General features: G+C 35.4%; 2 protein-coding genes across 3 annotated transcripts in view; both read left to right on the plus strand.

The window, feature by feature from the left end:
* The first annotated feature begins 7,734 nt into the window (after positions 1-7,734).
* LOC128985740 (homeobox protein MSX-1-like) lies at positions 7,735-102,471 on the plus strand. The gene is made up of 3 exons (XM_054405570.1): positions 7,735-8,198; positions 41,862-42,145; positions 100,974-102,471. Exons 1-3 carry the CDS (start codon positions 7,868-7,870, stop codon positions 101,361-101,363), a joined length of 1,005 nt encoding a protein of 334 aa, XP_054261545.1. The 5' UTR covers positions 7,735-7,867; the 3' UTR covers positions 101,364-102,471.
* A 36,830-nt stretch (positions 102,472-139,301) lies between these two features.
* LOC128998058 (adipokinetic hormone/corazonin-related peptide-like) overlaps positions 139,302-144,179 on the plus strand; it is a 5,655-nt gene continuing 777 nt past the window's right edge. The window contains exons 1-3 of one of the 2 annotated variants that reach the window (XM_054424068.1): positions 139,302-139,334; positions 141,149-141,218; positions 143,654-143,758. In XM_054424068.1, coding sequence (XP_054280043.1) covers positions 139,321-139,334; positions 141,149-141,218; positions 143,654-143,758 — 189 coding nt within the window. In that variant the 5' untranslated portion in view covers positions 139,302-139,320. Of the gene's footprint in view, positions 139,335-141,148; positions 141,219-141,456; positions 141,486-143,653; positions 143,759-144,179 lie in introns of those variants that run through there. The other variant, XM_054424132.1, reaches the window with a different exon arrangement.

The following is a 144,179-nucleotide window of genomic DNA, read 5'->3' on the forward strand; positions in this document are numbered from 1 at the left end:
ACCTGGGACCCAACATCACTCTGTGGTACTAGTGTGTGAGTGTGTATGTGTAGGTATATGTATGCAAGTGTGTGTTAGGGGACGACCCCAACAATCACGTCCCGCCACTAATTAATGCGGCCAGATTATTGCCCTACAATCCTGATGGGATTTAATATTTCAAATCATCTGTTCAACTCGATTGTCAAGTGTTTAGTTTAATTCACACAATAGGTTTGCACGAAAAATCGTTGTTATAATGATGCTTTCGATGCTTGGTGTTTGTGTAATATGAGAATGTTGGTTTACTGTCTCAATGATTATAGTTAATTTAGGTAATTAATTTCAAAATGAAATATACCAGGATGAAATGTGTTTTCATATGGGGCGGTTAGTTACATCTGTTTATAATTGACATTTTCGTCGTACTGCAGCAAAAATATCCGTTCTTAAAATGCATGCGTTGCGGGTCTAAAATAGTATTTTTATTCTTCAGAGAGTAAAAAGTGTTTTTAGCCCCTAAGCGAACTCTGAGCTCATAAGTGAGGTATAGTTTCTTAAAGATGTATTTAGGAGTCTATAAAAACCATGAGTATCTTAATTGTTCTGAAAGAGATGTAAACATTACTACAAGTTCGTACAATTAATTTGAGTGGAGATATTTCAACAAAATTAAAAAAAGTAGTCAGCAGTCGAAAAAGGTGGTTTTGGTTTAATTCATCCGCATAATAATTCACTGAAAGTCTAATGATGAGCGAAAGTCAAATAATAAAATAGTTTAGAGTACCGTGCTCATACAATTTACTATTGATACAGAAGCACTGGTGGTAGGATCCAACAATTCAATAATTCAGGAATACTGAAAAAATGTGTAATGTTTCAGTCATTTTGTGTAATGTTTCATCATCAAACTCGTCCTATTACAATGTCTAGAAATGAAATTTGGTCGATAAAACGCTAAATAAATAGTCATAAAAATCTAATGAAACTCCTCTACCTGATCAAGTATTCACATTCGTGGAATAAAATGTGGAATAGTGTAGGTGGGCCAACCTGAGGCGTCCACCACGTCCGACACCTCTAATGGTATAATAACAGATCACACTACATACCATTACTGCTAAGCGGCGAGTTAAAAACTCATCACAGCCAACATAACGAGCGGTGTAATGAGGACGATATATCGCCGCTGATCGCTCACTCTCAGCTAGATACTGCAACGTCGGTGTGTCACTGTGTATCAGGATATCGTATACGTCCAACACATATACACTGGGAGATATGACGAGCGGTGTAATGAGGACGATATATCGCCGCTGATCGCTCACTCTCAGCTAGATACTGCAACGTCGGTGTGTCACTGTGTATCAGGATATCGTATACGTCCAACACATATACACTGGGAGATATGACGAGCGGTGTAATGAGGACGATATATCGCCGCTGATCGCTCACTCTCAGCTAGATACTGCAACGGTGGTGTGTCACTGTGTATCAGGATATTGTATACGTCCAACACATATACACTGGGAGATATGACGAGCGGTGTAATGAGGACGATATATCGCCGCTGATCGCTCACTCTCAGCTAGATACTGCAACGTCGGTGTGTCACTGTGTATCAGGATATCGTATACGTCCAACACATATACACTGGGAGATATGACGAGCGGTGTAATGAGGACGATATATCGCCGCTGATCGCTCACTCTCAGCTAGATACTGCAACGTCGGTGTGTCACTGTGTATCAGGATATCGTATACGTCCAACACATATACACTGGGAGATATGACGAGCGGTGTAATGAGGACGATATATCGCCGCTGATCGCTCACTCTCGGCTAGATACTGCAACGTCGGTGTGTCACAGAGTATCAGGATATTGTATACGTCCAACACATATTCACTGGGAGATATGACGAGCGGTGTAATGAGGACGATATATCGCCGCTGATCGCTCACTCTCGGCTAGATACTGCAACGTCGGTGTGTCACAGAGTATCAGGATATTGTATACGTCCAACACATATTCACTGGGAGATATGACGAGCGGTGTAATGAGGACGATATATCGCCGCTGATCGCTCACTCTCGGCTAGATACTGCAACGTCGGTGTGTCACAGAGTATCAGGATATTGTATACGTCCAACACATATTCACTGGGAGATATGACGAGCGGTGTAATGAGGACGATATATCGCCGCTGATCGCTCACTCTCGGCTAGATACTGCAACGTCGGTGTGTCACAGAGTATCAGGATATTGTATACGTCCAACACATATTCACTGGGAGATATGACGAGCGGTGTAATGAGGACGATATATCGCCGCTGATCGCTCACTCTCGGCTAGATACTGCAACGTCGGTGTGTCACAGAGTATCAGGATATTGTATACGTCCAACACATATTCACTGGGAGATATGACGAGCGGTGTAATGAGGACGATATATCGCCGCTGATCGCTCACTCTCGGCTAGATACTACAACGTCGGTGTGTCACTGTGTATCAGGATATCGTATACGTTCAACTCATATACATTGGGAGATATGACGAGCGGTGTAATGAGGACGATATATCGCCACTGATCGCTCACTCTCGGCTAGATACTACAACGTCGGTGTGTCACTGTGTATCAGGATATCGTATACGTTCAACTCATATACATTGGGAGATATGACGAGCGGTGTAATGAGGACGATATATCGCCGCTGATCGCTCACTGTCGGTTAGATCCTGCAACGTCAGTGTGTTACTGTGTTTCAGGATATCGTATACGTTCAACTCATATACATTGGGAGATATGACGAGCGGTGTAATGAGGACGATATATCGCCGCTGATCGCTCACTGTCGGTTAGATCCTGCAACGTCAGTGTGTTACTGTGTTTCAGGATATCGTATACGTCCAACAAATATACACTGAGAGATATGACGAGTGGTGTAATGAGGACGATATATCGCCGCTGATCGCTCACTGTCGGTTAGATCCTGCAACGTCAGTGTGTCACTGTGTATCAGGATATTGTATACTTCCAACACATATACACTGGGAGATATGACGAGCGGTGTAATGAGGACGATATATCGCCGCTGATCGCTCACTGTCGGCTAGATACTGCAACGTCAGTGTGTCACTGTGTATCAGGATATTGTATACGTCCAACACATATACACTGGGAGATATGACGAGCGGTGTAATGAGGACGATATATCGCCGCTGATCGCTCACTGTCGGCTAGATACTGCAACGTCAGTGTGTCACTGTGTATCAGGATATTGTATAGGTCCAACACATATACACTGGGAGATATGACGAGCGGTGTAATGAGGACGATATATCGCCGCTGATCGCTCACTCTCGGCTAGATACTGCAACGGTGGTGTGTCACTGTGTATCAGGATGTCGTATAGTCCAACACATATACACTGGTAGATATGACGAGCGGTGTAATGAGGACGATATATCGCCGCTGATCGCTCACTCTCGGCTAGATACTGCAACGTCGGTGTGTCACTGTGTATCAGGATATCGTATATGTCCAACACATATACACTGGTAGATATGACGAGCGGTGTAATGAGGACGATATATCGCCGCTGATCGCTCACTCTCGGCTAGATACTGCAACGTCGGTGTGTCACTGTGTATCAGGATATCGTATTCGTCCAACACATATACACTGGGAGATATGACGAGCGGTGTAATGAGGACGATATATCGCCGCTGATCGCTCACTCTCGGCTAGATACTGCAACGTCGGTGTGTCACTGTGTATCAGGATATCGTATACGTCCAACACATATACACTGGGAGATATTACGAGCGGTGTAATGAGGACGATATATCGCCGCTGATCGCTCACCCTCGGCTAGATACTACAACGTGTGTATGTCACTGTGTATCAGGATATCGTATACGTCCAACACATATACACGGGGAGATATGACGAGCGGTGTAATGAGGACGATATATCGCCGCTGATCGCTCACTCTCGGCTAGATACTGCAACGTCGGTGTGTCACTGTGTATCAGGATATCGTATACGTCCAACACATATACCCTGGGAGATATGACGAGCGGTGCAATGAGGACGATATATCGCCGCTGATCGCTCATGCTCACTCTGAATGGATCTAACATAAGCTGATGCATACAGTAGTTAAGCATGATTTAAACAGAAGTATGCAAGTTAGGTTTGATAAATCCAATAAGGGTATTTATTTAGTTTGCAAAATCCTGTTCTTTATGATCATGAATGAAAAGTGTTGCATCAAAACCAAAACCAAGTTATGGTAATAAAGTCTGAATCAACATCTAGGTTAGATAGTCATCTTAATGAACTATTCCCTAATTTCATATATTTTAGATTCATACTAGTGGTAAAAACATGTTAATTTTTTTATGAAAACGCGTGGTTATAGACAAATACCCCCGCCGCAGCAAACCTGCCGTCTAAGCGAATTTCCATTTGGCCGAATTGATTTTCAATTTATCTATTTAAATAACATTAGGTTTAACGAGTACCTAGGTTTGCTGCTACAAGGAAACTAATAATAAAGTAGTGTGTTTTTAGTAAAATATTGATAGCTTACTATAAAATAAATAAATTTGCCAAGTTTGATCAAAATATATCCATAAACAAGCAAACTACAACATTTTACAATATTCTCCATAAGAATAACATGGGAATTTTATATTTACCATTTTTTTAGTTTTCTCCGTAACCAATAACCGTACAAAAACACTTTGATATACTGAATTGTTTGTTTTTTTAAGCTCTTTAAGAAGGTTTAGAGAAAAATTGGGAAATTTTGTGTTTTGAGGGTAAGAAGTGAGAAAAACCAATTTTTACCCCATAAAAGCCCCCATAAAACCCTGTTCCCATGGTCCGATCATGCTGGATCGCGAACTCATTCAAGTTTATCCCGCCTTACACCTTCAAACCAAATTTCATCAAAATCGGATAAAAATTACTCAAGTTATCGTGTTCACGGACACATATATATATATATAAATCTATATATATATATAGATTATATAGATATTATATAGATTATATATATATATACATATATAAAAATTTGAACGAATGGTGTTTTTGGCCTCTGGGGACATTAAAATGAAAAAGTAAATCGGTCCCGGGCCTAAGTCTTACCATGAGACCTACGGTAATAGCTACTTCCCTATAGGGAAATTCGCTAAAACATAATGGTCTTTATTCGATCTTGTCAATTAGTTTTACTGCGACTTTTACATACATAATACTGTACCATATATGTATTAGGCTGATAGTTAACTAACCAATTAAACTTCTTTACAAAAAAGTGAAACAGTTTGATGAGATAAACGATGCATATTTAGTGAGGTAAATGGCGATGAGCGCGTGTACGGGACAAAGCTCTTTACTCAGACAATCACACCAACAATGGGGTGGCGGGGGATGTTTAATACACAGACACAGGTCATCCAGTAATTGATTTATTGTATTGTAGGTAGGCGAGGGGTGGGGGGTTGGCGGGGGGAAGGCATTATCCACGCTATCAAACGTTACAATTCGACAGAGCTGCACTCCCCGCCCTATTGCAGGGTGGAATCATCAATCAGTACTCGTAACTGCGTCAAGTTATCTCGGTCATTCCAACAACCTTGGTGATAAACCAATTAATAAATCTTTCATAGTTTATTATTGCTTTTTATAAACATGTACACTCTCATTTTGATTGATAATCCTGGATCAGGTCCCTAACGGTGGTAATAATTCTAAGTTAGACATGCACAGGAGTAATGTAATTGTTTAGTGACCGATTTAATCCCCGGAATTAACTTTGATGTATTAAAATGATTAAGCAAGAGTCAGTATGCATTACATATTAACCAAAATAATCGTATCAAAATACTCTGATTTTCCTGTTAATTGGTCTGATGGGATTGGAATAAATTGCTTGGATTCCCAGTTCATTTATAAACTATAGTCGCTACTTAAATACTGTATATCTAAAACAATCCAATAACAGGTTTTATTTTGTAGGCTGTATTAGCCTACGGTGAATAAAATTTATTTTAAATAATTTCTTTGAAATTAATGATTAAACTTTGGAATGGTTACTAACTTACTGTTTATTGGACAATGTTCAGAAAACTAATAAAAAGGTCGTGTAAGTTCTGCAAGCAGTTCTATGTAGATAGGTTCAAAGCACTTACTTCAAACAAATAATAGCCGGCGAATAAAATCACTAATTTATACACCTGACGAAACTTAGGGAAGGAAAAAAGATCATCGTGAATAAATTAGCTTTTGCAAATGGCGGCAAATTATTAAAGAGGGGAAGTTTTAAAGAGCAGAATTAATCACGGCAAACAAAGGAGCGTTTCCATCGTGTTTTGAGCGATTAAATGGGAGATGTTGATGTTTCAGTTGTGAATGATATTTAAATATTTAGCGCAAGAAAGAAATAATTTCCGCACGCAGCGATGCGATGGAGGGGTGGTGAGTAATTGACTAAGGGGATCATCCCTCCAACATCCAACATCCAACAATCAACAATCCAGCAACTACGGTCACATCAATGATGATTCTGCTTCCTTCAGTGTATAAACACACGTGAATATTAATTCCACAATGCTTTCAGTTTAGCGAAGCTTATACATTACGCTGAGAGTAATATAGTATTTAATATAATATACTGTAGTATTCAAATATTTATATAAATATTAGATTAATTTTAATGTATCTATCTACAATAGGCAAGCATGTTTATCAGCTCGTGTGCATCGCAGAGAAAATCTACGCATACTGTTAGACATTTGCTTGTTGATGTGCAGAATACCTTTTTAAATTAAAATTGGCTAAAAAATAAACACAAACATGAATTTAAAATTTAAAAAAATTAACATGGGCCTTATGGGTTGCCATGCTTGTGACGAAATATTTAACAAAACATAAACAGAAATCAAAACAAATTAAAGAAATTTCAATCACGTGTTTTATTTACAGCGTAGGGGGGAAATAGAAAAGTATGTACATCACATATCTTTTGTCGATTTTTTCGACCACTGGATGACCTTATGTACTACATAAATAAGAAACATCTTTAAACATTACCATATTTCAGTACATGTAGTAAAATTTGTTATTCAGTTATAACTTTGTTTGTCACAAATAACAATACTGTACGTTAAATTTAGAGCATTGGCTTGTTAAATAATCTGTTACTAGCTATTTTACATAATTATAAAGTAGCGCGCTACAATTTAACCTATGTTATCAGATTACGTATTAATTGATAGAGTGCACACCAATAAGCAAAACGTTATTTGTAAAGTTTAATGTAAAACAATGACAGTAATGGAACAAATTAATAGAGTAAACCCGTAATTAAATTGCGTTTATTAGAGCAACTAATATTTTCAGTCGGATAGCAAACAATTATTTAATACGAGACGCGGATTAAGCGCGTAATGACTATGTAAAATAATGTATAAAGAGGTAAACACAAATAAACGATTTGTCGAACAAACGTATTAATAATCGAACGCATAATTTGTTTAGAAGCGCGGCGGGCGGTTGAAAGGTAGGGGGGGGGAAGGGTGGAAGCAATGTTTTCAGCTCGCGTAGTAGGAGTCGTAATTTAGCCCGAGCCATTATAGCCTATCAACAAGCATAGCATAGGATGATGATGTGTTACAGTGCTTCCTAGCGGCCATTTAGTGAAACACTGCGGGGAGTAATCACTTCTGTTCAGTGCCCGTCTGTCTACCGCGGCGCTCGGCTCGGCTCGCTCTCCCGCCACTTTGTCATAGTGTTGCGCGCGCAACTTAACACTCTCACCTAACCTCAATCTCGTCATGTGCATGTGTTTACCGCGAGTGACGTGAAGTGTCCGATGTTGGTGATGGACTCCCCGGTCCCGGTCCAGGAGGATGGTACCATGAACAACAACAACCACCCTCACAAAGTCAGGTACCTGTCGTGGCATCCTCACGTATATGCCAACCCTCCCAAGCAGCCTACTCCTCACATGATCACCGACATCCTAGGCTGGACCCGGGGCGACGCCCCCGTGGTGCAGGGTGACGAGCCTCTCAACCTGACAGTCCGCAGTCGCTCTCCCCAGAGGCCCTTCCGAGAGCCGTCTTCCAACGGCGTCGACAAGCCCGTCAATGGGAGGGTGGACAAGCCGGTGATCCGACGGTCTACTCCTGGAGTCAACAAAGGTCAGTGGCGATGTCTTGTTGTTGTCTGCTAATGTAAACAAAAGAATCTAGTGTTCTTAGCGGCGGCTTGGCTAAAGAATTTAGGCTACGTTTAAACTCTAAATCAGATTTAAATAATTTAGTCTACATTGATTTCAATATTACAGTAAATGCTAAAGAATCATTAACGTAAAAAAAACATTCCCTTCTTCTCACATTCGAAAGATTCCCAAGAATCTGCATTTTTAGGACAAAAAAGAAACGATTAAACTCAGGTGTACCGCGAACGTCATAGAGGGGTGATCAGTTTCCTGGAACACACTTTTATCTTGTGCAACTCGATTACAGGACTCTCAATAATAGACACATTAACGGTCGCCATTAACGGATGATTTAGCGGGTTTCTCTTTATTGAGCAATATAATAATGAGTGGCGGCTATAAGCGGAGCCGAGCCGTGCTTGTTTGTACCGTAATTGTTAATGTTTCCGCTTTATACTTTCGTTAATGTTGATGTTAATACTTGACTTGCGTTTGTGTCGGCGCCGTTCTGTAGACCGTCGAACGCTTAACAACATACAGTAGTAATCTTTGATTATTGTTAGTTAAACATAAAATAAATATGACTTCCATTCTGGAGTTAAATATTAACGCATACGTGGGTATTATATTATTTTTAACATACTAATTCGGGTTTAGAACTTTGTCACAATCTAACTTTTTAAACAATATATATTTTACGACGGGTTACACTGTCGGTAATTTGTAACTTATAAGCCATGATTCGAAAGAAACATTTAATGGTTACGATTCATTTTAAAATCAAATTAATTTAATACAAGTATATCCAATAGGTTAACATTAATTATTAAACTGTCAAAAAATGTTTTTTTATAATTTAAAATAGAAAAATTATGGTACATGTATTTATGTGGTGATAGTAGTGTTAATACAATTAATACCTACTACTTTACCTTAGCCTATAATTTAACATTTGAAAAGACGAGTGGGGTGGGCCTACACTTTTTATACTAATTTCACTTGATATTGATACGTAAATAATGAATTTATTGATTATTTTGATTTATTTAATTAACAAATTATAATTTGGGACCTCTTTACTGTTTCTGTACGAACATTCTATCAACATTTGGGTGTATGTATAGTATTAAGGAAAGAACACCTTATACATGTTTTTCGTGTATTTCTTGCTCCATTTCGTTTAGCAACACAATACTGTAATTACTTTTGATCGGCTTAACTTTTTAATCACTCAAATCGGTGGTATTATACGTAATGGTAACGGACATACTTAAGGCCTAAATTAAACAAAGAAAATATTAATTTCGTATTCTACTTGACGTGTTACTTATAACTTCCATAACGAAAATTTCATTAATTGAGAACAATTTTCTTCTTAAAGAATTAAGTTATTAAATAATATATAATCATAAAACACCAAAAAATAAAAATAAACACCAGGGAAGGTCAATATATCTTCGGGGACATGTGACGTCCATTTGGCAGTAAGTGCACCGGAAAGTGCATCGGCTGTGGGTTGCACTTGCAGAAGATGCTGTCTTGTTAAGCAACGCCGCCGGAAGACGGTGGTTTGCTTCCGGTGCTACACTCCAAGGAGTAATGACATTTTAATGGTGTTCATTTCTCCCCAACACCTCCTGCATTTCCCCGCGCTAATCAAGGAGGCGCGAACTGAAGGAGAACGACTTTGGCAAACACGCCAAATCTAATTTCAAAGCCCTCGTTATCTTTTGCATGGATTCTTGGTCAATTGAAGAAAACATTTTCATATAACATATAAGTAGGCCTAATTCTGATAAAAAGGTGGTACCGTGTATATCGATCCGTACTTGACGTATTGTTTAGCCTATATTAATCGCCAAGCACACACACATTGTAATTTGATTGATTTAAAACAACTAGTTTAGAAACAATTTACAACTTCCAAAACCCAATGTACTAAAATTTGTTTAATTAAAGTGTATTTAATATTAAAAACTAGTAAAGAATATAGCAAGTACCTACAAATAGTTATGCTAGTAGGTCCTTACAATTATGACGTACTCCTTAGTCCATAACATAATGATGTGAAAACAAACCTATATAAAGTTTGCCTATAAAATAAGCCTAATCCTTAAAAGATACTTTTTCTTTGTAACAGTTCTTTGTATTTTGCATGTTATTTGTTATACAGTGTTATAACACGTAATTGTTATTTCTAGCAACGGCCTGTAACAAAAAAAAAACTTTCTCAATTAGTCCTATAAGCGTATATTTTTAGGTTTTAGATCGATTTATTTCTTCGCGCGTATGGTGTTATTGAGTGACAAAATGAAAATTTTCGGTTGGAACAGTTTGTCCGATAATATTGTATCCTATAAAGCAATCCACGTTCATTCTTCTAATCAAAACTCAAATTTATCGTAACGGGTCAATTAGTGAAACAATAAACATAATATTAGCATAGAATGAAGGCAATGCGATGATTGGATTAAATAATTGTTTATAATTGCTTATAAATAGCAACATTTTTATGTGTTCCATTGCCCATTATCTTGGTGAACACTCTACCCTCTGATAACTAGAAAGTCTGTATGTTCACCCTTTGTGCTTACATTGATTGACACTGTTGTGAAACGCAGCCAATCCAGATTTTATTGTTTAATAGTCGTAAGTAGTGATGAAAAATACCTGGGTGTTTAAAACTCCAAAATCCATAAATACCTGGGTATTTTGGGTATTTATGAAATCAATTGAAATTAATGTATATTTACCCATAAATATGTTATTGTTATTACATGATAAATTAGGATAGTCTATAAACACCTTTTACAGTAACTTGAAGCTTTGCTTGCTTAATGATTTAGCACTTTTTTTTAATAATACATAAAGTTTCTAAATAAGCATGGGGTTTCGTGTCTTAAATCGAGTAACATCAGTTAAATTTAACTCACTAAAAATAGTATATATTAAAAAAGGCTGTGGCTATTTCAATTTTTATAATTTCATAAATTTATAACCAATTAAATAACATAAACAAAATTATTTTAATTTATAAATATCCAGAAATTGTTGGGTACTTATGATGCAAAATTTTTATTGTGTAAATGGTTTGGAAGGCTAGACAGACATAAGGCCTGATTGACATAGGCAGAATGATAGAATATTTTTAAGTAGGCCTAATTAAACTTTTCTGTGTTACCGCTTAGTTGGAAACAATAATATATTTGGATAAACCTACTAAAAAAACGTATCTCATGTTTTTTTTGGTCTAACTTAATATAATTTTGAAAGATTTATTGTGTTATAGATTCAAATGTTTTGTATCACAAGTTTATGAAATTAGTTTTTGTTTTATTTTGATACCATTGATACCAACAAAAGATCTAGAACAAAAATATTATTAAACCCTGCCATCCTAAAGATTTAATTTTAAAATTATTTTCTTAAGTTGTTTACACATAGGCCACTACTAGGTTAAATTTTCCTGTCTTTCTAAATAATAATTATTACTTTGCAAAATTTTTTTCACTTTCAATAAAATAAATTCATCTAGCCTATCTATCATAAAAAATCACAAGTAGTCAGGACCAGTGCAACCATGCGACCAGGGTATTTATGCCGATTATACCCAGAAGTAAAATGCCAGTATAGAGACCATAATTTTGTTTAACACATTAAATCATCATTTTACTATCCTTACAAGGTAATAATTGCAAAAAAAACATCTAAATCTCCTCTAACTTTAATAAAAATTATAAATACCCAGTTTTTGGATATTTACCCGGGCCTGGGGTAAATACCCGGGTAAAAACACAATTTATATTTACCTACCCACTGGGTATTTACCCGGCCCACATCACTAGTCGTAAGTGTCTGTAATATCCTAATCATTTTCTCAGGATACAAGCATTGCTAAGATTAGTTTGTTTGCCATTTGGGCGTGATAATAATAATCCCTAACGTAAAAATACATTGAGGTGGTTTGAAACAAACACTTAATTTGAAGGTAGAGGTCGAGGTTGTCAGGCCTCCCCGGGTTGTAACGTAGTACTGTATGTTAAACCTTAAAAAAAACTATAATAATGATATTGCAAATACAGTTTTAGCTACAAAACATTGGGTGTGTGTGTGGGTGTGTGCGTGTAGGGTGGCTCGGGGGAGGAGGGTAATGTTTGTGATGCCGAATAGTAATTAGGATTAGCAACATTGTTGAATTAATTTGGCTGTCTCTGTGCTCTGGGGGCTGCCTCGGTGAGATTACCAAACACACACACACACATGCACACGCACACACAGACACGTATGTCGCCTATATGCATGCAACACGACGTGTTTACTTTATTGTTTATTGTTTTGGAAAATTGTAACCCTTTTATACACGTACCTTTTAGAATTAATGACAATTTATCATACTTTCACGTATTTAACTTTTCAAACACATTGAACGAAGGCCAATTCGAAACGGTTTAGTGTTCTATGTGTGAATTATTTTCATTCTCAAATGTCAATGCTCAATAACATTTACATACGCATTCGCATTGGAAAGGTATTGACTTATGGTAAGTGTAAGCTTTTCGCACAATACGGTTATTAAAATAGTATTTTAACGCATCATCATGCAGGCCGCTCTGTAAAGATAGATATAGATAGTTAGTTGCTATTATATTTTCTAATCGTGTATATTTTCTAGCTCAATGAATCTTAGAAATCATTTGATAATATACTATATCTGCAAACCTAATATAACTTTATTGTAAACAACAATAACTTTATTCTGATATTGTACCAGAAATCATTTATGCAATAAAAATATCTCCCTTATTATTCCTCGTAAATGGATTAGCCCACTGTAATGACTTGTAATATAATGGGAGGGATTTGCAAGTACATAAAATTTTTTTAATCACCCATTCAAGTACAAGCCGTTTTATTAGGCCTAGATATAGTGCAAACTAAAATACAAAAAATATATTTACAGTAGTTTTTTTGCAATTTTTGACCGTCGCACAATTAATAGGCTATTTTCGTATTTTGAGGTAATTATTATTAGAGTTGTGAAGTTCGTGTACTTTCTATAGGTTAAATACCGTCCTTTCTAGTACTGAACCTGATTGAATTAAAATAATAACTCCACGTCGATGATATGTTTAATGTTTTCTGAGACTTCAAATTCAATCAATTTTGATGCACTATTCATATAGGATATAGCGTTCTTTACTCAGTACAGTACCAATATTGTACGGTATATATTGGTGATTGAGGCACCCAAGTTAATAATACTCACCCACAATCAAATTAAGTGTTGCGGCCGCTCAAATATTTATCCGACATTGTTACTGTTTATCACAGCTGAAACCACGGCGGGATTTACAATAAAAAATCGTCAGTTATTTTGTTTGTTATGTCCTATTGAATTCGAATACTGTTTATTAACACGAATTTTCAAACCTTCGGTTCTAATCACAAACAATAGCCTATTTTAAAATGTAATACTGACGTTTAAACATTGAGTACGTTTACATGTTTACATAAGTTCAAGTTACATTGAGATCTACTAGTGTTTAGTATTGCATATATTATTGTGTCATAATAAAAAAAAAATAGTTATATTAACCAGATATTCCAAGTTCATATAATAGAATACATTTAGTTAATTGTTTCGTATATAAAGCGTATGAAGAATGAACTGATTAGGCCTGATGTAATGCTTTCTTTGTAACCTCAAAACTTTGGAAAAATATTTATTTCGTTGTAGACTCTTAATACTTAGTAAAATATATATTAAAAACCCAAACGCGCATTTGGTATGTGAGTTTTTAATTAAAACTGGATATTTAATAAACGTACCGCAATGCATACTATATATAGATGTAAGTGCGGAACTATTTTGTTTTACAGAGTCTAATGAAAAAAACATACCGTGCAAAATTGCAGCAATTTTCTTCGAATTCTTTGGTCGTCATTAGTTAAAACGATACTTGGCACATGCACTACCTAAGTATCCATTGCAAATAATTTTTATATTAGACGATTAAAATTTATGAGTCTATTTTCAAACAAATTACAGTCACTTGTAATCAATGCCTCAGAAAGTGGAACGGATATTAGGATAAGTGACAAGACAAATGTGCGAAGTGAAGAATATTTGTTGATGGTTGCAACGGTCAATTGGAGGGCCACCGCTGATGTCATGGCGTCTCCAGTCAATTGGTCCACAGACGCTGGCAGATTGTCTGTGACTGCCTCAACATCAGACAATCAAACTCAACAGCTGCTGGTTACAACTGTTGTTGTGGTACAATAGTCCTACATCAAGTCCACAGACACTATTAATTTATTTAGATATAGATTATCTCTAGGGATGCCACAACAATAAAAATACCATCCAACTGCAGCTGGTTGTAAATGTTCTCATATCGCAAGCGTTTGTAAAACTGAAATAAATCTCGCTAAATTTAAATAGAGCGTTACAAGTTGAAACTGTCCACGTCAGATCTATGATGAGTGCTATAAATGTTTTAATCTTTCACAAAGAGGAAGAACTGACACAAAGTAACTGAGGCGGACGCTTCTGATGAGAGGGCGTTTTACAGAAATAAATCCTGCAGGGGGTTGCAACCTATTAATCAGCCTGTTAGCTGTGAGGGGAGCCCCTCAGCTCTCCACTCGCCGACCTTAACTTGATTTCAAACAGACGAGAAATCTTTCTACTACTATCTTGTGGAGTCGTTCTCATTTAATGTTGCAATTTATTAAAAACATTAAGTAGGCTTATATTTAGGTATATCTTGACATGTACAACATTCACAATTCTCTTGTTGGACACTTTTGAATTATTTCTTAAGGCATGATTTAATATTTCATTTTATCAATTAAAACCCCAAAACATGTTTGAAACTAAAAGAGGGATCGAGTTACTGTATACAACAAAGTAAAATAAACAACACTTAGTAAAGCTTAAAATTTTAATTTTATTTCGATTAATTAACGAATAATACAACAGCTGTGTAGTGTTGAGCAAACAATTAAATCAAAGATCAACATCATGAAGTGGTGGATAAGAAATTGTTACTCACTCTTTCATTTAAAGAATTAAAACACGTTTTATCTTAAAATTTTTGTTTTATATGGATGATCTTGACAACCTAAGTATAATCATAGACAAAACATGCTCTCTTAGTAGTATAGTGTCACCGGACATAACCGAGACGTAAAAACCCAGGTTTGAAGTTTTCAATGAAATGAGAAGTCTACTCGTGATGATTATACGATGGTAGAATTTATCATAAGGATTCAATAATTGCATTTAGAATTGTATTCAGTAAGACATTTTTTATTCACAGCTTTACTTTCTTGACGTTCTGAAATGACCAAGGAGTCGGGCGAAGAAATATGAGAGGCAATATTTATTTGTTTACAATAATGTCTGTGTTCGGATGCGAGAGAGGAGAGACGGAAGGTTTTATTCAGAGGATAACGAGAGACAAAGCTCTTGACGATATTGTGCCTTTTGTCTCACCAAAGATGGCGCTTACCTTCCTGTCTGACTACATTTATTGTAAAGTGTATTTATACAACGTTTGTTTTAATATTTTCATTGTTTGTTATACTCTGGTTAACATTTTAAACGATAACATGCCTATGTATCCAATGAGTATTTTCTTGTGTAACGAACAAGTACAAAATTACACTGTCTGTCCAATTACTATATGCCATAAGCACGAACAGCTTAATGGTAAACTAAGTTTTACAACTTGTGTTAACAAATATCTAAGTCATATGTCTAAATCAAATGTTAAAATTACAATAAGAGCGTCAAATATCGAAGTAGAACGTAGGCTATGTTGCTGTTCCTGGAGATCTGCACTAAAGCACCGTGTACATGATAATCAGGCGAAGTTCCGCCCCACCGCACCCCAGACCCGCTCCGTGATGTTGAGATGAAAGTGATTGTCGGATCTACCATCTCTGCACTCCAAACTGAACACTGTACACTGTACAGCAATCCTGCACTAGTGATTGTCGGATACGGGATCTCCTCTACACTGTACAGGTATCCAACACTAGTGATTGTCGGATACTAGATCTCCTCTACACTGTACAAGCATATTAAACCAGTGATCGTTGTATTTTGGATTACTTAAAAGATTGGACTCTAGTCTCCGGGAGAATGTGGATCCATTTTGCTCATGACTGAGCGAGAAAGCTTGGAAATCGGATGTCTATGTTTACCAACTGCACTTCGCTTAAAACGGGACATTTTACGTTTCTTTAAATGAGGTGAAGCAATTTGAGAGGGCTCATTTAATAATCCAAAAAGTTGTTCCTGATGTTTTTTTGTGTGCATGCGAAAGTGTATTCTTGCTAAGCAAGGAAAATTATTTACGATAGAAAACAGATTAATTGATTGTGTTGGTGGTATCGTGTCATTATCTGTATTTTTATCGTTCCGTAAATAACACGTTCGTTCAATGCGACGTTAATTGAGCCCTGCGAACGTGATTCTTATTAATGGAGTGCACAGATAACATCGGCAATCCATCGCTCGATCGAATACTCAAGTACTCGATAGTCGATGATAAGCACAATTCATCGCATCGATCGATAGATTCTTCGGTCCTAACTATCCCTCGGCTGTTTATTGACTCTGTCGTATTTATTTCTTATCGCCTTAATTGTCTCAAAGAGCCGCCATAAAGCACAAAGTCATTAAGATCAAATAAGAACTGAGAGAATTTAATTGGTACTTATTGAGGCGAGCGCAGTAATCCTTGCGTTGTAAACCTCTCCGAGTTATAGTTGGATCAAAGCGGCGAGCTCTCTTTTATTGTTTGGTAGGGATTAGCGGTTCCTCTTTGTTTTGGCGACTCGTGTGCTTTAGTCTCCAATTGGTATTAAATACTCTTTAAATACATTGGCACGGATTTATATTCTTGTAAATATAGTATAGTATTATGCTCCACACTCCAATTAATACAACATTGTTCTAAAACTTGAACATTGTAATACAATTTACAATTGCGATATTTCAATTATTATCTAACATGATCATCCCGGTTAATTTATTTACAGTTACAAAATAATCATACAACCTAAACAATAAATGCATTTTTTTAAGCTTGGCATATGCAAAGTACAAACAGTTTTAAGTCCTCAAACAAGATTTCTATGCATTTGCATGAAGAGGGATATGAAATGACGTTGAGTAAATGATGATAGATTTTTTTTTATGAAATGAAAACTTTCAAAAATGTCGACATAAAAAATTGAAGAAGGATCTGTGTTGCATTTAAAAACTTAATTATTATGAACTAATGAAGATTTCAAGTACTAGACTGTAATTGTATGTTATGTCACGCTGAAAAAAAATTTGTAAATAACATCTGTGATTAAAGATTTGCATCTAAAAAAAAAGAAAATACCCCGCCGCAGCAAACCTGCAGACTTAGCGAATTTCCATTTGCCTGATTGGATTTAAACTAAAATGTCTCCTTAAAAATATCACACTTATTCCCTATTTAAACAGAATTAGTTTAGTGAGTACTTAGGTTTGCTGCAACAGGGAGGGTAAACATTTTTTTTAATGCAAAATGTTAAAAAGTACTGTGGTTTAGTACAAAATGTACTTTCCAAATTTGATCAAAATATGTTCATAAACAAGCAAACTACAACAGTTGACTTATTCTCCATAAGAATAACATGGGAATTTAAAATTACAATTTTTTTGAATTTTCTCCGTAACAGTTAGGCGCATTATAACGCTTCAATATACTAAATTATTTGTTTTTTTAAGCTCTACAAAATGGTTTAAAAAGAAATTGTGAAATTTTGTGTTTTTATGGTCAAAAATGGGAAAAACCTATTTTTACCCCATAAAACCCCCCATAAACACCCGTCCCCATAGTCCGATCATGCTGGTTCGCGAACTCATTCAAGTTTATCCCGCCTTACACCTTTAAACAAAATTTTATGAAAATCGGACAAAAATTACTCAAGTTATCGTGCGGATGGACATATATATATATATAAATTTGAACGAATGGTGTTTTTGGCCTCTGGGGACATCAAAATGAAAAAGTAAATCGGTCCCGGGCTTAGGTCTTACCATGAGACCTACGGTAATAGCTACTTCCCTATAGGGAAATTCGCTAAAACAGTTTTAACTTGTATGTAGAATGTATATTTCATGTAATTTTGTACAATGATGTGCCTCAACAAATTTTACTTTTTTAGTATTATTTTACTTATTTTCTATCATACTTCATTTTTGAATGTCTACCTATGGATATTATCAATCCTTTTAATAGCCTTAAAATCTAGTAGAGTTGTTTAAAAAACGTACCCTCCTCTCCGGACAGTATACTGTATATTTGACAGCTACGTAGGGTACACTGATTGGCGACAACCGGTGTCCGAGTATCCACAGTTACATGTACAGTATTACTGTGGTACTGTGTTGTGTCCGATGTGCTGGGTCGCATATTTGACAGCTACGGCGGGGACTGATTGGCGACAACAGATGTCCGAGTAAGCACAGTTGCATGTATAGTATATACTCTGATACTGTGTTACATGTACAGTATGTACTATTGTACTGTGGTACTGTACTGTGTTGCGTCCGATGTACTGGGTCGCATATTTGACAGCTACGTAGGGTACTGATTGGCGACAACAGGTGTCCGAGTATCCACATTTACATGTACAGTATTACTGTGGTACTGTGTTGTGTCCGATGTGCTGGGTCGCATATTTGACAGCTACGGCGGGGACTGATTGGCGACAACAGATGTCCGAGTAAGCACAGTTGCATGTATAGTATATACTCTGATACTGTGTTGTGCCCGATGTGCTGGGTCGCATATTTGACAGCTACGGCGGGGACTGATTGGCGACAACAGATGTCCGAGTAAGCACAGTTGCATGTATAGTATATACTCTGATACTGTGTTGTGCCCGATGTGCTGGGTCGCATATTTGACAGCTACGGCGGGGACTGATTGGCGACAACAGATGTCCGAGTAAGCACAGTTGCATGTATAGTATATACTCTGATACTGTGTTGTGCCCGATGTGCTGGGTCGCATATTTGACAGCTACGGCGGAGACTGATTGGCGACAACAGATGTCCGAGTATGCACAGTTACATGTACAGTATATACTCTGATACTGTGTTGTGCCCGATGTGCTGGGTCGCATATTTGACAGCTTCGGCGGGGACTGATTGGCGACAACAGATGTCCGAGTATGCACAGTATATACTGTGGTACTGTGTTGTGCCCGATGTGCTGGGTCGCATATTTGACAGCTACGGAGGAGACTGATTGGCGACAACAGATGTCCGAGTAAGCACAGTTGCATGTAAAGTATATACTGTGGTACTGTGTGGTGCCCGATGTGCTGGGTCGCATATTTGACAGCTACGGCGGGGACTGATTGTCGACAACAGATGTCCGAGTATGCACAGTTACATGTACAGTATATACTCTGATACTGTGTTGTGCCCGATGTGCTGGGTCGCATATTTAACAGCTTTGGCGGGGACTGATTGGCGACAACAGATGTCCGAGTATGCACAGTATATACTGTGGTACTGTGTTGTGCCCGATGTGCTGGGTCGCATATTTGACAGCTTCGGCGGGGACTGATTGGCGACAACAGATGTCCGAGTATGCACAGTATATACTGTGGTACTGTGTTGTGCCCGATGTGCTGGGTCGCATATTTGACAGCTTCGGCGGGGACTGATTGGCGACAACAGATGTCCGAGTATGCACAGTATATACTGTGGTACTGTGTTGTGTTCGATGTGCTGGGTCGCATATTTGACAGCTTCGGCGGGGACTAATTGGCGACAACAATTGTCCGAGTATGCACAGTTACATGTACAGTATATACTGTGGTACTGTGTTGTGTTCAATGTGCTGGGTCGCATATTTGACAGCTTCGGCGGGGACTGATTGGCGACAACAGATGTCCCTCGTTCCGTGGTCAAATAACTGGCATTCCAGCACAAAATCGCCACCCACACGTTGCCAAATATTTCATTACGTCTGTCCGCTCAGTTTGAGTCTATTACGCGGTTTCATATTATTTCAGATGAATTGTTTTAAAAGTGTATTGACTATGATGAACTCGTTCATTGTGTCTACTCCTTTAATCTATGGTTGTACTAAAGGTTGTGACTACATATTTTGTTATGGGTGGTATTTCATCGTGGCATTTTTTAGTTTATGGTATCATCTGAAATTAACGCTCGTTAGGCATCGTTTTTATTTATTTATTTAAGTAAATCAAATATGAACAATTTTGTAATTTTTAGGCCTACTAATTGAAGTTGAAGTGAGTAAGGCTATATTACTGTATGACTCTTCGCAACGTATTACGACCCGCTAAAATCCTAAGGTAACGGAATAAAATGTCAACTTAGATACAAAAAATAGTTTTTGAAGCGGTCTTAGTTACAGTTACAAAATATTTTATGATACCATTCGATGATGATACTAACATTCTTGGACTTTAGATGCTCCAGGTAAACAAAGACTATTTTTCACTTTTCGTTCCCTGTATGTAAAGTATTCTCGATTCATTAGGAAAGAACATTTACCACCCATAATCGACGCTTTCTATTGTTATAAGACTAGCTTCAACTAAATATTCATTTAAATTAATTGCTGAAATTCTAGCAGTATTTCGGGCAAAACAGATAAGCATCACACAGAAACTAAACAATTGTAATTGCAATTGATTATTTGATGTATTTGTGATACCATCAGCTTTGTAAAACTCGAAACTAATCGCTTTCAAGTACAATCAAGTTTAGTCTACCCAAACGATAGAATTCATTAGCCGGTTTTGTTAACATAATCAAATAATTAATAGATTAAATGGATAAAACACGTCATCCCTAAAGTAATAATTAGAGATAATTTCATTAACGATTGTAACAGCTTATCGATGCGGACAGAGAGCGCCGAGTGCCGTTTGTCTGACATTGATCGTTTGCGTCGCCAATAGTCTGTCAAAGCCTCATTATTTCATATCAAAATATTTCTACACTCAATATTAAGATAATTATATTGATCTTGTACTCGTTCAGTCAATACACCAATCCACTTATTGGAAAATCATGGTGGTTAAATTTGCGATGCGTTTAGATGAGTGACTTATTTTACCCTGAACTAGTTCGGTGATTTAGGCAATAAAATCGTTAAAATTTTACACCAACACTTAAATATGTAACAATGTCCTGCTAATTCTCTATACGAAACTCGTTGTCAGGTGCAGGTTAAAGAACTTATTTACTGTATATGGGTAACAATTGCAAGGTATTTACGCTATGTAAGTAAGTTAGTTTGAAGAATTGTACATTATGACAAAAAATATAGTTCATCACACGAGCTAAACTATCTTTTGCATCCATTAATTTTTTTAAATCATAAAAATACAACGACATTCTTCCACAGACAGAAGGATTTCTATTTGTGAAAGATATTTCGCTAAGACTAATTAAAAAAAAGAAGCTTTTTCAGAAAATCTTTATATTATTTAAAAAATTCAACAATATTATAAACATTTTCGTACATAGTCAAAATTATGTAATTTGTAAATATTTTTGAGGAAATCTATATATATAAAATCCAATGCATGTTTGTTTGTTTGTTTGTCCTTTATGGACTCCGAAACCGCTAGACAGATTGTAATGAAACTTTCAGGCATTATTAAGCATTATTCAAGGATGGTTTGTGTGAAGTCTGGTGCAGATCCGTCAAAAGGGCTCCGCCCCAGTGGCTCTGGAGTTTCCCATCTTAACCTTATGAGTACCCATATTTAAATGGAATTAAAGAATCTTAACAGTTGGTTCAACTAAACAATTTGATTCTGTGACGTTCAATAGCATTAAAAAGTTAATAGGTTTACCAACAGGGTGCAGCACTATTATTTTTTTAAATTTATGACAACAGCTAATTTGCAACCAAAAGGTGAGTGAGCGTAGCGAACGAACTTCAACCTGGAGGCGAGTTAGCGTAGTGAATGAACTTCAACCAGGACGTGACTGAGCCATGCGAACGAGCTCATCTTGAAAATGAACGAGCATTTGACATAAAACCACATTAGGACAGGACGACGTCTGTCGGGCCAGCTAGTTCATTTGATATGATATGAAAATTTGATCGCACAATTTGAATTAACCATTAAAATATGTTAGTTTGTTCAAATTCAATCATGGTCTTATTGATACTGATGTTTCGTATAAGAGTATGATTTAATGTCCTCAACTAACTGAGTATGATATTTTTCGTCGATTTGGTAAGGAATTACCTTATATTTGAGACTTGTAAATAAGTTAAGACTCTGACTGTAAATTTTACTAACACAATCTCTCATATTTGACTGTAAATATAAAATGCAACGATCCGACAGATCGATTGTCCATTGTAAGTCATTTATACAATTAATCGTTGTGGTCAGTTTGCCTCTGAATAGATAACATAGGCATTAAGCTTCATTATTTCATCTTGAGTTTCAACATCCAAAACCAAACATGAGTTGTTCATACAAAATACCAATCTGTATTAGTTTAAAATACCATACCGGTATTTAGAAACTAGTCCAATGTAACAGTCGACATGTAGGGTGTTGGCCGAAGCGCATGATCGCATCAAATATCTTGCTTTGGCAGTCAATAAATATTTAAAATGCAGTTACTGCTGACTAGGGGCGTCCGTATACGGTGGACTACTTCCATTGCACAACACAGGATGAATAACATCATTCGTCAACCAGAGCTGTATATTCAATGGCCCCCATCATTTTGATTTACCGTTTCTCTTTCGGGCGCGGATGTTAAAATAATATAGGCCTACCAAACCTAAGAATTCAATACATGCGGTGTAGACATAAAGCAGTACAGTAAATAATTAATTGTAACCCCTAGGGTAAGAATCAATCAGCTGGTTTTAAGGATACTAGTGTACATGTTGCTCGAAATCGAGCAATTGCAAAGAAGTACAGGAGTTATCTATAAACAAATGACTTGTTTAAAAACTAATAACAGTTATAATTTCCGATTTTTTAAAAGAGTCGACTAAAAGATTATTAACTAATGGAAATACTCACAATTTACATAACAGTCCTATTCCAGTTTAAATGGTTATTTTTAACTATCAAACTGCCCATGGACGGGAAATGGTAAGCTTACAATTTAAGTCAAAGTAAAAAGTCTGTCAGCTTTTATAATGTACCTAAGTTATTTAGCCAATTTGTAGACAATAAGGTGTAGGCTACTTTAAACTCTACAGAACAGAGTTAGGCAAAATCTGGCAGAACTCTGAAATGGTGTTATTTATCATAAGCATACTCATAGGCCACATTAAAATAAAAATTTAATAATTAATAACTTATATCATTAAACACAAACCAACATCCAAAACTATACCAATTTTTAATACAACATAGATAATTTGCATATTGACTGTTTACAATTAACAAATGTTCTTCTCAATTTTAATTTTTGGTTCGCAACGGGAAAAATATGTTTCATAATCATTGAAATAGATTTATAATAAATAATCCATCATAAAGTTTAAGATTAAATAAACCTACCACATAGTTGTTTTATTTTTTTGGATCAGCTGTCTGAAATTGTGAAATAGACATTTGACGGTTCTGGTTGTTTACATTTAAATGTCAAAACAAATGTAAACATTGTGAATTTTCTCATGCTTCCATGGAGACCGATTTTTAATATTTAATTTCTGACAACAGCTGAAGTTTCAAAACAATGTTTGTTTCCCATGTTAATCTTATGGAGAAATACGAAACTTTAAAGGGCCCCAGGGCCTCACTCTCTAATTATTTCCCTAAAAAGAAAGTTTCCTGCACAACTTCACGTTACGCTCTTTCTAATGACACCAAAAACATGCCAATCGGTTCATTAGTTTCGGAGGAGTAATTGTCACAAAAATCATGCTTGCGTATTAAATAAGTATAGATTAGCTTTACATATTATGTGTCACTTCTAAAATCCCTACGCAGATTTTTGGGAATGTAAATTGCCAATTAATAAAAAATATAATCCTCTCTTCACTAAAGGGGTTTTGTATTGTTATCATTGTGTCATGTTGTATCATTTAGTACCATATTGAACATGAATAGTTTCTATTGGAACAAATATAGTACCTTAGAACCATATTTTATTAACACTCTTTTAACGACAGTTAAACAAATTGAAATTTGGAAATATGTCTGTAATTTGTACATTGTGTTCAATGTAGTTAACGGTAACAACCATTCAAATCATGTAATAGCAAAACAAGAAGGAAACCATTTTGGTTTGCCACAGTTATTTTTTAAGGGTACAAAAATTACAGGTATGTAAGTAAATTAGTTTGAAGAGTTGTACATGATGACAAAACATTTCGTTAATCACATGGGCAAAAATATATTTTCGACTTTGGCTCGTTTTGCTAACTACCCCGGCTTCGCCTCGGTAATTTCTAAAAAGGCACTTTTTTGCCCTTGTAGTAAAAATATAGTCCCACTGTCATTTTCACGGACCATTTTATATAATTTCAAAACTGTTACGTAGTGCTGGAATTTTATACGTACTAGATAACCGCCCGTGCTCCGCCACGGAAATATTCTCAGCAATAAGAGACAGAGGCCTAATAATTAACAAATACTGTTTATCTTTGTATTTTTTTAGGGGCTGCTTAATTTTTTACATGAAATAGAACTGATAGTTGGCCTGTATAAACTATTTTATGTTAATCAAACCGATATATTAGTTTAACCTTTATATTAATTCGAGTTTTATTTGAAAAACAAATAAATAGTATACAAACTGTGCAATGCTGATAACCTAATAATCTACTTATGCTATGGAGATAATTTGTTCACGTATATTCCTATATTCGTTGTTTTTTTTGTTCATTACATTTGTTATAGAAATAAAGATATTCACTTACATGTAATTCACCCATCAGCGATTGGTCGCATGTCACAAATCTTTAACCCATTCTGTGAGTAACTGCTGTGTTTACGCCGTATATACAGGGTGATTTGTACTCAGTGTGACAAAATTTTTTTGGTGTAAGTACAAAGTAAATGAAGTGTGATGATGCATATCAAATGTTCCAAGTCTAAAAATTAGCTTCCCAAAAAATTATTTTATGTTTTTAAAAAATAACCCTGTTTTTAAACCTAATACAGCGATTTCTCAATTACCTGTATATGGATTTGAGTAGATAATGTCATTTTCGTGTTCTACATTAAATTTTGAACAAGAATAATATAAAATGACGGAGGATCAGTTGTAAAAACTCCATTGTAAATAGATTCAAAGATAAAAATTAAGATGTTTGATAAAAATTTTAAAAACAATTGTCTATTACATTTTTCACACCCTGTATACAAGAAAGTGTCGGAATATGTTAAAAACTGCGCCATTTCATAAGCTTTCCAACCATATGCTACACTATTGAGGTTTAGATATTTTTTTGTTTGTTTTAGTGGTTTGAATACCAGAAAACAGGGAACTTTTTTACTGTTTTTACTGTTCAAGCTGAAACAAAAATACAACTTTTATTAATACCTGCCGACTTTCTATGTTTTAAATGTTAAAGACGCCATGCTTTGTAGTCTTCAAACCATTAAAGCGTACATAAGCAGACATAAACCTCAATAGTGTAGCATATGGTTGGAAAGCTTATAAAATGGCGCAGTTTTTAACATATTCCGACACTTTCTTGTATACAGGGTGTGAAAAATGTAATAGACAATTGTTTTTAAAATTTTTATCAAACATCTTAATTTTTATCTTTGAATCTATTTACAATGGAGTTTTTACAACTGATCCTCCGTCATTTTCCATTATTCTTGTTCAAAATTTAATGTAGAACACGAAAATGACATTATCTACTCAAATCCATATACAGGTAATTGAGAAATCGAAGTATTAAGTTTAAAAGCATGGTTATTTTTGAAAAACATAAAATAATTTTTTGGGACGCTAATTTTGAGACTTGGAACATTTGATATGCATCATCACACTTCATTTACTTTGTACTTACATCAAAAAAATTTTGTCACACTGAGTACAAATCACCCTGTATAAAGTTGGGCATACTTTGGTTCAATGTTGGAGGGTATTAACGGTCCAATAAGGTAAAAGGAGTCCCGGATCTAAAAATTATATAGACTACCAGAAAGATGTTGATTTAAGTGAGACTTAGAACTCACCATTCCAAATGGAAACTTGTATGATCTTATATTATTCAAATAGATTTTTTCTTTCTTTTGACCCTTAATAGGCCTACTTTATTTATAGTCGCTTTAGCCCCGTTGATAAGATTTTCCATGAACTCAAAATGTTGATAAGGAGCTAATTTTAGCGATTTGCAGAAGTGACAAATCCAATTTAACGACCCCAATTCAAAAGAGTTCTCCACGTGTTTTTTTTCATTTTGTATGTCTCTTTACGCCCGGTTAATGATTGCCTTTTCTTTTTCTTTTTGTATTTTTCACACCCTGTGGTTAATGATAAAGTTGTATAACGCTGTAATGACCCGATCAACATTGCCGCCATTAAACATCAAGTCACATACTTCTTCACCAGAACCGAAATTGTAAGTCACAGTTTTTTCAACCAACTTTCCCTGTGTACTCGAAAAAAAATAGTTAGGGTATTAGTTCACTGATAAATTGTAGTTCCACGTATCCCAGCGTACTCGCCATCTCGAGAAGGTAAAATTTGGCAACACTGCTGATCTTGAGTAAGATTCATCAGCACCTACGATAAAATGTCTGTATGTTTCCCACTCCCACTCATTAGCAAATTATCTGTACAACTTGCAAGCGGATTTCCTTATGATTGGTCTATCTATAGAGACCAAATGGATCAAAACAATAAGTTTCCGTCCCCTACTATGGGTATTATTTCACATTCCATACTCAAACTTTAAACTCAATTATCACTTTCCTTCAGATAACTTCGCAGGAAAACTAAAACATTTAAAAAAAAAACAAAATTTACACCAAACAATAAAAATAATATTCAAATACATTTATAAATCATATCAAATACACTTTTCCTTTATCAAAATCGTGTGTTTATAAACAGGAACTCCTCTTAATTACATACTGAAAGTGAGGTTATAAAAATAATAACAAATGTCTGACAAACATTAAACAGCTGACGAATAATTTATAAACTGTGTATTATAAATTATTAATTTATTCAATAAGAATTGTATTGACTCGACCTTTGAAGGGCTGTAGATCGTATCCCGTAGAAAAAACGTAAATTCTAATGAAGTTCGGCAAATCTATGCATTATCCCCTTTAATTTGACACATAGATCTTGTGGATCGGTCCAGTAATTACTGAGAAAACAGTGTTACAACTGTGTATTAAATATATAGATTTTGCTTCTTCATCTTTAATAACAGAGAACTACAATACACGAGCTTCTGAATTTTTTTTAGGGGTTTATTTGAGTAAATGCAGCGTTGGTTTCAACAATAAACATCACAAACATCATAAACATCACATCTTACAACACTGATAACTATGTTGATAGGCTACTCTATACGATGTTATGAATACGTCTTATTCGCTGAAGTTTACAAATCAGCAACAAGCTGCTAGAAAATGTTTATTTGTTTGTATCAGTGAAGAAATATGTAAGCCATATTTGAACATTAAGCATGAACATTGACCTAATTTGCGGGGTAAATACTAGATGTTAATAACCACACGTATTATATATTCTCGTTTTAGATTTATTTTGAGGAAGGTAGGCAGAATAATTATTATAATTAACCATTTACATATATATTGTTTACTTTTAGCAAAGCATTCTATCTGTCAAAGATTGTTATTTCCGTGTTCATAAATAATATGAAAGGGGTTGTATTTTTTAGTTATAAAATATTGACAGTTTAAGTTATTCTCTGTACAATGATGTTGGAAGTACACCGGTACCGCATCAGATGACAATGTAGGCTGGCCAGGCTGCACAATTTTTATTTCAGCTGCAGTTATTTTAATAACAATAAAATGAGAGCATTCTATTGGCTGAGGGAACACCATTAGCGCAATGAAACGATACGAAGCAATCGGCCTTGGTGGTCCAGTGGTTAGCGTGCTGAGCTATGAATCTTATGGTACCAGGTTCGAAACTCATCGGGGGCACAAACTTTTTGTCTAAGATTTTTGCATTATCAGCAAGTTTGGTTAGTTTTGTTAGGTTATAACAGTTAAATTTTATAATTAAAACATTATAAAATTGAATTTGAGCTATTTATAGTTTTATTTTATGAACAGAACTATTTTTTCGATTAGTAAACCTTCATTAAATTTTTTCATTATCAGCAAGTTTGGTTAGTTTGGTTAGGTTATGACAGTTTAATTTTATAATTAAAAAATATAAAATTTAATTTGAGGCATTTATAGTTTTATCTTATGAACAGAAATAGGTTTTCTATTAGTAAACCTTCATTCAATTTTGTCATTATCAGCAAGTTTGGTTGGTTAAGTTAGGTTATGACAGTTTAATTAAAAAAATAATTATATATTTTTTTTAGTTTTAGGCCTATAATAATTTTTTAAAATTTCTAATTTTTAAACTCTCATTTTGTCCGTATTAAAAAACTGCAGCTGAAATAAAAATCGTGCGGCCAGGCTGCTTCCTCGCTTGCACTAAGGTATTCTGATTGCACGACGAATGATCAGATTTATGTTTCGCAAAGCCGCGCTCCCTAATTCTGTCCAACTCTGGATGGAAATGGATATTACATTGCAACTGCTTTCCTGCAATTGAGGCAATGTGCTTAATATTCACTTCTTATTGAAGTACAGTGATTAAACACATTTGTCCTACAGTTACATGACAAAGCGAGCTTTCTTGTACTGAATTTACTTACTTTTGCCGCACTTATTTTACTTTGCCGCACTCCAGTATTCCAATTAAACAACACAAATAGTGTACTTTATTAGGCACATAATACTTAACGTGTACGCTTAAAAACAATTTGGCAACATTTAAAGCTATTACGACTACGATCAGCTCTTGCGGCGTTTCCCAGCCTTTGACTATTGATACTTCGACTTAACATTGTTGTTTCATGTTAACATTCTATTTTCGTGAAACGCTTGGGTTTAACCTAACATAACCTAAATTTAACCTAAATCGGGTTGTTTAGTGTTTGAGAGACTAATTATTGATATGCTTTATGTTTATAGTATTTGTAGGCGAGCGCACTAGTTACACAAATAACTATAAAAATGGTTAAGCATTTAATTCTTCTTTATACATATTTTCAATGTTAATTTGGGAACTTAATGTTTGATGGAAACCATCCCGTGATTCCATTTTAAATGACTAGCTGGATAATTAAGTTAAAACTAGGAAAAAGTTATTTATTGTAAAGATTGAGAAATGTTTATGAAGTGTATAACAGAACTCTTTAAACTGTATGGCTATGAATTAGAATTTTGTTAAATGCAAGTTTTAAGGTTGTTAAAGACTTAACTCATAAAAGGAATTTGCAAATATCACTCCTTTTAGCGAATTTCCCTATAGGGAAGTAGCTATTACCGTAGGTGGCACGGTAAGACCTAGACCCAGGACCGATTTAATTTTTCATTTTGATGTCCCCAGAGGCCAAAAACACTATTCGTTCAAATTTTTATATATGTATATATATATAGACATATATATATATATATATATATATATATATATATACGTCCGTGAACGCGATAACTTGAGTAATTTTTGTCCGATTTTGATGAAATTTGGTTTAAAGGTGTACAGCGGGATAAACTTGAATGAGTTCGCGAACCAGCATGATCGGACCATGGGAACGGGGCTTTACGGGGGGTTTTATGGGGTAAAAATTGGTTTTTCTCACTTTTGACCCTCAAAACACAAAATTTCCCAATTTCTCTTTAGACCTTTTTAAAGAGCTTAAAAAAACAAATAATTTAGTATATGAAAGTATTTTTGTTCGATTATTAGTAACGGAGAAAATTAAAAAAAATTGTAAATTTAAAATTCCCATGTTATTCTTATGGAGAATATTGTCAAATGTTGTAGTTTGCTTGTTTATGAATATATTTTGATCAAACTTGGCAAATTTATTTATTTTCTACTAAGCTATCAATATTTTACTCAAAAACACACTTTATTAGTTTCCTTGTAGCAGCAAACCTAGGTACTCGTTAAACCTAATGTTATTAAAATATATTTAACTGAAAATCAATTCAGACAAATGGAAATTCGCTTAGTCGGCAGGTTTGCTGCGGCGGGGGTATTTATTTTTCAGAATATAATTATAACCCCAAATAACTTGAGTTGCGTTCTATTATTAATTTAATTCTTTAGCATAGATGAATGAATGAATGAATGAATGATATAACTATTGACCAAACTTATTGGATAGTTCTTTAATACATAAAATAAACACATACACGGTATGTATATAACGCATGGTAAATAATAGACGATATAGTTCTCATGGACCGATGAGGTAACAGTCGTAAATGGTCATATTTTGTAGGTATAACCCTGGTCATACCACTAGATTGTATTATTAGGAGATAGAATAGTTAACTCTATAGGCTTTCAAATGTTAAAGTGTACACTTATGTTGATATTATGATTCAGCTTACCAGTGTGACCTTAACAATACTGCTGTAACACGTGTAAAACAATTTAAATGCGGAAATTTGTTCGCACTTAACATTATAAAGTTTTATTGAATTACAAGACTGGCAATAAGAAACTAATTATGTACGGTACAAATAAATCCCTCATAAATTAGGGCCTACTAATAAATTCAAATGTTTACTCAAACCGTTTAAGTCTTTTCACAAAAAAATCAGTTCAACAATAAAGTGAACACGTTGAAGTTAACTCGACTCAATAAAGCATAAAGGTAGTCGTTGAAGCTGGAGCGTGAGACAGAGATCAAAGACGGGAGATGTTTACGGAACGGTTAGTAGAGTGAAGTGAGAGCGATTTAGAGCCACTAAAGCGGTGATCGATTCCGAGTCAAAGAGTCCCCATAGCAACACAACCCGCCGCCGTCGACTAATGGGGCATGTGAGGCATCCGCCCCAGACCCCAGGCCACCTTGCAACTTGCAACAATCAACCTAATACAAGATAGCTTAGTCAATGTTTTACTATAAAAATGTGTAACTACAACTCAAGTAAATCTAACTTAGAGAGAATTACAGTATTACGACCAGCGTTTCCTAGAGTCCCTTTCTCACTTTCTCTATTGCATTTCAGATTGGCTCAGATATAAGTAAAAGGATGTAAAATTGCTCGTTAATGTACAATGCCTTGGCGCGAACCATGTAAATATAGTATAACTACTACACTGAACATAGTTTCATTGCGTCTTTATTTTAACTTCTTCGTTTGGGGGATTATAATACTCCTGCTAGTACCCTACTAAATATATATTTATTGATCGAGTTTGTATTCTACTCCACACGTTTTTACTTCACTCAACAAATGTGGCTAAACAAAAATGTGTATATGTTCAACTGGGATGGTATTATTGATATCAGAACACGTGATATATCGTTTCCTCGTAATGTCGAAACTGCTTACGATAGGTAGCATATCTGATCCTGTACTTGGTAACGGTTTCACCATCGATACAATCTACATCTACACCAACCATCCGCCATAGGCGCGCACAAACACCATCACTGATGGCCTGTATTGGGTGCTAAGCTGTTGATGGTTGAATTCCAAGACCAGATATAATACTCCTGGGAATTCGCTTTAGATTGGGTGATAGCTGGTCTTTGAAAGCTACTTCGGCTATCAAACTGTGGTACCCACCATATACGTTTTTCTGGAAGATCAACGTTAATCAAATCAGCAATGATAGATTGATGTGCAAAGAAAAAACTAACAATTATTGTTTATTGTATGATCGGACTTTATGGATCAAAGGTAACAAAAATGCTTAGAAGAGAGACGTGTCAATGGTTAACAATGATTTGAGAATCTGAGAACTTGTGGCGAGGTACGCAACGCACACTCGTTCTTATAATTAGTGAAACAAACCCCACATTAGCCACATCACTTTCAACTGATATTTGTTTTTCATTTCTTAAATTGTATTTTAAATATAATGTTCCGAGTCAAAGATTTGATACAGCTTTTTAAAACCACTCATAAACGCCATACAATAAAAAAAAACTAAGTGGGCTGTGAATGTTGACTTTTCTCGACTAAATGACGAGTGGTACGTAATACTTTTTGTTAAAATTTACCACCACATAGCTAAGTGTTGTTATTATCAAAGAGGCTGTCTAGCATAATACAATTCATGAAATTTGTGACATACATATTCGGTTCATATTCTTTTCAAACTGTTTAGTAAAAAGTGTTTTAACTGAAAATTAAATATGTGGGTCAAAACAATTTACTTTATCAGAAAAAATAGGTTCATGATTAACATATATTTTTCACTTTTAAAAGAAACTGTTGGCTGAACTGTGACCTATCCTGAACCTGAACTCATGATGTTGTTTAGAAACAATTTTGAATAAAGCTTGGAAAAAGAGTGTACATTATCTCGCGTTGGGATATTTACTGTATGACTTTCTATTAAGTAGATTAACCTACTTGTCGGACGTTCTCGGCAGGTTGTATAATAGTCGTATTTGTCGTCGACTCTCTATGCTAATGAATGTTGTTTTCCCAGATTTCAGAGACATTATGGAGTCTGTAGATACTGCAGTAACCTAGTACGATGACAGGACATATTTAGCAGTGGAAAGTTAGGCTAGATTTTCTCACAGTCAGTTATGTATCTATTGTGAACGTAAATGTTAGATACTATCACATGGGCGGCTGCTTACATTGTAATGCCCTTAGCGCCTAAGGAGGCATCGTTAGCATTGTAAACATTGATATCGTCAATATCTAGTCGTTATCTAAGGAAGAAATCTAAAGTAAAGTTAAGAATACAATCAAATTTAAAACTTTCGACGACACAAGTATTTCAATATCGTAGTTAAGGGCTATTCGAAAATCACTTTAATAATACACCTTTAATGGCACAAAAATTGCCGTCTATTTTATTATTTCGAAGCTACCCCTCTTACAGTGAACCACCGAGTCTCCAAAAGACGTTTCTGATAGTTTCATGCCGTGTTCGCAGATTGTTAAGATGGCAATATCTGCCTACTAGTTTTACAAAAAGTTACCTAACATAAATATAAGTACTGTATGTATGTTGTTCAAACATTGGGCAAGTGGCAAGTCCAGCTGTGGTGATGTTTCCGCCAAGCCCCTTGCAGCGGTGGTCGGTTCTGTAGGTCGCGAGGTTAGTTGAAGTCATAACTGTTTCATACAATCAGGCTTAATTGATCGCCCAGAGCCACAAAACCTAGTGGATGCGCCACCGCTAGTCAACTATGGAGCGGCCGCAGCCAAACACTGTCCACTATTTACTAGCGGACACACCGCAGCCTGTCCACACCCTGCCCTCTCCCTGTCCCTCCCAGTCCTGTATACTGGTGTGTGGTCCGTGTGGCAAGATAGCCAGTCACACAGTTGCGGTAAATATAATGCAAACGCAATTCTTTTTCTTGTGAACTAAATTTTTACAAAGATAACACACTATCTAAGTCAGTTTAGAGAAGAAACAGAGTCTTAACTTGTAACACGTGGTTAGTTGTTTGAGATTTGTATGATCTATACATATCCAATTTTTACTAATGTTTTTATTGCTCACGCACAACTCGAACCTGAATAAACAGCAAATTAATTGTTATATTTTTCGCCTGAATATCATCATAAAAAAATTCAGTAGATTTCCCGCAACTACTAATTCAGCGCTATTTTAAATGCATATTTCAAGGAAGGTTATTTAAAGATATCGAACCATATGGTGGGGAGAAGCAAACATGATTTAGAGAAGCCAAATGGGCTCGGGTTAATGACGGACAGACAGTAAAGAGGTAATCTAGAAGACATCTTTCACGTGGCGTCGGCTGTCATTGCTGGCAAGTTGCCCACAGCTATGATCTCCTGCACCCATCGTCCTCTCAAGACCGCTTCTGCTACTGGTAGATGTATGTCACATGACGTCACACCACAGTTTTGAGATATTACAGCTCTCCTGCACCCATCGTCTTCTCAAGACTGCTTCTGCTACTGGTAGATGTATGTGACATGAGGTCATACCACAGTTGTGAGATATATATACAGCTTTGATCTCCTGCACCCATCGTCCTCTCAAGACCGCTTCTGCTACTGGTAGATGTATGTCACATGACGTCACACCACAGTTTTGAGATATTATAGCTCTCCTGCACCCATCGTCTTCTCAAGACTGCTTCTGCTACTGGTAGATGTATGTGACATGAGGTCATACCACAGTTGTGAGATATATATACAGCTTTGATCTCCTGCACCCATCGTCCTCTCAAGACCACTTCTGCTACTGGTAGATGTATGTCACATGACATCACACCACAGTTTTGAGATATTATAGCTCTCCTGCACCCATCGTCCTCTCAAGACCACTTCTGCTACTGGTAGATGTATGTCACATGACGTCACACCACAGTTTTGAGATATTATAGCTCTCCTGCACCCATCGTCCTCTCAAGACCGCTTCTGCTACTGGTAGATGTATGTCACATGACGTCACACCACAGTTTTGAGATATTATAGCTCTCCTGCACCCATCGTCCTCTCAAGACCGCTTCTGCTACTGGTAGATGTATGTCACATGACGTCACACCACAGTTTTGAGGTATTATAGCTCTCCTGCACCCATCGTCTTCTCAAGACCGCTTCTGCTACTGGTAGATGTATGTCACATGACGTCACACCACAGTTTTGAGATATTATAGCTCTCCTGCACCCATCGTCCTCTCAAGAACGCTTCTGCTACTGGTAGATGTATGTCACATGACGTCACACCACAGTTTTGAGATATTATAGCTCTCCTGCACCCATCGTCCTCTCAAGACCGCTTCTGCTACTGGTAGATGTATGTCACATGACGTCACACCACAGTTTTGAGATATTATAGCTCTCCTGCACCCATCGTCTTCTCAAGACTGCTTCTGCTACTGGTAGATGTATGTGACATGAGGTCATACCACAGTTGTGAGATATATATACAGCTTTGATCTCCTGCACCCATCGTCCTCTCAAGACCACTTCTGCTACTGGTAGATGTATGTCACATGACGTCACACCACAGTTTTGAGATATTATAGCTCTCCTGCACCCATCGTCCTCTCAAGACCACTTCTGCTACTGGTAGATGTATGTCACATGACGTCACACCACAGTTTTGAGATATTATAGCTCTCCTGCACCCATCGTCCTCTCAAGACCGCTTCTGCTACTGGTAGATGTATGTCACATGACGTCACACCACAGTTTTGAGATATTATAGCTCTCCTGCACCCATCGTCTTCTCAAGACCGCTTCTGCTACTGGTAGATGTATGTCACGTGACGTCATACCACAGTTAGTTGTGAGATATATACTACTGTATTCTTTACCCAGGACTGCCTACGCTACTGGTTGATGCCTGTACAGGGTGTCACAAAAAAGTGTGATGGGCTATACAGGACCTAATTCTACATGCAAAAATAAGTCAAAAATGAAGAATAATTTTTTTTGGATTTCGGCTTAATTTAGCCGTAATCCGCCATTTTGTTTTTTGGGGAAAATATTTATTATTTCAAAATCCCTTTGAGATATTTTTACGAAACTTGGCAAAATTGTTTACACTATAGTAACATTTAAAAAAAAAAATATATTATTTTAACTTTCCAAATTTCAAAATGGCGTCCGTTTGAATTTTTTAATGCCAAATTTCATGAAAACCGGTACCTAAATCAAAATTTTGTAAGACACAAAAGTTTTAGTATTTATTATGACAAATCCAACAAAACAAAAATGAATAAAATCGGTTCATAAATAAAGAAGCTGTGTTTATTTTAGTAATTTAGACTGAAATTACTTAATACGTTACACAAATTATTACATTACATTTAATACATTTTAATATTAATAATTTCAGTCTAAATTACTAAAATAAACACAGCTTCTTTATTTATGAACCGATTTTATTCATTTTTGTTTTGTTGGATTTGTCATAATAAATACTAAAACTTTTGTGTCTTACAAAATTAATTTTGATTTAGGTACCGGTTTTCATGAAATTTGGCATTAAAAAATTCAAACGGCCGTCATTTTGAAATTTGAAAAGTTAAAATAATAATTTTTTTTTATAAATGTTACTTACTATAGTGTAAACAATTTTGCCAAGTTTCGTAAAAATATCTCAAAGGGATTTTGAAATAATAAATATTTTCCCCAAAAAACAAAATGGTGGATTACGGCTAAACTAAGCCGAAATCCAAAAAATTTTATTCTTCATTTTTGACTTATTTTTGCATGCAGAATTAGGTCCTGTATAGCCCATTACACTTTTTTGTGACACCCTGTATTGTGACTTGATGTCTTGGTTAGACCTATTATACAGCTGTGATCTGCTTCAAACCCACCGTTCTTCCACGACAACGACGTAGACTTTCCCTACAACTGCCACTTTTTCTGTTGGTGTGATGCGTTACACAAATTTTGCTCGGTTTTGTATTTTTGTTTTTCTTCGAAGTAATGTATGTTTTCCCCGGCTCTATTACCTACTGAGGTAGTATGAATGGCAACTGTGTACCGTGTAAGTGTAAGGTTATCCAGTGCGTGCCGCCGCGGTGTAGTTTGTCACATGATACTCAACACTCCAGCCCAGACTGAGACATTGTACATCCATGCTCACATTGTACAGCAAGGCGTGACTTTGTTGCTCAGGTTAACGAGTAAATCTGCTCGTAAATAATCAATTGGTACAGGATAAATGTTCAATGTGGCTAACAATCATCCTTTACTCACTCTTCGCGCGGCTGACCTCATTAAAAAAAATCAATTTAGGAAGTGCTGGTGATGACACTTGGGTGTGAATTCACAAATTCGCACAATATAAATGAGATTGGTCCTAAAACCTTCATAGTTGATTAGAATGTAAATGTTGTGACTAGATAACCCGAAATAGTCCAAAGGGTAAACATAGATTAATTTGAAATCCAAAATAGTTGCGCATTTATAATATACGAATCAAAATAACTTGTAAACCACGAATCAATCTAATGCTAAACGAATCTAAATAACATTTCATCAATCATTTTAGCCTCTGGATTGCTTATATAATCAATTGATAATGTAAACTCTTACCTTGAGAGCAATCTTTATTGTGGTTGTCCGATATTAATTTCGGACCCGTAGGTCCATCTTCAGTCGGAAGTTTAGGGAGACCAAATACTTATTATAAGATCCATCCGACGGGTTTCGTAGAAATTTTGACATTTAACACGATACTCATTACAGTTGACATAAATAATATACAGAGGTTAGGGATAAAAACCATAGTTTTATAAAAGTGGGATAACCTCACTTCAGTCAGGGAACACGTTGCCGGCAGAACTGTGACAGTATAACGTGTTCCCTGACTGAAGTGAGGTTATCCCACTTTTATAAAACCATGGTTTTACCCCTAACCGATGTATATTATTTATGTCAACTGTAATGTGTATCGTATTAAATGTCAACATTTCTACGAAACCCATCGGATGGATCTTATAATAAGTATTTGGTCTCCCTAAACATCCGAATAAAGATGGACCTACGGGTCCGAAATTAATATCGGCCAACCACAATAAGGATTGCTAAGGTAAGAGTTTACATTATCAATAAAATAACATTATTATCTATCAGCCGTACTTCATAATTTTGGCTCAAAGCAAAGGTTTTTAGCTTTAGTGCTTGGGTGATCGCATGTAATAACCTAGCTTTGCAGTTTAAGGAAGTGTGTGCGTGTAGAAGTATTCATTTAATCCACAACAAAGATGTGAAATGTCTAAGATTATTAGTAGCCTATGTTTGTGAATTATCATAAATGAATCCTGAAACCAAACGCTAATCAGTTTCCGAACCAAATGACTATACAGTAGTTGTCAAACGATGATACATTCTCCATCTACACCGCTGTCTACGGTACATCCCTGACCCGTTTGCTGGTCACTTTCTAGATCCTCTCTGAGATTGTATGATAGTGAAACCCCATTAGTCAGAACACTCAGCCTTAGTCACCTTAAATCGGCGTAGCGTAACGGTTTAGTTCACTCCGCTGCCGCTACAGCTGATATAAGGTGGCATACGTCACTCACACACCTACAGGAGATTGTGGTCGTTGGTCGTTGACTTGTGGACGGCCGCTAAACGTGAGATGCAGAGAAGATAACGTGACGGACTGGGGCTGGGGACTGACCACCTGGTCACATTACTCGTTATTGTGGTGCATATCAAAATGTTGCATTTATCCCCGCAGATTAGTAGCAGTAGGATTATCCAGTTAGTCCACGCAACTTCTTTGTTAAACGTTCTTTGTTCAACTGTTGCTAATAGCTTGTTGTGTTTTCCGCTTTGCTGACTCACTTGACCAATCTATTCAATTTTGCCACAACGATTGATAAAATGAATATAACATAATATGTCACTTAACTGTTTTTGTTGTCGTTCATCTGCTAATAGGCCTATCTAAGTGGATTGACGATGAAAAATGTCATGCAAGGTGTTATAGAACTTGTTTACTTTTTTATTTAACTTCCGGAATAAAGCAAAGAATTGATCATTTAGTGAAGCATGGAGGGTTTTTTGTGGTTAACAGTTTTATAGATAATTTTGTCCTCTTTACTTAGCTTGTACACATCACTTAGTTATTCAATTTAGTATGCAGTTTATCCTCAGTGGTGTATCTCTGCTTTGTCCATAGGCCGATGTAAACAATCTGTAACAGACCATGAAAAATCAATATTGAATTGCTACTCTCGGTGAATTTTACAATTCGCAGATAGGAATGCAATGGTTTTACATTTTGGAAAGAAATGCCCCTCCACGCCACGCCAAGTCGGTATTTTTACCTGATTAATCAGTTTTGTCTTGGTCCAGGTGATGTTTCATCAGTGCATTCCTGGTTAGTTCGTTTCACGGTTTGTTTAGTCACACACATTATCGCCACTACAGCTGGGCGTTGGGCCGAAGCGGCGCGGCTCGAGGGACAGAGCGGCATGTGGCGTTTTATAGCCGCAAGATGTGTTTTGGTTCAGCTGCTCCAACTCTAACCTTTCACTTTGATTGAGGCTTTTTCGGTTTTTTACCTGAGGGTCGACCGAGAACCCACCACCCATATAGCGTCTTGGGCAGTCATTATCGAAATAGCTAGGTAAGTGGGGCAATTTGTAAGTTCGATTTAATTAGCAGCCATTTACCGGGTTTGTGAAGATTTAATTCCCATAATTGTCGTTATACTACTAATAACCGTCAGTACTTCTCATTAATTTGTTGTGTGCAATGATAGTTGGGTTGTAGGCCTAAGTTCAAATCCGTCAAGTACGCGGTTGTCCATGTGGTGATGGAGGTAGAAGTGGCGGTCCGCAGTTTTTATTTATTTATTTATGACAAGTGGTCCATTAGAAGGACATGTGCGAAGTCTCAGCGGGAGACTGTGGGAGGGGGGGAGGGAGGGCAGAGGGTGAGGTGGTGTCACAGATGACATCACGTCACGTCAGTCTCGGTGATTTCATCTCCTTTGTCTCTCTCTCTCCCACTTCAAACACATGTCAGGCGGCCAATTTAGCTGATGCTTTTAGTTGATTGCTTTGTTTGCATGTTTTATTGACTGCGTGCTCTGTTCGGAAGTAAAGGTTTCCAAAAATTGTGTTTTGCCCTCTACTAAGTGGTGACATCGAAGCTCGGTAACAATGATAGAGTATCTGTGAAACTCAAGTCGGAGTTGTAGAACATTTGTTGTGTTTTTTAGTTCTTGCCTTAAGTTATATTAGTTTGGTGGAATCGTACTTGTAAATTTCTGTACTTCGCAGGTCTAATCTAAATCTGCATTGAAACGTTGGGTAAAAAAAAAATAAATTAAAATATTTTATTCCGTATTTTATTAAAAGTTTTTCCGCATTTATTATTTTATACGTTTTCCATACCCTGGTAAGCTGTCGATGCACACAACCAGACTTATATTGCAGTGGTCGTAGCTTGGCCTGGCCGCGCCCGCGTCATACTGATGACAAGTCGAAGTGCTCGATGTGTTTCGGGTTTAGAAAGTCACAAAACTGATTACCGTCCCGACACGATCTCTCAATTAGAGTAATTTAATGGATTGTCTATGAAACAATGAGTGGTGAGATGAGTCAACATTGTTAGTCGCTCGGTGCTCGGCAAGGATGTGTGCAATTAGAGGCCACGCTCTGTTCTCTCTTCGCCTCCTCACAGCCTACAGGACATTGTGCACACCCAGCCACACAACACACAGCCAAACGTTTGTCGCGTGCCAACAGGAAAATGTTCCAAGAAAATACAAACCCTCCGTGGTATGCAAAAACTGTTGTATATGTATTTAAAGGAGATTGTCGTCTATCTATATACTTTATACAAAAGGGTTTTCTCTGTTACACACCTTTTCCTACCATCATACTAAACCATTTGTTACGATTGTGGTGTCATTTAAAAGCTTATGATTTATCAAACGTATGAATGGTAATTAAAAAGGCAATATCCCTTAAGGTTTCTAGAGTCTATTTTAATATAGTCCAATTATGCTGACCAACCTTATTCATCAAGGTTAAGATTTTAATTGGATTTTAACAGCTGTTTCTTCAGTTGTATCTCCGGAGGAAATAAAATGCGCAAGTTGTGCAAGGGTTCCCTCGTTTATCTTATTCAACTTGCTTACAATATTTTTGCCATAGTACAATTGGTCTTGTAAGAAGGACTTCTTGGAGGTAACGTGACACTTATATAGAGTTACTCAAACTACGCACCTTGATGCTGTGTCGGCTTTGTAGTAATTTCTAATAGAGATGAAAATACAGTATATAATAGTTTAATCTCCTCTAAAAACAGGTGTATAAAGCCTGATTGTTAAGAGTATATCGCTCATCTTTAGGGGAGAAACAGTCTTTAAAGTTGTAATAGTTTATTGAGGAGTTTCAGTTATAAGTGTATTATTCTTTTGCACTACAGCACAACTTCAAACAACTGTCCGTGATTTGGTAAACCTGATGCTGGGTTATCATACCAATACCTTCACTAATGTTGGCGTAAACATTAGAAATACAAATGCTTCGTCGGAATACGCCAAATTAATTGACACATTATAATATTGTTATTATTAACTGTTTTCCCAACTCACACAACAAAAATACTCATTTCATTCATTCAACTAAGCTGTGTTCATTATTAACTTGAATAACTTAATAGCAAATTGTAATAGTTTTAAACTGAGGCGTTTTACATTTCTTCTGTGCTTGTTAAAAGGTATTTAGGAAGTTACTAAAGCATTGATTATAAGATTGGGATAAAACACTCGGCCATCGTCTCAAATAACCAGGTGGAAAAAACTACAGGGAATTTGACGAAAAGAAAATTATATATTTCATGGGTAGACCTTCCATGACGTAACATGTTTTAGTTTATTTTTGTCTTATAAGTACCTCCGTTATGTCTTGCGTTGCTAACAAAAATTGTTTTTCAGATGGCAGTCCCGCGAAGAAGAAGGCCAAGAAGGAAGGTATCGGGGTGCTGGGCAAGGTGAGCCCCCCTGTGTTGCCCCCCGTCCCCTCCGTAACCCCCCTGGTCAGTCCTGGGGTAGAGAGCGACGGTCACTCGTCGGACGGTGATCGGAAGAGGAAGAAGGCAAGGACCACGTTCACCGGGAGACAGATCTTCGAGCTGGAGCGACAGTTCGAGCTCAAGAAGTACCTCTCGTCGTCGGAGAGAGCCGACATGGCGAAGCTGCTGGGCGTTACGGAAACGCAGGTAGTTTACATATAACGTAAAACAGTTTGTGGGTTTAGAAATGTACATTGAACATGCATGTTTTGATACAGCTTCACAATGTTGTTTTCGTAGGTTTGTTGAGAAGCATTCGTGACATCCGTAATCGCTTACTCGTTCACTGAACGCATTGATCAACCCCTTATGTAAATAAAAGCTAAGGGGTGGCAGGTGCAGTACAACCAATGAAATGACTGAAATACATTTTCTATTACATACTATGCTGTACGAGATGCGGACACCCCATAGTAAATAAAATGCCATTCTGCGTTACTAGGGACCATTAGTAGTAAACCCTAACTTTTACAGAATTGTTCTTATTGTGGTGCGTCAGCTAACACTCAAGATCTACTTCCCTTGTAGACACGAACAACCTCCTCCGTCTTCCCTTATTCTACCCAAAACTACAAACAAGTTTTTAATCTTTCCCATAATAAAAATTTGTTTGGTCAAACGTTACTACAGAACAAATCGGGTTTCAACAGTTGAAAAGATATACATTTCTGTGATCGTAATCGTAATTGAGTCGGTCGGCGCATGAAAGGAATCGATTGTGGTTCACCATTGTACCTATCGTATTGTAGTGTTCGGAGTTCGACTGACGGCTGTCTCTCCCAGAGACGGGGTTGCTATCATCCTCCCTCCCCCTCCCCCCTCCCCCCCTCTCCCCCCTAACCCTCACGTACCCCACGGCACGGTGTATCGTTTATAAACTGATCTTTATTGCTTTCCCTCTCTTCTGAAGAGTTTCTGGTCTTTACTCATTTATACTTTTATATCAACTTGATTTTTTCAAACGTGACAGAATCACACGCGGATCTTTGCCATGTTTTGTATGTAACATCAGGTTAACTAATATCCCATGTAGGCTACATTATGTTTTAGATCGTGTAAATAAATCAGTTAAAGACAGGTAGTTTTATTTTAAAATAATTTTTTTATATTCTTCAAAGTGACCGATTTATTTAAGACCACAATAATGCTAATAATCTTACACTCAGAATAAAAACGGTTCTTGTAGAAAGTGTTGAATATATTACTTGAAAAAAATCAATTACTCCATACTATCTAAACAAAATTAGCCTAATTTACTAACTTTTCATTTAATTTTTTAATTTACTTTATTTTTTGTCGAGTATCATGGTACCTTATAGGCGATGTAATTACTACTGCAATTTGATCTAATATATGTTATCGAATCAAAGTGATTTGTCATGTTGCTAAAACATTTTTCCATGACCTTGCTTCAAAATAACATACAGTTTTTTTCTATCTGTTATGGTGTTTTAACATCAATCCACAATTGCAATTGAGCGTCAAAAGAATCACACGCCACACGGGTGGTACAGCAGGAACTGCGCTGCAGCACAATTTAACACAATATCACTTCCATAGGAGGGGACGACTGTGTTATATTACTTCCACTTTCATCCTTACAACTTTGTACAGATTTACTCAATCTTGTATCCACATAATGTCTTCCGAATATTAGCTTTATTTAATTTTATCCCAAACTAAAATCACAAAACAATCTTTTGTTTTTCTATTGGATAGATCAATCACATTCTCCCACACTGCTCGCTCGTTGAAAACAAATAGCCTGTAAATATTGTGGTAAATACAAACATTGAAGTTAAATGGAGAGGGGATATACAAAGATGTTTTGAATATTAGAATATAGCACGTACATTATTGAATATGAAGGATAGAATATTCTTGTTATTACTCGTATACAGTATGTAATAGAGACTTACATTTTTCTTTATGATGTTTATTTTCAACCTGGTTCACATAAAATTTATTTGTTTGTTGTTGTGTTGCAAGTTTCTTAATTAAGTCAGTTACTTTGTATTTACTTAATATTTAAAGTTCGAATTTTAACCCGACGATGGACGAATTGCGCTGCTTGACTTATCCAACAACATTACCACATTGGATTTTTAGTTTAGTAAATAGCGATGTCATAAATTTTCTTGGGATCCGAAACAAAAGATATACATTACATGATTTAGTTACTGTAATGGATTCCGGTTGTAACAACCGACCAGTTATCAGCATCTGGCATGATTTTTCTTATTCTAAAATCAAAAATGTACAGGATGGAAACAATTTCAGAACACATGTAAAACCATTCTCAACAGACGTTCTTGTCAAATCTCACTGTTGCCGACGGTGATTTTCTAGTTACTTCTCTGGAGTAGCTTTGTTGGGCCGAGGCGTGGTTATGTGTTGTTGTCACACAGATGGCAGTTTGTATTAATTAGGCGTGTGTGGGTGTCGGGGCGGCAGATTACCCGCATGTGGCGACATCTACCGGTGACATGCAGGTACTGTGCGCCTCAGCCTACCTCGCCCTCTCATCACATCGACGTCTTAACATAGTTGACTACCCTAAACAGTTAAGTGATAGCCTGACTGATTGTAAACCAGGTTGAAACGTCGGAACAATCGCATCGAATATTCCAGAAGCAAATCAGCACCGTCAGCTGTGGCATGTGGTGATGGGACGGACGGGACAGGACAGTAGATGAGTGGAAGTACAGTGGTCTTACCTGTCCGGGACTATAGTGACTTCATTTACAGCCACTTCAGCATAGCTTATACACCTCACCTGATACCTGATACGGACCGGCCACACTACTAGACAGTTGAGTACCTTGCCAGAACCATCCTTTGATGGGGAGGTGGCAAAACTCGCTCTAGCGACTTGAAGTGGTGTGAATTACAATTAGTCTATAATGGAATGGAGTTGGCTTATGGTGTTGAGATTAATTCAGATATCAAATTTATCGTGCTGATATCAAGGGCGCTACTTTTACTTACCTCATTTTTAAAGGAAAATATTAAAGTTCTTCAGAAATCGAATTTCTAGTTGTATCCGCAAAATCAGGGAACAATCACAGTAATATTAATAAATTATTTTTGGGACATTAAAAGTCCATCGTGGTTAAATAACCAAGATACCAAAGTCAAACTTTTCAACACCGATGCCAAAGACCCACCTGTTGCTCATATTTGTGATGATCGTACTTTGTCAATACAGTTAACAGTCGCGTTGGCACGGCACAGTAAGGGTTGGTGAAGGTGAAGGGAGGAGAGAGGGATGAAGCAGTAATTACGTGTATCGCAGCTCAAGATGTTTGCTTCAAGTGGCGGGGTTCATTTAGGCCCACCCCCTCCTCCCACCCCCTCTACTCCTGCTGACTCTAATTAAGTGCAAATTTAATAACGTCTCGCCTTGTCTAAGCTTAGCGTCTGCCGCATTACAATACGAAGATACCTCCAGCATTACTGCGAATCCTCCACATTATTAGAAGCGTTTACAGACTGTCTCAAAAACATCAACTCTATCTTATATTTTGATAGTTTTTTCCTCAGTTCACATTATGCAAACCTCTTCATTGCTTTATTTAATGATGATTGTAGATTGACTTAAGTGTTAGTTTGATACGTGTTATACACTCAAAACAATTAAGGAGTCAATTTGCTTTGTTTTTATTTCTACTTGTAATGTTAGTCTTAAACTTAATACGCAATGAAGTTTTATACAAGTATTATATATAGTTTGATTGACATAAGGGTATAAGTAGGGCCTACGTCTGATTAAAATATAGAGATTTTTAAACGTATTTTGAGAAATTTGTCTTGTGTAACAAACGTATGTGGAAGTTTCTCTTGATAATATAATTGCATTTGTTGTCTCTGCAAACACAGTTTTAACCATGGTATTTTGGTACTTAGAATTCGATATTCTACTACCGGTTCCATACCAAGCTGACGTTTTTCCCAGTTTTTGAAGGTGTATCAATTTTCTTATTCCAGAATAGTTTATTTGTTCCAGCGATAATAGAACAACTATGACAACTCCCTATGATCCTGCACCAGTCTTCAGATCAAGCTTAACACAAACCCAACACAAATATTTTAAACTCTAATTTCAAAACCATATTAATTAATTATTTCCGTGTAGATGTGTACAAACATACGTTCACTGATCGACATCCTCCACTGTTAAATCTCTTGGAGTACTCAGTACTGCAGTTAATTATACAAACATGTACGACGTATCTGAGCTGGGACTCCCGCGGCCAACACAAACCAGTCGGGCCAGCCCCCATATTCGGCAGCCGTCACTGGAGATTGTGGCAATTGATTTTATCATTTAGCGCCGCGCATATGCCGGGTCTACCTGATGTCTGGCTCATGCATATTGATGGCGGGCCGGACTCTTATTAGCCTGTCCAATTGGGCTCAAACATATAAATTTGGTCCACCGTGTTAAACTTCCATTTGCTGGACCACTTTAGTAATAGCATCATCAACTGATGTTACTGAGATTTACACACAGTTTGAGAATCAATGAAGCTATTATTGATTCGTGTACAAAGGATGAATTGTTTTCGATACACCATTTAGTAAGCATTTTTACGAGCTATTATTGTCTATGTCACATTTTAATAGTGCGTAATTTATTGACGCTTACACTTGTATTAGCACCTTTGTAATCGAGGTGTTGATGTGAAATTATTGTAAATAATTGTTAAAATTTAGGTCTTTACTTCCATTGCAGCGTTCATTAACACTGTGAAATTTCTTCAGTTAAAATTGTTAACAGTTATTAAACCAGCAAAGTAAAAAAATCCATGTCAAAACGGTTGTTTAAGGTTAGGCAATCCTACAATTTCTTGCGAAATTTACCAATAGTCCTTTCCGATGTTGTCCTAATCTTGTGGGATGTTTAAAACTGTATTTACATTGACTCCTCACTTGTAGCCAATGCTACTATGTATATACTGTATTCTTTTTAGAAATGACGAGAGCGAGTAGGGAGTGAGAGCGTTGCATCATTGTGTCGTCCGTCTCTGTCTTAAGTGCATTACGCATGACGTCATAACTGCGACCGCGTCTGCTTACTCTCAACATTATATTTAGAGCTATCTACACTTAACAAGTGAGAAGTGGCAGTGCAGTAGCCAACTCTCTGTAAGTGGACGTTATCTGAATTATTCGCTCCACTGACGTTCCGTAAAACACGCCAAGAGCTACATTATTTTAACGCCAAGTATAAACTATGGCATCCTATTTGAAGTTACTTAAGGACACCATACACCACTGTTCGTTGTTAAAGCTAAAGACCGTTGAAAGTACAGTAGTTTGCGGAAGTGTAGGTGTGAAAGCGCAAATCGTTGATGACATATTATGATCGATTGTAAGTAAAATGTGAAACTATTTTAATGTAAAACCACCAAAGTTACTGCGAATACCACTAGGCTAAATGAAAACCATTTCAGAATTTTTGCGATTTTTATAATTTGTTAAATAGAAAAAATGAATAAAAAAACTACGTAAAATTAAAATAATTTGCTTAAGACGAATAGCACAAAGAAAATAAATAAATGGACGTGTGAATGAACAAACATAAACAAAGTTTTAGTTTAATAGAGCATTGTGATTAAAAACTGACAAAAAAGAATACAAATTGTGCTTAATCAACTAATTTTTTGTATGACCTTAAATTTAAACTAGTAGGCCTAGTAACTTCATTGTTAATACAAATATCTAATAGTGATCCAATTCAGAATTTCTTCATGTGTGCTAATTATAAACACAATTTACATAACACACAGTACGAATTTGTTACATTATGAAACATTTGCATTGCCCATCAAATCTCCCATATATTGTTTATGGTTCTATGATGAGTTAGTAATAAAGTGTATGTAACCTCCACCAAGTTACTACGCTATTTTATTAAATGTTTTTTTTACTAATACCCTTTAGTTTGAATTGTTGTAGCATACTTAAAGAGCCACACAGTAAATATAATCTGTGTATAAACTTAATCTGTATTACTTGTGTTATATTCATGAAACAGCGATCAAATTGTTTATGACGCAAAGTGTTGTTCAAACTATTACATTTACAGCACCCAATAATCTTGTGTTTAGAAATAGTTTTACATTGAATGAATAAATGACTTAAATACGATTAACCTATAGGAAATTAAAACTAAATCAAATGAAATGCTCAATCCTGGCAGGTATTCGTGATTTAAAATCCAAATATAATTCTTAACTCAAGACTGATAAATTCTTTTCGGAATATTAAGGATATAATCATTTAGCTGCATTTTTATCGGAATAATTCAAGCTGCCCGAGTTAACATAAGCGTTCTAATTGCCGTGATCAATTACGCTGCATGAAAGTTTATATCTTGTCGTGGCAATTACAATAAAAAGTGTTATCGCTCTCTAACTTGCTTGTTTATCAGGTGATAATACTCAAACATCAATACAGTAATAGCATAATCTTCCCGTATGTTCGCCTTCACTGCATACGCTGTTTGGCATCAACTGTTGCTGCGTAGTGCGTTGTTCGTAGTGCGTGTAGAAAACTCTAGTAGGCGTAGTTAGTGGACAAGAAAACCATATTCAATTAAACAACAAGCTATAAACGAGCAAGGTAATGCAAGATCATATAATTATTTAAAATAAGAAGCTTAGTGCTTGTCCACTTATCAGAAGATCTCCGGTTCGATCCTGAGAAATCAGTGGCTTTTTCATGATTCGAAACCGTACCAGACCCCTTATCAGTAGGATTTTTGTCCAGGCTAGTATTTGTTGGTAAGAAAGTTAATTATATCATTCATTGGGTACTTATCCTTCAGTCGAGCTGGTCTCAATACCGCACCCATGTTTGGTGGTTTCGTGCAAGTCTAATCTAATTTACTGGCTAGAGCAAGTTGGTTAAGCGGAATTCGAAGTATTTTTCTTGTGCCTGGGTTTCTGCTTACACTTTGATCAATCTCCTACTCCTGCCGACTCCTATTGTCATGATCTACATAGCTCGGGTACGTTAACACATAGTAGAGGCTGTAGATTGTATATACTCACTGGCCACGGGGTACCGAGGACAGCAGGCCAGTTGTTTTATGAAGCGTAAAGAAGCACCGGGCTTAAATATGCATGAGGCCATCAAGCAGTTGAAGCGCTCTAAATGATAAAATCAATCGCAACAGTGTCGCCGCCGCTTGTTAGTCACGTCTTTTCGACTCTTTAATTAATTGGGCATCCTTTTCTGCCGTTAAATTAATTTAGTATTACTTTTTCTGACTTTTTGATGGTGGATTTTAAAGGGTTTTAGCTGAGGAAGTAATTATGAGCTTGGATTATTTTATGGGAAGTTCGTTATTATACTTTAAAACTTAACTCATAAATTATTGTTTCCGTGAAGGCAATTATCTAGAAATATAATTTACAAGCCAAAGCTTACTCTAATAATGGAATTATCATAACGATTCTTTCAGTTGGTTATTAGGTTTCATACATACTAATCATTGCGTGTTTGATTACAGCGTAGTCTTTTTGCAGTTTTAAGCAGAAAAAACACGAGATAGCAGTTAAATCCGCGCAGAAAGACTCAGTGTAGCTAATAGTCGTCATGTCGGTTAGTTTAGGTTAATCCAGGTTCATACCTACTTATAAATTTAAATATATAACTGATTCGAGCATTGATTCCGGTCTTTACTACTAAGACTTGTAAACTCTTTGACGAGTTACTAATTTTATAACGTACTCAAAAGATTTCTTAAGGAACTCCCCATTATGACGAGAAAGTGAGCCTGGCTCGAGGTCTAGAGTTAGGCTACGTTGGTGAATATATCAAACATGTTTCTATAAATGGACATTCGGCGTGTCAGTAGTCAGGAGTCAGGGAAGGAAAATACATCCTGAGCAACTCTGCAACAAGATCAAGGAGGACAATGAATAGAAAGTTGCACTATTAATTGACCAATTGGAGGCCATTTTGTTTTGCATTGTGCCAACTATCGCACTTACATGTTCTCGTATACCGTCTAACTGCATCTCCAGCTTTCTTACGGTAGTGTATTATGAGACGACGTCACTTTATTAATAATATGAGCGTTTCAGCAAAATAATTGGGTTTCATAAGTTGATGGAAAATGAAGAGTATTATTTATCTATGTTAATATCAGTTTATGCTTTTTAAAGATGCAACCTGAATGTGTACCCACTTTTTACTACAAACACCAGTTTGTTAACAACGTAAGGTGTCCCTTATATAAATTACGAATGGACAAGATCCAAAACTAACAATCAACTAGCTTGCAAAGTAATGTAAGCAAACTCTACCTCAATAAAGTGAGAGAGAGAAGTTGAATGGATTACAAGTATGACCTGCAGCGGTGGTCGACTTGTCACCTCTCTCTGTCTCACTCACTCCTTAATTGGCGAGCCGTCCTTCCTACTACGGAGGAGATGTGGAAATTCAAATCAGATTGGCGGAGAAATGAAACCGTGCTTCGCCATCTGGTGTTGGTGATTATACTCTACTTGTGGTGAAAACATACCGAGTATACTGCAACAACAGCTGATTATTACTACAGCTGTCGATTGTACTGTAGTGTAGTGTATTGGTAAAATCAAACCCAAAATACAGCAAAAACAGTTTCTCATTACTATTTACTATTGCTCCTGATTGTAGGCCTTGTGTGGTGTATTAGTAAAAGCTTACCGAGTATACCTCGGCAACAGTTTATAATTTATATCACTGCTAATTGTATTTGTTATGTCTTAATTTATAACACGCCTGTAAAAGGGTAGAGTTGCAGAGTTTACTATTCATTTTTCCTTCTAGTTTTATATAAAGCGGATCATTTATGAAATGATGGGGCTATTTAAATATAACTCGTACTGGTTGGTACGTTTGTAATTTATGCTCGAAAACGGAAACTTAACTGGAAGGTTAAACAACGGAAAAATTGTTTGGCCACAGGTAAATTAATGGATGTTTAAACCGGCTTAACAAGGACAATACGAGAGTGTTGTGGGGTAATTGGGCTGGGCAGCGGGGCCGAAATTGATTGCTTTCTGAGCTAAATGCGTTGCGCCCCCTCCCACCACGGCCAATTAAAAACCTATTAAAAAAACATTAAAGCTATCCGCGCTATTAGAGGCAGTGCCACCTCTGAGGCGATGTCGACGTCGATGGATCACTCGCATTCAAATCATCCTCTAATTAGAACTTGAAACATGCGAGGCCTCCTTCTTTATGGTTTTTGTTTAACGATAACTGTTCATATTCAAATTTATGCGTTTCCGTTGATGGTTTTTCGTAATTATTCCGAAAATCTTGTTGGTAAATATGCCATAAAACCGGCCATCAAATAACATTATGACCATTAGTGTTTAGGCCAATTAAAAGGGTTTTGGCTCATTAGTTTTTTATAGCCCAATGTCTCAGCAACAAAAGTTGCACCGTGCGGCGAGTTGTGGCCCACACTGTTCAGCGTATGAGCTTTGAACTGACATGACGCTCACAATGTTTGCTTAGTAGATCCCATGGTGGATTGTTTGAAGGGTTGGTGTTGTGTGTTATGTTTTTATAAATTGATCAATACTTCAGTAGGTTTGAAGAATATTGATGGTCAAAGTAATTCTAATCAAAGACTTGTTCAGTTATAAACCGTATTTTTCAATACGCTTGTAACTTCAAAAGAGAGGGATTTGTTGTTGGTTCATACATTTTTGTACATTTATTTCATCCAGCTAGGCTACTTATGGAGGTTTCAAATGTTGTTATAAATATTGAATATTCCCCTGTTTTCAAAAAGTTATTATTAAAATATTAATAGTTGAACGCTCATCACAAATATAAAACCAATTGTGTTATTAGCAGTTGAAAAACTACTAAAAAAGGGTGTTTGGCGATAAGATGATGAAGAAACCTTCATGTGTTTAATATAATTTGAATAATTATCTTGTTAACTGGGTAACGAAGTGTTAATTTCTGGATAAACCCCCAGTAATGACGAAGCATCCCTGTATTGGTCCAACTACAACTGCTGGCGGCAATCACATTAGACCATAACATCATCCCAACATAATACATCAGCTGATCACAACACCAGCTGATTGTGCAATCAACAGATTGATTACATGAATACATACTCCAGACCACCGTCCTCATAAAATTGCTAATATCGAAAATCATAATATTCATATAAATACATTTCCTTCTTTGTGAAGTTCCTGCAGTTAACATTATTATTGTAAAAATGTAAACATGTTTTTCCCAGACACAAACCGTCTCCAATTTGGTATCCCCATGGTGGAAATTTACTTCCACCATGGGTATCCCTGCGTAGCGACCGTTTCTTACATTCGGTTCAATTTGGAGACTCTCAAAACATTTAGACATGGCATTAATAATTACGTACAACTCGTCAATTACAATCACTAATTTAATTTAACGTAAATTGTCATTTCATAATCATTATCCAACTAAATCGTATGCCTGCTCAATCAGCGACCAAGGTATTATTCATTGGTTAAAACTTGTGGGTGTTTATTCAATATAAATTGTTTTGGAAAATTGGATTGGTATTTTGTATTTTTACGTTGTTCGGTTATGCACTACCACTTGTCAAGCTTTCTATCCGACTGTTTCTCGTGATTAATCATCGTGTAGTTTATTTAATTTATTTTAAAATCTCATAAAATTTGTTTAACTCGCAAACTTATTTTTCTTACTACAGTTTAGGCTTTTTTACAAAACCCGAGCATTCCAATAATTAATTAAGATTGGTAATTTACATGTACCCAACGATTCACCCACGTACATTACGGTAATTTACAACCAAATTTAACAAAAGTGGTGCTTCATAGAGCATGGTAATATTCTTTAATTGTTAACACGATTACATTTCGTATAACATCGAATTACCATTCGATTGAATGCGAGAGTCTTTAGAGTCCTTTTTTAAAAGAAAAAGTCGTCATTGAAAGTTTATGATGTAAGATTGTGTTAAATGACCAAATGAAATCATCAATTTGGTTTACTATTGTTGGGGCTCAGATTAATAATATCTACTCTGAGGTTGGGGTATTTGTGTGCTTGTATGTCAATATGTACGATATGAAGCCTACACAGTTATAATAGTTATATAGTTATTACTTGTAAATATGCGACTTGAGCATTATCACAATCGCGCGATTTACTTGTACTCAAGATAGTTCCTAATGCGTGTTGATGCAATGATGTAGATTGGATGAAGGGCTTGGAGAAAACAGCACGACCAATGCCCGGGGCCGAGGAAGCCATTATAACCCTGATGCGGATATCGCGCTATTAATCAACTATAAAAACAAATTTGTTTGTAATTTCGGTAATATCCCTTTGTTATAGCAGACCGATTCGCCCCCAGACCTTTTACTATGTGTATAGGTGTGTCTGTTGCGTCGTGTGTGAGTGACTTTCGACTACATGCGCGCGTTCTCGAGCTGCGATTTCCCGCAAATTAACGCGTTATTCATCAAACAACTAATTAATGTTGAGCATGAAGCGGCTGAGTTCCGTGTGAATGAGATAGCGTGCTCGCGACGTCGTAATTATCAGTTAACTACAGTCGCAACTCGGCTTTAGAACAGTAGCTCACCGTGCGGCGTTGGTATACTCTGATATGGGACCTCTCGCTACAGAACCAAACGATACAAAATTACCCACCTGCTATAACTATAACATCTTTCCTCAGAAAAGTTATAGATATTACAAAATTTTGATGTGAAACACAAAACGCTATAGGTATTCTCATTCTAACTTATCATATTGCTTGTTAAACAACAACCACAGATCGTCATAATCTAGTTCTGTCATAACTTTTCATATTCTAGTTCTGCAACTGATCTTATTGCTTGTTTAATAACAACCACAACTCGTCATATTCTATTTCTGCAACTGACCTTATTGCTTGTTTAATAACAACAACAACTCGTCATATTCTATTTCTGCAACTGATCTTATTGCTTGTTTAATAACAACCAAAACTCGTCATATCCTAGTCCTGCAACTGATCGTATTGCTTGTTAATAACAACCACAACCCGTCATATCCTAGTTCTGCAATTGATCATATTGCTTGTTTAATAACAACAACAACTCGTCATATTCTATTTCTGCAACTGATCTTATTGCTTGTTTAATAACAACCAAAACTCGTCATATCCTAGTCCTGCAACTGATCGTATTGCTTGTTAATAACAACCACAACTCGTCATATTCTAGTTCTGCAACTGATCATATTGCTTGTTTAATAACAACCACAGTTTGTCATATTCTATTTCTGCAACCGATCAAATGTTTATTTAATAACAACCACAACTCGTCATATTCTAGTTTTGTAACTGATCATATTGCATGTCTAGTAACAACCACAACTCGTCATATTCTAGTTCTGCAACTGATCATATTGCTTGTTTAATAACAACCACAGTTTGTCATAATCTAGTTCTGCAACCGATCATATTGCTTGTTTAATAACAACCACAACTCGTCATATTCTAGTTCTGCAACTGATCATATTGCATGTCTAGTATACAACCCGTCATATTTTAGTTCTGCAACTGATCGCTTCCCGTGTTTGATTTACAGTTACGACTGGGAAGCTGTAAAGCGGATTCCTGTGGGTCTAAAAGCATCGACATGAGAGGGAGCTAACAAATAGCCAATAAAATTGGCGGGAGATATTTTAACGAGGTGCTACGGTGGCGCTCGCGTTGAGTGCGGGGGACTGAGGAACTATCGTCATCGCTAAGAATATTATCGATTGTATCATCAGATCGCTATATCGCTCTCTCTGTTGCACCTATTAACCCGCATATCTGCCTCCCCTACACGCCCTTCTGCCAATTAGTTGCCGGAACCCTCGTTTGTAATTACCCTTCAGAAGTAGAATCGTCGTGCGATAGAGTGAGAGAGGAAGTTGAGAGAGGGAGAGAGGAGTATCTCCCCTCCCTCCCACCGGAGAGAGATTAAGGAGAACCGATTGCTGACGTCCTGAAGGGTATTTGCCCTTCGCATCCAAACTAAATCCTTTACGATCTCTTACGGATTATGCGCACAATACTTGATCCCTTTCAACTTCGTTATTTAAAAAGTTATCTATAGAAAATTCTCGCACCATTTAAAATCAACTCAACTGTTTAGTGGGTTTCGTATCTACTATATTTTTGCTGTGACTAAGTTTTATACTTTGATGTACTGATGTACTCTAGTGTTGAGCAACACCCTCATACATATTACCGTCACAGCTCTCCTTTAAACCTTTACTGTAGACACTAACTTAATGCTGCCATCACTATAATAACTTTTTTGACATTTATTGTAAAGAAACTGACCATACTATTAACAAATTTCACTAAAATCATGACTTTAGTGAAAATACTTACCTTAGTTTGACTTCAGTACTCCTATATGTCTAATTAGTTTAGGTCATTAGTTTATAAGAATGGATTTGATCATTAATAACTGTTACTATACGTATAAATAATGTAAAAGGTTATAATAGCCCGTAGTGAAGTCACAACTTTAGCCGGTTCAAAATCAAACTCAAAATTGGTAAATAAATTATATTCATTAAATCTCTTTAGCCAATTTAAATAACTGTTGCAGTTTCAGAGTGACTTAAATACATGTTTGGTGTAAAATATTTGAGTAAAACAGTAAAAACATAATAATTACTGTACGTCAATTGGGACTTTGGACGGCGAACAAAGCAAGAGATGCTGGTAGATATTCAGTACTCACACAAAGCGTTGTAGGGACCTGGAAGTTAAAAGCAAATGCTTGCTCCTCAATCGCTAACTTCCTGCTCACCGGAACTTACTTCCCTGGGACACGGCCTAGTGGCGACTGAATAAATAAATACTCTATACGAATTATAGCAATTAAGTTGTATCATTGAATATATAACACTATATATTCAATGGTAGTATTGATCTAAGTCTAGCGAAGTCTGATCACACACGCATTGATAGTTGTTCGATAAGTCAGTAAATGTGCTAAATAATACTAATATTACCAACATTTTATAATCACATGAAAATATTTAGAGTACCCAGCAGACACTATAATACAGTTAAGTTCTCATCGTGTAGAATGTTTAACATTTAAAGCACGTATCCTATGATTTAAAGTCATGTTTTAATCTACGTTGAGTGGATCCCTAATGTTTTGGTTAGTTTTGATTACTAGTGAGTTACTTTAGGCGACTTTCTAATGTTCGAGCTACTTTAGGTGACTCACTAATGTTTTGGCTACTTTGGGTGACATCTTTGCCACCAAGACTGAATATATATTCGAATATATAATAGGTTACGTACCTTGGTCCGTCTTCAGTCTTATTTTAGTCTATGGATGTCTATGTCGTGTCCGCCGTGTAACCTGCGTCGGTTTGTCCCGTGTTAAATGTGGCCGGCCTATCGTCTTATATGTTTCGTAACTTGTGTGTGTTTTTTTTTTTTAATAATAAACTTTATGTTTTAACCTGTATTTATATAATGATGAAGACTTCCGTCGGATTTTTGACCAGCTTCTACACGATGTTTTAAAAAGGATTTACAATGGGTCTTTATAACCGAAACTAGTCGTCCATAGACTAAAATAAGACTGAAGACGGACCAAGGTACTTAACCTTTTATAGACTCCCTAATGTTTGAGCTACTTTAGGAGTTATAAATTCTATCTTCCTCCGATGACTATTTTATGTCCTCAAACGACACCAAAAACGATCGATTTATTATGTAAAGTAAACTAAGATTGATAGAAAATCTCAACTGCCGGGGTGTCACTGAACTTCTCACCTTTCTATTCTGTTGTACATAATGTTCAAATACCTAGGTGATCAATATGGTAAAATCATGAATGTTAACGCATCCAAGCGTAGTCGCATGTTGGAGTGGTAGAGTTAAGATAGGAGTTCGAACGCGTGCTTACAGTGTTGTACACATCGCGAACACGTTCCGAAACGAATTGATTGTTTTATGATTAAATTATGTACAAATGTTGTATATATACAATACAAAACACAACTTAAATAAAACAGACATTCTATAATAACTATTGTAATAAACTAAAAAGATGAATATAGGGTCCCAAAGGCTCTGTCTGATTTGGGATTCCATCATAATTTTATATCCAAATAAAATATAGGTCCAAAACTAGTCTCTTTCGTCGGTCTTGCAACTTGCAACTGTATAAGATTATTGACTATACAGTATATTGACCTTATAACCATTGACATTTACATCTAGGTTAGTCAATAATAAGGCAACTGAGTGTTTAGGTTTCTCGATATGATCGCATTTGACGTGTAACGGTATTACATCGACTCAACAACACTGCGTATAACAGGCGTGATAGGGAGAGCATTTAGTCGGGCAATTACCAACAGCGGAGCTCGGGCAGGGGAGATACAACAGATTGATTATCCGGGAATCAATAGTTGCGAGCGGCGATTGCGGTCCTCAGATGCCACTTAACGTCTCTGTGTAGGGAATCGTGGGCTGTTGTTGTAAACAACTCATTCTACTTGGGGTGGTTCGTAAAAGACGTTCAAGTGGTTTAAGTATCCGAGATCACATTAATGTTTTAAAACCACTAAATATGTAACCTTCTTAAACCCTATCAAATTATATGAATTTATACGTTCAGTAGATACATTTAAAGAGTCAGTGTTAACGACTGTTTACGTCTCTTATCCTTATTGGTAATCCAATTGGGATGGTTCAACATTTGGGAGTTTTACGATAAATCGTCTCTTGGCTGCATTATTTCATGCAATTAATTAAACATGCCCAAATCCAAACGTCTAGACTAAGTTTTCCCTGCGGTCAACGAGGTCTACATCAACAAACAACGCACTCAGTACCAGTCGCTGTGGTGACTTTGTGTAATACACTGTGTAGTTATACCACCTAGGATTGTCGTGTATAGTTGACATTGACACGGTCACTCCTAAGTGACTCAAGACTCAAATACACACGCGGCCACTAACGCCATCATTGTTTAGTCTGCTGCCAGTTTTATTTTCTCTCGTCATTGATTGAGCTTCCTGCTCAGAGCTCGGAGCTCCTGTCTTCACACTCTTTATTGGCTTGCGTCTCCCCCGAGCCTCTTCTAATCATCTCCTAGAGTTTCTGTCCAGCCATCAATCTCTGTATTTGACTGTGGAGACCCACGCAAAGACACATCGCAGATAACCATACTTAATATTGAATAAGATATTGTAAAAATTATTGTTATAAATTAACTCATTTAATATTTTGACAATGACAAGTCAGCAGATGAACTCAGAAGGGTTGTTAATAAAAACTGTACAGTATTGGCGAAAATGAACTGAATCATATCATATACGTATGGATGTAGTAGAAGTTAATACGTATGTTGTGCTGTAACACATTAATTAATATGTGAAGTGACAATCTAATGATGATTTATTGAGGATTATAGGAGCTATGTCGAGGGAATAATTCAACAACTTCTATACAACTTTACGTCGGCATTTGTTCGAGCATTGACTAAGGAAATAAAAGTTTCCGCTTTTGTTTCCCTTGTCTGTGGTTCGAGTTTGAGATCAAAAAGCTGTTTTAAAACCAGCGGCAACGGGATTGACTACAGCTACAGCCGGAAGTCGTGGAACGGCGCGTGTTGTAGTTAACACCGTTTCCGCTACTCAATCAGCTGATCTACCTCCCCTCCTACCCTCCCACACACCACCACCTCGCTATACAAAGGGATTCTACCGATCATCGTGTTAGTTCTTTATGTTGTGGTTATGTAGACTGTTTTAACAAATATTATCTCATTTTTTAGCCTGTTTTTAGAAGTTTTAGGTAACGCTGTTTGTTTCCCTTATATGCAAAATGTTTTAAATACTCAATAATTGACTAATCATAAATTTAGAAACATAAAAATTATCTAATAACATTTTGCAGTAAAATATTTGAATGATCAAATTGGTTTGTACAGTTAACTCATTAAGACTTTGGTATACTTTTTTTCTTTTTTTAATCAAACCATTTGAAATGAAATGAAATGAAAAACGTTTATTTATCCCAAGAATATAAACTAAAACAGAGAGTAGCTATACAACTAACAGTACAATATTTCTAAAATAAAATAAAATTTGCCTTACTTATGGGATAGGCCTACATGGGCAGGTGCCTGTGCGTAGGCCTGGCTGTTATCAGTCTAAGCAAATTGAGGGCACACACTAAAATTGGGAAGGTTTTTAAGCCTTGTTACTGTAACCATCTCCAATTCTCCATGCATAAATTAAATTGATGTACTGAACTTTATGGGGCTACGTGTTTGTTTAGATAAAGTAGGTACGCGAGATGACGTCAGCAGAATATTATCACTGGGCAAGACAAGGCATTGAATAATTTCAACGATCGCGGCTTCCATTAGCGACGGCATGGATATCCCCATCGATGTATAATATTATACATCGATGGATATCCCAGACCTAGAGTAGACTGTCGTTTGCTAGAGGCGCCGCATTGAGTCTCCTCCGAGTGCTGTACATGGATGGATGTAGACGAGACCAATCGTGCCTGACGGTATCTGCCGGGTACGGCGCACGGCGCACGGCGCACGGCGCAGAGCGGCGAGGTTCTTTGATTCCTGTGCACCATACTGAAGACCGATCACGCCGTATGCAGCTGTAGTCTGTGGTGTGCCCAGTGTGATTAAAATAATACCACTCCTATGCAGAATGTGCTGAATGCTAATATTACGCTTAATTATATACAGTATCCCCTACAATCAACGTGCTCAATCTGCGTGCGTTTAAGAGCAAAACAAGCTTTCAAGTTTAAAGAACAATGCAAGTGTACTTAGCTGCTACTTAATCATGATAGTAGGATTCTACGGCCAAAGTATACTGTCTCGGTGTCGGGGACGACTGCGTCATTGAATTGGCGAAGGTTATGGGTCCCACGTTTCACCCGCAAACCATCTTCTGGGTACAGTTCAACTCCAAAGGCGGATTTTATGGTGAGGTAGTCCCAAAAAACTAGCTGACACTTGTGTCATCATGTTACATATAGGAGTATAAGTGTTGTGGTGCAGGCTTAAGAAGCTGTTTTGTGTACTCTGTTTCCAGTGTTAAAGGGGTTACAGCATGTAATAACACACACATTATGAAACATACACTTTGTGGCTTGGTAAATGGAAAGCTTGTTTCATGGATACGTTTTTTCACTTGTACTTCTTCTTGCCTTTATGATCAGTTGTATATATATATTAGATTTATTAGATTCCTCGGGCTCTTGACCACAGAGAGGCGGTATCACAGAGACAACACGAATGTCCACTCGTTGACAAGTGGTTTAATATTACCCTTGGAAGTGCGCCAGATGTTGCAGTCGTCACTTAGTAAAAACTGCAGACTAAACAGAATATTTTACCTCTAATTGTATACATAAATCTCCTCTGCGTAATATCCAACCCAATTTATCTATATTTAAAGTCCGACAGTCCTTGAATTAGTTTCTAATTCAATAAAATTTATCATTCTCAAAAATCAATTGTTTAATTAAGGAGTACAAACATTTCACTTAACCACTATTAATTTAATTTTATGCACTCAACACTAAAACGATTATCCATCACAGATAAGTTTCTTTAACTTCCGAGTTTAGCGGACCAATTTCTTTTCATGCCTGTCGTGCTAATTGTGCCGTTCCCTAAATCATCTGCTGCCCAGGCAATGGCGGACGCCCAGCTTCCTCAGCCGCGCACTCTCTTTGTTTAAGGTTTGTCAAATGGACAGTGACAGTGTCTAATCGCTGAGACAATGCCTGGTGGGCGCTACGTGGGCTAGTAACGCGTCACGCGTCACGGTATCACGCGTGTCACGCCTATCATCGCCATCTGACCACTGAGGTTGGCAGTACTGCATATCGTGATTGATGAACTCAACCTTGCGACATCACCACGTACCTGCCATTGTTGTCGAGAACAATCGGCCGCGACAATACTCTTTTAAATGTCAACGATTAAGTGAAATTTGTAGCCTAGTTGCTGACAGTTTCTGGGTTTGTATTGCGACGCTGACAACGAAGGAGTGAGCAATGCATCATAATAAATCTCCCGCTTTAACCAGTTATAAGTTGCCTGTCCAAGTTTTGAGTGCCAAGTAGGCAAGTAGGCAACCTCAATTATAATTATTATACTTGCCGTTTACGTTGACCAGGACGTGAATGGGCCTTAATATTAAATTATGACACTGCGGTAAAGTATTGGTAAAGTATCGGTAAAGTTATCCAGCCTCAGCTCTGAAGTACTGTAAGTCTCATCACAGATTAAAGAGTAGGTTACTTACGTATTACACCGACCAATCCATAAGTCGACTTCCAAATAAGATTTTAATTAGTTTAGAAACAAAATCTTCCTAACCCAACCAATCCACCCTTAGGTCAGGTTAAGTTAGGTTATAATTATTACGTGTGGCCATTATAATACGTAAGTACCAAGAGTAGTCTACTATTTAATCAATGGTCACATGAAATGCTATTCGGGTTAGAAAATGTTGAAGTGATAGTAAAAACCGGGCGTTGGTTTCATCGCATGAGCAATTTACAGTCTCTCAGAACAATGGGAAACACTCTGTACCCGAAGCCCTCTATTAAATAAGCTGTTAACACCTATCACGTTAATGATAACAATACCCACGAATTCGAAGGCTAGATTGCAGCGTTCACTCCAGTCTAAAGCTAATTTGGAGCCATGAGAGTATCTCAGCGTTTAACAAATAAAGAGCGTCGATCCTTGGCTTCACAAGCGCGCCAAGTTGAGTTATCGAGATAACATCGCTCCCCAGACAATTATGTGATACACTCAAGTCGCTCCTGAGCTGTTAATTTCTGCGCCACATTGCTGAGGGATATACTTTTACTCCCATTACTCTCATTACTCTGTGTGATAGAGATTGATTGTGGGTTATTAGTCCAGCGTGATTGTGCTGACGCTCCTTAACCATTGATTTTCCTACGTTGTGTTGAGTTATTTGGTACTTTCCTCAAACTACTTGCTGCACTTCGGAACTAGTTAATCTGCTATCGTCGAGGATCTTTAACGATAAACCTATGTGATTCATTACGGTTCTAAAACAAAGTATAATTACTTAATTAGTACATACGAGGTATAATTATAGCAAACAAAAAAGTTTTATCTCACAGCTTTCTGACGTGTATATAGCGTATTGAAATAGAAACATATATAAATAAAATGTTATATTTTTTGGATAAAATATAAAGGGGGAGTGTCTTTATCGTGCTAATCTGTCTGCATAAACAACTTTGTTCCACTAAAATGCTAAGTTAATTGGTCGACATTTTTCATCAATCGATAAGATGTTTCTTACATGTTTTATCCATAGATAACGCACGTCTTTGGTCAATACGCATGGTATAAAAAGAGGGAAATGGGTTTAAATTTTTGTCTGAGGTTACATACAAACTGCACACATATTACATAGTAGGCTAGTGTTATTTTAGGCATATTTTTAACAATTCGTAAGCGCAAAACATCCTGTAAAATAAATATTACACGTGTCTTGTGACTCACATATAATCAGAGTTTAAATGTCCACACCCGGAGATGTCAGTGGGTCACCGTCCCTTAGGAATTTCGCTACATATTGATGTTTTTATCTTGGTAAGTATTGGTCCAGTGTCCAGCTGATGACGGATATACTTGACCACTCGCGCTCTCTAGCTCCGTCTACGTAATTCCTCTGCCAGATGTTCTCCCTCCTACTCGTCATATTCTCTTTCTCTCTCACCTGTGATATACTGTTATAGCCAGAATCGCTGATTCACGCCGCGCTATAATGTCGTCTATTAATTTCCATCGCTCGTCGCTTAAGAAATTTGTTTCTGGGGATTACCCTTAATTACCCTAGTTACACTATAGTTTGGAGTTAACATAATTGCTTGTTTTCTAATTTTAGAACGGTGCTTGGCTTCGCTAACGCGCAACTTCGGCTATTTGCGCCGTTATTTGAGTCATTTTGGCATACGTTATTTGAACGAGTTGTTTTTATGACATCATCAGCTAATCTGTTTTTTATTGCCGAGACTTCTATTTAAAAGCTAATTTGTGATGGTTACCAAACGACAGTTTGTAAGGCAATTGACTCAGAGTACATTGATTAGTTGTTGCGAGCTGTGTAGTACATTGTGTGAGGGAGACTTCCTAAAACATTTATACATTTTTAAATACAATTTTTCACAAGAAAGTACATTGATAATTTGCCTGGTTGTTTCGTTTTTTAAAACGTTTTTATTAGCTCGCTTTCTTGTCCGGCACAAATTTTGCAATCAATTTTATACTAACTTCCCGATGAGCTAGAGACTTGAAACTTGAAATATAGCTCACAAATGGACGACAATGCAATATCATTTAATTTTCATATATCCCTTGGGCTAAGCCCCATGGGCTTCCAAATGTTACATGTTTACATTTTGAAAGAATGTTAATATATCAATGTAATATTTAAATGAGCTGTAAATACTTAAATTTGACAGTTCGAAGACCAGAGGTTAAGAAGTACAGGTTCTGCTCCCAAGATGTTCTAAAATTATAAAACAAGCATTTCAAAGTCAAGATAAAACATCTGATTACAGATAATAAGGTTTTGATTATATATTAACAACAGGCCATATAAAATGGATTTAACATATTTACACATTAAAGACAAAAAAGTAGAAAATAATTTATAAATAAATGATTTCTATTCTATATACCATGGTAGAAGGAAAAAAAAACATAGGTGTGTTATTCCCGTCATATGCTGACGTCACCCAGATTGCAAACAAAAACACCTGATTGTAATGCCATATAAAGTATATATTTATTTGATTGTTATTGTTTTATAATGTTTTCTAATTGGTGAAAATGGTGTTTGCAATTTGGGTGACGTCAGCATATGAAGGAAATAGCACACCTATGTGTATATACTATAAATAAACAGTTGGTGTGTACATAAATAAGAATACAAAATGTTTTTATTAATTTTACCAAAACTTAAGTGGTGTTAGTTTGGAATTTAAGAACAGTAAACAGCAAGTGAGATTGCATCCAAGCTCAGGTTGTATTCATGGCCCTATACGATTAATTGAAAATAATGGTTGAATTTAATTTAGCCTACAAAACTGGCTCTCGTGTTATTATTTTGATGGCCAGGAAGTTATTTATTATCGCATTAGTTGTCATTGATTCAGTTTAAGAAAACATTTATGCTAAACTAGCTCTATATTGTCACATTTCTGTCTAAAAAAATATAAATTATTTATATATTTTTTAAACTTAATAAATAACTCAAAATTGATCCTATAAAACATTGTAATATTCAAACATGAACAAACATATTTTAAAATTACTAGAGGGATAATCCTTCTTACCTTGCTTAATAACATCACCAAATTCAGCCTCTAAAATGGTTTTGGTCTCTAAAACGTTGCAATAGGGTAATAGAAAATCAAGCTGCCAATAAAATTACTCCTTCATAGAGTTAAACGTATTTATTACAATGACCCGTTTTAAAATTACTCAACTGAGTGTCTGAGTGCGTAGATAACAAAATAAACAAGTGCAGTAACTTATATTTTTTGTGATTTCAAAAGTTCTTATATTAATACTGTCTGTTTGAAAAATTGGGATACAAATACAACGACATATAAAACAACATTCAACTATCTTTAATCTGTATTCATAAATATAAGTACTTAATAAAACATGAGTTCCAAACTGTGTCATCTATACTATTGACTATGATACAGTATAATCAATGGTTGTACGCACAATGTGATATGATGTAATCAATTCAGAACACGCCCCTAGTCGAGGCAGAGATTATCCGTTACTAGCAACAGAGCCCGTTGTAGTTAAATACAACGGTCCCTAGAAAGTACAGTAGTACATAATATATGTCCTTGTAAGTACCTGAACATTTTTTAAAGAATGAAATTGTTTAGAAAATAAACTGATGTTCTAAGATCGTTGTGCCTTCACCAACCGTTACAAAATAATCCAATTTCTCAGCATATATTTTGAATTGGCAGTCAAAAACTCTTGCTGCAGCTTCGATTTCGACATTACCGGCGTATTCCCCATCTTTGGTCATCAAATATCTGTATTCCGTCACGTTTTTTACTTCTTGTCTATATGTCTTATCCCCTAAAATAAAAGAACAATAGTAGTCCCAGTTGACGACTTCATCAACTACTGTGGATCGTATATCACTGTATCTGGATTGAGATTTATGGCATAAAAATGAGACACTTCAAAAGAAACATTTTCTATCACCAACCATGTAGTGAAGAGTAAAGTTATTCAGTTTTCAACTAATTTAAAATATTGAGTCTATAACGAACAGTTCAAAATAACGAATATTAAATACTATTTTAAACTGTGAATTATAAATTAAATTTGAATAATTTATAATTGACAGTTTAAAATAATAATTTTTGGTTATGAAATCCATACATCACTTAACTCACCAATACTTAAATGGTACAGATTAAAAACATTACTTTAGAAACACACACTTTACGGACCTCACTTTAACCACCAATTCAAATAGTAAACAACTAAATGTAAACAAAGAAAAATCAAGGAAATAACAATAAAAAAATCAGCTGTTAAACTATAGGTTGTGTTCCATATGATGCATACTGGCTAACCCATTATTACTACCATAAATTTTTTTAGATTATTCATACCAGCAAACGTATTACTACCATAAATAAATAAAACTCAAACTTTACTAATTATTTGGAAATCTACACAGATTTTATTGACCTATTAATTAATAAAATCGGTCCAGTAGAACTGTAGATTTAGTTGTAGAAAGTTAACAAAAATCTCTCCAATTCAATATTTTCTCACCACAATAAATTAGGAGGTTGCTAAGCTTTTTTGCAAATAACTCTTAAACGGTGAGGAAATCGACCAAAGTGGAAGGTGATATTCTGAAAGAGAATAAAATTTGCTACAAAGTACTCTTAGACGTTTTTTTGAAAATATTCAAAAAAGGCAACCTAAAGTTAACTACAAATAGAAATTTTAAAATATAAACTATAAAAAAAAATTGTTTTAATGTATTTTTGCTTTTTATTCTTTTTTCACCAAAAATAATTAATAAAATCAAACTTTCATAATTATTTGCAAATCTACACAAATTAGGCTTTCCAACGATACATTAGTTAACAAAATCGGTCCAGTAGAAGTCTAGATTTAGTTGTACAAAGTTTAACAAAAATATCCCTAATTCAGTATTTTTAACAACTAAAAATTTGGAGGTCACTTATCTAATTTGACAATAACTTTTAAATGGTGAGTAAATCGTAGAAAATGCACGTGATATTCTGAAAGAAGATAAAATTTCCTACAAATACCCTCTGTGTATTTCTTGAAATTATTTAATAAAGGCAGCTAAAAGCTGACTACAAATATAAACTTTAAAATAAAAACCTGAAAAAAACAGTTTTGAATGTATTTTTGTTATTTTTATTTTTCCGCCACAAAAATTAAATAAAATCAAACTTTCATAATTATTTGCAAATCTACATGAGTAAGGCTTTCCAATGACTCATTAATTAACAAAATCGGTCCGGTAGAAGTCTAGATTTAGTTGTACAAAGTTTAACAAAAATATCCCAAACTCAATATTTTCTCATTATTATAAATTCGGAGGTTGCTTAGCTTTTTTGCAAATAACTTTTAAATGGTGAGGAAATCGACCAAAGTGGAAGGGGATATTCTGAAAGAGAATAAAATTTCCTACAAATTGATACCATACACTTCTTGGAAACACTAAAAAAGGCAGCTAAAAGTCGCACCCAAATAAAAAGTGTGAAAAACACAGTTTTCAATGTATTTCTTATGGAAAACATGTTTTTTTGAAATTTTTCACCATAAATCATAATAAAAAAAAACTTTCATAATTATTTGCAAATCTACACGACCTAAGCTTTCCAACGACCCATTAATTAATAAAATCGGTACAGTAGAACTCTAGATTTAGTTGTACAAAGATTTTTAAAACTGAATTATATATAGAATAGATTGTTGTTGGTTCTACAATCTAATGTAGTCTACAACATGAGAGAGCTACAAACACAACACAGGTGTTGTTGGTATAAACCTCAAGCATCTAAATATTTTATTTAATATATACACTTTTTAATGTAAATTTATCACATTTACTGGTCGTAAATAAAGACGAAAAATAATACTTATTTTATCACCTTTTAATACGTAGCTAAACAATACATGGACTATACAGGTTTACACTTAGTTAAGCTTTTCAAACAGAATATATTTTAACTGTAGTCATCATTATTAGAGCTGGATAACATCTGTTAAACGATGAAGCCAGAAAATGTTTTAAAATTGTGAAGACAACATTTTATGAAGGGTGAATGATCTATCACGGAAAATGTTATATGCCTAACATTGCTTTATACAAAACTAATGACATTATGCATGCTTCTATATAATGTGGATAATCATCGTGGCAGCCCTATTTGACTTACCTTGATTAAGTAACCTTTAATTATTATTTTGAGGTCATTGAACACCTTAATTCGACATAGAACCCGCCGTCGTTTAAAGGAAGCATACTGTTAATATTCATTGTAGGAACTGTTGCCAGTCCACAAACCAATTGGTATTGCTTATTTTTTTTTCATCAAAAGCTTCTTCCTCCACATTGAGGAGACAAGTCATGTATATTGTGGACAAGAGCCGTAATTGTAGGCATCTGTTGATAACTAGTGAACACAGCTGTGTACTGTGCCACAGCTGGGGGATGCACTGATACGACAGGTGTATTGTATACATACACTTACACTCACTCACACACACACACACACACACTCGTAAAGCTCCCTTGATTGGACTGAAATTAGTGTTATTGTTGGCGTAATAGACGTAGATGGTACACAAATATTGCCACACAATCACTACTTACCGGTAATGACACAAACTATCATGTCTCCGAAATGAGCTATCATGTTAGGAAACACCAATTGAAGACCGAGTTTTGTTTCTATAGTAGAACTGTAATTTTCGTTGTGAAATATCCATCCAAATGTATCTTAAATGATAAATAAATAAGCAAAACACAGTCTAAATTTATTAAAATTAATTATAACATATACCTACAATAAATTGACGTTTGTTGAACTTTACGTAAAAACCATAAAATTTGTAATTTCGCGATATAGATTCATTCTTATTCTGACACATTCTGTTTCCCAAAAATGAAAATACTTGGTAAAAGGTTGATAAAAAAAAAAAAAATTGAAACATATGTAATGTCTGAGGGTTAAACTTTGGCACATTATCGAAACAGGGAGTAAACAATTACGGTAATATATCAAACGGGTTGGTAATTATTTACTTAAAAGTAAAACACAGAATTAGTTTGGATAAAATACGAAACAGCATCGCTTAAAAATTAAAATACTCTCTATTTTCGATTAGAACATTTTATTCAACCAACTGTGTATGAAATGGATTATTTCGTACTCACTGCAATCACGATAAAAGGCAAGTAGCCAAGTCATTAAAGCTAATCCCAGGAGACAGTTAGGGAGGTGAGGATTGACTGATACAAACTGAGAACATTAACTGTAAATGTACAATACAAGCAGCAGTATAGACATCGATGATAGACTGTCACCTCTCTAGACTAGAGTAGTGTGTAGAGTGTAGCCAAGTAATTAAAGCTAATCCCAAGATACAGTTAGGGAGGCGACGAGCGACTGATACAAACTGAGAACATTAGCTGTGAATGTACACTACAAGCTGCAGTATAGACTGTCGCCTCTCTAGACTAGAGTAGTGTGTAGAGTGTAGCCAAGTAATTAAAGCTAATCCCAAGAGACAGTTAGGGAGTCGACGAGCGACTGATACAAACTGAGAACATTAGCTGTAAATGTACACAACAAGCTGCAGTAAAGACTGTCACCTCTCTAGAGTAGAGTAGTGTGTAGAGTGTAGCCAAGTAATTAAAGCTAATCCCAAGAGACAGTAGGGAGGCGACGAGCGACTGATACAAACTGAGAACATTAGCTGTAAATGTACACTACAAGCTGCAGTATAGACTGTCACCTCTCTAGAGTAGAGTAGTGTGTAGAGTGTAGCCAAGTAATTAAAGCTAATCCCAGGAGACAGTTAGGGAGGCGACGAGCGACTGATACAAACTGAGAACATTAGCTGTAAATGTACAATACAAGCTGCATTATAGACTGTCACCTCTCTAGACTAGAGTAGTGTGTAGAGTGTAGCCAAGTAATTAAAGCTAATCCCAAGAGACAGTTAGGGAGGTGACGACCGACTGATACAAACTGAGAACATTAGCTGTAAATGCACACTACAAGCTGCAGTAAAGACTGCCGCCTCTCTAGACTAGAGTAGTGTGTAGAGTGTAGCCAAGTAATTAAAGCTAATCCCAAGAGACAGTTAGGGAGGCGACGAGCGACTGATACAAACTGAGAACATTAGCTGTAAATGTACACTACAAGCTGCAGTAAAGACTGCCGCCTCTCTAGACTATAGTAGTGTGTAGAGTGTAGCCAAGTAATTAAAGCTAATCCAAGGAGACAGTTAGGGAGGCGACGAGCGACTGATACAAACTGAGAACATTAGCTGTAAATGTACACTACAAGCTGCAGTAAAGACTGCCGCCTCCCAAGACTAGAGTAGTGTGTAGAGTGTAGCCAAGTAATTAAAGCTGATCCCAAGAGACAGTTAGGGAGGCGACGAGCGACTGATACAAACTGAGAACATTAGCTGTAAATGTACACTACAAGCTGCAGTATAGACTGCCGCCTCTCTAGACTAGAGTAGTGTGTAGAGTGTAGCCATGTAATTAAAGCTAATCCCAGGAGACAGTTAGGGAGGCGACGAGCGACTGATACAAACTGAGAACATTAGCTGTAAATGTACACTACAAGCTGCAGTAAAGACTGCCGCCTCTCTAGACTAGAGTAGTGTGTAGAGTGTAGCCATGTAATTAAAGCTAATCCCAGGAGACAGTTAGGGAGGCGACGAGCGACTGATACAAACTGAGAACATTAACTGTAAATGTACAATACAAGCAGCAGTATAGACATCGATGATAGACTGTCACCTCTCTAGACTAGAGTAGTGTGTAGAGTGTAGCCAAGTAATTAAAGCTAATCCCAAGATACAGTTAGGGAGGCGACGAGCGACTGATACAAACTGAGAACATTAGCTGTGAATGTACACTACAAGCTGCAGTATAGACTGTCGCCTCTCTAGACTAGAGTAGTGTGTAGAGTGTAGCCAAGTAATTAAAGCTAATCCCAAGAGACAGTTAGGGAGTCGACGAGCGACTGATACAAACTGAGAACATTAGCTGTAAATGTACACAACAAGCTGCAGTAAAGACTGTCACCTCTCTAGAGTAGAGTAGTGTGTAGAGTGTAGCCAAGTAATTAAAGCTAATCCCAAGAGACAGTAGGGAGGCGACGAGCGACTGATACAAACTGAGAACATTAGCTGTAAATGTACACTACAAGCTGCAGTATAGACTGTCACCTCTCTAGAGTAGAGTAGTGTGTAGAGTGTAGCCAAGTAATTAAAGCTAATCCCAGGAGACAGTTAGGGAGGCGACGAGCGACTGATACAAACTGAGAACATTAGCTGTAAATGTACAATACAAGCTGCATTATAGACTGTCACCTCTCTAGACTAGAGTAGTGTGTAGAGTGTAGCCAAGTAATTAAAGCTAATCCCAAGAGACAGTTAGGGAGGTGACGACCGACTGATACAAACTGAGAACATTAGCTGTAAATGCACACTACAAGCTGCAGTAAAGACTGCCGCCTCTCTAGACTAGAGTAGTGTGTAGAGTGTAGCCAAGTAATTAAAGCTAATCCCAAGAGACAGTTAGGGAGGCGACGAGCGACTGATACAAACTGAGAACATTAGCTGTAAATGTACACTACAAGCTGCAGTAAAGACTGCCGCCTCTCTAGACTATAGTAGTGTGTAGAGTGTAGCCAAGTAATTAAAGCTAATCCAAGGAGACAGTTAGGGAGGCGACGAGCGACTGATACAAACTGAGAACATTAGCTGTAAATGTACACTACAAGCTGCAGTAAAGACTGCCGCCTCCCAAGACTAGAGTAGTGTGTAGAGTGTAGCCAAGTAATTAAAGCTGATCCCAAGAGACAGTTAGGGAGGCGACGAGCGACTGATACAAACTGAGAACATTAGCTGTAAATGTACACTACAAGCTGCAGTATAGACTGCCGCCTCTCTAGACTAGAGTAGTGTGTAGAGTGTAGCCATGTAATTAAAGCTAATCCCAGGAGACAGTTAGGGAGGCGACGAGCGACTGATACAAACTGAGAACATTAGCTGTAAATGTACACTACAAGCTGCAGTAAAGACTGCCGCCTCTCTAGACTATAGTAGTGTGTAGAGTGTAGCCAAGTAATTAAAGCTAATCCCAGGCTAGTTAGGGAGGCGACGAGCTACTGATACAAACTGAGAACCTTAGCTGTGAATGTACACTACAATCTGCAGTATAGACTGTCACCTCTCTAGACTAGAGTAGTGTGTAGAGTGTAGCCAAGTAATTAAAGCTAATCCCAGGAGACAGTTAGGGAGGTGACGAGCGACTGATACAAACTGAGAACATTAGCTGTGAATGTACACTACAAGCTGCAAAATAGACTGTCGCCTCTCTAGCCTAGAGTAGTGTGTAGAGTGTTGTAGCCAAGTAATTAAAGCTGATCCCAAGAGACGGTTAGGGAGGCGACGAGCGACTGATACAAACTGAGAACATTAGCTGTGAATGTACACTACAAGCTGCAAAATAGACTGTCGCCTCTCTAGCCTAGAGTAGTGTGTAGAGTGTTGTAGCCAAGTAATTAAAGCTGATCCCAAGAGACGGTTAGGGAGGTGACGAGCGACTGATACAAACTGAGAACATTAGCTGTGAATGTACACTACAAGCTGCAAAATAGACTGTCGCCTCTCTAGCCTAGAGTAGTGTGTAGAGTGTTGTAGCCAAGTAATTAAAGCTAATCCCAAGATACAGTTAGGGAGGCGACGAGCGACTGATACAAACTGAGAACATTAGCTGTGAATGTACACTACAAGCTGCAGTATAGACTCTCGCCTCTCTAGACTAGAGTAGTGTGTAGAGTGTAGCCAAGTAATTAAAGCTAATCCCAAGAGACGGTTAGGGAGGCGACGAGCGACTGGTACAAACTGAGAACATTAGCTGTGAATGTACACTACAAGCTGCAAAATAGACTGTCGCCTCTCTAGCCTAGAGTAGTGTGTAGAGTGTTGTAGCCAAGTAATTAAAGCTAATCCCAAGAGACAGTTAGGGAGGTGACGACCGACTGATACAAACTGAGAACATTAGCTGTAAATGTACACTACAAGCTGCAGTATAGACTGTCACCTCTCTAGACTATAGTAGTGTGTAGAGTGTTGTAGCCAAGTAATTAAAGCTAATCCCAAGAGACAGTTAGGGAGGTGACGACCGACTGATACAAACTGAGAACATTAGCTGTAAATGTACACTACAAGCTGCAGTATAGACTGTCACCTCTCTAGACTATAGTAGTGTGTAGAGTGTAGCCAAGTAATTAAAGCTAATCCCAAGAGACGGTTAGGGAGGCGACGAGCGACTGATACAAACTGAGAACATTAGCTGTAAATGTACACTACAAGCTGCAGTATGGACTGTCACCTCTCTAGAATAGAGTAATGTGTAGAGTGTAGCCAAGTAATTAAAGCTAATCCCAGGAGACAGTTAGGGAGGCGACGAGCGACTGATACAAACTGAGAACATTAGCTGTAAATGTACAATACAAGCTGCAATATAGACTGTCACCTCTCTAGACTAGAGTAGTGTGTAGAGTGTAGCCAAGTAATTAAAGCTAATCCCAAGAGACAGTAGGGAGGCGACGAGCGACTGATACAAACTGAGAACATTAGCTGTAAATGTACACTACAAGCTGCAGTATAGACTGTCACCTCTCTAGAGTAGAGTAGTGTGTAGAGTGTAGCCAAGTAATTAAAGCTAATCCCAAGAGACAGTAGGGAGGCGACGAGCGACTGATACAAACTGAGAACATTAGCTGTAAATGTACACTACAAGCTGCAGTATGGACTGTCACCTCTCTAGAATAGAGTAATGTGTAGAGTGTAGCCAAGTAATTAAAGCTAATCCCAAGAGACAGTTAGGGAGGTGACGACCGACTGATACAAACTGAGAACATTAGCTGTAAATGTACACTACAAGCTGCAATATAGACTGTCACCTCTCTAGACTAGAGTAGTGTGTAGAGTGTAGCCATGTAATTAAAGCTAATCCCAAGAGACAGTTAGGGAGGTGACGACCGACTGATACAAACTGAGAACATTAGCTGTAAATGTACACTACAAGCTGCAGTAAAGACTGCCGCCTCTCTAGACTAGAGTAGTGTGTAGAGTGTAGCCAAGTAATTAAAGCTAATCCCAAGAGACAGTTAGGGAGGCGACGAGCGACTGATACAAACTGAGAACATTAGCTGTAAATGTACACTACAAGCTGCAGTAAAGACTGCCGCCTCTCTAGACTATAGTAGTGTGTAGAGTGTAGCCAAGTAATTAAAGCTAATCCCAGGAGACAGTTAGGGAGGCGACGAGCGACTGATACAAACTGAGAACATTAGCTGTAAATGTACACTACAAGCTGCAGTAAAGACTGCCGCCTCCCAAGACTAGAGTAGTGTGTAGAGTGTAGCCAAGTAATTAAAGCTGATCCCAAGAGACAGTTAGGGAGGCGACGAGCGACTGATACAAACTGAGAACATTAGCTGTAAATGTACACTACAAGCTGCAGTATAGACTGCCGCCTCTCTAGACTAGAGTAGTGTGTAGAGTGTAGCCATGTAATTAAAGCTAATCCCAGGAGACAGTTAGGGAGGCGACGAGCGACTGATACAAACTGAGAACATTAGCTGTAAATGTACACTACAAGCTGCAGTAAAGACTGCCGCCTCTCTAGACTATAGTAGTGTGTAGAGTGTAGCCAAGTAATTAAAGCTAATCCCAGGCTAGTTAGGGAGGCGACGAGCTACTGATACAAACTGAGAACCTTAGCTGTGAATGTACACTACAATCTGCAGTATAGACTGTCACCTCTCTAGACTAGAGTAGTGTGTAGAGTGTAGCCAAGTAATTAAAGCTAATCCCAGGAGACAGTTAGGGAGGTGACGAGCGACTGATACAAACTGAGAACATTAGCTGTGAATGTACACTACAAGCTGCAAAATAGACTGTCGCCTCTCTAGCCTAGAGTAGTGTGTAGAGTGTTGTAGCCAAGTAATTAAAGCTGATCCCAAGAGACGGTTAGGGAGGCGACGAGCGACTGATACAAACTGAGAACATTAGCTGTGAATGTACACTACAAGCTGCAAAATAGACTGTCGCCTCTCTAGCCTAGAGTAGTGTGTAGAGTGTTGTAGCCAAGTAATTAAAGCTGATCCCAAGAGACGGTTAGGGAGGTGACGAGCGACTGATACAAACTGAGAACATTAGCTGTGAATGTACACTACAAGCTGCAAAATAGACTGTCGCCTCTCTAGCCTAGAGTAGTGTGTAGAGTGTTGTAGCCAAGTAATTAAAGCTAATCCCAAGATACAGTTAGGGAGGCGACGAGCGACTGATACAAACTGAGAACATTAGCTGTGAATGTACACTACAAGCTGCAGTATAGACTCTCGCCTCTCTAGACTAGAGTAGTGTGTAGAGTGTAGCCAAGTAATTAAAGCTAATCCCAAGAGACGGTTAGGGAGGCGACGAGCGACTGGTACAAACTGAGAACATTAGCTGTGAATGTACACTACAAGCTGCAAAATAGACTGTCGCCTCTCTAGCCTAGAGTAGTGTGTAGAGTGTTGTAGCCAAGTAATTAAAGCTAATCCCAAGAGACAGTTAGGGAGGTGACGACCGACTGATACAAACTGAGAACATTAGCTGTAAATGTACACTACAAGCTGCAGTATAGACTGTCACCTCTCTAGACTATAGTAGTGTGTAGAGTGTTGTAGCCAAGTAATTAAAGCTAATCCCAAGAGACAGTTAGGGAGGTGACGACCGACTGATACAAACTGAGAACATTAGCTGTAAATGTACACTACAAGCTGCAGTATAGACTGTCACCTCTCTAGACTATAGTAGTGTGTAGAGTGTAGCCAAGTAATTAAAGCTAATCCCAAGAGACGGTTAGGGAGGCGACGAGCGACTGATACAAACTGAGAACATTAGCTGTAAATGTACACTACAAGCTGCAGTATGGACTGTCACCTCTCTAGAATAGAGTAATGTGTAGAGTGTAGCCAAGTAATTAAAGCTAATCCCAGGAGACAGTTAGGGAGGCGACGAGCGACTGATACAAACTGAGAACATTAGCTGTAAATGTACAATACAAGCTGCAATATAGACTGTCACCTCTCTAGACTAGAGTAGTGTGTAGAGTGTAGCCAAGTAATTAAAGCTAATCCCAAGAGACAGTAGGGAGGCGACGAGCGACTGATACAAACTGAGAACATTAGCTGTAAATGTACACTACAAGCTGCAGTATAGACTGTCACCTCTCTAGAGTAGAGTAGTGTGTAGAGTGTAGCCAAGTAATTAAAGCTAATCCCAAGAGACAGTAGGGAGGCGACGAGCGACTGATACAAACTGAGAACATTAGCTGTAAATGTACACTACAAGCTGCAGTATGGACTGTCACCTCTCTAGAATAGAGTAATGTGTAGAGTGTAGCCAAGTAATTAAAGCTAATCCCAAGAGACAGTTAGGGAGGTGACGACCGACTGATACAAACTGAGAACATTAGCTGTAAATGTACACTACAAGCTGCAATATAGACTGTCACCTCTCTAGACTAGAGTAGTGTGTAGAGTGTAGCCATGTAATTAAAGCTAATCCCAAGAGACAGTTAGGGAGGTGACGACCGACTGATACAAACTGAGAACATTAGCTGTAAATGTACACTACAAGCTGCAGTAAAGACTGCCGCCTCTCTAGACTAGAGTAGTGTGTAGAGTGTAGCCAAGTAATTAAAGCTAATCCCAAGAGACAGTTAGGGAGGCGACGAGCGACTGATACAAACTGAGAACATTAGCTGTAAATGTACACTACAAGCTGCAGTAAAGACTGCCGCCTCTCTAGACTATAGTAGTGTGTAGAGTGTAGCCAAGTAATTAAAGCTAATCCCAGGAGACAGTTAGGGAGGCGACGAGCGACTGATACAAACTGAGAACATTAGCTGTAAATGTACACTACAAGCTGCAGTAAAGACTGCCGCCTCTCTAGACTAGAGTAGTGTGTAGAGTGTAGCCAAGTAATTAAAGCTGATCCCAAGAGACAGTTAGGGATGCGACGAGCGACTGATACAAACTGAGAACATTAGCTGTAAATGTACACTACAAGCTGCAGTAAAGAGGCTTGCACACGACGAGCTAGCAAATTAGCAATTAAACTACAAGCTACAGCTCCTGGGGGAGACAGTTAGGGAGGCGACGAGCGACTGATACAAACTGAGAACATTAGCTGTAAATGTACACTACAAGCTGCAGTAAAGACTGCCGCCTCTCTAGACTATAGTAGTGTGTAGAGTGTAGCCAAGTAATTAAAGCTAATCCCAGGCTAGTTAGGGAGGCGACGAGCTACTGATACAAACTGAGAACATTAGCTGTGAATGTACACTACAATCTGCAGTATAGACTGTCACCTCTCTAGACTAGAGTAGTGTGTAGAGTGTAGCCAAGTAATTAAAGCTAATCCCAGGAGACAGTTAGGGAGGCGACGAGCGACTGGTACAAACTGAGAACATTAGCTGTGAATGTACACTACAAGCTGCAAAATAGACTGTCGCCTCTCTAGCCTAGAGTAGTGTGTAGAGTGTTGTAGCCAAGTAATTAAAGCTAATCCCAAGAGACAGTTAGGGAGGTGACGACCGACTGATACAAACTGAGAACATTAGCTGTAAATGTACACTACAAGCTGCAGTATAGACTGTCACCTCTCTAGACTAGAGTAGTGTGTAGAGTGTAGCCAAGTAATTAAAGCTAATCCCAAGAGACGGTTAGGGAGGCGACGAGCGACTGATACAAACTGAGAACATTACCAGACTGTCATCTGTGTTATAATAACTAGAGGTCGTCCAGTGGTCGAAACTCGACCATAAATATGTAATTTAATTATTTTCAAAGCAATTAACCATAACTTAATTTGAAGGCAATAATTAAATAACAATTTATTCATTGGTTGATTTGGATAATATTCTCTAATGATTAGCTAATGACTAAGTGATTTTATTAAAGTAGATTAAGTAAGTATTTAAAATTCCAAGAATATATTATGCCAGTTTGTTTGTTTTGATTTGGCACGTATGAACACATGATCGTATTAAAAAGGTCCATCTTCAAAGATATTCCACCACAGCTTAACCACTTCTAGTTAAAAAATCCAATTGCACTTTACTTTACATACTTCTCTATTTTTCACCCCACTCTGTAAATAAAACATGTGATTGGAATTTGTTTTGATTTTCTGTTAGCGAATTTCCCTATAGGGAAGTAGCTATTACCGTTGGTCTCATGGTAAGACCTAAGCCCGGGACCGATTTACTTTTTCATTTTGATGTCTCCAGAGGCCAAAAACACCATTCGTTAAAATGTATATATATATATATATGTCCATCCGCACGATAACTTGAGTAATTTTTGTCCGATTTTGATAAAATTTGGTTTGAAGGTGTAAGGCGGGATAAACTTGAATGAGTTCGCGAACCAGCATGATCGGACTATGGGAACGGGGGTTTATGGGGGGTTTTATGGGTTAAAAATAGGTTTTTCCCATTTTTGACCCTAAAAACACAAAATTTCACAATTTATTTTTAAACCATTTTGTAGAGCTTAAAAAACAAATAATTAAGTATATTGAAGCGTTATTATGCGCCTAATTTTTACGGAGAAAATTCAAAAAAATTGTAATTTTAAAATTACCATGTTATTCTTATGGAGAATAAGTCAACTGTTGTAGTTTGCTTGTTTTAGAACATATTTTGATCAAATTTGGAAAATACATTAATTTCTTACTAAGCCACAGTACCTTTTAACATTTTACATAAAAAAAACTTTTTTACCCTCCCTGTTGCAGCAAACCTAAGTACTCATTAAACTAATTCTGTTTAAATAGGGAATAAATGTGATATTTTTAAGGAGACATTTTAGTTTAAATCCAATCAGGCAAATGGAAATTCGCTAAGTATGCAGGTTTGCTGTTGCGGGGGTATTTATATTTCGTTGTTATTTCGTCACCATCATGGCAACCCATAAAGCCCATGTTAATTTTTTGTTAATTTCAAATTCATTTTTTGTGCTTATCTTTGAGCCTATTTTAATTTATAATGGGATTCTGCACACCTACAGGAAAATATCTTTCTAACAGTATGCATAGATTTTTCCCTACGACGCACACGAGCTGAGAAAAAAGGTTTTAAAGAAACATGCTTGCCTATTAATATATAGATAGATAGATTTTCCCCACGACGCACACGAGCTGAGAAAAAAGGTTTTAAAGAAACATGCTTGCCTATTAATATATAGATAGATGGATTTTCCCTACGACGCACACGACCTGAGAAAAAAGGTTTTAAAGAAACAAGCTTGCCTATTAATATATAGATAGATGGATTTTCCCTACGACGCACACGACCTGAGAAAAAAGGTTTTAAAGAAACATGCTTGCCTATTAATATATAGATAGATAAGATTGATAGCTTTATCACTAAGCACGTGTAATTCTTGAGACTTAACATGTATGTATGCTTTTATTGTCTAAGTGCAAGTTTCCACCTCAACGTTAAATCTCCTGACCGATCACTGATCGCCGGCTCAGCCGAGGCGAGTTCTAGATTGATTACTGACAGTCGCCATGTGCGAGTCCGGTAGCGGAAGCCGACAAAAAGTCGAGCAATTAAGCCGAAACAATAGTCCGCCAAACAAATCGGGTCCGCTAATAAGCCGAGCGGCGTGGTGAGCGGCAAAAAGCGGCTGTGTAGGTAATGTGTATCAATTAGTTGTGACAGAGACAGTCGCCATGTTGCCGCTGTGCGACTGTAACGCTAATTGCGATAATGAGAGCCCGGTCATGCGCATGCGCGACCGACTGATGAATTAATCATAGTACGACACACACACGTGAAGCACAATTAGGGGTAGGTAGGCGAGCAGCGAGCGGCTAGCGGCGAGCGGCGAGGAGAAAGGATTCGTCATTCGACACGGTGGAGCGAGACAAGGTGGAAAATCAACGAGGCTAACAAGAGTAAACGGTCGACAATTGCACGGTTTTTACAAGGTTCAGGCTTTGTTGACGGACACAATTAGGCACAAATTTTATTTTTTGTTTTCGAGAAGCTCGTCCGGTTCGGTCGAGGATGAGTCACTGAGGAATGGTTGTGAGAGAAGATCATCACTACAGCTAGCGCGCTGTTATTTGTGAACTTTATTTTAATGCATAGTTACAAATACAAACCGATTCTTGATTTAATGTAAACAATAGTATAGAAATCAGTTTATAATGAATTCATAGAGGATTAAATGTCGTGGTAAGCCAAATCAGCAAAAGACCTTTAAGACAATTGTTCATTGTTCTTCGCCCATTAGTGCCTCGTATTCAATAATATCCTTGGGTTGAGGTCTTAAACTTCATATAACTATTTGTTAAACTATTAATACAGTACTCTTCAAAAATAGTTTGAAATTCACCTTTTTAAATTTATTTCATTTGTTAACGAATCAAAATGTGTATGGCATAAAAACTCGAGTTTAATTTGAAAAGGCATTGTTATATCTTGAATAGCTCTGTCTGTTATAGTTGTATCCCAATATAACAACATCCAGTAATTTATGCGTTGAGAGTTGATTATATATAACACAGGACTCCCATTTATTAAGATAATTATCTTGAAAACAAGGTGTTAACGCCTTATTAACAGCGAGAGTCCCAGGATGTGGGATATTGGCTAATGACAGCTCTAATGGCTAGTATCTGCACTTCATGTTTGGTCTATCCGTGGGTAACACCATAGATCAAACGAGTGTCTATAATGGTAGCATACTAGCTATGGTACCATTATTTAAAATATTATTTATTACTTACAAATATTTTTGTTCGACTCTTGTGATGGTATTAAATGAAATGGAAATTATAGTTATTTCAGTAGATAACATGATTTTTTCTAACATATCCTAAACATCTTATACGAGGAAGATAATTTACTAACCTGGACCCAAGCTGGGTGTTAGCTTGTGTATCATATTGTGTAACCTGGTACAGGATGTTCACCTACAGCCAAGCACTGAACCTTGGTTACATCTTTTAAAGTACAATGAGCTGTTTCATCCTTGAGATAACACGTGACTATTGCTTTACCTGAACATCGACAAATGCGAACTTTAACTGCTCCTCGTGAGGCTCAGCTACTTGACGCCATCATTATCAACATTTCAACAGCCTTATACGAAACGAGTTAACCTGAAGGCAAGTGAGCGCAGCGAACGAGCTCCAACCTAAAGGTGAGTGAGCGTAGCGAACGAGCTCCAACCCAAAGGTGAGTGAGCGTAGCGAACGAACTTCAACCAGGACGTGATTGAGCGATGCGAACGAGATCATTTTGAAAATTAAACGTAACGGTACTTTCTTTCCATCGGTCTAGCTGACGTCCACCGAACCGTGTATTCAATCAATGTGTAGACTTGTTTGCCCAACACTGCTGTTTAAAGGATTATCGTATGAATATATAATGTATAAGTTTATTGTATATGATAGGTAGGCCTACGCATACTTACTTTTATATTTTATTTTTTCGGTTTTTAGCCTATGGAAGGAGACTGTTTACTAAACCTTTGTTGATACTTTTGATTTTAAAGTAAATCTGGTGAACGTCTCGGAAGATTGAGACCACTTCCAATCTAGCTTATTCGAGTGGAGTGACACAATAGTACAGCAGAGAACGAGAGATAGAGAGAGAACCAAGAGTGTGTGAGGTGGAGGGAGGGAGGGGTCCTTCATCCATAACAGTATTAGTGTAATGGCTCAAGACGAGTAGCCTGGATAAATACCGGTCTTGAGGCTCATAAATCCACCGTCTAATTGGCCGAGGCCGTGGAATATTTGGACGAGTAAATTAGGCGACCGAGGAACGCGACAAATCTGTGTATCATCGCGGCGGGCGGCGCTACGAGCTACAAGCTGAGCTTTGATCTACGAGCTATAGGCTGAGTTTAATCTGATATGTGAGCAACAGGTATGAGCTGATCTATGAGCTGGTATGGTAGATTTATAAGCTAAGCTATCAAAATCAAAATCAAAATCAAATCCATTTATTGCCATCAACACTAAAATACATGTATAGCAACGTCATACAATTACATCACAGTATATGCATTAACCTACTTAATATGTTCTACAAATTCTTTGACCTTATACACACATAAATCACACAAAATCTTTCTAATAGTAAATTTAAATTGTCGTATTTCAAGACATTTAATGTGAGCAGGTAACATATTATACAATCTTTTGCCAAATTCACTAAAGTTATTAATTGTGGTCATAAAATTACATTGGTTTGGACGGAGAAAAGTGTTTTGTCTGGTAAAATGGTTATGAACTGAATCATTTGTAGGGAAATCTCTAATATTATTTTTAACATACAGTAAACAATCTAAAATGTACAGAGAAGTGACAGTTAAAATTCCAAGTTTCTTGAATAATGGCTTACAATGTGTTTCACTGTCAACATTGAATATTGCCCTAACAGCTTTCTTTTGCAACAGTTTCAGCTTTTTAATACTACCAGAATGGCCCCACACAACAATACTATAAGACAAATGACTTTGAATGTGAGCAAAATAAATGGATTTCAACACATCCATACTAACAAAAGGTCTAAGTTTTCTAATCATAAATGTACCCTTGGCAACTTTTTTACAAATCATATCACTCTGAGAATCCCACTTAATGTTAGGCTGTACTAATACTCCCAAAAACTTAACACTATCTGAACAGGTACTTGATAAACTAAATTCAATATTCTGTGTTTTGCTACTGTTTATACACAATGAATTGGCAGCAGTCCAGTCCTCGATTACAGAGTTAGTAGTATGTAGAAGATTTTTAATTAAGGAAGAACATTTACAATTTATCAGGACAGCTAAATCATCAGCATACATATACGATTTAATATTATCATTACTTAATGCAGTAGTTAAATCATTTATATAAACAATAAACATAGTAGGTCCTAGAATTGATCCTTGAGGTATGCCTGAATGAACAGAGAGTCTCTGTTCATTCAGGCATACCTCAAGGATCAATTCTAGGACCTACTATGTTTATTGTTTATAGAGAGATATGAAGAGAAGCATCCATTATAATACACAGATTGATATCGGTCCATTAAATATGATTGCAAAAAATCCAAAGATGTCTGATCAAAACCATAATATTTCAACTTTTTAACAATATATCATGTGAGATGGTATCAAAAGCTTTGGACATATCAAACCAGCTACCTAATACTTTGTTTTTAGCATCTAAGCCGTTGACACAGTGTTTCATAAAACTAACAATAGCATTACTGGTGCCCCTGTTAGGCCTAAAACCAAACTGATCATCTGAGAACAATGAATTTGTTTCAAAATACTTAATTATTTTACTATTTAACAAAACTTCAAATATTTTAGAAAAAACAGGAATTATTGACACTGGGCGATAATTAGCATAATCTGTTTTCACACCCTTCTTAAACAAAGGTACAACTTTAGACAATTTGAGATGGATAGGAAATACACAATTATCAATACACTGGTTATACAAATAGGCCAAAACCTCAACGATAAATGGAGCAGCATGTTTAACAATCAATGAATTAATATTATAAACATCCAAACTAATACTATTACTAAGTGAAAAAATTGCGCTGTATACTTCCTCTACACTTACATTACTAATAGAAAAAACAGATGAAATATCACAGGATCTCTGGTAACTCAGCTTATCAAGATAAAAAGACACATCATGTTTAGAACTAGGTATGCTATGCTTAATAGAACTCACATTACTTAGAAAGAATTTATTAAAACTATCACTTGACAGTTTTGTTGTTTGTAGATCATCTGATCCTTTATCATTTACATTTAAATTTTCTTTAATGACAGACCATATAGCTTTAGGTTTATTGTTAGCTTGAAGTACTCTATTACAGTTATAGGCTCGCTTTGCTTCTGCACATTCATTTCTGTATCTTGATTTCAGAATTTTATAAGACTCTCTGTATTGATCTAAACCAGTTTCCTTATATATACTATACATAAACAGACAATTTTCTTTAAGATCTAATAAATTCTGAGAATACCATCTAGGCCGACATTTAATATTTTTACCACCTTTCACATATTTAACAGGAAAAACAATATCTACAATATTAAGAAAAACATTTAAAAAATATTCAAACTTATCATTAACAGTACTTAAGGTATAAAGCTTTAACCAATTAACTTTACTTAGTAAGGAGATGAAATATCTCACATTAATATCATCTATTGGACGTATTATTCTATAGGAACTAGAAACATTTGATTTACTGGTAACACAATCTTTTTTTTGTAGACTAAATAAACCAACCACCGAATGATGATCAGAAACTACCGTTGGTTTAACGAACACAGATTTTACTCTATCTGGATATATTGATGTTGCTATATTATCTATGCATGTACCTATGTTACCAGGAAGTGTGCTAGGCCTAGTGACATCAAACAATGTAAACGTTAAATTGAAGCTATTCAACATGTTCACCAAAACAGACACTTGGATATCATTGACCAGAAAATTTACATTAAAATCTCCACAGAGAAGGATGGATGCATTTGACTTATTTCTAACAAACAAAACATTTAAAACATTGTATAAACATTCGATAAAGATATCAAAATTAGTAATATCAGGAACTCTATAAACTTCCAAAAAAATAACGTTCCACTCGTGAATGTAGACCGCAGCAACTTCACAGGCACACGGTATCGAAAGCTCTACGAGGTATAAAAGTTCATCGTACGCCAGATCTTCTTTGAGAAAAACCGCTGCTCCTCCTCTGACACCCCCAGGTCTACCATAAGCACTAGCCAATTTAAAACCAGATAGAGACATAGAACTGATTTCATTGTCATTTAGCCAATGTTCACAGATCCCAACAGCAAGAATGTTTTTTATTTCATTAATAAGAATTTGTATCTCATCTATCTTATTGGTAATACCTTGAACATTCCAATGTACAACAGAAAAATTAACTTCTAGGTCTGTGTTGGTATCTGACTGGTTTGGTCCAAAAAATGATCACCATTGGTCACATTGGCCTTGTTTCGTGGAGCCTTGTATTTCCCCACAACACAACCTTGAGGCCACAAATTCGGGTGCATGAGTTCATCCGCTAACTCGACAGGGACTCCAACTTTAAATGAGCAATATGTATCATAACGAGTCTTTAGTTTTTCACACAAATAGCTAGTGGACTCATTCAAACTATTAAGATATGATTTAATATCCTCGGTACCAACTGATGGATCAAAGCCTGATAAGAACATCCAAAAAAACCTCTTGGCTGTCTTAAGAACTGCATTCCCGTTTTCACTTCTTTCCAAAGACCCGTGTATTAAGCCTGACCTGTTTTTTAAACTGGATTTCACGACTTGACTAAAAGTAGGCCTAGCTTTAGGCGACTGTTGACTAGGGCTTTTCATAGAATCAATCTTGGAATCAGAGTGACAAATATCCCTACTCCCGCTTGACTCTACTCTAGGCCTAGGCCCACTGAATCTTGTACCATTCCTTCCGCCTCTGCCTCGATATCTTACTTCTTGCCATCCTCTATTAGAATTGGTAAAAACACGGTCATTTTGAGACGCTGTCTCATCATAACTATGATTAGACACATGCATGGGCTTAGGCCTATTCCTAGAGTCCTTAACACTTGAAGGTGGACGTGTGTTAATGAGTTGACAATCTGTGCTTTGAGACTTATGTTCAATATTAGCAATATTACTTACAGTTTCAGTAGACTTCTTAGATTCCCGGGCACTTTCCTTAACATTCACACAGCCTATAACACAGCCTATAGCTACGAGCTGAGCTATGAGACGAACCTACGAGCTATGAGCTCATGTCATGACCGTAACAATTATCTGTTAGCTGGCAGTTATAGGGAGCTAAAGCTAAGGTGTAAAATGAGCCATGAAGTAAGAGCTATAAGATGGCTTACGTTGTATTCTTTTTTCCTCTTTCCTCCTGTTCTTCTTGAACCGTATTTGTCTGAAACAATACTGTTTTTTTAGGCTTTGAATTGTCGAAGAATATAAATAAAGTTTCTTGGTAAACTCATTATACTGTATACATAATGTAGTGTGAAATCGGTAGCTTTCGTATGAAAACTTATAAACTCGTTTACAAAAAAATTAGCATTATACATGAACATTATAGCTCTAGCGAGAGCACGTGCACATTTAGAGATTACTAGGGACAATATCTACGGGGGAATATTTATACATGTATAGTTCATGTATTATGTATTATTCACAATGGGCGGGAGTTATTCTGTTATAGCAACTAGCAAACTATAGAGATATCCTTTTGCACCTAATTCATTTGTATAATCAACCTGCCACCGTAAAGAAGGACCTCTCTTAAACGTGAAAATACCAACATTTTTTACCAAAATCCTACTACAAGGAACAAACAATGAGATGCAATACAAGCGACTCGGATCTTGTGCAAGACCCTCGCCCCGTGTCGGAAGACCTACTTAATCGTGCCATGTCCACCTCTGCAAAACCAAACCTACTTATTGTTGTCTATTGTTGTGACTTGAAAGAATCGTCCAACCAATCAAAGCAGTTCTCACATTTCTTTCGGTGGGGATGTTTTCAAATATCAGCTAACGTTTCTCAGCACCAATCAAAACTTAGCATCGAATTTCACTGCTCTTCCAATCTACATGATGAATGTTTTGCAAAGCGGTCTTATTTACCGCAAATCTACTTTGGCAACACTGCCATTGTGAATGTACATGGGTAAAATGAACACTACAAGCGATCTACTAAACTCTAAAATTTCATTGGCCAAATTCAAAGACTGAACCTGTACACTTTTTAATAATAAATACTTTGGGTAACACCTGCCGAACAAAAACCCACCAAAACGCCTCTCAACAAAAAGGAATTGGGTTAGTTCATGAAATCATTCAACTAGAAGTTCCTTTACAAGTTTTATCCGAACGTAGTACAAAATCTTACCGAAACAAGTACGATGTAATAGACGGAGCAGTTTGGCCGAAGCATTCCCGGCTATCCTTCAACCCCTAAGTCGCAGTATTATTCACCAGGCCCCTTTTTGGACAGTATTATTGTTTCCTCTTTGCGGATCCTTTCTCTTATCCCGATCGGGATGTCTCCAGAAAACCCCTATCACCTTAACTAGCACCGAAGCACTAACTTCATTGGTATATATTTTTTTATATATAAAATCCTTCTTTATTTCTATAATAAATTTACTTAGCTGCCCCCCCAGGTCCATTTTCCTTTACTTTCTTGCATTTTTAAGCCCATTATTCCTGCTTAAGATTCTTTCTTCTTCACATATTATAAAAACTGACTGCCGCTTCGTTGCTTCTGAGAAAGTTTATCTTATACCTGGCTATGATTTCTCTCTCATATGTTCTTCGATTCCACTTCGCTCTTCGTTGTAATACCAGAAATCCATCAGAACATGTTGTGATACCTGCAGATCTCCGCACTGGGTGCATCTCATCGATGTCTGTCATATTCTACCAAGTTGGTAATAGGCCGTATGTAGAGCTTTAGGAGTGTAATCCTGTTTTGGAATGCTATGTTTGTATTTTAATATTATTTGTGGAGCGAGCATATAACCAAAGTTGGTCGTGAACACCGAACACCCATGTGTTTGTTACAGTACCACTCTCTCGCCAGCCGTCGTCGTGAGGCCACGGATCAGCCGATGGCGCGGCGCTCCTGTTGTACTACACAATGCCTGTTATAATTGATTCAATTAAGGGCTCTTGTCCCGTCTGTAATTGTGTGTGTACTCTGACTCACTGATTGCTGCCAGCTAGTGTGATTGGAAGTCTGCAAGATCTGATAGTGATTAACTGTTGTAAAAAACTGTGTTACAATAAATACCCCCGTCGCAGCAATCCTGCAGACTAAGCGAATTTCAACCGGTCTGATTGGATTTTTACTAAAATATTTCCATGCACAAGGCATATTTATTCCCCATTTAAATAACATTGGATTTTTGGGATACATAGGTTTTCTGCTACGGAGAAGGTTTTTTTTAACAAATATCAATAGCATAGGATGAAATTGATAAATTTGCCTGATGTGATTAAAGTATATCCATAAACAAAGAAACTGAAACAGCTTTCTTTTTCTTCCTACGAATAACATGCGAATTTTGAATCTAAAGTTTCTTTTTAATTTTCTCCGCAATCTTTAATAATTTTACCTAACCCGCCATGTTAAACTTCCCTATCCCAAGCGTGATGTATTTAACTTCTTTACATCTCGAGTGATGTAAAGTTGAAAAAACTCACTCGGTGAGGTAATGAAACCCGTTTAAATGACATTGAGTGTTTTACTTAAAAAATATACCTCTATGGAGCCAACGACGATCAACGCTAAAAATCAGCTGTGCGCTTTAATTTTATGGTTATGCTTTGAAGAATTTTTTTAACCTAGCTTTTGTTTGTAAATGAACGTTACTGTTAGAAGATGAGTGAAGTGAATAATGAAAAATATTTCTCGTAACCTCCTGTATATTGTCGGGTCAGGTAAAATCTTGTACGTTACACGTTACGCAAGAGCGTATTTACATCACTTAGGTGAATTATGCAACTCGCTTCCGCTCGTTGCACAACATTCACCTGCGTGATGTAAAATAGCTATTTACATTACAAGTGTAGTAAGAGCGTTTTTACATCACGCAGGTGAATGTTGTGCAACGAGCGGAAGCGAGTTGCATAATTCACCTAAGTGATGTTTTACACGCTCTTGCGTAACGTGTAACGTACAAGATTTTACCTGACCCGACAATATACATGGGTTTACGTACAATATTTTTCATCATTATCCATTTCACTCATCTTCTAACAGTAACGTTCTTTTACAAACAAAAGCTAGGTTAGGAAAATACTTTAAATCATAACAATAACATTCAAGCGCACAGCTGATTTCTAGCGTTGAATGTAGTTGGGGTATATTTTTTAAGTTATGCACTCAATGTTATTTAAATGGGTTTCTTTACATCACCGAGTGAGTTTTTGATACTTTACATCACTCGAGAAGTAAGGAAGTTGTATACATCACGCATGGGATAGGGAAGTTTAACATGGCGGGTTAGGTAAACGCTCTTACTACACTTGTAATGTAAATAGCTATTACACAACGCTTCAATATACAAAATTGTTGGTTTTCTTAAGCCATACGCGATGGCTGTTATAAAAATTGGAACATTTTTTTGAAAATTAAAAAAATCCCACAATACCCTGTTCTCACGACCTGATCTTGACGGTTCGCAAACCCATTCAAGTTTATATCCTTCACCTTCAAGCCAAATTGTATTAAAATCGGACCAAAATTACTCAATTTATCGTGTTCAATTGATTGTGTTCAATTTATCACGTTCTAGGGACACCAAAATGTTAAGTATATCGGTCCCGGGACTAGGTCTTACCGTGCCCCCTACGGTAATAGCTACACGCCTAAAGGGGAATTCTTTAAAAATACAAGTTATCACCACTCACCATCAATTAGATGTCACGGTAAACAGTAAACAGATATATAAAGACTACTATAAACCAGTCGGTGATTTTCATACCAACTTGTATACAGTACATTATTCTCTTCATTTAGTTGTATATGGTCCTACTCCATGTATGCTGTCACGATTGGTTATATAATAACCATGCCTAATGTAAGTGGTATCTATCTATCTATATATTAATAGGCAAGCATGTTTCTTTAAAACCTTTTTTCTCAGCTCGTGTGCATCGTGGGGTAAATCTACGCATACCGTTAGAAAGCTATTTTCCTGTAGGTGTGCAGAATCCCTTTATAAATTTAAATAGACTCAAAGATAAGCACAAAAAATGAGTTTAAAAATATGAAAAAATTAACATGGATCTCATGGGTTGCCATGCTGGTGACGAAATAACAACGAAATATAAACAGAAAATCAAAACAAATGGATGAAACTCCAATCACATGTTTTATTTACAGTGTGGGGTGAAAATAGAGAAGTGAGTAAGTTTACATTACATATTTTTGGTCGAGTTTCGACCACTGGACGACCTCTCGTTTATATTAAAGCACACATTAAAGTAGTAGGCCTAGTTGCAAACGATGGAAGTGTTTTGCCAATGTTATTGCGCTTCACAAAGCATTTACTAAACACATTTTACCAGTAAAATTATAAACACTTAAGGGATCTCATCGGTTTTTTTGATCAAAACTCAATAGAGATTTTGCAACTAAAATTTTACTGCAGTTATCACCTGCTATATACTGTATATATATCACATTGTTCACTATCTAGATTCTAGCTAGACCGTCGTGTTTACCATTAGGTAAGTATATCAATGACCATCCAGGATAATGCGCCGTTGAATACTGACATAGTTTCTTTACTTTAAAATCAATAGATTTATGTTATGTATATTGTTGCAAAACTTAATTACGGTATTTACTTGATAAATACTAAATTTAGCCCGATGATTATTGTTCAATTATCCTACTGAGTAGCCGTATTTACAAAAATCAAATAGTTTGGAATAACAACGCGAGTCTTGTGTGGCATTGCTTGCAGTAAAACTACAAATATTTCATCTACAAAAGGTAGGCGAGATTATTGTAATCCACTGACCTCAATTAACTGCGTAGTTCGCACAATGTTAAACCAGTCGTGATAACTGAGCTAATTCTCGCAAATATCGCGGAAATAATTAAGCAATTTAGTTGAACAAATACGGGACTATTAATTAGAAGCCAAATTAAGTCGGCGTGCTCACGTTGCATTAATATTAATATGATACATTCATATGTATAAGCTATAAGCCGCTCTAACCCACGTCAGACTGGCTCAGTAATAAACGACCAAACTCTGCTTCGAGTGATCTCAAGTATTCTCGTTCCACTTCATAAGTAATTTAATTATAATTAGTAAAACGTACTTGTGAAATAGTAATTACAACCAAGTTCTCATCTAATGTTTCAATCGCTTTAATTGTGTTGAAATATACGATTTTATCCAGCTCACTGTGAATGAGACCTAATATTGGATTAGTAACCAACTTCAACTTCCACCTCACATTAAATTAATATTGTTTATTGTATTGCTAATTAGGAAATCTCCGATTTTAATCTTAGCAAAATAAAACAAGGAAACGGAGAACCGGCCACCTCTGGCCCTAATGCGCATATACAGTAGAAGTTTGGTTAGGTCAGGTTAAGTTACATTATATAAATATCTTGACACATCTCAGAACATAGGCTCTATTTAAAGAATAACCTAAAACGTACCTGGTACGTTAGCATGGTAGAATGACACTCAGTCCAACATCATTTATACTACTGATACGGTATTTACACTGTTGTTGGTACAGAATGTGATAACTTAAATTAGGCTGAATATTTCTGTCTGGTGGGATTGACTTTTGCATTCTATAATAGACATCCTATCTTTATGGACCAAAGTAATAGATGTATTCGAATTCAAATAGAAAATACTCGCAGTTTTAAAGTACTTCTGCTAGAATAGATATATTACCAAATTTCATTCCTCAGTTTCTTTCTCAGACTAGAAACCTTAACTTAGATGACATGCAATACGCAAGTTAATAATTGGACTTGCTTTCAGTTCGGTGTATTCAAATATATCGTGTAAACGACAAAAATCAGGAATTGACGTCAACCCACTTAATCAGAGGGTGCGAATGACCTTACATTTTTATTTTCCAACATGGGAACGGGATTATTGTCGGTGGTGTATCCATAGTCAACGACAGTAGTAAGGAAAAAGTGCGTGCGATCAAGAGTCTAGACAGAGGCTGCGACTGTCTCATCTACCGCCGTGAGATCTCCCACGGCGATACACAGTGTCTAGTGACAGGTTGCTGATTGTGGGAGAGCGCCAATCACTTGTATTGTGCTGATTGTGATTGTAATTACTTGCTGATCAGTGATCGCCAATGTGCTGAGCCGAGTACCTTCCTGGAAGTGTGGTGGTGTGGCCCTCCACGAGCATTCCAGGAAGCCCCACCCGGCGCCGGCCACCGACCATTCATTCCTTGGTTGACCCGTGCTCTCTGATACCCCGTGTTCCGGGAAAGCGTCTCTTACACTTCCATTCATTAAGAGATCGCGGCGCTAATCACTTCTCTGGAAGTTGATTCGCGTATTGTTATCTTTGTCGCAAGTAGAGCGCGGATAATAACATGTTCAACGAGGATTGACCGATTAACACTTGACTTCCAGTGGCGGCATGGCGGAAACTGTGTAAACAAATTTGGATATAAAATATGTGCAATGATTTGTATCAGTTGAATATTAATTTCGCAAAAGTCACTATGCATACAAGTACTTCGTACACGTATTGCGTACAAGTATTGTATGGTAATCGTTTACTTCGCTGGTTGGTTTGCATTCACAATGTTTACTGTCAGCATCTTTTATCCTTAAGTACCAGAGCTGGGTACTTCCTGACATTGTTCATACAATAACCTTTATCTAGAAATCTTGGCAATCCCCCTCTACGCAACTACTGACAAAATCTCTTACCATCTACAATCCAGTTGTAACATCTACAGACCAAGAGTGCGCCATTTATAGAGCGTTGTAAGATATTCTTCAAATGTTTAATTTGATCATGAGATCACCATTTTGTTATTAACCATTTATTTGGATTTATAGTTTTATTACTCTATTTACTAGTCAAATAATTGTCTGGGTAAGCCGAGTGGTTAAATTCTGAAGGTCGCTGGTTCGATTCCAAGATACTGTAGATTTCTTCTAGACCCAGGTGTTTTTTTTTCATTGGCCTTTGAATTAATGATGCTATCTAACAATGACAAGACTAGGCTTTAGACCGTTCCCTTTCAAAACGCTAAAAAATGCCATTGACGTAGATAACTCACAAAATAACAGTCCATAATGATTGTACTTATTGTAGAATAGGCACTTTTTTATTTACAGTACAGGTATTACATTACTTGAACAAAACTTGAATGTCACTCCATATAATTTTACGTACATAGTGTATTAAGACACGTTAAATAACAAATGTCACCCAAGAGTATTTTTGACGGATGATAACAAGAAACATTTACGTATTTATCAAAACAATCGCATTGTTGTTCTTTGGAATGGATAATTCTTGCATGACTTTGATCCCAGGAAAAATAAATTAAATATTAATAAAAATAACTAGTCCTGTCTCTAAAGAGCAATAGCTTATTCTTCATTATTGTTTAAATTAAAGAAAATAATAAATCTGTTCTATGTTTTTATTTATAATGAAACGAGAAGTTTTTCATTATTGCTTTAAAATAAATCGTATAAGTCCCTAATTTTACTTTATAGTATTACTAATAATGCAATTTGTCATATTTAAATTTTGTTGTTTGTTTATAATTCTTGAGTGAGCTTTGAACATAAATTCTAGCAACATTATAAAAACACATACAGTCAGAACTACGTAATATAATTTTTGTTCTAAATAATACTGTAGTTCATTCTCTCAATTAATTATTCAAATTAATGCAAATGTCAGATCTTAGTTTTTACGGAGTGATGTTGAATATTATTTAACCTACATACTTCAAAATATATTTGTATTCGTTAAAACTCAATACAAATTTTGTCTTTACCTAAAGGTTTTTTTTTTTCAAATCAAATAATTTGTTGTTATTAGTCTCATAATAAAGTTGTAAAAAAAACATTACAATAAATACAAACAATAGTGAAAAGTTTTTCTGCCTTTGCCCGATTGGAAAATGTGTGTGTCATTAAAAGGATTGTGCCTACCCTTACTACCAAGGTGGGGGTTGAGTAAGTGTAATTTAAGGTGCAAGTGACTTCGCCAAAAGGAAAATTCACATTATAAAATTAAAGAGAATTCAAACTGACAAATCTATTAATTCTTCATTACACGTAGATGGATGAATCTAAATTAAATCTCCATTGTAAAGACAAAACTTTACTATTATACATAGACTATTAAATGACCTGAAAAACGTAGAGATGTTTTTGTGCTTTTCATAACGAGTCCTAAAACGAGATTTAGAAGTTAATTTCACCAAATTTCAACTTAATATACCCCGATAAGCTTGTGGTTTATCTTGCTTTCGCAGCTTGTTGTTCGTTCATTGTCATTTGTGACTAAGAAACGCATTTCTAAAAATATTTTCTCACAACAATTCCGCGATCTCGGTGGATACTGAGTTACATTACTTGTGAACAGTTTCAGTCGTGTCAGAACACATCTCTCAGTCTGTTACATCTACGGACTACGAGCGCGCCATTTAACGAGCATTATGAAAATTCTTCAAATGCTCAATTTGATAACTTAATTATGTTAATAGCCGTTTAGTTCGATTGTTAGTTTTACCAATACAAGGTGTTTTTTTTAACTTGATCTTTATTTATGTAAAAACGGCAATAGATAGAAATATGCAGTTTGCGGGAATCGTCGACTTAGGGGCCCCAATTTTTGCCAATTCATCGTTTAGTTCCCATTCACCCCCTATCTCCCCCTAGTAGTTTTAAATTACAAGGTGCCCTTGTGACATATCAAATGAATGGGAATGAAAAAAATAAAATGTTTGGCGAAATAATTTTTTAAATCAGATGTTAAATGTATGAGATATTTCACGATCTGTAAATGTTATTGTTGGCTGTGGTTTGTGATTTACTTTAAGAAAACCAATTTTTTTTTAAATACATCATGTTTTAATGTTGTATAACCTTGATAGGTAAGAACGTTTAATAATTAATAGTACAGTCAAAACGTACACCATGTTGTTGATAGAAAGTATTAACATCATGATGTATTTAAAATAATAATTAATTTTTTAAAATGTATCATATTTTTTACTCAACATTGGAAGTATTACAATAATTACAACTCGTGATATATCTTACAATTTCATGCACTTTCATTGGATATGTCACAAGGGTACCTTGCAATAAAAAAATTGTAAGTTAAGGGTAGGGGAAGAAAGGGGGCGAATGGGAACCTATCGTTGAATTCACAACAATTGGGACCCCTGTGTCAATAGACGATTCCAGCAAACTGCATACTATATATTTCAGTTTTTACATAAATAAAGAAGCAAGTAAAAAAACACCCTGAATATCTACCACTCATTAATATTATCATGCGCATCATTTTTATGCCTGTCATACAAACGTTATTTTGTAAGGGAACGTAGTCTGAAATTTGGTCTTCTTACATTATTATTTAAAGCTATTTTGTGTTAAACACAGCCTAGATTTACACATTTTTTTTACTTCCGTTTTGAATTCAGTAAAATATAAAATCACTGTGGCAAGAGTCAGATGTAACATATGTCAGTTCTCAGTGTTACGTTGGAGTCAACAAAAAAAGACCAAAAAACAAGCCTTTACATTTTCAATCTGCAAGTAAATAAAATATTTTAGCAATAACCAGATAAAGTAGTGTCAATGGCAGGTACAAATACTATACCCGCCCTACAGTTGTTTTGTTTTGTATTCCATGTTTTTGTCTGTGGACCACAAAACACAGCAAATCAAGAATAAACTGTCAATTGCAACAGCACTCAGGGCAATGCGTGTGACTACGTAGCTCTGGCGCTTTACAACGAATAAAACACTAATTATCTCCGCTGAATTAATTGTTGGCTACGATCGATATCATAGATATCTCCACGTGTGGAATATTCACGATTAAATCATCTGATGATATGAAAAATATGACATTTTAGTGACTTGGACATGAAGCTGTGGTGACCGCAGGGTGTAACGCTTACACTGTTGCTGTTAACGTGTTGTTACAGAGTTTGTTGTTCACAATGCTTAACTTGTTATCCAACGCTTTGAATTTAACTCAGAGAAACGCTTAACATTATACATCGGAAAACTATTTTTATTCTTTTCTAGAGTCTCCTTTAGGATTCAATTACAAAACCTTAGTCAAAACTACAATAGGTAAATGTGAATATTCTAAGACACTCCTTGTGAGAAGATGCTGGATGCTGAAAGCTTTTGTTATAGTCAATGTTATACGCTACCATATATTTGTTTGTAATCATTTAATATACTTGATCATTTAATAATAATTTTAATATACTTTTTTCGATTTTCTTATGCCAGTTGTACAATATATTAGGTACAAAAGAAAAGCAATTTTTACCAGCATTGACGCATGTTTTGTGAGATGATTAATTAATTCAACCTTTTCCCATAATAGTATACGTCTTGTATTTAACTCGGACAACAGGCAATACTTGTCTAAGCCTCCAATATGATAAGTTTACTCACCTTTGCAGTAGACGTTGTTTGTAACAAAGTAAAGTGTTCGTTTTAGAAATATCTTTCTAAATCTACGATTTTATTTATATAGTCGTAACTTACACCTTAGAAGAACTATAAAAAAAACTAGATTTTTAAAATATATAAGAGGTTTACTTAAGTATTTATTTAAAGTTGCAGCATTTTAGCTTCAGTTAGTCACAGACAAGACAAATATGCACTTTTCCACTTCTGTGTGGTAACATTTTTACCGTAATCAGCAGCTGTCTTTTAAACATTAAACTAGCATTGCTTTCATAGCAGCGAAATCCAGTTGAGCGGAGCGATCACGATTCATGGTTTTTAATAATGTAATAAATAAAAAATGTTTATAGATATAATACAAAATACAACTGTTTAATCAATTTAACTTATCAGTTTTGATCAGTTGCTTTTAAATTATATAGACAATTTCAAAAATTTAAATTGGTTTCGTATGAACGTTCCAAACTTGAAGTTGTACTTGTACTTGAAGAAGTACTTGAAGTTGATCCCAAAGAGCTTCCGCTCAGTAAAATTTAAGTATAACATTTTTTACGAACCTGAAAGCCCCTATTAATTCATAATCATAGGTGACCTATTGAGTATTTACTTCCGGGTTAATAAATCCAAGATATTGTAAAACTGAGTACTTTTATTAGTAGACTTCTCAAAAAAGACTACAGTCTATGACATTGTTTGGGTGCATGCACAAACATATTATCATAAATAAAAATTGTTGAAAATTTAAGTCTTCCACAAAAAATAATTGTTAAAAAATCTGTAGGTATCTATTTAATTTGGCTGGTAGAATAAGTTCCTGTATCATATGAATGTGTATTAATTAAACTTAACTAGATTTAAATACGCGTTGGAATTAAATACAAATGCTTGAAAAACTAAACTGCAGTTGGACGCATAAGAGCGAACTTGAAACATAAACGAATCATTGGATTGCAGCTTGTAAAATTACACAAATTCCATTACATCAGCTAAAACGAAAAACAATAACGTTTTGTTGACCAAATTAATTAACTTATTACACGCTCTAAGGGATGTAATTACGTATGAAAGCAATAAACCAAAATATCGCTGCATTATAAAAGATCAAAGGATTCCGGAACAGTTAATTATGGCAGCAAAGGCAGTGGTTCGTGTTAATAAATAAAGCAGATTTTCGGGAATGGGCACATATGACGCCTCGGGCTACAACCCTCCCCCGCCCTGTCTTGCCTCTTGTTTGATTATTTTTTGTCCAGCTGATTCCCCTCCGCCATTAAAAATATCCCCGGGTGGTTAATATCGGACTGGGCCGGGAGAGGACGGAGAAGTGTATATGACAACTAATACCATTTTATTATGTACTGTAGTTTCTTTTTTTTTACGCACCTAACGTAAAACGATATCTATCCTGGGTGCTACTGCTAGGTTAAGCTGCCCTTCTTGATTTATATTATAACCGCGTATCTTGCCTAACAGGAAATAGTTTTGTCCAACCGAATCCACGATTATTTTACACACTTTTAAAATAATTCTTTAAATTTTCCTGAAAAATTTACTTATGAACCACATAGTATTATTCTATCAATCTGTTATTCTACATAACCATTTTCTATACACAATCAATGGTGTATAATCAGTTACATAACTCTGTTCACTGAATGCGTGTTGCCATAACACAGGTGTGCATGTTACTCCCCACACAACGCCACCCCACATAAGCAAGATAGCGATTACCTCAGTTGTAAATGTTGTTAGAACGTATTTGCTTCACAAAGCGATTACGGCGAAGTAAGGACCATCAGTGTCGTTGAACGTGCGGGTTAAACGTCCCCCCCCCCTCCCCCACACTCTCTGTCACCCTTCTTCTCAACGCACAATTAATTCCACCCTCGCCGGCGACCGGGTAGTTTATATTGGGATGGAGATGGAATATTGCTACCGTGTTTGCGCATTGGAATATAAATGCTCGGAATGTTTACACCTTGTATGCTGTATACGTCGCACACCTAATCATTACGAGGCTAATGAATCATTATGTGTTAGAAAACAAAGTTATTTGGTTTTGGTGTAGTGATTTGCACTGTGTAAAAGGTTATACACCAATAAAAAGTAAGAATCCTCCTTAACGCATTCACGAGGGTCGCGAAGACAGATGACGAAACGCTGTTTGACAAAAATTATTCACGTAGATCTGTACTGCACGGTCACGGTGGTCATGAACTTGAGTAGCATACAGACGTGTAAAGTACAAGTATGCATCTAAATGTTAAAATCATATTCAGTGTATAACATGGTGGATATTCATTCACCCAAATACACCCCCAGATCGGCAAATTTACCGGCAACAACCTCCAACAACCTACTGACGTTGATTCGTTGAAATCTCTTCCTCGTATTTGATGCATCTCCCTGATAATATCTACCAATTTGCTCTGTATTTACTTGTGAATGTTATTGTATTGCTTCTAATTGGTTTTAGCGTCAATGATCTTCATGAAACTTAGCAGCTTTCCTGTATAAGTGGCTTCATTGATATAAAACACATACATGTATAAAACATGTGCTATTAATTAACTTCTAAAATCCAACAACAACCAATACACAGGACTCAGAACTTCAATCTATTGACACGACTCTCAAAAATGTCATTCACCTGCAGTGTAGGGTTACGGCAGTCAAGACAGTATCAAATATATCCTCATTAGTTGTGAAAAGCTGTCAGTAACTTGATATAAGCTCTTAAGTTGTGTTTGTGATTTGAACAGAACTAATTAATTCCATCCAGGGTTTGGCATGAGATTGGGGGGGGGGGGGTGAATCACTGGCGTAACAGCCACTTGAGGACGGATCCCTACGTCCCCCCTCACCCGGTGTACACTAGCTTGATATGTCTTGATTAATTGGGTATATGATTTACATAGTGCGCCACACCACCCCCTAGCAACAACCTTGCTGTTACAAACACATATCATGGGTTATATAGGTATAGTTAATATTTTAGAAGTAGTTAAGTTATCATTACGAAGATTCTGTATTATTTTAATCATTTACGTATAGTATCAAAGTGACCTAACACACGGGGTTTACATTGTTACAATGTTGAAAATTCACACATATGTAACCACGCATTTTCACACATATGTGATGTACCAATCTGATGATTTATTGTATAACAGTAAACGCGTTCTTTTACTTAAGATTAAGTTGTAAGGTTAAGGGAACTAATAAATAATAATTTATTTACATCATATAGTTGCAATACTTTTTCCTAGTGGGTAGACTAACTCGCAACCATTGAGCTGTAATTTGACAACTAATAAACCTATTTCCCTCCTTGTTATTTTGATAAATGTATGCCCAACATGCAATGACTCATAATACAGTTTATCCACAACTTTGACTTGCGTCCAAATGTAAAAACCCTTAATTAAAAAACTAAAAAAATATTTTTACATGTGTTTGTAAATAGGTTTAAAAAACAATTTAAGTGCAGTATAATTTTAACTGGACTTTTACAAACAAAATATAAATACTCGTGTATTATATAAGTACAAAGATAAATGTTTTAAAGCAATAAAACTCTTGATCAAGATTAATACAACGTTCCGACTCGATGTTATAATTTAAACGTCACCGTTTTTGAAATCGCCGAGGGGCTTATTTAAATAAACCGTATCAATTTTCGCTCACTGTTTTCTCGCTGCCTGACATGTTTATTTAATTAACTGGAAATAACATTGCTAGTTGGCAGATGACATCGCATCAGGAATGTGTCACTGTGTTATTGGAATGTAATCACAGACATATTGCGTTTACCCTTCCTCTCCCCCCCCTGAATACCTCCCCTCTCACCCTCCCTTCCACTGCCAGTAATCGGTTTTGTCGCTACAATAAAGTTAACAGATTCATTGATCTTTGATTTTGTGATAGCGACCTATCATTTTCAAAGTGCTTAACAGATTAGAATGTGGCAATTTCCGCACTATTAGCAAGCTACACTGGTGTATTCTTATGAAAGTGAATTTTTAAGTTTATATCTTAATCTATATCCACGATTTGAAATTGAAACATATTTTGTTCTCGGTCTTTTCTTATAGATTATGTTATGTCAAGCTAACCTACCTTTGGTGTCTATCGTTTTTCTTTAATTAATTGGTCTATTTAAGAAGGTGGGTTGGGATTATATTTGATCATTATATCGGCTGAAGTCTCTATAGTAGTAGATAGAGAAAAGAGGATAGGAGAAAAGAGTGTCCTAATATTTATAGGGCGGATTCATATCCACCATATGCGTAACCAATAATAGATTCAACATGTATAAGAAGATGGTTTATTAGTAACTTTATATTTTAAAAAGACGCTCGAAATTAATGTTTTGTAAATTATTAAATTGTTACTACACCGCGAGAGAAATAGGAGAATTTGTGAAAGTTGTGTCCATGAGATGACTCAGATAGTCAAAAGTTCTAAACAGCTCGTTTACTCTTCTCTAACAAGTAACCTAAACTCAAGTAAATGGCTAGTTTGTAAGTAATAGATTCGCACAACAAATCTGTGATGCGTGATCGGATGAATGTGTTTGTAAAGCAATTAGCTACAATATTTGAGGTGTTTGTGCCGAATGCGCGCGCGCCACCAGAGATCAATATACAAGGGAGGAGAGACAGTTAGTTAATGTTGAGCCATCAGCTGTAAATGAACACAGACTGATCAGTTAAACCCTCTCACAACTGTTGTCGGGGGGGGGGGGGGGGGGTAGGGGGGGCTCCCCCCCCTAGTGCTGCCAATCAAGCGGTTTCCTCCCTTATAAATTGCTTCTCCCTGAGTGTTCTTAGGAAATAACTCGTTTTCTTTTTTACTTTCAGGATAAGGTAAAAATTAATTTAGGTGATAAAGACAATTCTCTGACATCTATGTAGCAAAATACCTTTACATTTTTTTCAGTCTTGTTACTTCTTTTGCTGGCTTATGCTGTACTGATTGTTGGCATTCTTGTGAGTGTTTATGCCACACATGTTTCCGCATGTTGAGAGTTAACATATGAACAAGTTGTTGCGGACCTTCGCTTCTTGTGTGTGAGTTCTGAGCTTGCAGATAGACTATCCACATCCAAGCGTCTTTTACTGACAATTGATTGTCAATAAAACTCCCGCACGATTACACAACAGTGTGCTTGGGGCTAATATACAAGTATGTTGAGTCGTAAAATACATGTATTGTCGCTTGTTACAGGTTAAGATCTGGTTCCAAAACCGGAGGACGAAGTGGAAGAAGCACGACAACATCAGTAACGCGGAGGCGGCAGAGCACAAGCCGGCGGGCGGCAAGCCGGAGGCGGCGCCTGGAGGCGGTACAGTTGGAGGTGGGACTACTGGAGGTGGCACTACTGGAGGTGGCACTACTGGAGCTGGCACCCCTGTCAGCGACAAGAGATCCGCCGGCAGTAGTGAGGCAGAGGAACACTCGTCCTTGGATGGCTCCGAGAGTTGCTTCAGTGTGGACTCCAAGCCCCCTGGTCCCCTGTCCCCCAGCCCCCCGGCTATCACGGCCCCCCTCACAGCGCTCACGCCGCCAGCACCGTCCCCCGTCCCTTCCATACCACCAGAGGAGCCCCCCAGCTAACTAACAACCCCCCTCTGAACTCTCGTCCTGTCTCTTCCTCGGGTACAGGCCCGACTGTAACTAGTGTTAGTGTTTCGACTAAACCTAGAGTAAGCCAAAACTTGTAATATTCTAATACAACTTGGGTCGATAGTCGGAGTGATGTTTATGTACCAAGTTAAATGCCAACACAGTTATAGTTAATTTTGTTTCGGAATCGCATAAAGTATACTTAGAATTACTTCATAGTAAAAAAAAAAACATGAATATAATATGTTTGCATTCCAATATGCTAAGAACCTGAAGTTTTAATCTAATAACATGTCATATTGACGTATTATTTCAAACTATACAAACCTGTATTCACTTCAATTGTTTATCTTGACACGATGTTTATATTATGACTGGATTGTACCCCCTGTAGAATGTATTCCGACACATCACTCCGACGACGCCATCAAGTTTGACTACTTATGCCTTGTCTCACTTTCCTTAGTGATTTTGTGATAACGAACTTCTTCTCGCTGTAGGCTAGAGTCGGTTGATCTATTCATTTCTACTTAAGTATACACAGTGAGTTTATACCATTTGCATTGAAGCATATCATTTGACACTGTTGTAGGCGTTTTCTGCCGAGTCGTGGTCAGATTTAGGTGTTATTCGGTTCATGTTTCTATCAAGGTTTATATTTATAAAATATACGATTGTATATGATAGTTTTGTAAATTTTACTTTTTCTGACGAGTTAGAAATTTGTACTAGTATTTATACGAGCTCTTCTCTGTATAGATGAAACGATTACAGGAATACATGTGACTAGTGTACAGATAGTATAGGATGTAACATATTATGTACGATGCTCTATATTTTTATTACAACAAGTTGTATTTTTGTCGGCTGATTCTGTAGATCTCAGCAGCGTACATCAGAGTCTGTTTATTCATTAAGTGTCATCATAGCTGTTTGGCTAATATTTGGTATATTCATGTGTTGACTTATATTTTATATTGCATATTTTGTTTAAGGGTCTACAAATGTACTAATAATTGTCAACTGGGTTGAAGATTTTTTTTCATAATTTGGTTGTCACTTTGGGTCCCAATTTGGTTGTTACTTAGAAATTATATCAAATCCCTTTCTATATGCATATGTAAGATGATATTGCTAAATTAAAGAAAATGATGACTTCTACATGATTAGAAAACTTTAATGTTCTTGATGGTCAAAATATAAATATAATTTACGTAGAAAGTAATGAGTGCTATCAATTTATTAATTCAAAATAAATATAAATACCCTTTATTAAAATTAATAAAAAACATTCTTTTATCATAATACCTAACATTTCACTGAACAAGTTGGCTATAACGGAATTATTAAATATGTGAAAACACCATACTAAATAAACAATCATTGCCGTTTGTACTGATACTTTTATTTACCATCAATTAAATGTACAGTATAATGTTTAAAATATAAAGTTTTATTGAAAACCATCTATTTAAATCCACTCCGTTTTTCAGACAGAGATACTTTCTGATTTTTGTTTGAAGCTACTTATTTCTGATACTCTGAAGCGATTCTATAAATATAGATAGTTGATTGACGTTTTAGTTCCATTCTAAGACTCGAAATATTTTAGCTTAATTCCTACAAAACAATTGAATGTGGGTATATCAAATTGGCATATTTTATCAATATCTCATAATGTGAAGGTAATAAATTATTCATTCAACTTGTATTTACGTGTTTCGAGTGTTCATCAATTTGATCTTTATGTGTTCCCGAAGACCATGAATGTTGTATTACATTTTTCATTATGTTTTCATGTTAGTTGCAATAAATGAAATGTGCAATTTACTAATGTGTTTCTATCCCCATATCATATTTCTTGGGTACAGTCCATTTTTATTTTCTAGGCCGTTATTTAGATAATAAGCGATAGATTTAACATTATTTCTGAACAAAGTGTCTTTGTTAAATAACACTAAATGCAATAGGCCTACATAGCATCGCCTTGCAAAATTATTCTTATTTTCCTACCGCCTACAAATGTTTGGATGCAGACACATGCAGCATTGCAGTACAGTCGCGTCCCGTGATGGACTTGCAGGCGCTGTACGATAGCTCAGGCCTTAATACTTCTAACCACTTCTCCTAACGTTATTTTCACATGAGCCAATTATATTGTAAATTGTAAGATTAGTAAAATAGAAAAGAATATTGATTCTTGCTTTGCCTCCACTGCTTACATCGGAAATAACTGATAACTCATTTACAAAATATAATTAACCTGAGATTGAAATATAATAATACAAATTGAAACAAATAATTACTAACTCAGAATCGGTAATTGTAAATCCAACATTTTCTTTCGTTAACAAATAGCAATAAAGTAATAGTATTTCATAAAACTGTATGTATCAGGATTTATAAGATGCATGAGATCAATGATAACTGATAATAGTTACTTTACAGTAACTGACCTGATACGGCAGATCCTAGTAATCAAACAAGTAAATAGACTAAAATTTCCCCCCAAATTATTGTTAAGATTTATTTTATACTAGTTTCTACCTGTTGCTTCCCCAGCAATTGTATGACCATAAAAATCATACAACATAAGAAATAAACAGCACGATAATGCAAATCAAAACAAGCGACACAAATCGGATGCTTGGTGGTTTTCTAATTGTTTAACTTTAACTTTTTATTGCAGTATATACCTTTAGTTCTTTCACGGGTTGGCTAATAGTTATCCGTAGTCCAGAAGTTCCCCTCAAACTGCTTTCTTACTTCTGTGCTATCAGTAAATACAACTATTGACATTTGAAAATTAAAAAAAAAATAGAACCTAACAAAAATGTTTAGTTGAACCAGTTGTCGATATTCTTTGATTATACTCAAATACCCATAAGGTAATAGTTATACTGTAATATATATACTATAATATATATACTATAATATATAATAGTTACCCATATAGGTAACTGAAGAGCCTCTGTGACAAAGGCCTAAAGAAATTTCAGCTACAAACAAAGTTTTTGGCTCTAGTCCCAAACACCCAAACATACATGCTAACATATGTACATGCATAAGCTTTCTGATCTTAGTATGAACATTGAGTATAAACATAACTTGAGTTATGTTTATACTCAATGGTATGATTCAGTAATGAAGTTGTTCATCATAATATTGTTATTGAGAATGTTGTATAAATGTTATTGGCCGCTGAAGTTGATGGCTTGTACCTTATTAGATTTGGACTCTTCCTACAAAACATTAAACTATTTCCGACCAAATGTCCGGACGTAGCATAAATTATTCTCGTAAACATATCAATCCTATCTATATTACACAGTGTTATTGGCCGTCTTATAATGCTCATTATAACAGTCTCCATAGTCCAGACTTGTATATAAGTGATCAATTTAGCGTTTTTTTAATTATACATCTATGTATCATGTTTTATTTACAGACAATAGTACAATTGATTAAAAATAAGTGATTTTAATTTTAATACTTCCTCTCTGCGTTCAAGAGCTAAGCTCATTTTGCAGGCTTGAGACTGCCAATGGCCGCATTAAAAGTATTGACCCTCAAAGCCCCAGAGGGAGGGAGTTTGGCAGGTTGAATAAAGCTAAGGTTAAAAATCTGGAAAAGCTCAAGAGGTAATACTATTGGAAATGAGGTAGGGAAGGGTATGAGGGACTTTGTTTGGTAAAGTGTGGTAAGAAAGGTTAACAAGTCCAGAGGACAGCATGGTGGGTATGGTAGAAGAGGGAGTGAGATGTAAGGAGGTCAAGAAGGCTACACAAGAAGATTGGACGTCTAGGAGGAAAGGTTAAAAAGATGAAAAATTGTGTACGGGGTACGTGAAATACAGTGAAGAGGTTTAGGTTCAGATTAATATGTTAGGAGCAGAGGTCATATGGCCAGAACACTTGATAAACTAAGAAGGGAAGATGACTTTTGGCTTTGGGAGATTTAGGGATTTTGTTTTGGATTAATAGTAGACCGAGTGATGGGGATGCAGAGAAAAACACCAAAGTCATGGTGGAAGACTTTACTTGCTTCCACCATGACGTGGGGAGATCTGGGGCCGAGAGTCTGGAATATTTCAAATTTAAGATAAATTTTTATTCTGCTTTCACAAAATAAACCTTTTCACACATTTGAAATATTCATAGTGAAATTTGGTTTCCAGGCAACAAATCAAATGTACAATCACATGAAGTTATATGAGCTACTAAGGACTACTAACTTTTGATTCACACTACTTATACTATGAATGGGCGTATTTTGGCAGACTCAAACTGACTCCAATTTTGTGTTCAGTACAATATTACAATAATTTGACATCAAAATGCTATATCTACCAAAGCCACTCCTGGCTTGGCTGTAAATTAATGTTCAAACGATTACTCAACGGCACCAGGCAAAAGCTCACTGCTTGGTCTGAAAATATTCTAATTAAAGATGTAATTAATTGTTGTGGAATTATCAAAGTGGACTCAGACCGATGTGAAGCTTTGATCAAACTTGAGCCTCCAATAGACCGTGGAGGTCTTCAATGAATTATTGGTGTTTTTAATTAATTATCGGGACACACTGTAAATTGGCCACCAGTTTATAGGTTGTGCGAAAGACATTTCCACTAAAAGGGTGTTTTCTTGACTGTAGCAGCATAGTTTCCTTGTGAGTTGAAACTAACCATAAACTTGGTAAGCTTGGGAAACTAGTGATCGGCGGGGATTGAACGATTGATCACGAGAACACGGTTCTACACAAGTGGGATTCCAGCCACTCTCTATTATAAAACGTTATGATTTCTTGTCATCGGTTGATCTAAAAATAATTATTGCACAAAAAATAAAAGTGCAAAACTACAAATTAGCTTATTTACTTGAACTTAATTGCGGCTGAACTACCTAACTAGACTTACTTAAAAAGCTTCTTTGAAGTAGAGTTGTTCTTTGACTTATAAGGTACAAAACAATAATGCAAAACTGCATTAAACCTGCGTTAAAAATTACAAAAAATACTGCAAAACTGCATGAAACCTGCGTTAAACATTACAAAACATTTAGCTTTTTACGACGAAAATCACCAAAAGTTTTATTTCATAAAAATCTATCGTTCGTTAAAATAAATAATGTAGGATAAATGAATTACACTAAACTACTTAAAGCGCCAATGATATGACTGGTTAATATTAAACGAGCTGAAGCAAATCAATTGGATGTTGCGATTTAGTGGCAATTTCAAATTAATGATTAATTAATCTCACGTCGTCATGGGAGCGAACCGCTGACAAGCGTTGTGCGCTTAACTGTGTTGTGCTCAGCCAAAATACGCTTTATTGGACTAACTGTCGCTGTCGTAGTGATATAATCTGAAGTATACGTGGTGCAGTTATGGGCTATGTTATCGATACATAATCAATTCATTATTGTAAGTATTTACTATGTACTACCAAATTTACCCGCATTTCGAAATCATGGGCCTATGGCTGAATACATAAGAATTTAAAGGAGAGCTCAAAAATATATCGAATGGGGAATAAAACTATAATTATTTCGGGCAGACTTTGAGAAATTTGCCTATTAGTAAAAATGCATTCGATTTTTATTCATAGATTGTATAAGTGAGTAGTCTTTTAAATTAATTGAAATCCTTGCAGGTAATTTTTACAGAAAGGACTTACTCATAGAATATATTAAATTTGATCAATAACATGATTTACAACAACTTTTGAACGAGAATTTTTACAGAAATGGGAGTCATACAGTTTTGTTTAGAATTTAAAGGGTTACAACATACTAATTAAAACACTCTTAGTATTCAACCCTTTTTACTAATGTACAGCACCGTTACCAATAAATTCTTGACATTATCTTTTTCGATTCCCAAAACAAGCGTTTTGGAATTGTAGGCTAATACATAATTAGGCTAAATAGTTATTTTCCATATATATCATAGAATATAAATGTAGCTTTACGTAGTAGAGCTCGGCTTTCCGGGATTTAAAATAAAATTAAAGAATAATTTACTTTAAAATGTAGCGTCTGTACCAGTTTTAGTGTTATGTTGCTGAATTATAATAAAATGTAAATAAACAACGGTTTCTACGCATAATTAAAATAAACGGTATCAGCAATCTGATACATACTTTCTCCCTAAGCTTGTCAACAACCTTTATACAACCTTTTTTGTACAACCTTACACTACGCTTACCAAGCGGTGGGTGTAAATATGATATTTTATAGGGGAAAATCATAAAAGTTGCCAAAACCTTTAAACTGTAATTATTGTTACAGTGAAGGAGGGTTGTACTATTTTGTTATTAGGACCATAACACATTAATGTTAATCAAAACCAGATTTTTTCCTAAAATCATATTTTTTGTTATTTTTATGGGGTTTTTATGGGAAAATAACATAAGTTGTAATAACTTTGGGACCGTATTTGTACAAAAATGGGATTTGTACCATTTTGTTTATAATTTAAAGGACTATAAAATTCTAAAATCGTCGTTTATCAAAATCGTTTTGGCAATTTTAGAAAAAATCCAATTTTTTGTTATTTTATGGGTTTTTATGAGAAAAATCTCCATTAAAAATCGAAATTTCGAAAAGAATGTAAAAAAGCCTGGAGATACTATGGATTAGTACATACATACCAAATTTAATGAAAATCAGACTACATATGTGGTCTGTAGCTCTGTACACATCCAAACACACACGGACACCACGTCAGGCATCCCGTCGAAACAACATTTTGGATTCAGGGGGACCCCAAACGGATATATACACTCAAAACTCAAACTTGAAAATTTTGACGAAAACACTACTTTCTCCATATACTAATTGCTCCATATCTTATGTAGATTATAAGGGGTAGAAAGTAAAAGAATATTTCAAAGAATACATTGAATTAAATAATGCACATTCTGTTTTCCAATAATCAACCAGTCAAATGAATCTGTAACTAACTTACTTACCAATTGAAATTCGCTCTCAGCCAAAAAAGAAAGTTATTCTAAGTGTTTTATCATGTTCACGAAATTTTCAAAAATGGTTCCTATAGGTCGGATACAGCTCGTATGTACAGTAGGCTAAATCGCTATCTCGAGTTCACTGGTAAAAGCAGTGTTTATTTGCTGGTGGACAGGAAATGATAGTGAATAAAGGATGCAGTTGCCGCGGCGCGAGCGGGGATGTTGATGTTAATTTGCCGAACCGCAGCCCAGCACTAATTACCCTAAATGGGGAAGGGGCAGCAACCCCCTCGCAGAACATTGGCTGCAGTTTGTGTGGTTTGGGTTTCAATTGATTTATTATTGGAATCACATTTTATTACATTTATAAAAAACATTCCTGTTAGTTTTCACTGTGCCTGGTTTTGACTACTTGGCTCTCTAAAGAGAACACCTTGTTTTGATGTTTACAAATGTATATGGGATTTTGATACTTTGATGTTTATTTCTCCATCCGAATAATTTAGAAGCTACAGCTGGTTTCACCTAAAAATTGGCTCGCCGAAAATATTAAAAATACCCCCGCCGCAGCAAACCTGCAGACTAAGCGAATTTCCATATGTCTGATTGGATTTACACTAAAATGACTACTTAAAAATTTAACATTTATTTCCTATTTAAATAGAATTATTTTAACAGGTACTTAGGTTTGCTGCATCAGGGAGGGTAGAACTTTTTTATGTAAAATGTTAATAGTTAGTAAGAAATAAAAACATTTCCCAAATTTGATCAAAATATGTTCATAAACAAGCAAACTACAACAGTTTACTCATTCTCCATAAGAATAACATGGGAATTTGAAATTTACATTTTTTGGAATTTTCTCCGTAACCATTAGGCGCATAGTAACACTTCAATATACTAAATTATTTGTTTTTTTAACCTCTACAAAATGGTTTGAAAAGATTTTGCAAAATTTTATTTTTTTTGGGTCAAAAATGGGAAAAACCTATTTTTACCCCATAAAACCCCCCGTAAACCCCCGTTCCCATAGTCCGATCATGCTGGTTCGCGAACTCGTTCGAGTTTATCCCGCCTTACACCTTCAAACCAAATTTTATCAAAATCGGACAAAAATTACTCAAGTTATCGTGCGGATGGACACACACATATATATATACATATATCTATATATAGATGTATAAAAATTTGAACGAATGGTGTTTTTGGCCTCTGGGGACATCAAAATGAAAAAGTAAATCGGTCCCGGGCCTAGGTCTTACCATATTTAAAACGACATTATTAGTGGAGACGTTTTAAACTAGGTGGCGTTCGCAGAGGCATCCACAAAATTGAGCGGAGTCATCAAGGGTTCATATTATATTGTTTTTGTAATACTGCAGTAAAAACAATAGTATGTAGCAGTAAAAGTACAGTAGCATTTTTACTCTTTAGAGAGTAAAAATCGTTTTAGCCTCTATGGAGTAAAAATCAGCTGTTTTCAACTTATTTGTAAATGTCTATTGTAAACTATTGCATGTATCGAAATATATGTATCGATTCGTGCTTCGTAATAGTTTTAACCTACAGTCTACACTCTCTTCCCATAGCATTTTAGAATTGTGGATAAATTAATCCATTCCCACACTCAACACTGCTCACCTTTACTACTTCCTTCACCACACCCTACACGTGGACTTGTTTTCCCCTCTGCCCATTGCCTTTAAGGATTGCAGATACATTAATGTAATTGTCAAAGACAGTTCCCACACTCTGCACTGCAAGCCTTACTACTTCATTCGCCATTTCCAACGTCATAGACCTGTTTCCTCCCCTTCTCATAACATTTAAGTATTAGATACATTAAATTTATCTTACTGCCCAAACGGCAGTAACACACTTCCATAGCATTCCCCACTCTGCACTGCCAGCCTTTACTACTTCTTCACCACTTCCTACGTCCAGGGGCCTCTTTCCATGCCTTCTCATAGTATTTTAGGATTGAATATACATTAATCTAACTGCCACAGACGGTTCCCACACTATGCTCATACTTTACTATTTCCTAAGCCATTTCCTACATCGTGTACCTGTTTTCATCACTTTCCATAGCATTTTAGTATTTTAGATACGTTAATCTAATTGCCACAAACATTGACCACACTCCGCACTGCTAGCCTTTACTACTTCTTTCACCATTTTCTATGCCGTGGACATGTTTCCCTCCCTTTCCATAGCATTTTAGGATTGCAGGTACATTAATCTAACTGCTACAAACCGTTTCCAGTTCCCACACTCCGCAATGCTCACCTTACTACTTCCTTCACCTCTTCTTACGTCGCGGACCTGTCTCCCTCTCTTTCCATAGAATTTTAAGATTGTAGATAACTTAATCTAATCGTCATAAACAGTTCCCACACTCCGGACAGCTCGCCTTTACTACTTCCTTCACCACATCCTACGTCACGGACCTGTTTCCCTCCCTTTCCATAGCATTTTAGGATTGCAGATAACTTAAACTAATCGTCATAAACAGTTCCCACACTCTGGACAGCTCTATTTACTACTCCCTTCACCACTTCCTACGTCGCGGACCTGTTTCCTTCCCTTCCAATAGCATTTTAGGATTGCAGATACCTAAATCTAATCGTCATAAACAGTTTCCACACTCCAGACTGCTCACCTTTACTACTTCCTTTACCACTTCCTGCGTCAAAGACCTCAAGCTAGTGACGTCATTTGATTATATTTATGATGATCCATACCGTTTCTGTTCTAATATCTGTGGATTAATGCTATCAGCAATTTGAATCCCGTTGAATCTACTGCATTCAAAAGTCAACAGCTGATCATATGTTTTTGTTTATGTGTCAAATACTGCTTCCATAAGGATTACATTGAAACTTTGAGACCCAGTGGGGCGGATTCCTGAGAGATTTTTTTAACGCCATATAGATGTTGGCACTCACCGATATGGTCTTTATCACCATGCAAAATTTGAAAACGATTGATTCAGCCGTCTAGGAGGAGTTTGCGTATTACGAAATGCATAAAAGTCGACGTATAAGAGCTTCGCTCGCTTCGCTCGCTCCGCTCAATTATTATTACTTTAGTGGGGTTTTAAGCATGTATGAAGTTTGAACACATGATGATGAACTAGACGAGCGGTTCGCATATACTGTACTGTAGTGATGTCGAGCGCTTAGTGCGAGTGCAGGTAACGTACATCGGCATCAGCGATTACTGAATGATAAATGACATCTGTCCGATGTCCGTTGTCCGGTCAGTGATAATGACACTGCGTGTGGTTTATGTCTGTACCCAACTGACAGCGACTACTTCGAATCTGTGATTTTATTGGTTGATTGGCGAAACTTGGCATACAGATGATATTAGGTATCCAGGGCTTGTGTTGTTAATTTATACTGATTCATTATAAGGCTTCGTATACATTTAGGGTTTACATTACAAAATTTGTAGCAAAAATAATCAGTATTGTAAAAATCGCACATTCCAATTGTTTAAAACCTTAAATGTTTTTAATAGCTGATCCTTAAGGATGTTAACTGTACCTTTATAAGTGAGGTTCGATTTACATGGTAGTAGTATTGTTTAATTTTAATCAATCCAAATAATTTTTAATTTGTGAGCTATTGAAGTTAATATTTTGTTTTCAAATTATAATAATGTCATGTGAACTTTTCGTAAAAAAATTCATCAAATAATTCTCAGCCAATGTTTACATTGTAAGATTGAACACTTCGTGACATACTTCTTCACAAAAATGTGCTATTTCATGTATCAAATACGGTTTATAGATTTGTCAGATTTATAACCACTTAACTGTTGTTCTTCCTCTGATATTACGACTAAGGAGAAAATGTACAGTACAATCTACCCAAAATAAGAGAGAAACAAACTGTCAACATCATCATCAGCACTCTCTTAAGTTATCGCATGATAAAAAAAATTGAAAAAGGATCCATATTTTGGAGCTTACTTATCGTATCTAAAATCGCCGTACTTAATGCAGTTATAACTTCTAAATATAATTAGTAAAACAAAGCTCCCACAACATGTATCATATTGAAGTTCTGGCCCTCTCATTGATCTATTTTGATTGATATTGAGCGGTTCTTCAATACTCTAACTCCATTTCCTAATACTGTACAATTGTTCATTTCAATACAACTTACCACCCTCCAACTTTTTTTGAACCAACAGGAACAGTTGGTGTCTCCTTATTTTAGTCAAAGCACTATTTTTGCCTTGTTGGCAAAACTATTGTATTCGTGTTCAAGTTTATCACCAAACTGAGTGTGTTAAACGTTAGAGAGTGGTATATTAAACAATGGCAGATTAAGGGTTGAAATGCAAAGCGGTAACAGTTTACCATAGAATAATTAGCCTAATGCACGGCAGCCCAGCTCTGTGGCGAGGATGTTGTAACTATGTAACTAATTGATCTGATATCCCACAGGTCTTGGTGGCGAGGACAGGGCAACTTGTCGAATTGCACTCCTGAAAAAAACTTTCACATGTTCTTTGATCTACCAGATGTTATTGATAAAACTTTCGTTTCATTCATCCTTCATTTTAAGCCGCTCATGCTTTTTCATGTTTTTTCGTAGTTTTTTTAGGCCTACTAGAAAATGACAATTTGTGTAGAACTAGATTTTCATACGAAGTAATAAGTGATCACATTCGGCCGTTTTTCCTCAGTGTGTGAGTACTAGGGATCGTGCTTCAGCTGGTATTATTATTACTAAAGTATCACTATGTATACAAAACAGTTTAACAAGAAAACGGAGCGGAAACTAAGTAGCTTAACAGTTGCTACTGTTTTAATGAATTTAGGAAATCTAAAAATATTTAATGTGAACTTATTGCCTACACTATAATATGAGTAAAGTTTGAGCATAATGATTTTAAAACGGCAATTGCAATGTTACATGTCATTTACAGTCCATCCATTACATTCATTCATTTTAGTTATATAATTCTTCTTCTTTTATTTAAACCTGCGTTAAACAAAAAATACTGCAAAACTGCATTAAACCTGCGTTAAACATTGTAAAAATTACTGCAAAACTTCATTAAACCTGCATTAAACATTACAACACATATTGCATTAAAACCTGCGTTAAACAAAACATTTAGCTTTTTACGACGAAAATTACCAAAAGTTTTATTTCATAAAAATCTATTGCTCGTTAAAAATGTAGGATAAATGAATTACACTAAACTACTTAAAGCGCCAATGATATGACTGGTTAATATTAAACGAGCTGAAGCAAATCAATTGGATGTTGCGATTTAGTGGCAATTTCAAATTAATGATTAATTAATCTCACGTCGTCATGGGAGCGAACCGCTGACAAGCGTTGTGCGCTTAACTGTGTTGTGCTCAGTCAAAATACGCTTTATTGGACTAACCGTCGTAGTGATATAATCTGAAGTATACGTGGTGTAGTTATGTGCTATGTTATCGATACATAATCAATTCATTATTGTAAGTATTTACTATGTACTACCAAATTTACCCGCATTTCGCAACGAATCACGGGCCAATGGCTGAATACATTGGAATTTACAGGTGAGCTCTAAAAATATATCGAATGGGGAACAAAACTATAATTATTCCGGGCAGTCTTTGAGAAATTTACCTATTAGTAAAAATGCATGCGATTTTTATTCATGCATTGTATAAGTGAGTAGTCTTTTAAATTAATTGAAATCCTTGCAGGTAATTTTTACAGAAAGGACTTACTCATAGAATATATTAAATTTGATCAATAACATGATTTACAACAACTTTTGAACGAGAATTTTTACAGAAATGGGAGTCATACAGTTTTGTTTAGAATTTAAAGGGTTACAACATACTAATTAAAACACTCTTAGTATTCAACCCTTTTTACTAATGTACAGCACCGTTACCAATAAATTCTTGACATTATCTTTTTCGATTCCCAAAACAAGCGTTTTGGAATTGTAGGCTAATACATAATTAGGCTAAATAGTTATTTTCCATATATATCATAGAATATAAATGTAGCTTTACGTAGTAGAGCTCGGCTTTCCGGGATTTAAAATAAAATTAAAGAATAATTTACTTTAAAATGTAGCGTCTGTACCAGTTTTAGTGTTATGTTGCTGAATTATAATAAAATGTAAATAAACAACGGTTTCTACGCATAATTAAAATAAACGGTATCAGCAATCTGATACATACTTTCTCCCTAAGCTTGTCAACAACCTTTATACAACCTTTTTTGTACAACCTTACACTACGCTTACCAAGCGGTGGGTGTAAATATGATATTTTATAGGGGAAAATCATAAAAGTTGCCAAAACCTTTAAACTGTAATTATTGTTACAGTGAAGGAGGGTTGTACTATTTTGTTATTAGGACCATAACACATTAATGTTAATCAAAACCAGATTTTTTCCTAAAATCATATTTTTTGTTATTTTTATGGGGTTTTTATGGGAAAATAACATAAGTTGTAATAACTTTGGGACCGTATTTGTACAAAAATGGGATTTGTACCATTTTGTTTATAATTTAAAGGACTATAAAATTCTAAAATCGTCGTTTATCAAAATCGTTTTGGCAATTTTAGAAAAAATCCAATTTTTTGTTATTTTATGGGTTTTTATGAGAAAAATCTCCATTAAAAATCGAAATTTCGAAAAGAATGTAAAAAAGCCTGGAGATACTATGGATTAGTACATACATACCAAATTTAATGAAAATCAGACTACATATGTGGTCTGTAGCTCTGTACACATCCAAACACACACGGACACCACGTCAGGCATCCCGTCGAAACAACATTTTGGATTCAGGGGGACCCCAAACGGATATATACACTCAAAACTCAAACTTGAAAATTTTGACGAAAACACTACTTTCTCCATATACTAATTGCTCCATATCTTATGTAGATTATAAGGGGTAGAAAGTAAAAGAATATTTCAAAGAATACATTGAATTAAATAATGCACATTCTGTTTTCCAATAATCAACCAGTCAAATGAATCTGTAACTAACTTACTTACCAATTGAAATTCGCTCTCAGCCAAAAAAGAAAGTTATTCTAAGTGTTTTATCATGTTCACGAAATTTTCAAAAATGGTTCCTATAGGTCGGATACAGCTCGTATGTACAGTAGGCTAAATCGCTATCTCGAGTTCACTGGTAAAAGCAGTGTTTATTTGCTGGTGGACAGGAAATGATAGTGAATAAAGGATGCAGTTGCCGCGGCGCGAGCGGGGATGTTGATGTTAATTTGCCGAACCGCAGCCCAGCACTAATTACCCTAAATGGGGAAGGGGCAGCAACCCCCTCGCAGAACATTGGCTGCAGTTTGTGTGGTTTGGGTTTCAATTGATTTATTATTGGAATCACATTTTATTACATTTATAAAAAACATTCCTGTTAGTTTTCACTGTGCCTGGTTTTGACTACTTGGCTCTCTAAAGAGAACACCTTGTTTTGATGTTTACAAATGTATATGGGATTTTGATACTTTGATGTTTATTTCTCCATCCGAATAATTTAGAAGCTACAGCTGGTTTCACCTAAAAATTGGCTCGCCGAAAATATTAAAAATACCCCCGCCGCAGCAAACCTGCAGACTAAGCGAATTTCCATATGTCTGATTGGATTTACACTAAAATGACTACTTAAAAATTTAACATTTATTTCCTATTTAAATAGAATTATTTTAACAGGTACTTAGGTTTGCTGCATCAGGGAGGGTAGAACTTTTTTATGTAAAATGTTAATAGTTAGTAAGAAATAAAAACATTTCCCAAATTTGATCAAAATATGTTCATAAACAAGCAAACTACAACAGTTTACTCATTCTCCATAAGAATAACATGGGAATTTGAAATTTACATTTTTTGGAATTTTCTCCGTAACCATTAGGCGCATAGTAACACTTCAATATACTAAATTATTTGTTTTTTTAACCTCTACAAAATGGTTTGAAAAGATTTTGCAAAATTTTATTTTTTTTGGGTCAAAAATGGGAAAAACCTATTTTTACCCCATAAAACCCCCCGTAAACCCCCGTTCCCATAGTCCGATCATGCTGGTTCGCGAACTCGTTCGAGTTTATCCCGCCTTACACCTTCAAACCAAATTTTATCAAAATCGGACAAAAATTACTCAAGTTATCGTGCGGATGGACACACACATATATATATACATATATCTATATATAGATGTATAAAAATTTGAACGAATGGTGTTTTTGGCCTCTGGGGACATCAAAATGAAAAAGTAAATCGGTCCCGGGCCTAGGTCTTACCATATTTAAAACGACATTATTAGTGGAGACGTTTTAAACTAGGTGGCGTTCGCAGAGGCATCCACAAAATTGAGCGGAGTCATCAAGGGTTCATATTATATTGTTTTTGTAATACTGCAGTAAAAACAATAGTATGTAGCAGTAAAAGTACAGTAGCATTTTTACTCTTTAGAGAGTAAAAACCGTTTTAGCCTCTATGGAGTAAAAATCAGCTGTTTTCAACTTATTTGTAAATGTCTATTGTAAACTATTGCATGTATCGAAATATATGTATCGATTCGTGCTTCGTAATAGTTTTAACCTACAGTCTACACTCTCTTCCCATAGCATTTTAGAATTGTGGATAAATTAATCCATTCCCACACTCAACACTGCTCACCTTTACTACTTCCTTCACCACACCCTACACGTGGACTTGTTTTCCCCTCTGCCCATTGCCTTTAAGGATTGCAGATACATTAATGTAATTGTCAAAGACAGTTCCCACACTCTGCACTGCAAGCCTTACTACTTCATTCGCCATTTCCAACGTCATAGACCTGTTTCCTCCCCTTCTCATAACATTTAAGTATTAGATACATTAAATTTATCTTACTGCCCAAACGGCAGTAACACACTTCCATAGCATTCCCCACTCTGCACTGCCAGCCTTTACTACTTCTTCACCACTTCCTACGTCCAGGGGCCTCTTTCCATGCCTTCTCATAGTATTTTAGGATTGAATATACATTAATCTAACTGCCACAGACGGTTCCCACACTATGCTCATACTTTACTATTTCCTAAGCCATTTCCTACATCGTGTACCTGTTTTCATCACTTTCCATAGCATTTTAGTATTTTAGATACGTTAATCTAATTGCCACAAACATTGACCACACTCCGCACTGCTAGCCTTTACTACTTCTTTCACCATTTTCTATGTCGTGGACATGTTTCCCTCCCTTTCCATAGCATTTTAGGATTGCAGGTACATTAATCTAACTGCTACAAACCGTTTCCAGTTCCCACACTCCGCAATGCTCACCTTACTACTTCCTTCACCTCTTCTTACGTCGCGGACCTGTCTCCCTCTCTTTCCATAGAATTTTAAGATTGTAGATAACTTAATCTAATCGTCATAAACAGTTCCCACACTCCGGACAGCTCGCCTTTACTACTTCCTTCACCACATCCTACGTCACGGACCTGTTTCCCTCCCTTTCCATAGCATTTTAGGATTGCAGATAACTTAAACTAATCGTCATAAACAGTTCCCACACTCTGGACAGCTCTATTTACTACTCCCTTCACCACTTCCTACGTCGCGGACCTGTTTCCTTCCCTTCCAATAGCATTTTAGGATTGCAGATACCTAAATCTAATCGTCATAAACAGTTTCCACACTCCAGACTGCTCACCTTTACTACTTCCTTTACCACTTCCTGCGTCAAAGACCTCAAGCTAGTGACGTCATTTGATTATATTTATGATGATCCATACCGTTTCTGTTCTAATATCTGTGGATTAATGCTATCAGCAATTTGAATCCCGTTGAATCTACTGCATTCAAAAGTCAACAGCTGATCATATGTTTTTGTTTATGTGTCAAATACTGCTTCCATAAGGATTACATTGAAACTTTGAGACCCAGTGGGGCGGATTCCTGAGAGATTTTTTTAACGCCATATAGATGTTGGCACTCACCGATATGGTCTTTATCACCATGCAAAATTTGAAAACGATTGATTCAGCCGTCTAGGAGGAGTTTGCGTATTACGAAATGCATAAAAGTCGACGTATAAGAGCTTCGCTCGCTTCGCTCGCTCCGCTCAATTATTATTACTTTAGTGGGGTTTTAAGCATGTATGAAGTTTGAACACATGATGATGAACTAGACGAGCGGTTCGCATATACTGTACTGTAGTGATGTCGAGCGCTTAGTGCGAGTGCAGGTAACGTACATCGGCATCAGCGATTACTGAATGATAAATGACATCTGTCCGATGTCCGTTGTCCGGTCAGTGATAATGACACTGCGTGTGGTTTATGTCTGTACCCAACTGACAGCGACTACTGCGAATCTGTGATTTTATTGGTTGATTGGCGAAACTTGGCATACAGATGATATTAGGTATCCAGGGCTTGTGTTGTTAATTTATACTGATTCATTATAAGGCTTCGTATACATTTAGGGTTTACATTACAAAATTTGTAGCAAAAATAATCAGTATTGTAAAAATCGCACATTCCAATTGTTTAAAACCTTAAATGTTTTTAATAGCTGATCCTTAAGGATGTTAACTGTACCTTTATAAGTGAGGTTCGATTTACATGGTAGTAGTATTGTTTAATTTTAATCAATCCAAATAATTTTTAATTTGTGAGCTATTGAAGTTAATATTTTGTTTTCAAATTATAATAATGTCATGTGAACTTTTCGTAAAAAAATTCATCAAATAATTCTCAGCCAATGTTTACATTGTAAGATTGAACACTTCGTGACATACTTCTTCACAAAAATGTGCTATTTCATGTATCAAATACGGTTTATAGATTTGTCAGATTTATAACCACTTAACTGTTGTTCTTCCTCTGATATTACGACTAAGGAGAAAATGTACAGTACAATCTACCCAAAATAAGAGAGAAACAAACTGTCAACATCATCATCAGCACTCTCTTAAGTTATCGCATGATAAAAAAAATTGAAAAAGGATCCATATTTTGGAGCTTACTTATCGTATCTAAAATCGCCGTACTTAATGCAGTTATAACTTCTAAATATAATTAGTAAAACAAAGCTCCCACAACATGTATCATATTGAAGTTCTGGCCCTCTCATTGATCTATTTTGATTGATATTGAGCGGTTCTTCAATACTCTAACTCCATTTCCTAATACTGTACAATTGTTCATTTCAATACAACTTACCACCCTCCAACTTTTTTTGAACCAACAGGAACAGTTGGTGTCTCCTTATTTTAGTCAAAGCACTATTTTTGCCTTGTTGGCAAAACTATTGTATTCGTGTTCAAGTTTATCACCAAACTGAGTGTGTTAAACGTTAGAGAGTGGTATATTAAACAATGGCAGATTAAGGGTTGAAATGCAAAGCGGTAACAGTTTACCATAGAATAATTAGCCTAATGCACGGCAGCCCAGCTCTGTGGCGAGGATGTTGTAACTATGTAACTAATTGATCTGATATCCCACAGGTCTTGGTGGCGAGGACAGGGCAACTTGTCGAATTGCACTCCTGAAAAAAACTTTCACATGTTCTTTGATCTACCAGATGTTATTGATAAAACTTTCGTTTCATTCATCCTTCATTTTAAGCCGCTCATGCTTTTTCATGTTTTTTCGTAGTTTTTTTAGGCCTACTAGAAAATGACAATTTGTGTAGAACTAGATTTTCATACGAAGTAATAAGTGATCACATTCGGCCGTTTTTCCTCAGTGTGTGAGTACTAGGGATCGTGCTTCAGCTGGTATTATTATTACTAAAGTATCACTATGTATACAAAACAGTTTAACAAGAAAACGGAGCGGAAACTAAGTAGCTTAACAGTTGCTACTGTTTTAATGAATTTAGGAAATCTAAAAATATTTAATGTGAACTTATTGCCTACACTATAATATGAGTAAAGTTTGAGCATAATGATTTTAAAACGGCAATTGCAATGTTACATGTCATTTACAGTCCATCCATTACATTCATTCATTTTAGTTATATAATTCTTCTTCTTTTATTGTACCAAAATTTGCCATATAGCCTATTTAAATAAGTTGTCAGAAAATTAATAGTAAATTTAAATGATATTATCCTTTAATCACCCCTCAGAAATCATCATCACATTTTAAAATATATTGTATATATTCAACAAATATTATTGTTAATAAAAACTTTAACCTGTAATTAAGTCCATAGTTGCAATAACACTTATCCAAAATTATTAATATAGTATAAATTATTTCTAAAACCCCAACATTAAATTATAATATCCAAAAGCCTGATTATTAGTGCATGTGCAAGTGATAAAGGAAGAAGACAGCTGGCTTCAACAATGAAGTTTGATCATCCTGTGTGAAACTAAAATTTTCCTCCTTCTCTATTGGGACATGGCAGCTTAAACACCTTAAATTCAGTGAGGGTATAATCCCTAACATTTAAAGTCAAAGTGATTAAAATTATTTAACTTAACCTTAACTTAACAACAGAAGAACAGTTTAGCTTTTATGTATATTTTTTTTCATTTCAAATTTGTACTGCCATCTCAAGATTTATATAAATTGGACACTGTTACTGAAGATCTAGTGAGAACTCTCCATTTTGTATAAGGCTTATCCTAACTTCAAGAAATTCAACTAATACAGACCTATTTTATTTACTTCCTGATCAAACCTAATTATTTGAATTCAAAAACTACTTTATTTTCATCAAGAATATTTCCAGAAGAACAATTTGAACAAGAGAACTAAATTCAACTTTGATAAATTTTTCACATTCTAGGCCTATTCATTGTTGGACTATTTAACTTACCTATTCAAGCCTAAGGGCAATATCAATTAATTATCCCATTTTTCATAATAATTAACATATTTTATTTCATAAATTAAAATATTTGAAGATCTTTTTAGCCAGCCGAGTTCCCCTCCCTGAGATTTATGTAACTAAACTTAAAATATCTTATTGTAAACTCATTGTTCTGTTTTTACTGAGCTAGGCTAAACCAAAGATGGCGACCCTGTAACTTAACTTAACTGTTCATTTAAATATCAAACCCCATTCATCATTGTAATATCTTATTCCTAGTTCATTAAATTGGTATTGTAAAGAAATCCTTCAGCTTAATCATTTATTTGTCTTTCTATAAGTATATTTAATCTAGGCTTAACCATAGATAAAACATAAACTTGCCCCCTGGTTATATAACCAAACAGTAAAGCACAAATCAAGAAATTAACCCTAAAATAATGGAAACGAAGTTTCATCGACACTGGCGCCTTTGTGTCACGTACATGAACTAGACACGAAAAACTTGCTTCAAAATTTACAATGGGATGAGAAGTCTACTTGTGTTGGTTAGTCTATGGCTTAACTTAGCAGTAAGTAAAGGTACAAACCTGAACCAAATTTTATTAGTCCAAATTACAGCACTACCAATAATAAATTTTGTAAACACATTCAACCAATTGGGTAGTGATAAATTATTATAAACACGCATTGTGTTTTCTTTTACTCCTATTGTTTCCTCCAAATTGTTAGAAATAAGTTTCAGGCTAAAAACAATATTCCTGCCAGGCTCTGTTCTGGGAAAATTCGTTTTTCATTTCAACCTGGACTGTCAAGTAGCTATGACAGTTTTACGAAAATGTAACAAAGGGATTGTAACATATGCTTGTAAAAAATCATCTACAATACAGTAGTAAATTACAAAATACAGTACAAAGGAAAATTACATTTCTATGAATGCTATTGAACATTGATTATATAATACATTTTGATTGTATGATGTATTACTAACCAAAAGGATAACTACGACTGTTCCAAAACGTTACCGTAAGTGTTTTACCACAAAATATTATACTGAACTACATTAGTAGTTCATTTATACTGGTATCATTTATGCTGGGTGGTAGTACTACATTATACTGAACTACATTATATTGAGCTAAAGGTTTAAAGGAAAGGCCAAGTAAGTTCTGTAGTTTTTTACAATGCGCCGCCAGAATTGATATGCACTATTCCACGATCCCCTAATTATAGTTGAGACGTTCCGCGATCCCAGTGACTTACGCAATAACGGTCAATATATGTTATGTATCATGAGATTTTATATTGAAGTTTATTGTAAAAATGTTATAGATTGCTCGTCTACATGAAAAAGTCTCCTAGGTAAATTAAGAGTGAGTACAAGATTACTAGATCGGATGACTAAGAAATCTAATTGCATTTACAACTTAATTAATCGTAGCAAAACGAAAATATTTGTAGGCTTATATGTTTTATTTTTTACCTCTTGAACAAATCAAACCCCTCGAGCAGTGCTCGGTCCCCTGGTACTTAAATGTAATTATTTCAAGAATCAGCTCATTACACTTCATATATTTGTTGACATTCTTGTATTAGTTTTCATCATTAAGTACATCATTGCGATTCTAGAACAGAGAGTAAAAATGCAACGGACCCAAAACAATTCCTAGATTTCTGTAGTCAATAGAGTGCTTGTGGGAGACCAGAAGCCGCAATATTCCTCGATAACTCGGCTTCTCTAAGTTTATCCGCAATAAAGCATTTCAGCGTGGAGGTTCGTAGTTCGTAGTTTGTACTGTTTCAAGTTCTGGGCAGGTGGTCAAGTTGTAATGTAAGTAGAGACAGTTGTGGTAAGTTAGCTCTTGTACTGTCGATAAATTATGTAATATATACAGAGAGTAAATATTTACAAAAAATTGGATTCGATTAGAAAATAAAGTCACTTACTTATATTCGTGAGGCTTATTGAGAAGGCCAGGTCCTGTTTATAAAGACTTTCCCATTTTTTTACATTTCTTGTCTTACAGAATTTACAAGGGAAATGTGTTTCGAATTCCACTATAGACTGTAGGTCCCTTAGTTGCCATTGGCTGTATGGGATATTAGCTAAAGAACATGTTGACTTTAGTCACTAACAAGACTACAAGAATTTACTCATCCTAAACTCATGCTTCACTCGTATTTGTAGAAAAAAAGCACATAGTGGCGTCCCTATCTTAAATAATTGATTGATAATTATTTTGTAATCTGAAGATTCAGTATTCCAGGTACATTCATCGATAGAACAACCCTAAGTATTGTTTTGTATATTTAAATATGTTGGTCCTAAGCCAATCTCCTATATTATTTTATAATCTCAAGACATTTTCTTAAGACTCGGATCTGTGGTTCTTGCCAAGTTTTATTCATCACTGAGCTCAATTTCATCTCACTGTTTTGTTAGATCCCGTTCCATTCTCACAATAGCAAGGATTGACGCCTTTATCACTAGTGTTACAATCTTCGATGGTTGTATAGAACGAACAAAATATTAGATTAGATAGTTTTTAAATATTTTAGTTGATAGTTATGTTTACATATGTATAAACATGTAAATAGGCCTGAGAATGGAACATGCAAATTAGAAAGTTAATAGTAGAGTAACAGTGTTGTTTTGAATTTTGTAGCTAAAATGTGAAATGAAGATTGAGCTATTGATAGCTATTAAAGAAAGTTCGACAACGGTAATTGACATGGAAAGAGGGAGAGGCTACCGTGGTTTGGTTCCCTAGTAGCACAAATATATATTAAATACATATGAATAAATATATTTAAAATCTATTTTATATATCTCAAGTGTGTATTAATGTCAATTTTATATAATATTTAAAATATATTAAATATATAAAAAATATGTTTTTTAATCTATTAAATATTAAAAAAATATGTTCCAGTAATATATTTTAGTGAATAATATTTAAATAAAAAATGTATTTAATATCTCTTCCAAACATCCCATGGGGCCTAAACATAAAAACACAAAATAATAAAGATTTAGTATGAAAAACACAATTATCAGTTGAGTAAATTGATTAAATAGTTCATAAAAACAAATTTTGAAAAAATTACTGGATAAAATTTTTCAGCCCGGGTGGGTCTCGAACCTGGGTCCTTCGACTTGTGAGCCTCTTACCTTAACTCTCTGAGCTACTTGTGACTGTTAATAGCATTAGTTTTCAAGTGGTGAAAGAGTGGCCCTCAGTTGCAATGGTTGCAATACTTGAAATATTTTTGATACTACAGTATAATATGATTCTGTTAATCTGTTTTGGCATCAAGTAGTTGAGTTGAATAGTGCTGTAGTGAATAGTGAGTAGTCTCCACGAATACAAATACAGTAAACTACAAAAACTAATTTTAATACTATGACAAATATTATGTAATTTATGGCATATGTAAATCAAATAATTATTTTTAGAACGTCATATACAACCGTAATTAGTTTCTTAAAAGGTCGCCAGTCACTAGCACCCTTTTCTAGCCAATCATTCGAGATTTCTATGATCACATTCATTGTCACATATTGCAATTAAAAAAATAAAACCCATCAACACTTCTTTTCGTTTGACCCAAATGTAGCTGTCGAACATGTATAATGCCTCTTAACTATATGCTATTTTTTTCTTTACGTGCATGATAGAGTGACACCATTCAGAGTACGTATTATTATTAACTTAATTTTAACGCTTTCACAATAGCAATTATCATACAAGAAATGCATGTATAAATTGATAGACACTATAAAAAACAAAAAGATGCAAATTATTTATTTGCTAATTATAAAAGATTATAGGCTATATATTCTAAAAATATAATATTATTTTATTAATAAAAATATCTGACGTGTTTCAAAATATATTTATAAATAATTTAAATATATAATATAGTTTCAAAAATATTTTATATATATATTTAAAATATTCTCAACACACAATTTTTTTAAATATTTAATAGGAAAAATATAAATATATAATATGTATATTATAGATTCTATACTTGTTTTATCAATAGATATTATGAATCTAATTTATATATTCAAAACTTATATTTAATTTATATTTTGCATTGCTTTTTGGTAATATTTAAAATATATATTTGAATATATCAAACTATTATTAAAGATATATTATATATATATTTTATTCGAGGTTCTATCAAATACAACTTTAAATATATAAAATATTTATAAAATACATATTTGTGCTACTAGGGTTATTGATACCTTTGTTACAGAGTGTACTTGGTGTCTTGCCTATTTGCCTAGTGTGATATTTTTAGTTTATTTTGTATTATTTTATCATACAATATTTTAGACCGAAAAAACTCCCATGAATCGGTTGGTCAACTGAATGTCTTGCTTTGTAACGTTTACTTTATGTGTGGTGTGATATTCCAACACTCTGTGCAGTGATTATTTTCATTATCAATTTATTGTAACCCTTGATTTGTTGTTTACATAGTCATTTGTTGTGCTTTCTCACAAGTTTTAAACACTTTACCAACACTTCGCTTGACAATAAGTTATAAAACCAACAATGAACAATACACAACAACAATAAAAATAAGGTCTAAAGCAAACTGATTATTTTATATTGCAAAAAATAACATAGAAATTGTGGCCTATAGAAATATTATTGGAATCGACATTCAGTAATTGAGTTTGTAACAACAATATAGTTTTTACGAGTGGACACGTTAAATCGTTAATGCATTATGTATTCATGTCCAAACTACTTCTTAACTACTATTTTTGACTATTAATACAACAACACTACTTACAAATCTGGTGCTTATACTAAAAATGGAAGTATTGAATTTTCATTAACAAAATGTTAACAAAAGCACCATCTTGTATTGTTGTACGAGGCAATTATCTTATCCACGAGAATTAAAGCTACAAGACAAGGGATTTAAAACGAACCAAATTATTTTTAATTAGCTAAAAATAAACTATTATGCCCTATGTTAACAGCAGAGTTTCTTCTGCTCTAAGTAATATCAGACAAATGTACCTCACTAAAGGAATCTAAGATACATTTGTTTATTCGAAGATTTCAACCGTTTCATGAAGAAAGTAAAAGTAAAGTAAACTAAGCTGAAACATGGTGAATTAACTAGACAATCTAACACGGTACGTTGTTTTTTTTTTTTTTTTACAATTTTGCTTTGTTCTTATTTTACGTAAAAGCATTTGAGTAAAGTTTAAGAAAGATTGGGCAGCGATGTTTTATCCAGTATCAGTTCTTAAGGTACCGATAAAAGTCACATTATCATTGTAAATAAGCACAAACTACTTATTTGTTGGACACATACCACATACATACCATGATACTGAACTGGTAGCAATACTAATATTGCACATGGCCGTTTAGTAGACATTTTATATTGCATTTTAAACCAACCATTTTAAGTAATTATTTCCAAAAGGAGGATAATTAATTAACTAAGCGCAATGGGATGAAACAACCGCGAAAGAACAGAGAGTTAGTTGTTGAACGAGATGAGTTTTATTCATCATTTCCGCTCCCCCCTCTCAACCCCAGAATATTCCCTTCTCTAACTCGTTATAATACCCTTAAACGGTCTTCAGGATCAATACCAATTATCTTTACTTTTTTAAAGGCATTTTAAGACGTTCTTAGCTTAAATTAATTCAAAATAGGTTTAGCAACTCAGGTTACAATTTATTTACATAAACATATAACATAAAAATGTAGGCTAACAACTACTTAATTGGAATCGTATTACAGAAGGTGATGTGAAATACCCCTTCATTGCGTGAGGACCTAATTATGGTGATCAATTGTTTAAACACCCCCTTAAAGATAGATACATGCATAAACATGAAGGAATTGATTGGCATAGTACGTTTTGTGGCACTAGAACTTAGGTTGCACTTAATAGACTTCCCATGATATATAAAAATTTAAAGCCAAAAAAACTTTGTGCAATCTGTTGACATGGTCTACCAACCAATGACAGTATTCTGTGTAAAGTGATAAATCAATCTTCTGTATATAGTAAATCAATCTGTGTATGGTCAATGTTAATAGTCAAAACCATTTTAAACCTAACTACGTTAAGAAATGTGCGTTATTTTCAGTTGATATTTGATCAACAAATTCATATATTTATATGTTCACAGGTCTATTAAAATAACGACCCTCCTTATTACACATTTTTACGTGTTACAAAATATAATTTTGTTAATAAACGGTCAATTACTAGTAGGACTTCTTATACACTTATATGAATAGTTATTCTAATTTATTATATTGAAGGTTGATATTGAAATAAAGTAGAAATAGTTTTGTTCAGTAGCTCTTTCTGTCTCCTTTTATCAGAAAAGCTAAGTTCAGGATATAGTCTTGACCTTATACAGCTGGTTAGATTTGGTACAAAACGTTTATTTATTCATACTAATTGATACGCTCATCCAACCCCCCTCTTCTGTGATATCGACGTTGTTTGGACGACTTTCTTATATGGCCTATTTCGAACAATGAATTAACCCCTGTTTTATCAAAAATGTATGAATGGAAAACCTGAACTGACGTTATGTGAGTGGAATGATATAAGGTAACTCTGGAATTAAATTTGAAACTGCTAGTTAGATTTCGGACGTAATTAATGTATAACGCAGTAATAACTAAACTAAGCACTAGTAATGAAGGAAAAATGCATTAATTACTGCTAAAGATTTGCTGGATTACTTACCTTAGTTGTGTGAACACAGGCACAGTAGGCTACATGATCATCATTACAACATTACACACTTGACATGTGATGTTGGCAACAGTATCAAACCAAACACGTATACTGTAGCAAGCAGTTACACATTACACTGCGTCTATCAATGGAACTAAACGGATGGTTTAATCATGTAACTGTAAGAAAATCGTAAAATAACGCAAGAAAGTAAATATTAAGAACAAACTGGAATTAAAATATTTTAATGAGAAAGCTACAGTAAAACATAAACTATGTGGTTTACAAGACGAATGTTAAAGGTTGGATTTTAACATCAAAGAAACAATTAATTAAAGCCCGATGCCTTCTCCGAACTCCGAGCATTCCTCGGATTTCAACAATCTTAAGATCTAAACTTCCAAATACTTTGTCTTCCAACGATGTTGTCTTTGCTTAACTCGTTTAAGATACCATTTAAATTCTTCAGTCTAAGTATCATAAGTATTGTGGCATAACGAACTAATCTTTTGACTTCACAAGTTGGCCATATTGTAAAAAATTATGAATAGTTTCCCCACACTTTTTTCTATCTGGTTACTAAAAATAAGATAGCTTATTCAGTCTCTTACAAGTTTTTAAAGTTTAATAGTTATTTGGGCAACTAGTGAGCAAAGTGAGCAATTGCCTCACTAGAGAGAAATCCTTACTCACGAGCCTTAGGCGAATGAGGAATGGTTTCTCGAGTGAGGCAATTGCACTTTGCACTCGAGTTGCACATTATTTTTTTCCTGCAGTCACCATAAAACAAATAAATTGGTAAAGAAACGTGCCTTCACGTTGCAAATCTGGAATGAGACCAAGTAATTAGCGAATTGGCGACTGATGAGCGAATTGGCCACTTTGCTTTCTCAAATCAGTGAGAGAACGTGTACATTGTTAGGTAACTGTAAGAAAATTTAACTCCATTATTTTACATATATCAGTGGTTTTACATATATCATAAAAGGTTGTGAAAAAGGGAAAATCTATAATTTGTTAATGTTTGTAATTAATAGACTTACTTTTTTGATTGCTCAGTTATTACTACACTCCTACTTAAAGAACTAACGTTGCTAAGCGAAACTACTTGGAAAATGTTACAATAACTTAATTTTGTATCAATATCTACATAATGTACTATGTCTAACACCTTCATTAAACACGAATGTGCAATGTTGTATTCGTCTAACACATTTAAAAAACACTAATGTATATTGTTGGACATGTCCAACACCTTCAGGAAAAATGAATGTCTGCTGTTGAATTTGTCTAGCACATTCATAAAACACAAATATATATATTGTTGGACATGTCTAACACCTTCATTAAAAATGAATGTATGCTATTGCATTTGTCTAACACATTTATTAAACACAAATGTATATTGTTGGACATGTCAAACACCATCATCGAAAATGAATGTTTGCTGTTGCATTTGTCTACCACATTTATTAAACACAAATGTATATTGTTGGACACGTCTAACACCTTCATCAAAAATGAATGTTTGCTGTTGCATTTGTCTACCACATTTATTAAACACAAATGTATATTGTTGGACACGTCTAACACCTTCATCAAAAATGAATGTATGCTGTTGCATTTGTCTAACACATTCATAAAACACAAATGTATATTGTTGGACATGTCTAACACCTTCATAAAAAATGAATGTATGCTGTTGCATTTGTCTACCACATTTATTAAACACAAATGTATATTGTTGGACACGTCTAACACCTTCATCAAAAATGAATGTTTGCTGTTGCATTTGTCTACCACATTTATTAAACACAAATGTATATTGTTGGACACGTCTAACACCTTCATCAAAAATGAATGTATGCTGTTGCATTTGTCTACCACATTTATTAAACACAAATGTATATTGTTGGACACGTCTAACACCTTCATCAAAAATGAATGTTTGCTGTTGCATTTGTCTACCACATTTATTAAACACAAATGTATATTGTTGGACACGTCTAACACCTTCATCAAAAATGAATGTATGCTGTTGCATTTGTCTAACACATTCATAAAACACAAATGTATATTGTTGGACATGTCTAACTCCTTCATCAAAAATGAATGTATGCTGTTGCATTTGTCTAACACATTCATAAAATACAAATGTATATTGTTGGACATGTCTAACACCTTCATAAAAAATGAATGTATGCTGTTGCATTTGTCTACCACATTTATTAAACACAAATGTATATTGTTGGACACGTCTAACACCTTCATAAAAAATGAATGTATGCTGTTGCATTTGTCTACCACATTTATTAAACACAAATGTATATTGTTGGACACGTCTAACACCTTCATCAAAAATGAATGTTTGCTGTTGCATTTGTCTACCACATTTATTAAACACAAATGTATATTGTTGGACACGTCTAACACCTTCATCAAAAATGAATGTATGCTGTTGCATTTGTCTACCACATTTATTAAACACAAATGTATATTGTTGGACACGTCTAACACCTTGATCAAAAATGAATGTTTGCTGTTGCATTTGTCTACCACATTTATTAAACACAAATGTATATTGTTGGACACGTCTAACACCTTAATCAAAAATGAATGTATGCTGTTGCATTTGTCTAACACATTCATAAAACACAAATGTATATTGTTGGACATGTCTAACTCCTTCATCAAAAATGAATGTATGCTGTTGCATTTGTCTAACACATTCATAAAATACAAATGTATATTGTTGCATTTGTCTAACACCTTCATCAAGCACTGATACAATATGGTTTGTTAGAACTAAAAAATCTGAAAATGTATCATGTGAGGATGATGAATTCTAAAATTTGTAACATCAAGCAATAACTAGATTTAAATATTAATGTAAAACAATTGTGCACTTACATTGTGCAACATAATTTAGCCAAACAAGCTGTCGACAAAAGTACAATGAATAAGGAATGTGAATCTTGATTAATAAAGCATTAAAACAATTTTATAAACGGAGAGTTAAGAGAGAAGTTAAGGTAATTAATGTCGGAGAAGCTCCCCCCCTCCAGCCCCTTGCCGTACCTCTTCTGTCTTTGAGAGAGTTTCAACAATTAAATAGAGATTCTACTTCATCGCAGGCGTTATAAACAGCCTGCAAGAGTAATAATTTTTACAAAACCGATAGTTTATGAGTTTGTACAATTTCTGTGTGAATACAATTAAGACTGTCCTCTTTATTATTTGATACTACTGGATGATGTTTTTATTTATTTTTTGTTCAAAAGTAATCCCTCTTAGGTGGTAGCACATACAGGAGAGTAAGTACTTATTCCCTTGTCTGTGATATAGTAGATAGTAAATTGGCACAACATTAATGATCACAGAGAAACGACATACTAACTGCCCATGCTATGTAAATTTTACACCAATGTCCAATGAACGACTATTTAACCTTAGGATTATCTAATGTCGTAACAAACTTTGCATGTTTTTATTAGACATTTACCATTAACCGTTCCAGAGCCAGTCACGAACGAAGCTATAATAAAATCATAATTATGAGGATAAAATGGTAACAATTATAACTATTTCTTCCTAGACGTCTTCAGTTAACTTGGGAGCCTGCAAATTAAAAATATTTCTCCTTCTGAAACGACTTACACAAGGCATTCAAAGACGATAAAAACATATCACTTACAAAGTTGAAAATACATAATTATGATAAGTATTAATATCAAAAGATAGACGGAGTTCTTGCATACATACAGTAAAGTACAGACACACAAAGTACAATTTTGCCTGTCAAAAATAAACTACTTCACTTGCACTGTGTAACAACTATCTAACCCCATACATAACTTTAAAACTTACAAAATATTTTCTCTTTGGTTTTACATAGAGGCTCTTGAGTGTTTCATTGAGCGTTAATAAAATGCGCAATAATTCACTGGTCAGGAAGCTTGTGGGGTTCACTCTGTTGCTTGGCAATAAACCTGTGTACAGATAAAAAGGAAATAACAAAATACAACGAAATGTTTCTCATCACACAACTTAGTAGAGGAATTTTACACGTTATACCAGTAACACTTGTTATACGTATTCTGAGGTATTATTGGAAGCAATTAACATTTCCACCGGTCGCCATGTTGAACTGTTCCGCGCTCATTAAGCACCAGCTGTAAAGTGGAATCTGGCTAATTAATGTTTAGACAGAGACAGAGAGAGCAGGATAATTGCCTTCCTCGTGCTTTGTCTCTCTCTACGCGTTGTAAAACTCCTAAACTGGCTGTCCTCCCGCATGCCACTGATTGGTCGACACACACCATCTACACTCGATACTGTAGGTTACTATACACACATACACCTTTGACAGTAGAAGCAACATTGAGTGTAAGATATTTTACTAATGATATACCTAGTCATCCCATTATCATTTTTAAGTTGTAATCGGTTTTAGAATTAGAATAAAAAATCGTGAAGATGAATTGAACCAACGATAGTGCGTGGATGTAAAATTCAGATTTCTTTCCAATACACCAACCTTTTAAACAACGGTAAACTGAAATGACAACGTACTGAAATCTACTGCATATTTATGTCACAACATGTACAGATGAGATGTCTCCTACATTATCAAATACGTTATTAGTCAATGGCGGGACCCACGTAACAACACAAACGCATTTTGCTTTTGAACATCTTATATATATTAAGAGAAATGGAATATTTTCCAGACGAAATCAGAGCATTAGTTTTGCACTCAAGAGAATGGCACAAGTTGAAAATTTTTAGATAGAAAACAGAACTCACAATCACAAAGTGAATTTGAAAAGTTGTTGTATGCTTGGATGAACCGCCATACTCTCGGATTGTGTCTATGGTGTTGTTAGTGTTACAATAAGTCATAAGTCATTTATTTGGCCAGATTTACATTAATGCATTGGCTAAGTCAATATACATTTAACAAATACAACGGATGGTGTTTTTTACCTCTGGGACCTCAAAACGAAAAAGTAAATCGGTCCCGGGTCCAGGTCTTACCATGAGTGCTACGGTAATAGCTTATCCCCTTAAATATGGGAAATTCACTAAAACATTTTATTCATTTGTTTTATTTCGCGTCTTCTTCCCGTTGCAAAGCACGGGCACAATAGCTAGCAATGTAAATATTTATACCATTTAATATTAACTAACTACAGTTAGAGCATCATGCTGTTCGTAACTAAGTGGTGTTGTAAGCCAAGTAACAACAGTAATAGCATCACTGTTGATTAGTCTTACTAAAGGTATCATCTCTAGGTTTAAAGTGGACGATTGAGAGATTAGCAGAGGAAGGTGATGGGCGAGGGGAGGGTAAAGAGTGGGGTTTAGTTGGGGGGGGGGGGGTTAAAAGGGGGTTAATTTCCGGGGAGGAAGATTTGATGTTGCGGCAGCTTTGTTGTTCTGCCCTTTGTTCGCATAATTGTTGTTTCATTTAGTAAAAGTTCAATTGCTACATAATTAGTTTACACATTTAACCAAAGTAATTTTCATACAAACCAAATTTAAAATACTGTGTAAATTATCAAACTACCTGCATTTAAGTATGTAAAGTACGTAATTTCTAGTTACTTTAAACCTAATAAAACGATCAATTTTTTTTAATTCTAATTGTGTAATTATAGTAGTGTATAAATAATACTGAGACAATTGGGACGAAGATATTCAAAGAAGTATTGTAATAAAATATTCAAATCATCATGATTCATTTGTTTAGAGTGGTAAAGATAGTTATAAAATTGTATTACCACATATACATATATATATTTTGGAAAACAAAAAAGGTTTATGTTCCATTAGCATAAATAAAAAATTATACATAAAGGTATTTTACATAAGGTATAAAGGTATAATAAAGGCATAAGGTATAATCAAGGTATATTCTCTTTTTCTCTTAATAGTAAGGTACTTTACTAACTTACGTATGGATTAAATCAGAATATTTTATCCATACATTCTTTATTTGTTTGATTTTATTAAGTATGTGTCTTTTACGTATTTCAGAGTAGTAGATAAATTATTTTATTGGCTCTACTTGTAAATTAATTGTCTCAATGACATTTATAAATTTTATTGCATTTAGCTAACTATTTTTTTCCTGTAAGACTTTAGCTGTATTAAAAGTTTTAGTTAATTTTTCATTGTTCCTATAATAAATGTTCTGAAAATAATATTACGTCGGTTAATCTATAAAATAAAATCATCTGTAGAAAATTTTTTATTTCATAGTTTTTTTTATTTAATTACAATTTTGCCATTATTTGTATTTTATTTATATATTTAGTATTAATATATTATTTCATTTTGTTCTTCAGTACGTCTTATTGATTTTAATGGTTCATCAACACGAAAAAATGAGGCACCTAACTATTTGTTCACAATTTGTACTGTGTATTGTATTTGGGTATTGTATTGTATTGCCTATGGTGTTTGGACCGCTTTCCTTTAGAAGCGTCAATTACTATAACTCAAAATTCAACCGAAAAAAAACTATTATTTTTATCAAGCACACGTTAAACTATTCAAGTTCTTAGTTGCTAAGACAGATTTACAAAACATACTTCTATACCAAAAACTGTTCAGACAATTTTGTGTAACAACGCAATGCTTTAATAGCTTAGCTGGTATTCTAGGTGATAAGTAAACTTTATCTTGTAAGCTCTGATTGTAATGAGGAAAAGTTAAGCAGTTGAAATATTATTAGGTTAAAACGCGTTGAACAACAGAATTAAGCGATCGGCGTCGCGAGATCGTTTAACACTGTTGTTGTCATAACGACTCTCCCCCCAACCATCCCCTACTATCACCATTTCTCCGTCTTTCAGTCTTACTTTCTTACTACCTTCTCCTCATGTAATCCATCAAGTTATAGAGTTACTTCAGGATTCTGATTTACTTGAGTCAAACCAACAAATAAACAATCATTTAACTATTAAATGTTAAAAAACTAAATTCCAATGTTTAAAAAATAATTTATAGACTTATAGTCATAGTAATGGTAACAGAGTTTTCCTGTGTATAAAGTAGATGTATGTATAAGTAAAAATTCGACATATTTTAATGTATGATCAATATTTATTTTACGTTATACAAAACTGTAGGAATCGAGTTGGCATAAATAATGTGTCTGTTGCCAGTTGTTGACGAATAGACACGTTTTGTTTGTAGTAAATGTACGGAGTGTAAATAAAATACGTCTAACGTCTAGTAACACTTTAAACATATATTTACACTTAAACTGTTTTAAACAATTCGGTAAATATTTATAACAGATGGTAATGGTGATCTACTTCGATTGGACACACCAATTATCTTCAGATTCGATAGGCCAATGACATGAATGAAATGAAATATATTTACCGTGATTTTAAAACAGTAAAAGTGTAAATATATGTTTTAAGTGTTATTATTCGTATTTATATTTACTCTTTAGTCAAATTAATAACTCGTATTATGCTGATTAAGAAGTACAGTAATATGTTTGTACCCATTACAAGACTCAATTGTTGATGATAGCTTGTTCGCGAGTATAAACACAATTGTTAACTTACAATCGAGAGTGTGCCAATAGAGAGAAACACTTCAGCTGTTTAATTTTACATAATCAAGGTGCCACAATACAGCGACTTTTAAATCATATGCAGTCCAAATATTCTGATGGTGAATTCTGTATTGTTCATTTTACACGTTATAGCTTCAAGGATTAATGAAAAATAAACACTTCAACCAAGAGTATATTTAAATACTCCTTGCCTACAGAGGTTTATCAACTCTCGGCTCAAAATGTAAAAGCCCTACGTTAAAACGAATTATATGCATATTATATCTATATGTATATCTAAAGGTATATAAAATATTTACCACAATCGTGTTATATCTATGAAAAATCAGGGCTCTAGTTAGAGGATTACAAATTATCCATTAATTTTGAGTAATTTAAAACATGGACATGGAAACATGGATTTATTTAATACATTTCAAAATGATCAAACTGATTGTAAATTTCGCCCCTTTGTACAATTTTGACTAGATACAGTTAGTTGCTAACATTTTTCATAATAACGTATTTATGATTTTGATTTTGCGTTTAAATGAATTTGGGGTTTATTTTTGGATGAGTGTTTAATCAGATCACACAACTTTGCATGGTTTATCATTACCACATTTGAATGAGTATATAAAATAATATATATATATATATATATACAGTATATATATATAATATTATAGTGTACAACAATGCAATACCTATAGCCAATCAGCAGTTTTATATTAGTTAGTTGTAGGGTTTACTGCTAGGGGCGGTATTGTCTACACACATACTGTGGTGCAGCCTGGCGGCTGTACTGTCAACTGCTTCGTGGGTGATTTAATGTAGAGCACAGAGGGAAAATACACCATTCTTCACCGAATGTAGAAATTTTCGATAACAGCTGATATAAAAGAAAGTGGTTGAGCTTGGGAAACAAGTTGTTTCCCAAGCTCAAATTTAGATCAAGGGTAAAACGATCAGCTGATTTTCCATCGCTATAAATTGACTACCCCTCGCCCTTGGTTAGTTCTCAATTATTTACCCACTACGCAGTGTTTTATTACAGCCAATTCTAATGATTTTAATCAGCTGTTTTTACTTTTGGACAAGCTAAATACAGGGTGCAACAAGAAGAAACCCAAATATAAATGATTAATAGTTTACTAAAAACACAAAGCTTATAAACAATTACTTAACTAAGCAAAAACATATTCTACGTGTCGCCCTTCGTTAGTAACAGCATATTCCATTTGGTGTATGATCTTGCTGGCCATCTCGATAACATACATGATCAACCATTGTTGCAATATTCATGAAATAGCATCATATGTGTTTAGAATTGCTCAAAATGTGTCTAACATTCCTGATCATTTTATGGAAAAAAATTTTGTCAGAGATAACTAATGAACGCATGGCATGTTCTTTGTTGTGTATAAATTATGATAGTTCTGCAATATAAGTGGAATTTGTATTCTGTAATATAAAAAATAAATAAACTAAAAGCCTTCCACCAGAGGAAACACGGGAAAACCTGAAGAGGAGTACTGTACAACAAGTTTACGGACTGCACCAAAGTACAAGATGTTGAACAAAATCAAGTAAGTGACGAAGTATTTATTAATATTTTCTAGATACAGTATTTATCTAGAAACCATGTACGTTGTGAAGTAGATTTTTAATGATAATGAATGGTCTAAAACCAAAAGGAGATTATGGTGTTTCAAAATATCAAAACGTTAATTTAAAGTTTGACCCAAGGAGTGAGTGTTACTAAAAATGAAAACCGCACACTTAACATAAACTTTCTTTTAGTTTTTAAATTGTTAACGAAAAACTAAATGTTTAAAAAAAGTTTCTTCGTCACTTGTTCCATTATTTCATGATCATTTCGGCACGCGCGCTCAAGTTTCATGTGAGGCAAAGTCAAACGACCGAAGAGAAACACCAAGTTTACGTGCGAGGCGAAGCCGAGATCGATGGCCGAGATACGTAAATGCAATTAAATACTCTATTTATTTATGAAAACGCATTATTTTTATTTAACTTTGCTTCGTAAATACGCACTTGTAAACTCACAGTCAGTTGAGAATGCATTTAACTATCGAGACCCAGCAGATTGGCAGCTCAGGTTGGAATACTTCCATCCTGAACTTGGTTTTTTTTTTATGAATAGTGACTTTTCATAGAACTTTGTTATTGTGGTTTTAAAGCCTAGCTTTAATAAATGTACTTTAATTTTAATCCGTTGCTTTCGACGTACATTTAGGGTGTTTTGTTTCGTATAAAATGAATATTTTCTAAAATCATCATAATGCCTGGAACTTAAGTATGGACAATGTCAATATGTTAAAGTCACGTTCTGTCCAAGATTATGGTCATTATTTAAAAAAAGAAAACAATGTGTCTGAAAATCAAATAGGGAAATTATATTTGAAACCAACAAGTCTCAGAAATCTCCATTGGATTGCTTCCAACCTTTCATTATGGTCAATTTGGTAGGGTAGCCATACTGGCCTTGCATACTCCAAGAGCTGACTAACTATAGAACAGTATAATTTTTACACATTAACAAGAAGTAGTTTGTATTTAAATCGCCAAATGTTTAGTTAAGTTTTGGCGTTAACTACGTTATGGTTTTTAGCTACTTTTACACAATGTAAGATATTTTAAATTAATTATTTTGAATCGAAATTTTGCTGCAAAAATTTTTGATATTAACAAAGGACATTTTGGGATGGTAAAACGTGTTTTCCATTATGTTGACGAACTATCAGTTATTGCTTAGCTATGTAGAAATTATTCAACAAGTATTGTTTATAATCTTTGCCCTTTTTTTAATATAAAGGTTTGATGACAGCTATTTGAGTAAGACCACGACAGTAAAAGCATAATGTAAAGCTTTAATCTTTATTCATAAATTGACAGACTCTGATTAACAGGCTCAATGCAAGATGGGATTCAGTTTGTCCATACAACTTTCGTGGATTGTATTTGTTAGCAGACTTTTAAATAATATAATATCGGTAAATGGTCATTGTATTTCCACGTGTCCATTCAAGATAGCCGAGTAGTATCTCTAACCTTTTGATTATGGGCAAGATAAGTCTAGTCTGCTATAAGGATAAGTTATAAATATATGAACATGGAGCTATGACAACCCAGGGGTCTACCTTGAAAACCAAACGTACATTGTTGATGGGTATGGTATATTAGTTCTATTTGCTTTTATTAATTCTATTTGCTATTAGTTTTACCAAAAGCTTAAATAAATTATTGGTAGATTTGTGGCTATTTAAATTACAATTTTCATACTAAGAGATAATATTGAACATAAGTACGTATGATAAATACAGTTCCCGATGAATGTAATTTAGTTATTGAATTAGAGATTATGTTAAATAGAAGAAAGCAAAAATACAATGATTTTTGTTGGAAAACTACGTTAGTATCGATGTATGTTTACTTTTTTTACTAAAAGTATTTATAGTGTGGCTGAGCTTACAGGATGTTGCAAATATAGCTTTCTACGTTTAAAAAGTAATTTACCCAAATCTGTCTGTAACCAATCGTAAACATCCGCAGATTCATATTTCCACACTTAATCCAAACAGAATGCCTCCAAGCCACAAATATTTCCAATCAATTTCTTGCAAAGCTGGCCAATCACGAGTTCTTTGATCAGGGCTGAGTGCCTTGAGGTGCAGGACTGGTATGATGGGTAGTTATGTCCACGCCCGGGGTTGTGATGGTAGGGTTGCCATGTGGGAGTGATGCTGTATATAGGTGAGGCACACACTTCTCAGTCACACATCTCGGTAAGCGCCGCCGCCACACACCACACAGCATGGCTCGCACTAGGTAACACAGCACACTCACATGTGTTTTATGTTTTCTTTATTGTATAGTATCATTGTTTTCAATGCTATAGAAATTTTCGCATCTTTTATTAGGAACGGTCCAAACCCAGTTCTTGGTTATAATGAAGGAAGACTTCATCTAAAGTCTTCTTTTTTAAGATAGCACATTAATTGACAGTCCTATGACAAAAATGACATCTTGGTCGGTTAAGTATTGATCCCGCTTGAAATCAAACCAACTAGCCCTCAGATTTTAAGGAAATCACTATATACACTCAGCTTCCCAGACCCCAGACTCTCTGTAGTATGTGCTTTGTACGCTTTCATATTATTTGATTTAAATTTTTTGTTATAGGGCTCTAATTGTAAAGAAAAAAGTTACATTACAAATTACAGAATATAAATTACAAAATAACTACACAGCATTATTATAGTAGTACCATAAAAAATAATACAAGAAAATAAGCTTTTTCCAAAAATAATATTAAACAGCACCATAGTGTAGTAATGTAATTTATTCGACGGATAAATTATGGTCCTCTAAAATTGTTTAGTATACATATTGAGCTCAATTATGCTTAGCATAAATTATTTTTCGCAATCCTCAACAAATTTTGTCTACTTAGGTGTTAGTTGCCTTTAAGGTTTTATTTTTCTTAAAGAATCTATCATATCATACGATTATAAATCGTGTACATGGTTTTGTATTCAGCTTGGACACATGAACCGATTAATTTCATGGCACCTCTAATCTAATTAACTCATTGGAATTTTAACAATTACCGGTTCTGCACACGCTGGAAACTGTGAAACTATTACACCGTACGAAATGCAGCTGTGGGATTACTATCGTCCGGTGCTCAATATTAACCACAATTATTGTATAATTCAATACGAGTATATGCAAGTTTTACTGTTCTTATTATCGTAAAAACAGTGTGTAATTCTGTTGATGAGATGTTATTTTCACACATTGCTGTATTGATGGGAAATTCATTTAAATTAATTGTTTTTAATGTGAAAATATTTTTATGAAGAGTCGTCTATGATATATCTCTGCATTCAAAGTAAACATTCTTTAAATCTGCAACTTTAAAACTTAGGTGGGTGTTGCACTAGAATAGTTCGATGTCATTATCCATATTATTTAGTAACATTAGTCGAAAATATGACGTAAATATTATATGGTCAAAATTTGTTCACGTATAACTCTTATTGACTTATTTTATCATAAGATATGAACATGCAGTGGTCAGGATACAATGCTAGGAAACGGTTCAAGCACTTTTCATACTTTTTTACTACATAACTCAACAACAATAATAATAGTTAGTAATAATGGAATAATCCTATTTAACGTGAAAAACTAATAATGACATCTTTGACCATTCATTACTCATATTGGCCACGGAAATATCATTACCATAATAATACTTCTGCAAAGGATCGACAAAGTATGTATATGGTTCCCGCTTTGACAAACAATAATACTTACCATTCACTTCAAATTCAAATATGATCGTCCGATGAATAATCTCATACACAAAAAAGTAAAGTAAATTTTAATAGACTTTGGGTTTCTACTTAACTGACACAGTAATTGAAGACTTGATAGTATAGGCCTAATACACCTGCACAACTTATATTTACAAGTCAAAACAAGAAAAAACAAAAAAATCATAAGATTTTTACTTGCTATTTTCTTTTACTCATTTAAAATGTTTTTAAAAGCAAAAGTTACATACATAAGACGTTTAAAGCTTTACATTTGGTTGTTAAGTGTGTTTTTATTAAAATGATATTTTTTTATTCCAGACAAAGTTTGCCTCTGGTTGTCTTGGTGGTGTTCACTATCTTCATGCAGTTTCTTCCTACTAATGCTCAGGTGAATATAAATTCTTTCAATTTCCCAATTTTAAACTATTTGGGGAGCGAGCTGGCGTAGTGGCTAGAGCGCGGGACTTCGGTCCGTGTGGTCCCGGGTTCGATCCCCGCCAAGTCACCAATGGATTTTATCTAAGTGATAATGCCGCAACCCCTAGGTCTAGCCTGAAGTAATGTGAAAAACAATCCCAGGCTCGTGCCTAGCGTCCTAGGATAAAAAAAAAAAAAAAAAACTATCTTCATGCAGTTTCTTCCTACTAATGCTCAGGTGAATATAAATTCTTTCAATTTCCTAATTTTAAACTATTTTAAATTTTGTAGCATTCCCCTGTAAAACTAAAAAAAATCATAGAAATAAATTGTGAAAGCAAGAAACATTAATACAATAAACTTGAACAATTATAGTTAGGTATTAAATTCTCAATTACCCTATTCACAAAATTATCTTTTGATAGATGGTGATATCTATATGAAGTTATGGGGGAATAATCTATTTTCTGACATAACCAGCTTAGTACTTAAATTGGTTGTCAAACTTCCATTCGATAGGTTCATTGTGGCATCGATTGGCTCCCTGTCGACAGTTCAATATGTTTTCAGTGGGGACTTAGGGTTTTAAATGATAAATAGTTGCAGTTATGTTTAGTGTTGCCAACCTATTTCCAAGCATACACGGATTACGTGCATAATATAAGCACGATGTATTGTGTTGTTTGGTTGGAATACTGGTGTGCGACCAAAGAAAAAAGTGTGCAGCAAATTAAGTAAATTCAGCAATTAGCAGCTTTTTGTATTATAATCAGTGCACGGTAGTCAACTTTGTCGGGTGACTGTAAAAAAAGTTTTTTGTTTTATTTACTTAACAACGTCAATATATTTGTAAAATAACACTTTCATTACAATGCAATTCGTCAACCTCCTAGTAACTAGTAACTAAACTATAATGGAAAAGAAATAGCGTAAAAATAACATAGGATAAATTGTGGAAATGTTCATTGGTTTTTCTAAACGTTTTTAGAGAAGGGGGTTAACTATTAACAACTTTATAACTTAATGACTTTGGTAGTATAAAACTAAACAAAGGACTCTAACTTTTGCTGTATATATTGATGTCTTTAAAACATACTATTTTATTTAAATATTTAAATGTAATAGATATGTTGAGCTATGTATGCTGAGTTTCCAGAATTTCCAGCTAATGTCTTTGCTTTTATTCGAAAATGTTCAAACTGAATGGACATTAGCTTTGCAAACCTAAATCTAATATAATAAAACTTTAACTTAATGAGTTTATAGGTGTCCTATAAAGAATAACATACTATTGTGGGCAATTAAAAGAACCCTACGATGAAAAAGAAACATGAAAATCTTGAGATACAACCTTTTTTATTTTAACACAGGATGTTAAGCCATTTTTATGATAACGTATAGAGTAATACATGTTTTGTTAACAAGTTTTAAATAATGTGAAAACTAGAATATTTACTATGCTAACTCATTTAGTTTTATAAAACACTTATCGCCATGAAACCATACTTATCTTCTTTGATGATTTTAATTCATTCAAGTTTTTGATCTTATAAGAATGTTGACTTTCTAAACTTTTCATATTTTTACTTTGATATTTTTTAATTTTATAAAATCTAGTACACCTTTTAATTATATAAGTAAACTTACTTAAACATAGTCATGACCAAAGGTAAAGTACAAAATAATGTATACTAGCAACCTGCGTCACTTCGTTACTTCAAAATCCGTGATATATTTGTTATAATCGTCGATAAGGGTGAAAACGAATATTTCTCATCATATTCCTATTTTCATTGCGTGAGCGATCTCTTCCAAGTATCATAGAGAAATTATAAATACCAATGAACCATACTATGAAAACACAAAATCAACACAAAATTTAACGTAAGTAATTATCTTTTTTACATTTTTATACAAAAGACATTACAACATTTTACTTAAATTCACTGAAACATCACCAACTACAGATAACCCCATTTTCGTATGGATGTAAAAAAAATTTTATCATGGCCATCTGTTTTGACGTAAACAAATGTAAACTTGAAAAGTTCAGATGATTGACAGTTGAGTTTAGCACAAACTGTAAATTTTTAAAGTCTATAGGTCGAAGGGCATTCACGGGATATAATCCAAACCCGCAAAAGGAAAAGAGCTTTAAATTGATACCCAACATACCTATAAAAATAAATATTTAGAGGTCGCTTTGCTGCACACAAAAATCCAACAAATTCTTTTAATAGTGTAGATATCTTTTTGCACCATTTTAAAGTGGAATTCTAATTAATATATGTTGGTAATAAAATATAGCCCAGGATAAACACAACTCTTCTTATATACTTAAGAGGAGAATACTTACTCGATGTTTATTGTTCATTGCAACATTGTAATAGCTTAATTGATTTTCAGATCACATTTTCGCGGGACTGGAAGAATGGAAAGCGCTCCTCGGTCGGGGCCCTGACTTGTCCTGACTCAATGCCTCCTCCCATAGCCATCTGCCACACTCTCATGGTAACTCATAGTGTACATATACACGTACAGGGTGTTTTTAACGTAACCTAAATAATTACAACCATCTTAGACACGTTGAACAGCCCATAATGGTAACCCTGTTTTCTATACTTCATTGTCGATCAGCTAAATGGTGCGTAGATCTATAAGGTTGAGTGTTATTGATAATGTATTGTAAATAAGACTCAATATGTTTTTCGCAAGCTCAAATAGAGTATGTATTGTAGGTCAAAGTTTTTTTTTGTTTTTAATGGATCCAGTTTCCGTACATTTTAACAATTCTATAAACAGTTGATGTTTTTAGGTACTTGAATCACACCCAGAAATTAATTTCAAATATTTCTTGACATCAACAGCAAAAAACAGGCTTAACAAGGAAGGGTATTTTTTACTACTTTTACAAGTAACAGAATAGTAGCTA

This window comes from Macrosteles quadrilineatus, unplaced genomic scaffold (assembly GCF_028750875.1).
Source record: "Macrosteles quadrilineatus isolate MER2022 unplaced genomic scaffold, UCM_ALF_1.0 Scaffold_1__1_contigs__length_201487025, whole genome shotgun sequence".
NCBI classification, from domain to species: domain Eukaryota; kingdom Metazoa; phylum Arthropoda; class Insecta; order Hemiptera; family Cicadellidae; genus Macrosteles; species Macrosteles quadrilineatus.

Coding starts and splice junctions, on each gene's coding strand:
- LOC128985740 (XM_054405570.1), top strand. CDS start 7,868: ATGTTGGTGATGGACTCCCCGGTCCCGGTCCAGGAGGATGGTACCATG. Junction 8,199..41,861: donor TACTCCTGGAGTCAACAAAG/GTCAGTGGCGAT, acceptor ATTGTTTTTCAG/ATGGCAGTCCCGCGAAGAAG. Junction 42,146..100,973: donor TGGGCGTTACGGAAACGCAG/GTAGTTTACATA, acceptor CGCTTGTTACAG/GTTAAGATCTGGTTCCAAAA.